Source organism: Mobula hypostoma, chromosome 9 (assembly GCF_963921235.1).
Source record: "Mobula hypostoma chromosome 9, sMobHyp1.1, whole genome shotgun sequence".
In the NCBI taxonomy this organism is placed as follows: domain Eukaryota; kingdom Metazoa; phylum Chordata; class Chondrichthyes; order Myliobatiformes; family Myliobatidae; genus Mobula; species Mobula hypostoma.
In genome coordinates, this window is record NC_086105.1 from 23759362 (window position 1) to 23903540 (window position 144179).

A 144179-nucleotide genomic window follows, 5' to 3' on the forward strand; every position below is an offset into this window, starting at 1 on the left:
GTGTTAAAATGATCAAACTTTTAGTTTTTTTTCCACACAAGAACTTTTAAACACATGTTAAAATCATGTGGGTTACTTTTTATACAACTTGTACATTTTTTATGACAAAGAACCACTATCCGCAACACTTGAGTCATTACCAACACACAACAGGTTTTAGAGACCAATCAAGTTTTTTCAAACAACTGCTTATGTGGTTGCCATGGAAATGAGAATTATGCTGTCCTGGCAGAAGGCTGACATTTTGATGTCCAGAAACGTGAGTAATTTAAAGATTTATACCTCCTGATCTGAGAGTACGTTTATTACGTATCATTACCAAATGAGTCATTATTTGAGTGCTTTAACTGAGAAATAAATAACTTCACTTTATTTCTGTATATTTAAATTATGTTTACAAGCTAGCAATACAGTTAAGTAAGCAAGTGTGAGGCTGAGCCACCTTCTTCTTTAATAAGTGAAAAATGTCATTACCATCTCATGTCTTCACCATCACAAAGCTGACAAGATGGCCCCGAAATCATCAGCAGACCAATAAAAAAATACAGTGACACAATTAAAGAAGATCTGATGAAGTATCAGCAGTACATTGGAAAGAAAAAGAAAAAGATACAAAAAGAGAAGGGAGACAAGAAAACTTTAAAATCTTCTCACAATTACCAAAGGGCAAACAGAGACTGAAGAGATGACAGTGGAGAGCTAATTAAAGAAACAAAATGGCTGCTGAAAGATAGGCCGTACAAAGTCTTATAGCGGAGAATATCCCGCCTGAATCTCAGTAGGCCAGCAACGAGAACAGAATAACCTTCATCTTCCTGAGGCTTCACCTGTGCACTTGCGGAGACTATAAGAAGGTGCTTTAAATTTTAACTGCTGCTTTTTTCAGAGTTGTTGAGATTTTTGAGAATGTTTCATATGTCTTACTGATAAAAACAAGTGTGTAGAGGGTTGAGTAAATGTTTTGTCAGTGTTAAAAAAGTTCTCTCTTATGGACAGTTAAAAATAATGATCTCTATAATCTGTATGAAATTTGAATTACTGCTTATTCCAGAGTTGAGGAGGGTTAGGCAGATGTTTTGTAAGCATTATTATTTTTTAACAAGCCTAGTTTATACACACAGAATGCTGGAGGATCTCAGCAGGCCAGGCAGCATCTATGGAAAAGAGTCAACCTGTCCTGATGAAGGGTCTCGGCCCAAAATGGCAACTTTACTCTTTTCCATTGATGGTGCCTGGCCTGTTGAGTTCTTCCAGTATTTTTTATTACATTGATTTCCAGCATCTGCAGATTTTCTCTTGTTTGTGAATGCCTAGTTTAGTTCGGCTGTCTATGTTCATGTTTCACGTGGGTGTTTTTAACAAAGTTCTCTGGCTGCTTGCCTTAAAAACTGTGATCTATTATAGAATTTTGATAAATAGTGTAGACTGTAAGGATGTGTTTCTAATTGTAAGTGTTGCTTCTTCTAGTTGGCCAGATGTTTTATTAGGATTAGTGTTAAATTAAAACCATTGTTTGTCAATGTCAGAAATATTTTGTCATCACCAGCAAAGCGAGTATTTTGATGAGAAATTAAGTTTTGTTTAGTAATATTGATCTGAACTCATTTGCTGGAGTCATGTGCTCTTATACAGAATTTCTCTTAAAGGTTGGTCAATGCCAAGATCTGGTCTTCATTCCAGAGCCTAAAATAAAGTTTATAACATAAACACAAAGTTTCAAGAAATTTCATTTTTCAGAATGTCGGGTCGTCAAAAGTGGCCCTAGTTGAAGAATCACCCTTATACTGCCAGAGCAATGAAAGGAATTTGACTTACTTACACACACAGGGGAAGAGAGAGAGACAAGCCACACTCACACACCCAGACGGTGGGCGGGCGAGGGGGAGGGAGGAGGCGGGGCTCTAGTCGAGCGGATCCGAGTGCTGTCGAACTCAGCCGATCGGCCAGCGGCATGGAGGAGGAGGTTGTCGGTGGGTGCAACGTTCAGGCGGCCGATCGAACGGTGCCTTCGACACTCATCGGCGGTCAGGCAGCGGCCTCCGAGGGCGACAGGAAACGGGAGCAAGAGAAACTCTCCGGGGTGGTGAAGAATGTCCATAGAAAGCTGCGCAAGAAATATCGAGAAGGTGAGAAAGGGGGCGGGTAGGCGGGTGAGCCATTGGGGCCCCGCTCGGTAATCCCGAGGAGCCGGAGCCGGCGCCGGCATCGCCTGGGGCTCACGGCGGGCAAAGAGGAGAGGAGCCAGCTGTAACCGGGCCCTTGCCCTCTGCAGCACACCCGGCTGTGTTTATATCTTTACTTCTTGCTGCAGTTCCATTATGTCGCCGCTCTCCAATCCTGTCTCTATTAAAACACTGCTGATGTGATTGTTTTGAAGAAATCCCAACTTTTTGCAAGCGATTTATTTTAATATACGACCATCTTTACACCTTTCAATTTACTTTCCCAGTAAACATTTTCACAGCGTAGCACCGATACAAAAGACCTTTGTTGGAAATACCATATCTGCAATACATTTATACTGTAAGTTTTTGAAATACTTATATTCAAGTAGTGTGTAATTCATTTATCTTTGTCATTGTCTTTGACTTTACGGCTAGGAATAATTGAACATTAATCGGCAAAAAAAATCTTAAAGTCTTGGGGATTTGTTATGGTGAGGTCTGGAAATGAATGCTCCCCCTGCTTAATCTTCCAGCAAAGTAGAATATGTGTGTGGGGGGTGGGGGGGAGACTGAAGGAAAAATACTTTCTATAAGACGGGAATTGGTAATTTAGGTAAAAAAAAGAATGCACAGAGAAGGTGAGGCATATCAGCGACTTCAGATGTTTTTGATCCTTTATGACTTCCAGGGTATCCCTGTAGAATGTGTGTGAGCTGTGCTTCAAACTGAAGCATCTTGAGCATATTTGTGTTGTTTGCTTTACATAAGCAGTTTTACAAGACCTTCTGAGGTTAGTGATTCAGTAGCTATGTGTTTTCTTTTAAACATCAAAACATAAACTGCATGTAGATGTGTAATATATACACAGTATACAGTTTTTGTTTCCAAGGTTGAAATAGAATACTGTTGTATTCATATTGCAATAAATACTGCTGCTTGGGATGTTGATTTTTTACATTTTTAATAATTGTGTAAGTTGTCAACCTCACAATAAATATATCTGCAATATCATGGAATTGTCTCAGAACAGAAGACCCTTTGAATTGCTTATCAAATCTGTGCTATATATTAGTAATATCCCAATGCAGCAATATTTCCCAAGCAAAGCAGTGGTCCAGAGTTTGTAGCTTGTGAAAAACTGACAAATTGTTGTTTACCACAGCAGAATGTGGTGAAAATGGGAGACATTCTCCCCGACATCAAGACTTGAGATTTTTTACAGTGGAAACTTCTTTTTTCCCTACATTAGGTGACAGTTCATTGGGATACCAGAGCCCAGTAATGATGGGGGTCATCAGTTTAGCTTTGTGTCCAATTGCTTTAAACAAATTCTCATCGGTAGAATGTCAAGAGTGCTAAATAGTTTTGGAGTTTGCCGATCCGATGTGACTCAAATAGCTGAAGTGCCATAAGGTTATTAAATAACTTTTAAATTTAGTTTGAAGTATTTACATAAAGAAACTGCACAAAAGGCAAAGGTTTAAGTCGAAGTTTTTTTGAGCCTATGGTTTCATATGACATGGGATTGTCACCAGAGCACTCGGGCTGTTCTGACCAATGGATTGTTCGGTTTAAGTGCCTAATGCCTAATGCCAGATTCCTGAAAGAAGCACTGGTCTTGGCTTAGGGTTTCCCAACCTGGGGTCTACAGGCCCCTTGCTTAATGGTATTGGTTCTTGGCATAAAAAAGTTGGGAGCACAGAAAACATATTTCAAGATTCAAGGGTATTTTTGAAGTTCCCTTGAAAATATTGCATATCTTTTCTATCTGATGGAAATCCTAAACCATGACTCCTCAGAATGGAGGAGAAGCTTCCAGGAGTTCAGATATCTGTGAATCTATGTACCGTGCAAACTGAACAATGCACAGTATCACAAATAACCAGCACATCTTTCCTGTCATGCATTGCCTGCTCCATCTTTGGAAAAGTCTGTGCATCCTTTAGTAGGACTTCTAAATCACCTCAAAAGCAAGTGCAAATAACCTAATGGATTGGCTAAGAAGTAGATGCAATGAAAAGTTAATTTAGACTGCTAAACTAGCTGCAAAACTTGCAAGACTTAAGAAGGGACTAGTTTATAAAGAACTTAAATATACACCAGTCTAGTAATTTCTGTTGATTGCAGGGTAGAAAAATTAAATATTGAATCCTAGGTGTATAGTTTATCCCCGCCAGCAACCTCTGAATTTCTGTGATGTTAAGTTACTCCAAAATTGTAGTCACTTTCAGGGAACAATGATGGTGAATGTTGATAATTGCACCATTAATACAAAGCCAAGGCCAATAATACTGTAACAAGTTATATAGCACAGAATAATAGCAATTGACCAGAATCAGAATAACCTAGTAAAAAAAAGTGCATTTTAATTATTGACTTTGTTTTTAGGGATCATTCTGGAGTGTAGGAGAATGAGGGGAGATTTGATAAGAGGTATGTAATATTTAGAGGGGTGTAGATAGCATAAATGCAAGCAGGCTTTTTCCACTGAGGGTGTTTGAGACTAGAACTGGAGGTCATGGATTAAGGGTGAAAGGTGAAATGTTGAATCATATAACCGTATAACAATTTCAGCACTGAAACAGGCCATCTCAGCCCTTCTAGTCTGTGCCGAACTCTTACTCTCACCTAGTCCCACTGACTTGCACTCAGCGCATAACCGTCCATTCATTTCCTGTCCATATAGCTATCGAATTTAACTTTAAATGACAACATCGAACCTGCCTCAACCACTTCTGCTGGAAGCTCGTTCCACACAGCTACCACTCTGAGTAAAGAAGTTCCCCCTCATGCCCTTTTTTTGCCCTTTAACTCTCAACTCATGTCCTCTTGTTTGAATCTCACCCATTCTCAATGGAAAAAGCCTATCCACATCAACTCTATCTCTCCCCCTCGTAATTTTAAATACCTCTATTAAGTCCCCCCTCAACTTTCTATGCTCTAAAGAATAAAGACCCAACTTGTTCAACCTTTCTCTGTCACTTAGGTGATGAAACCCAGGTAACATTCTAGTAAATCTTCTGTACTCTCTCAATTTTGTTGACAGCTTTCCTATAATTCGGTGACCAGAACTGTACACAATACTCCAAATTTGGCCTTACCAATGCCTTGTACAATTTCAACATTACATCCCAACTCATATACTCAATGCTCTGATTTATAAAGGCCAGCATACCAAAAGCTTTCTTCACCACCCTATCCACATGAGATTCTACCTTCAGGGAACTATGCACCATTATTCCTAGATCCCTCTGTTCTGCATTCTTCAATGCCCTACCAAAATGTAGCACCTCACATTTATCAGCATTAAACTCCATCTGCCATCTTTCAGCCCACTCTTCTAACTGGCCTAAATCTCTCTGCAAGCTTTGAAAACCTACTTCGTTATCCACAGCTCCACCTATCTTAGTATCATCTGCATATTTACTAATCCAATTTACCACCCTGTCATCCAGATCATTAATATGTATGACAAACAACATTAGACCCAGTACAGATCCCTGAGGCACACCATTAGTCACCGGCCTCCAATCTGACAAACAGTTATCCACCAGGGATAAGGCGTTTAAGGGGAACATGAGAGAGAACTTATTCACTCAGAGGGTGGTGAGAGTGTGGAACAAGCTGCCAGTGGAAGTGGTTGATGTGGGTTTCATTTCATCATTTAAGAGAAGTTTAGATAAGTATAGGCAGGACTAAGCAGAGTAGTAGTTTGGTATGGTCCAGATGGGCTGAAGGGCCTGTTTCTGTGCTGTACTACTCGATGACTCTATGGGTTATTTAATTTTCTATAAAATTAGAGCCTTCAAAAATTTATATATTACTCTAGTGATCGCTTAATCTTGCTAACAATACAGAAGATTTGACCATTGACGTCTCTTTAGCCAAATGTTTTGAGGCATAATTTGTTACCCTATTAGATCTGTAACATGTTTGTCTTGAGTTTATGGAAGTAGAATTGTGTTGCTGTTAAGTAAACAACTTATGTTGGTGTTGGTGTCTCACACTGTAGTGTCAAAAGAGAAGTTCCTTGGTGTCAGCTGTGGTTCCTGTTGTGTCTTAAAGTTCAAAGTAAGTTTATTATCCAAGTACACATATGTCACCTTGAGATTCATTTTCTTGTGGGCATACACAGTAAGTACAAAGAAACACAATAGAATCAATGAAGGACAGCACCCAAATAGGACGGACAAACAACCAATGTGCAAAAGACAACAAACTGTGTAAGTATGAGAGCGAGGGAGGAAAAAAAATAGTAATAAATAAATAAACAAACAATAAGTCCTGAACGTGAGATAAAGAGTCCTTGAAAGTAAGTCCATAGTTTATGGGAACAGTTCAGTGTTGAGTTAAGTGAAGCTGAGTGAAGTTATTCCCTTCTGGTTCAAGAGCCTGATGGTTGAGGGGTAATAACTGTTCCTGACCCTGGTGGTGCAGGTTCTGAGGCTCCTGTACCTTCTTCCTGATGGCAGCAGTGAGAAGAGAGCATGGTCTGGGTGGTGGGGCTCTTGACAGTAGGTGCTGTTTTCCTGCGATTGCGCTCTGTGTAGATGTGCTCAGTTGTGGGGAAGGCTTTGCCCTTTGTGGTCTTAACCTCATATATATTTAAGAGCATGAGGAGAAACTGGCTGATACTTCACTGTGGTATTAAAGAAATCACTGTTTCAGATTAGATATTAAACCAATTCCCCATCTCCCCTTTCTGGCAGATGTGAAAAATTCCACGCCAAATTTGAAAGTTACCCCAGAGTCTCATCATTATTTATCGTACAACCACACAAAAGTAAAATAGATTATTTAATCATTATTACGTTGCTATCTGTGAATGCTTGCTCTGTGCAAATTAACTACTGTGTTTCCTTTATTGAAACAATGAATGCACTTCAGAAATACTTGGCTGAAAACTGTCTTTGGAACATCTTGGGACAGGGGATGGTGCAAGTGTTTTGTTGAATGGAATTAAAGTAAGTTTGGTTTATAGAATCATATAGTACCAAAGGAAGTTCTTAGGCCCATTATGTCTTGCAGTTATTTGAAAGACTTATCCCTTCCCATTGCTCTACAGTTTTCTTCATGCTTTTATCCAGTTTGCTTTGAAATTTACTATTAAATTTAAATCTGCTTTAATACACTCCAGGGACTGTAAACGTCATAGAAGTCACTTAATAAATTTTACTACTCATGTATAAGAGATAATGAGTTTTAAATCTCTCATTAAGACTTCTCCATTCACTGTCATTAAGATTCTTCTGCAGATAAAGAACTTTTATAAGTGTTGTAAATCTGAATAGAAAATGCTGAAAATACGTCAGTCTGATCCTCAATAAAAAAAAATTTGATCCTGTGAAAGTGTTACGTGTATATTTTGTTTGTGAATAACTCTAATTCATATAGGAATAGATCTGATCAACGCTGCTAGACAAAAAACACACTTTTGGGTAAGTTAATTGGAATGACTTGGATTTTTTCCAATATACAGTACTTTCCTGTGAAATGCTGTGTAAGCAGATAATGTTTCTCATGAACTAATACCACCTCCCTTTCACTTGGCTTCCAAACTGAATTAACATATAATAATAGTTGAAAGATTTACTTGACAAAACAATTATAACAGCCATGAAAGGTGCTCACTACCACTCTTGCAACCTTTAAAGACTCACAAACAACATTTTGTTTTGGTAATTGGTTTACTAATGTACCATTTACCAAGATGCAGTGAAAAGCTTTTAACTGCATGCCTTTCAGACAGAATATTCAAAACACTAGTATGTTGAGGTGGTACAACAGGCATTAAAAACAGCACAGGATTTACATTTAGAATTATAGAGAAAGTGCAGTGGAGGACGATCCAGAACTAGATTGAGAGATCAAGCATTTATTTTGTAAGGTGCATTTAAAAATGTTAAAATAGCGGGCTAGAAGCTGACCCTGAGCCTGGTGATAAGTGTTCTCAAGTTTTTGTATCTTCTGGTTGATGAATGGGGTGGGGGTGGAGAAGAGAAAATGACTGGCATATTAATACTTTGGAACTTAAAAACTCTCAACAATCTCCATCTTGGCGTCATTGATACCTGGGGTCCTCATTGGAGGATCAACAACTTTTAAGTTCCTTGGTGTTATTATTTCAGAGGACTTGTTCTGGGCCCAGCACACAAGTACAATAATGAAGAAAGCATACTTCAGGAGTTTATGAAGATTCAGCATTACATCTGAAACTTTGACAAACTTCTGTAGACATGGGGTGGAGAGTATATTGATTGGCTGCATCAATCAATGCCTGGTATGGAAACCCCAATGCTACTTTCTGTAGCATTTTCCATTCAAGGGCATTGGGGTTTCCATACCAGGCATTGATTGAATAATGCTGAATCTTTGATGGTCGAGGTTGAAGGTCTGTCATGGGTAAAGCCCTCCCAACCATTGAGCACATCTACATGGAGCATTGCTACAGGAAAGGAGCATCCATCGGCAGGGACCCCCACCACCCAGGTCATGCTGTCTTCTTGCTGCTGCCATCAGGAAGGTGGTACAGGTGCCCTAGAACTCACTGTCAGGTTCTTGAACCAAAGAGGATAATATCACTGCCCCATCACTGAACTGTTCCCACAAACTATGGACTGTAGTCCTGACAGAGGGTCTCAGCCCGAAACGTCGACTGTACCTTTTCTTATAAATGCTGCCTGGCCTGCTGCGTTCCACCAACATTTTGTGTATGTTGCTTGAATTTCCAGCATCTGCAGATTTCCTCGTGTTTGCGTTTTTAGACTCACTTTCAAAGACTCTTTCTCTCAAGTACGTGATATTTATTTATTGTTTATGATTATTTACTTATTTTTGTATTTGCACAGTCGTTTGCACACTGGTTGAATGTCCAAGTTGGCACAATCTTTCATTGATTCCATTATGGTTATTATTCTATTGATTTATTGAATATGCCCACAAGAAACTGGATCTCAGAGTTGTACATGGTAGTATATATGTACTTTGATAAATTTACTTTGAACTTTGATACAGTTGGACGTGTATTCTGCCCAACTTCCTGATATCAGTAGCCAGCTGTGGTTTTGCTGACATTGAGGGAGAGATGGTTGTCTTGACACCAGGCCATTAGGCTGTTTATCTCCTTTCAGTACTCTTTCTCATTGTGGTTTGAGATCTGGCCCAGAACAGTTGTGTTACCCGAAAACTTATAAATGGAGTTAGACCAGAAAGTGTCCATGCAGTTGAAATAGTCATCAGAAAAACAACTGCTTGACAAGATCGGCAGATTATGCAACATTTATATAGGGAAATGTACACTCAGAGTTTTGCATTGCAACCCTTCAGCTGTCCATTTCCCACTATAGGTGCTGCCTGACTTGCTGAATTCTTCCAGCAGTTTATTTATTTTTGCTCCAGTTTCCACCATCTACAGTCTCATCTTTGAACCACTTTCATTTTCGTGAGCCACAGAGGCATATCTCATAAGCCACTGTAACTATAGTCAAGGTTATATTTATTTATATGTGTTCTTGTATTGTTTTTCTGTTGTTCATTAAGGTTATCCTCTTCCTAGATACAAGAGGACAACCTGAATTTTGAACATTACAAATTGCAAGTAATAGGTAGAAGCATAGTTAGAATTGGCTTACTTAAGTTTCGCTATTTCTACAGCATTAAATATTGTGATTCCTGCCAGTCAGTATACTTTGAATTAATGTGCTTGCGGTGTAAAAGTTAGTCAATTGTACAACCATCCCTGTTCTAGTAATCTTATACAGGGATAAATCTTTTTGGATTGCAGACCTAATCAGTTCCCCTCTACCACCACTCTGCTCCGTCTAGAGGAATTAGTCCTTACTCTTAATAATTTCTCCTTTGGCTCCTCCCACTTCCTTCAAACTAAAGGTGTAGCTATGGGCACCCGTATGAGTCCTAGCTATGCCTGCCTTTTTGTTGGCTTTGTGGAACAATCTATGTTCCGTGCCTATTCTGGTATCTGTCCCCCACTTTTCCTTCGCTACATCGATGACTGCATTGGCGCTGCTTCCTGCACGCATGCAGAACTTGTTGACTTTATTAACTTTGCCTCCAGCTTTCACCCTGCCCTCAAGTTTACCTGGTCCATTTCCGACTCCTCCCTCCCCTTTCTAGATCTTTCTGTCTCTGTCTCTGGAGACAGCTTATCCACTGATGTCTACTATAAGCCTACTGACTGTCACAGCTATCTGGACTATTCCTCTTCTCACCCTGTCTCTTGCAAAAACGCCATCCCCTTCTCGCAATTCCTCCGTCTCCGCCGCATCTGCTCTCAGGATGAGGCGCTTCATTCTAGGACGAGGGAGATGTCTTCCTTTTTTAAAGAAAGGGGCTTCCCTTCCTCCACTATCAACTCTGCTCTTAAACGCATCTCCCCCATTTCACGTACATCAGCTCTCACTCCATCCTCCCACCACCCCACTAGGAATAGGGTTCCCCTGGTCCTCACCTACCACCCCACCAGCCTCCGGGTCCAACATATTATTCTTCGTAACTTCCGCCACCTCCAATGGGATCCAACCACTAAGCACATCTTTCCCTCCCCCCCCCTGCATTCCGCAGGGATCGCTCCCTACACAACTCCCTTGTCCATTCGTTCCCCCCCCATCCCTCCCCACTGATCTCCCTCCTGGCACTTATCCGTGTAAACGGAACAAGTGCTACACATGCCCTTACACTTCCTCCCTTACCACCATTCAGGGCCCCAAACAGTCCTTCCAGGTGAGGCAACACTTCACCTGTGAGTCGACTGGGGTGATATACTGCGTCCGGTGCTCCCGATGTGGCCTTTTATATATTGGCGAGACCCGACGCAGACTGGGAGATCGCTTTGCTGAACATCTACGCTCTGTCCACCAGAGAAAGCAGGATCTCCCAGTGGCCACACATTTTAATTCCACATCCCATTCCCATTCTGACATGTCTATCCACGGCCTCCTCTACTGTAAAGATGAAGCCACACTCAGGTTGGAGGAACAACACCTTATATTCCGTCTGGGTAGCCTCCAACCTGATAGCATGAACATCGACTTCTCTAACTTCCGCTGATGTCCCACCTCCCCCTCGTACCCCATCTGTTACTTATTTTTATACACACATTCTTTCTCTCACTCTCCTTTTTCTCCCTCTGTCCCTCTGAATATACCCCTTGCCCATCCTCTGGGTTCCCCCCACCCTTGTCTTTCTTCCCGGACCTCCTGTCCCATGATCCTCTCGTATCCCTTTTGCCTATCACCTGTCCAGCTCTTGGCTCCATCCCTCCCCCTCCTGTCTTCTATCATTTTGGATCTCCCCCTCCCCCTCAAACTTTCAAATCCCTTACTCACTCTTCCTTCAGTTAGTCCTGACGAAGGGTCTCGGCCTGAAAGGTCGACTGCACCTCTTCCTAGAGATGCTGCTTGGCCTGCTGCGTTCACCAGCAACTTTTATGTGTGTTGCTTATACAGGGATACAGTCTTTTGGGGTGTATGTAGTCTCCACTGCAGTCTAAAAAGCTTCCACTTTTCATATGTATAATGATGACGAAGAACAAAATGATGTGCATGTGAAGCAATTCTTTTGTCTTAGATAGTATATGTAATTTTTTTTAAGATACAGTGGAATCCAGTCAATTGGGGCACATTGAGACCAGTACATTTTGGCTCAATTAAATGGCTGCCCCAATTCACTGAGGTTTCATGGAAATAGATAAAAGGTATAAAAGAGATAAACTACTGTTTAACCGAGTAACGATGTGTGTATTTAAATGAAATACAGAACAAATACAGAACACTACCAATACCACTTCAGTACTGTAAAACTGTATTAGTTCCAAATAATTATCAATGGATTCAGCTAAGTATGCTGCTGTGTTCTTTTGACTGTAAATGAACAAAATCAGCATAGACACCTAGTGCAGATAATACACTGCCTTCATATAATGCCTTTCGCAATTCCATCCTCCAAGTCTTCATTTTTCTTGTAACAGTCAATATGATTGTTAATACCTTAATTCTTCATAGTTCTTTGCTTGTTGAGGTAGTGAAATTATTTCCATTTCACTCCCAGTCGTTTCTAGCATCTCCAAGCCTGAATGCTTGAAATCACAGTGAGCAAAGCAGTTCTGAATTATCTTATTGCTTATTTCTTACCAACTATCAGTGACAAAAATCGCTGCTATTTGAAACAACGCACACAACTGACGCTATTTAACAAGTGTTAGCTGTAAGCATGGTGAAGTGTCTAATGGCCACACAAGTGCACATGACTGACACTAGTTAGAAACTTTGGCAGTAGTTTCCTGTTACGATTAAGCGGCATAGTGTCCCAAATAAACAAAGAAAATCCCAGCTAATTTCTCAATTTTTGTTCTTTCAGAGTTGTCCCAAATAAGTGGCTTCCTTAATTAACTGATGGCCCAATTAACCGGTATTTATTTATTGTATTATCCTTTAAGTTTATAGGTTATCAAGCAAATTCAACACATGCACATTATATAGAAAGATATCAGCAACACTAGAGAAGCCGAAGCTAAGGTAATTTGTAATCCTAATGATAGCTCAGTTTAAACCCCTAACTAAGGAGAAAATATGTGAACTAAATCTAATGAGCGCGTCTAACCAGACCTTCACAGTTCCTTATTTCTGTTTTGTTATTACACAGCACTTTCTTCCGGCTGCTGTTGCTCAGCCTTGTGATTATACTGTCCAAGAGTTTGTCTTGTGTTACTTTCATTCTAATCTATAGTGGGCAATTAGTTTATTCAACTGTGATCTACTTTAAAATTCTTACTTCATCATCACAAGATACTTTGTCAGTTAGATGTTTAGATCATATAAATAACCCAGTTAAAGTAGTCAGTTCAATAGGGCCTAGTCTAAATTAAATAATTTAAAGGCTAGCCTTAGCACTATGTTTACACCCTTTTCATTTGTGGCAGAGTCCAAAGATACAACATAGGATTCTTTGTCAAACTCAGACTTCCAGGAATGGAATTGAGAGCCATTCATACCTAGCCTCAGGACTGCTAAAGAAAAAAAACAAATGTTAGGTGTGGATCACTTTTTTTTTCAGTGCTTCTAATAAGCTAAAACATGCAATATCTATTTGCATAACTTGCCTTGATCTATGGTTGTTTAGGACCATAGCTTCCTCCTGTATCACTTCACATGTATTGCTTTTAATCCATTTTAATAACAAAAAAATGAGAATCTGTGCTAAGCTATACTGGTAACATTGTGTAACAGGAATATTGGGTAACAAACAAGGAAATGATTGTTTGGTGTTGCTTTACATTTAACATTCATTAGGTCCTACTGAAGATGAATTGTAGGAGTCTTTTTCTGATGGTAGAATTTTTTTGTGTGTATTACTTGGCTCTGATCAGCTTTCACCTTTCAATTTCCATTAGTTCAGCAAAAGCTTTATTATGTTCTCTTTTATATATAAAAACAAAGCATATTCAGTGCATGCTTGAGCACTAAGTTGTTTATGTGTTACAAGATAGAAGAGCATTTGGCCAATCAGGTCTACTCCACTATTTCATCATGGCTGATCCATTTCCACCTCAGCCCCAATCTCCTGCCTTCTCCCTGTATCCCTTCATGCCTTGACTAATCAAGAATCTACCAAGCTCTGCCTTAAATATACCCAATGACTTGGCCTCCACAGCTGCCTGTGGCAATAAATTCCACAGATTCACCACTCCCTGGCTAAAGAAATCCTTACTCATCTGTTCTAAATGAGCGCCCCTCTTTTCAAAGACTCTGCCCTCTTGATCTTAGACTCCCTCACCATAGGAAACATCATCTCCATATCTACTCTATCTGGGCCTTTCAGCATTCGATATGTTTCAATAAGATCCTCCCTCATACTTCTGAATTCCAGTGAGTACAGGCCGAGAGCCATCAAACACTCTTCATATAATAAGCCTTTCAATTCAAATTATGTTCTAATCATTACCTCTTGTTTTGTTTTTGCTTGTGCCTCTTTTACTAATGCTTGATCTTTTATGTTTTTATACCATAAGATTTGAAGTTCTTGCCAACAGCATTTGTAAGAGGGTCTTCTCCTCTCAGTTCTCCCTTATCACTATCTCAAAGAAGGCATGCCAGCGGCTCTCCATTAGGAGTTTGAGGAGATTTAGTATGTCACCAAAGGTTCTTGCAAATTTCCACAAATACATGATGGAGAGCATCACTGCCTGGTATGGGGACTTCAGTGTACAGGATTGAAAGAGACTGTGGGGGGTTGAAGACTCAGCCAGCCCTGTAATGTGCACAGCCCTTTTGACCAGTGAGGACACCTTCAAAAGGCAGTGCCTTATGGATGGGCATCCATCCATAAGGAGGCTCACCATTTGCAACATGCCCTCTTGTTACTGCGATTGGGGTGCCTGAAGACTCATCCTTAATATTTTAAGAGCAGCTTCTTTTCCTTTGCCATCTGAGTTTTGAATGGTTCATAAACACTATCTCATTACTTGTCTTTTGCATTATTTATTTGTTTTTGTAACATAATCATTTTACACTTAGTGGTCACTTTATTAGATAAGCCTGTACATCTACCCATGCAAATATCTAATCGGCCGGTCACGTAACAGTAACTCAATGCATAAAACCGTACAGGCATGGTCAAGTGGTTCAGTTATTATTCAGACCCAACATCATAATGGGGAAGAAATGTGATCTAAGTGACTTTGACTGTGGAATGATGTTGGTGCCAGACAGGGTGGTTTGACTATCTCAGAAACTGCTGATCTCTTGGGATTTTCATGCACAACAGTCTAGAGTTTACAGATAATGGTGTGAAAACAGAAGAAAAAATCCAGTTAATGCGGTTCTGTGGCAAAAACGCTTGTTAATGAGAGAGTTCAGAGGATAATGGCCAGACTGGCTCAAGCTGACAGGAAGGCAACGGTAACTCAAATAACTTCATGTTACAGTAGTAAGGAGAAAATCTGCAGATGTTGGAAAGCTGATGAAGGGTTTCGGCCCAAAACATCAACTATTTACTCTTTTCCATAGATGCTTCCTGGCCTGCTGAGTTCCTCTAACATTTTGTATATGTTACAACAATGGTCTGCAGAAGAGCATCTCTGAACACACAGTATGTTGAATTTTGAAGTGGATGAGCTATAGCAGCAGAAGACCACAAACATACACTCAGTAGTTTTATTGGAATTGGAATATTCCAAAGTACATTGGAAACTTGGTTCGGAAAAAGGGAGATATCTACAATAAATATAGGCAGCATGGAGTAAATGAGGTGCTCGAGGAATATAAAGAATGTAAAAAGAATCTTAAGAAAGAAGTTAGAAAAACTAAAAGAAGATATGAGATTGCTTTGGCAAGTAAGGTGCAAGCAGCAGTGGGAATTGAACCTGGGTCGCCTGTAATGTGTTGTGCTACCGTGCCGACTGTCCATTAAAAAAGGGCCTTGAGATCTTGATATTCATGTACAACCAAGTAGAAACAAAATTACTTGAAGTATTACAAAATTCTAATTTATCATTAAATGTTAGAAGAAATTCAAAATTGCCATTTTAATGTTTGATAATCTTGTATCATGTAATTTACAACACATGAAGAAAATAAGTCTCATTATTTTAATTCCAGTTTAATTCAAATGATATTTTGGAAGTCACATAAAGTAAAAAGTTTGTGCCCAAGCTAATTTGTTTTGTCTTCTTCTAAAACACCTTTCCAAGTAGATGTTAACATACTAAACAAAAACATTAGCACAATGAAATATGCCTTTACATGTTCTTATACTAACAGTCTTTCTCTTTCCCTTTTAATTTCATCAGCAACTTACTTAATGCTTTTTGATGTGCAATTTTTGTTTACTACTTGGGAACTTAGTGAGTGGGTGAGGGAGCAATTAGAAAGAAATAAAATCTCATACTGAGAGAATGGCTTCAGTATATGTTCAAGTTCTAAATGAGACCATCCATTTTAACAAATAAGTTCAAGTTCAGTTTATTGTCAGCAGTCCTCGCAATCCTTTATAGGGGCTTGTGGTCAGATGCCATGCATTTCCCATACCAAATGGTAATGCAGCTGGTTAGGATACTGTCGATGGTGTTCCTGTAAAAATTGGTTAGAATGGGGATAGAGGGGAGGAGTCTCACTCAGCTCAATCTCCTCAGGAAGTGGCGATGCTGCGCTGTGCTTTCTTGACCAAAGTAGTGGTGGTGAGATTGTGCATTATGTTCACTCCCAAAAACTTGGTGCTCCTAACTCTCTCCATGTAGGAGCCATGTCTGTGCAGTGAGGAGTGGTCAGCCTGCACTTTCCTAAATTGCACAGTCATTTCTTTGGTCTTGTCCATATTGAGACTCAAGTTGTTGTGCTCACGCCATTCTATCTCCTCTGCATGCTGTCTCATGGTCATTGTTGATGAGGCCAACCACTGTTGTGTCATCAGCAAACTTAATGATTAGGTTTGAACTGGATCTAGCAGTGCAGTCATGCATCAACAGCGTGAACCACAGCGGGCTGAGCACGCAGCACTGGGACACGCCAGTGCTCAGTGTGATGGGGCTAGAGATGTTGCTACCAACATGGACTGACTGTGGCCTTACGATCAATAAGTTTAGGATTCAGTTACAGCGAGAGGTGTTGAGGCCCGATGAGGACAGTTTACCCACCAGCTTCTAAGGGACGAACATATTAAATGCCGAGCTGAAGTCGATACACATGTGAGGCAACATTTTCCAGATGGGGCAGGATGGAGTGAAGTGCAGAGGCTATGGTATCATCAGTGGACTGATTTGAGCGATAAGCAAACCGGAAAAGGTCGAATGTAGCAGAAAGATGGGATTTAATGCAATCCATAGCCAGCTGTTCAAAGCACTTCATTATTGTTGAGGTCAGTGCCATTGGACAGTAATTGTTAAGGCAGGTTACCGTTCCTCTCTTGGGCACCGGGACGATGGTGGCTGCCTAGAAGCTTGGAGGGGCTGTGGACTGTTCCTGGCAGATGGTGACGATGTCTGTTAGAAGCTCTGTTAACTGGGCTGCACAGACCTTCAGCACCCGACCAGGTATGTTATCAAGCCCTGCAGCTTTATGTGGGTTGACCCTGGCTAAGGGTTTCCTCACATCAGCTGTGGCTAGACAAAGTACCAACTTCTGGGGTGGGGGGGGAAGGGTCCCTCCTCACCAGCACATTATTCTGTACATCACAAGATATAGGAGCAGAATTAGGCCATTTAGTCCATCGAGTCTTCTCCGTCATTTCATCATGGCTAATCTATTTTCCCTCTCTGCTCCAATCGCCTGTCATCCCCCCGTATCCCTTCATGCCCTGACTAATCAAGAATCTGTCAACTTTTTTCTTAAATATACCCAATGACGGCCTCCACAGCTGCCTGTGGCAACGATTCCTTTCATCTCCTGTTCTAAAAGGATACCCCTCTATTCTGAGTCTGTGTCCTCTGTTCTTGGACTACCCCCATCATAGGTAACATCCTCTCTACATCCACTCTATCGAGGCTTTTCACCATTTGATGAATTTCAATGAGGTTACCCCTCATTCTTCTGAATTCCAGTGAGTAAAGGCCCAGTACAGGCATCAAACCGAGTGTAAGATATTCAGCCTATCAGGAAGGGAATGGTTACTGTCATTGATGTTCATGGTGGACCTGTAGTTTGTTATGGTTTGATTGTTCTGCCACATGCGCTTCATGAGTCTGGTGTCATTAAAATGACGGTATATTCTCTTTAAATAATCTTGTTTTGCCTCCTTGATGGTGGGGAAAGTGCTGCTCTTGCTGACCTGAGAGCTGTCTTATCCCTCAATCTGAAGGCAGCATCCTGATCTCTCAGCTGTGCCCAGATCTCTGCTGTCAGCCACGGCTTCTGATTTGTCCTCATGTAGTTAATGATGGTGACTCCTTTATGTAATTAGTCACAGATCTCACTGATTGACTGATGTTAATATGATGGCCATAGAAAGCTACCTTCCTGAACATGTTCTAGTCAGTGTTTTCAAAACTGTCCTGAAATGCTGAGGTTGCTCCTTCTGGCCAGGTCTTTATCTTCCTTATAATAAACTTAAAACAAACATAAAATAACTTGTGCAGTTCAAATTCATTTCAAAGCATTAATTTAATTAAGTGAAAATGCATCAGGAAAAACGAATCCGATTTTAAGCCAAGTGTCATTCATACAACTACTGTCACCCTTCAGGGTTGAATCTAATCTAGTGAAAGATGCTCCTTCTAGCTTTCTTCAGATACACAGGTAAATCAATACTTGGATCTCAAAGTTTCTCGCAGTTCTGAGTGCACAGACCTGAATGAACTGAATGTTTTCATTTATTGTTTCATAATTGCATACAATGTAGCAATAATAATTTCTTTAATGCGTAATGCATTTGGCATGACAAATTTTGTGATATTCTATCATTGTATGTCTTCTGGCTAAATTCAAAGCCACAAATGTGACTCGTATCCTGAAAATATGCATCTATGTCTATCATTGAAAAACTCTTTTAAGTCCTGCACACTTTTTTGACACCTAATTATAAGGCTGAAGAATGATTAAAATGCTAAATATTAAGATCATCCAATATAACCCAAAGTAGATTAAACAGCTTTTTATTTAGCATAGAATCTAAAACAGGTCTGTAATAAGCAATTATGTGGATCTCTTTAGTGCTGTAACTTCTAAACAATTGTATCTCAACACTATTAACAATATTTTCAAAAGGTGAAATACCCAGAGTTATTTAATTTTCTTTCATTCTAACTTCTGATGTTTCATCTTTTTCTAAACTAGACCAGGCATCATCATTTTCTCTCTCTTTCAGCATTCCTTTCTGTGCCCTCGCATTTCAAGTCTCTAAATTAATCTGAAATGATGCTCAATTTCAAGTGTCCAATTTATTATAACTATATGAATAGACTGATAATTTCTATAGCATCACAGTCCATGCACCTGCTTTTGGATATCTGTCTGTCTACATACACCATTTTCTTCAGTCGTTCACACACACTTTTTCAAAGGTTTCAAAGGTACATTTAATGTCAGAGAAATGTATACAGTATACATCCTGAAATGTTTTTTCTTCTCAACTGTCCACGAAAAACAGAGGAGTGCCCCCAAAGAATGAATGACAGTTAAATGTTAGAACCCCAAAGTCACCCCTCCAGCTCCCCTCCCTCCTGCGCTTAAGCAACAGCAAGCAACACTCCCCCCTCCCCCCACTGGCAAAAAAAGCGTCGGCACCACCACCGAGCACTCAAGCGTGAGCAAAGCAACAGCAAAGACACAGACTTGCAGTACCCCAAAAACTGCTCGTTCACCCAGTACTCAACATACCACAGGCACTCTCTCTCCCTAATAAGGAAGAAAGAGGTATCTCCGTTTCACAGTGAGAGAGGAGACATAACAAACAACTCATTGGTTTACAATGTTAAAAGTCCGTTGCGTTGCTTTTACCAGGCTCTGTGCCCAAAGATCTCAGGTCTCTGGGTACACAGCCTTAGATCTTACATTTTTTACGCACACCGATCTCCTGCCTGGATACTGACCTCTGATTCCCCCGTCTCCAGAGCCATGAAATCTCAAACCCCCGAAGGCGAGTGAAGCTCTTAGGCCACACCCTTGGCATGCCAAATACTGGCTAGTCGTGAAATCCCAAGAGCGGATCCCATTCCCGCAAAGAACTATAGACAGCGTGTAGCTCCAGGTCAGGGTCTTCAAAAGAACCCTGAAAGGGTAAAATGGGTATTAAAGCTGGAAATAGAGCTGCTTCCGAAGATGCAAGCAGAGGAGTCGCCGTTAGGTGCCATTGATTCTCCTAAGCTCCTCCTCCTTATTTCTCTGTAGTATCTCACCTAAACATAAAACGTTTTACTGCTATAACTGATGACTTGAATGTGGGTGCGCACAGATCCCCAAAGGCTTTCAGTTTTTCCAGTTATGATTAGATGTTATGCTGTTAAGATGGTCAGACTGTGGCCTAGCATTGGCCAAGTCATTACAGGTAACTGATTACTAAACATTCTGCCCTCCAAAAGTGCATTAATAATTCCATGTCTCACCAGTCCAGTGACAGGAGCTTTATTGCAATAAACCTCAGGCCCAAGTTCCTCAGACCTATTTGGACAGGAAGTTACAATACCAAGGTTGTGCACATCACCATTTCTGTGCTGCACAGAGGACTTTACAGATATCCTCAATGGGAGTAAGTATTAAATAGATGAACATTCCACCTTCCATGGAAGATAGATGGTGGTTGTGGTTTGTACTTTTTACTACAACTAGTGAACCTTCATGCATTCACTATCACAGGTAGTTGGGGGTTGGGGGGGTAATGCACAAGGCACACTATTCTGCCTGGTCCCAGGAATATGCTTCCAATTTCCCCCCCCAGTTATTAGCCTTTTGATAGATATAGATGTCACCATAAAAAACGAGTCTCCTTGCTGATGGGATGAAACCTCATTTTGAGTTATAGAGTACTACAGCACAGAAACAGGCCCTTCAGCCCATCTAGTCTTTGCCAAACTGTTATTCTGCCATGTCCCGAGGACCTGAACTTGGACCATAGTGCTCATACTGCTCCAATCCATGTACTTATTGGAGTCTCTCTTAAATATTGCAGTCAATCCTGCATCCACCGCTTCTGCTGGCAGTTCATTCACACTCACACCACCCTCTGAGTGAAGAAGGGTCCCCCTCAGATTCCCCTTAAATATTTTACCTTTCAACCTCTCTATGATCTCTAGTTCTAGTCTCATCCAGCCTCAATGGGAAAAGCCTGTTTGCATTTAAGCCTCGTAATTTTGTATACCTCTATCAAGACTCCCGTCATTCTCCTACGCTCAGGGGAAAAACAAAGTATCAGGTCCTTGCCTGTTTCAGGAACCAGACTGACCTTGAGTCCTTCAAACATCATTAGCTTGGCCATGTTGTACAACAGTCCGTTTTGTGTCTGACCCTTTTTTTAATGTCAGAAAGGGGCCATTTCTTCATAGATTCTATTTATCTGCTTAACGTTGGATTTTTTAACAGGACTGCATGTACCAATAACCACCCTTTGTGGGTGTTTTGTTCTAAGAGCAAGTAAGCAGGCAAGAAGTAAAACTAAATAAATCTCCTAATACAATGTGATTAAGCATTTTGATTAACAAGTGATTCCACATGAAGCATAGAAAAGAGAGATTATATGTTTGAAGAGAATACTTGTTAATTTACATGATTAGCTTAGGCAGTTGGTATTTAAGTCTGTTATAACCTTGTACTGTTCTACTTCTGAACCATTTCATTTTCTCCGTTGGAAGAAATTCTTTAGACAAACCAAGCCTGTGAAGTTGAAGAAAATAAAATAGGATTGTGCAGTTTTAATGTGTCAAGTTTTTGTCGCTAGTCAAATGTGACGTTTATGTAGAAAATGTAATGTAATTTGATCAAAAAGGCTTACCAACGCCTCTACTTTCTGAGGAGACCGGCACCAAGCACATCAGTGCTCCAGACCCTCTACGGTAGAGAATATCCTAACATGCCTCATCACTGTATTGTACAGAAACTGTGCTGCAGTGAACAGGATGACTCTACAATGGAAGAAGTCAAAATGGCCCAATGCATCACTGGGATGAGTCTCCTGTCATCTGGGACATATATATAGAAAGGTGCTGGAAAAAGGCCAGCCGTATCATAAGGGATCCCACCCATCCTACTCATGGCCTCTTTGTCCCACTCCCATCAGAGAGGAGGCTATGTAACATCTACGTCAGAACCATCAGTCTCAAAAATAAGAACTGATTACTTTCCCCAGTCAGTAAGGCTGATCAACACCTCCACCCACTATCCAACCCCACACCACCCCTGCCCCACCATCACTACTTTATAATTTCCTGTCAGTCACTTTATGCACAGACACTCCTGTACTTTGCACAACTTTATGTAATCTATGTATATAAGCTATCTTTTGTATTTATATTATTTGTGTTTTGTTTTATTATTGGGTTCTTTATCTTTTAGTTTTTTTCTGTGCTGCAGCAAATCCAGGGTAATAGTTATTTTGTACTCTTTTATACCGGTGTATGGGAAATGACATTAAATAATTCCACAGCTGTCTGTAAGGAGCTTGTACGTTCTCTGCGTGGGTTTCCTCCAGCTTTTCCAGTTTCCTCCCTTAGTCCAAAGACCTGCCGGTTGGTGGGTTACTTGGTCATTGTAAATTGTCCTGTGATTAGGCTATGGTTAAATCGGGGGATTGCTGGCTGGCGTGGCTGAAAGGGCCTATTTTGCACTGTATCTCAATAAAAAAAATAGATCTTGAATCTTGAAACTGTTTTTAAATGGTGATTGTTACATTTAAGAAAATGTGTCTTGAGGTTTCCTTGAGTGCTTTGAGTCAAAATTCAACAGGTTTGGGCTGATTAATCATGATAATTTCTAAGCTTATTTTATTTCTAATTTGAAACTCCAAAATCTGAAAGTGAATTTGCATGAATGCTATTAAAAAATGGCCAGTTATTCATCAAGTCTTTGCTCACATTTAGTTTGGATATACAGAAAGACTCACCTGAATGTCAGATGTAACAGTGTAGTGGAAATAAATTTCAGGTAGTGAACTCAATTCCTCTTCAGATTTATGGATGCAGAACAGAACTGCTTACTATTGTGCCCTTCTGACAGGAGTTTGTGTGTGCAAAGTTAAATACAGGACACCTCAAAGCCCAAAATGGAGAATGACAATTCAGTGTGGTGAAATTTGAAAGCACTAGACTTTTAGAGTTGTGAATCTGAGTTTGTGACATCCTCTTAGTAGAATCTAAAATTTGTACTTCCAGCAATTTTATTAAAAGAAACTTGTTTGTGTAGAGTTTCTGTTGCACAGAAAGGTGAAAATATAAAACAGTATTTAAGATAATAAAATAGGCAGCTCTTCTGAACCAGCTTACACACCAGGACTCGTATACTCATATTCTCAGTGAAATTCCCAGTGTCCAATGTTGTTGTGGGTTTAAATTGATGGTAATATCTTCTATCAGTGTTTTCGCCCGCACTTGCATTGCATCAGTCTTGTGAAGTTTACCCATGAGTACACATACAGCAGTCCCATTCAAATCAACTTTAGGAATGAAAGTAGTTCTTTCAAAGTATTTTTTGGAGGTAATGAGACAATTTTCTTCTTGTTAGTCTTGTTTACACAGAGTGGTTTATCCTCCCAAAACTCATGGGAGATGATGTCACTCTTATGCAGGTGTCAGCAGTTTAGCAGTAATTGGTTTTTTTGTGAAACAGCCACTGAAGACAGCCTTTCTCCTGCATAATTTATGATAGAAACTGGAACTTTACAAGTAATGGTTATTGTTATACAATTTTAACACTAACCAGATGTTAACTGTAGTTTTACTTCACCTTCCCTGGAATTTCATTGTAACTAATGCCTGATTCATTTAACTTTAAAAAAGTTTTGATTAAATTTTTAAAAATACTGTAAATATTTTGCATGCAGTGCCTTGAAAAAGTATTCAGCCCCCACAACTATTTTCACATTTTATTATTTCATTTTCTAAATTTAAAATATATTGCTGAAGGATTTTTGAGCTAATTCTACGAAACATTGTGCATCATGTCAAATAAAAATAAAAATTCTAAAACTTGTCAACATTTTACTAAAAATTAAAAATCAAAATTGTGAGGCTGGATAAAGTATTCATACTGTTTGTAATTACTACACTAACTTCAGGTGAAATATACTTTTGGAGATGTAGACAGTTGGAGGATCACCTGCTTTCAGTGAATTCATAAGAATAAAAACGCCGTCTCTATAAGGTCCAACAGCATATCAGGTTTTCAACAGGCCAAACCAAAATGAGGACAAAAGAGCATTCAAGGCAAGTCATGGAATTGATAATTCAGAAGCATAAATCTAGGGAAGGGTACAAGACCATCTCAGAGGCACTGAACAAACCTCGAAACTCAGTGTAGTCCATTGTGTAAAAGTGGGAAAAAATATGAAACCACAGCCACACTGCCTAGGTCAGGCCACCTCTTTAAACGTAGGTGCCAGAGAAGAATGGCACTTGTAAGAGAAGCTACTGTGATACCAACAGTCACTCTGAGTGAGCTGCAGAAGTCAGTGGCTGCATCTGGAGATGAAGGTCATGACTCCACAATCTCTAAAGCTTTGCACATAAAGGGTATTTATGGAAGAGTGACAAGGAAGGAGCCCTGGTTAAAAAAACAAAAATCCTTGCCTGTAAAGACTTTGCAAAGCATCACTTAAAAGATACTGTAACGATGTGGAAGAAGGTCTTGTGGTTGGATGAGATTAAAGTGGAATGTTTTGGCCTCAACACTAAACGGTACATGTAGTGTAAATCTAATACAGGTTTCCCCCACCATCCGAAGGTAGAGCGTTCCTATGAAACGGTTCGTAAGCTGAAATGTCGTAAAGTGAAGAAGCAATTACCATTTATTTGTATGGGAAAATTTTGTGAGCATTCGCAGACCCAAAAATAACCCACCAAATCATGACAAATAACACATAAAACCTAAAATAACAGTAACATATAGTAAAAGCAGGAATATGATAAATACACAGCCTAAATAAAGTAGAAATACTTCTCTACAACGATTGCCTGCACAGATCTCCATAGCGAAAATCTCACGCAAGCGTTCTTGGCAGAAAACCTCACACAAGTGCTGTTGGCATAAACACGCTCTCCAGTAACCTTTAAGCTATGAGGCTGCCAAATCTACCAAATAACACGTAAAAATACACAGCCTATATCAAGTAGAAATAATGTATGTACAGTGTAGTATCACTTAACGGAATCGGGTAGACAGCTTGCCGAGCACATTGATGATGGTGTGTTAGACGTGAGTCGTCGCAGGTTGAGTGGTGCAGTGGCCCCCACTCTCCGGGCCGCCGACCCGATACATTGCCGCGAAGAACGCAGCAGTAGCCAGGAGGCACACAGCACATCTTTAAGAAAAAAGCTGAAATAAACATGCTAATTAATTAGGTGCCGCCGACATGTAATTGTCGGCCCAGATCAGAGGCGATCCAATTGGAAATTGGCACTGATCTGGGCCAACAATTACGTGTCGGTGGCACCTAATTAATTAGCTTGTTTATTTTGGCTTTTTTCTTAAAGATGTGCTGTGTGCCTCCCGGCTACCGTTGCATTCTCCATGAATCGGTACAGTATCTGTCCGGGGCCCGAGGGTTGGGGTGGTGGGACACTGGGGTGTCATCGTCGATCAGGGCAGGCAGCTCATCTTCTCCAATGACGAAGATCGAGGTTTGTCGTCTGCTGTGGCTGATGTGGAAGGCTTGCTTGACTGCTGAGCCTCGCACATCTTTCTGTCATACAGTTGTTTGTAAGGACTCAAACCATCCTGCAAGTATCCCCTAAACATACGTACCCTTTCAAAATTAAAGTCGTACTTTATCATTGCAGCGAAAATCTCACACAGTTGCTTCACATTCAGTTTGCTACTGCATTCGGTTTCAATTGTTATCCTTTCCTCTTCCAATTGCATCAGCTCTTCATCTACCAGTTCTTGGTCATGGGATGCCAAAACCTCTTCAACATCATCTTCGTCAGCTTCCACAAGCCAAACTCACTTTGTCCTTGCGTCGTTCACCACGATTGAAACGCTTAATTATGTCTAGTTTTACGCTAAGTGTAACACCCTTACGAGCTCTTTTAGGCTTTTCTGATACCTTAGAACTCATCTTGCTAACGGCTGCTCACAGGCTCGTGTCTAAGCAATGCCATTCCGAATCCGGGGGAGAGCGGCTGCTCGGGGTGTGCGCTGACTTCTATCGCGCACTGATTTTTTTGCACGCTGATTTTTTATCGCGCACGGCCTTTCTTCATAACAGTGAAAACACCTTCTGAAAGCGAAAACAGGGTACTAATGTAGGTCTTTCGTATTAGTGAGGTTTCGTAAAGCGAACGTTCGAAAAGCGGGGGACACCTGTACTTTGCATTAGCCAGGTAACTCTATCCCTACTGTAAAGTATGGTGGGGGAAGCCTCATGCTCTGGGGATGCTTTAGAGCAGCAGGGATTGGAAATCTGGTCAGGATTGATGAATACTGCTGAATACAGAGAGATCCTGGATAAAAACCTTCTAGCTTCCGCCAGAAAGCTTAAATTGGGGAGGTTGTTTATCTTCAGCAGGACAACAACCCAAAACACAGCCAGAGTAACCATGGAGTAGCTGCAAATGAAGAAAATTAATGTCCTTGAGTGGTCCAAAATCTGACCTTAACCCGATCAAGCATCTCTGGCAAAAACTCAGTATTGCTGTCCACTGGCGCTCCCCAACTAACCTGGCACAGATTGTGTAATTTTGCCAGGAGAATTGGGTAAATCTTGCTGCATCACATTGTGTAAAGATAATAGCAACTTATCCAAGAAAGACTCCTGGCTGTGATAGCTGTGAGAGGTGATTCAACCAAGTACTGAGCAAAGGGGGATGAATACTTTTGAACTGCTGCTATTTCAGTTTTTGAATTTTTAGTTTTTCACGGTTTACAATTTACCCTGTTTTTTTGGACTCTGCTGTGGGGAAAAAAAAATGGGAACATGTGATTCACAAATAAAAATTTGCAGTTAAATTGATCAAAATCCCTGGTTGTAATACTCAATTATGTGAACCAAGGGTTGGAAGCTGAATACTTTTACAAGGCACTGTGCAATCCAACAATTAGATTCAACAATGTGACACCTTCTGTACAAAATGAAATTGACACTTTATTTCATTTATTACATCTGTTATTTGGAGAAGTGAATCTTATTCAAAGTGAATAAACTTGTGATTAAAAACAAAATTCTTTACCCATCAATATTTGCAGTATTGAATCTGGCTCATAAATCATGTGAATGTTTTCTGTCAGAGAATCAAATTGTTTTGGGAAACTGGCCAAGAAAAACATCACCCCTGAAAGTATCACAGCTGGTTGCTATTTGAAAGTGTTACAAAGTTTTAAAAACCATACAGGATAGAAAATAAGAAAATGCTAAAAGAAGTTACTTGGGCACTAAGTAGGAAGTGGTCTACATTTTATATGGGCTGTGATGTGACTGCAGCTATGTTTAGTGTTGTAAAAGTGAAGAGCTGTTATGTTCATTCCTTACTTTTCCAATTATGTAAGGGCATGAACCATCAAATGTTTTAAAGCAATGCTGCCTAGTGTTATAAAGTTGCAAGTGATGTTGAATGTTGTTAGTGTCTTTGATATTCAAATGATTAAATAGTAGTGACAGTTTTGACATCAATTGAGCCGGGAATGAGTGTGATGGCTAAGTTTCACTAATTAAAAGCCATTGTTTGAGAGCATCCAGCTGTTTGTGCTGGGATTGCCGCCAGTACTTCACTTGCCAGACAGATATATTAGGAGCTGGGCTCCTAATAGAAGACAGCAGTGGGGCACAATGAAAGAAAGTTGACACTGAACATGGTCTCAGAATAATGGAAGAGCTACCCGCCCTTTAAGAGGAAGAAATTTTTTCACCATTCTCACTCATTCCCTCTGTGTGCATCATTATTTTAGTAGAGCAAATTTATCTGACAAATATGTTGATGGCATTGCTAGCTGAGGAGATAAACACGCAAAAATGCAAATACTATGATAACAAGGATTTGAAGCCATATTTTACAAACATGTTTTTTAAAATATTTAAACAGGCAATGCATACATCTGAAGAGCATCTGTTTTGAAGTAAAGAATCTATCTATTGTGTATCTTCCCCTTCAAGATAATGACTTGTTCAATTTCAAATCTTAGAACTGCTCCTCCTCTTTTCTCTCCTTGACCCTCTCAGACACCACTTTACTCTTTATTTTAGAACCTTCCACAAGGATGATTTGGGCTATTGACTGCTTTGTTTTTGTTTTCTATAGTACATTGGTTAAAAAGCACTCTCTCTGTGGCGTCCACTCTCCCTCTCTGTCACGCCCGCTCCCTGTCGGTCGGTCGGTCGGTCTTGCTCAATCGCTCGCACTCTCTCTCTCTCTCTTGGTCTCGCTCAATCGCTCACTCTTTCTCGGTCTCGCTCAATCGCTCACTCTCTTTCTCGGTCTCGCTCAATCGCTCGCGCGCTCTCTTGGTCTCTCTCTCTCTTTCTCTCCCTCCCCCTCTCTCTCTCTGTCTCGCTCTGGCTCTCTCCCTCTCCCGTGCTCTCGCTCTCTCAGTCACACTTGCTCTCTCTCTAGGTTGCGTGCTCTCTCTCACACTCTCTCAGTCATGCTGGCTGTCTCCCTTGGTCATGCTTGCTCGCTCTCTTGGTCTCTCGGTCTCTCTCTCAGTCAGTATTTCTGTCTCTGTCTTTCCCCCCCCCCACCCCCGGTCAGTCTCGCCAGTCCGCTCTTCCCCACCCCATCGGTCTCGCGCGCCTGCTCTCTCCCCCCCTCTCTGCATCTGGCCTGCGCGCCCTCTCTCCCCTCCCCCCCTTGCTCTGTCTGTCTCTGTCTCTCTCTCTCTCTCTCTCTCTCCCCCCCACCTCTCTCGCTCGCGCTCTCTCTCTCTCGCCTTTGCTCGCCCTCTCTCTCTCTCAGTCTCTCTCTCTGTCTCGCTCACCCTCTCGGTCTCGCTGGAGCTCTCTCTCTCGGTCTCGCTCGCTGTCTCTCTCTCTGTCTCGCTCACCCACTGTCTCTCTCGGTCTCGCTCACCCTCTCTCTCTCTCCATTGGTCTCACTCGCTGTCTCTCGGTCTCGCTCGCTCACTCTCTCGGTCTCGCTCGCTCACTCTCTCTCTCGGTCTCGCTCGCTCACTCTCTCTCTCGGTCTCGCTCGCTCACTCTCTTTCTCGGTCTCGCTCGCCCTCTCTCCATTGGTTTTGCTCGCGCTCTCTCTCTCTCTCTCTCTCTCTCTCTCTCTATTGGTCTCGCTCTCTCTCGGTCTCGCTCGTCCACTGTCTCTCTCGGTCTCGCTCGCCCTCGCGCTCTCTCTCGCTCGCTCTCTCTCTCTTTTGGTCTCGCTCGCCCTCTCTCTCTCTCTGTCTCGCTCGCCCTCTCTCTCCATTTGTCTCGCTTGCCCTCGTGCTCTCTCTCTCTTGGTCTCGCTCGCCCTCTCTCTCTCCATTGGTTTTGCTTGCTCTCTCTCTCTCTCTCTCTCTCTCCATTGGTCTCGCTCTCTCTCGCTCTCGCTCGCCCTCTCTCTCTCTCTCCATTGGTCTCGCTCTCGCTCGCCCTCTCTCTTTCTCTCTCTTTTGGTCTCGCTCGCCCTCTCTCTTGCTCTCTCTCTCGCTCTCTCTCTCTCCATTGGTCTCACTCGCGCGCGCGCTCTCTCTCTCACTCTTACTCTCTCGCTCATCCTCTCTCTCGGTCTCGCTCGCCCTCTCTCTCTCCCCATTGGTCTCACTTGCTCTCTCTCGGGCTTGCTGGCTCTCGGTCTCGCTCACTGGCTCTCTCTCGGTCTCGCTCGCCCACTCTCTCGGTCTCGCTCGCCCTCTCTCTCTCTCTCTCTCTCTCTCTCTCTCTCTCTCTCTCTGTCTCGCTCTCTCTCTCTCTCTCTGTCTCACTCGCCCTCTCTCTCTCTCTCTCTGTCTCACTCGCCCTCTCTCTCTCTCTCTGTCTCACTCGCCCTCTCTCAGTCTCGCTCTCTCTCTCTCTCTGTTGGTCTCGCTTGCTCTCTCTCTCTCTCTCCCCATTGGTCTCGCTCGCTCCCTCTTGGCCTCGGTCGCTCGCTCTCTCTTGCCCTTGCTCGCTGGCTGTCTCTCGGTCTCGCTTGCCCACTCTCTCTCTCGGTCTCGCTCGCCCACTCTCTCTCTCGGTCTCGCTCGCCCACTCTCTCTCGGTCTCGCTCGCCCACTCTCTCTCTCGGTCTCGCTCGCCCACTCTCTCTCTCGGTCTCGCTCGCCCACTCTCTCTCTCGGTCTCGCTCGCCCACTCTCTCTCTCGGTCTCGCTCGCCCACTCTCTCTCTCGGTCTCGCTCGCCCACTCTCTCTCTCGGTCTCGCTCGCCCACTCTCTCTCTCGGTCTCGCTCGCCCACTCTCTCTCTCGGTCTCGCTCGCCCACTCTCTCTCTCGGTCTCGCTCGCCCACTCTCTCTCTCGGTCTCGCTCGCCCACTCTCTCTCTCGGTCTCGCTCGCCCACTCTCTCTCTCGGTCTCGCTCGCCCACTCTCTCTCTCGGTCTCGCTCGCCCACTCTCTCTCTCGGTCTCGCTCGCCCACTCTCTCTCTCGGTCTCGCTCGCCCACTCTCTCTCTCGGTCTCGCTCGCCCACTCTCTCTCTCGGTCTCGCTCGCCCACTCTCTCTCTCGGTCTCGCTCGCCCACTCTCTCTCTCGGTCTCGCTCGCCCACTCTCTCTCTCGGTCTCGCTCGCCCACTCTCTCTCTCGGTCTCGCTCGCCCACTCTCTCTCTCGGTCTCGCTCGCCCTCTCTCTCTCTCGGTCTCGCTCGCCCACTCTCTCTCTCGGTCTCGCTCGCCCACTCTCTCTCTCTCTCTCTGTCTCACCTGCTCTCTCTCTCCATTGGTCTCGTTCGCCCTCTCTCTCGCGCTCTGTCTCGCTCGCCCTCTCTCTCTCGCTCTCTGTCTCGCTCGCCCTCTCTCTCTCTCGGTCTCGCTCGCCTTCTCTCTCTCTCTCTCTCTCTCTCTCTCTCTCTCTCTGTCTCGCTCGCCCTCTCTCTCTCTCTCTCTGTCTCGCTCACCCTCTCTCTCTCTCTCTCTCTCTCTCTCTCGGTCTCGCTTGCCCTCTCTCTCTCTCGGTCTCGCTCGCCCTCTCTCTCTCTCTCTCTCTCTCTCTCTCTCTCTCTCTCTCTCTCGGTCTCGCTCGCCCTCTCTCTCTCTCTCTCTCTCTCTCTCTCTCTCTCTCTCTCTCTCTCTCTCGGTCTCGCTCGCCCTCTCTCTCTCTCTCGGTCTCGCTCGCCCTCTCTCTCTCTCTCGGTCTCGCTCGCCCTCTCTCTCTCTCTCGGTCTCGCTCGCCCTCTCTCTCTCTCTCGGTCTCGCTCGCCCTCTCTCTCTCTCTCTGTCTCGCTCGCCCTCTCTCTCTCGGTCTCGCTCGCCCTCTCTCTCTCGGTCTCGCTCGTCCTCTCTCTCTCTCGGTCTCGCTCGCCCTCTCTCTCTCTCTCTCGGTCTCACCCTCTCTCTCTATTGGTATCGCTGGCTCTCTCTCTCAATCTTGGTCTCGCGCGCTCTCTCAGTCTCGCTCGCATGCTCTCGGTCTCGCTCACACACTCTCTTGGTCTCGCTGGCTCTCTCTGTCTTGGTCTCTCTCGCTCTCAGTCTCGCTGGCTGTTTCTCTCAGTCTCGCTCTCTCTCGGTCTCGCTCCCTCGCCCTCACACTCCCATGTCAATGTCTCCCATCCACTACATAATGTACTGGGTGGGCACAGGAGTACATTCAGCCAGAGACTCATTCCACCGAGATGCAGCACTGAGCGTCATAGGAAGTCATTCCTGCCTGTGGCCGTCAAACTTTACAACTCCTCCCTTGGAGGGTCAGACACCCTGAGCCGATAGGCTGGTCCTGGACTTATTTCATAATTCACTGGCATAATTTACATATTACTATTTAACTATTTATGGTTCTATTACTATTTATTATCTATGGAGCAACTGTAATGAAAACCAATTTCCCCTGGGATTAATAAAGTATGACTATGACTCTCGGTCTCGCTCGCTTTCTCTCCTCTCTCTCTCTCTCTCTCTCGCTCTCTCTGTCTCTCGGTCTCGCTCACGCGCTCTCGGTCTCGCTCGCGTGCTCTCTCTCTGTCTCGCTGTCTCTCTCTCGGTCTCGCTCGCTCCCTCTCGGTCTCTGTCTCACTCTCTCAGTCTCGCTCGCGTGCTCTCTCTGGGTCTCGCTGTCTCTCAGTCTCGCTCGCTCTCTCTCGGTCTCTGTCTCGCTCGCGTGCTCTCTCTCGGTCTCGCTCGCATGCTCTCTCTCGGTCTCGCAGTCTCTCTCTTGGTCTCGCTCGCTCTCGGTCTCTCTCACTCTCTCTGTCTCGCTCGCGTGCTTTCTCTGGGTCTCGCTGTCTCTCAGTCTCGCTTGCTCTCTCTCGGTCTCTCTCTCGCGCTCTCCCGCTCTCACTCTCAGTCTCGGTCTCGCTCTCACTCTCAGTCTCGGTCTCGCTCTCACTCTCAGTCTCGGTCTCGCTCTCACTCTCTCAGTCTCAGTCTCGCTCGCATGCTGTCTCTCTCTCGGTCTCGCTCGCATGCTCTCTCTCTCTCGGTCTCGCTCGCATGCTCTCTCTCTCTCGGTCTCGCTTGCGCTCTCTCTGTCTTGCTCGCTCTCTCTCTGTCTCGCTCGCTCTCTGTCTCGCTCGCTCTCTCTCTCGGTCTCGCTCTCTCTCGTTCTCGCTCTCTCTCTCGGTCTCGTTCTCAGTCTCGCGCTCGCTCTCAGTCTCTCTCTCTCAGTCTCGTTCTCTCGGTCTCACTTGCTCTCTCTGTCTCGCTCGCTCTCTCTCTGTGTCGCTCTCTCTCTCTGTGTCGCTCTCTCTCTCTGTGTCGCTCTCTCTCTCTGTGTCGCTCTCTCTCTCTGTGTCGCTCTCTCTCTCTGTGTCGCTCTCTCTCTCTGTCTCGCACTCTCTGTCTGGCTCTCTCTCTGTCTGGCTCTCTCTCTGTCTCGCTCTCTCTCTCTGTCTCGCTCTCTCTTTGTCTCGCTCACTCTCTCTCTCTGTCACTCTCTCTCTGTCTGTCTCGCTCACTCTCTCTCTGTCTCGCTCTCTCGCTCTCTCTGTCTCGCTCGCTCTCTCTGTCTCGCTCGCTCTCTCTGTCATTCTCTCGCTCTCTCTCTGTCTCGCTCGCTCTCTCTGTCACTCTCTCGCACTCTGTCTGTCTCGCTCGCTCTCTCTGTCACTCACTCTCTCTCTGTCTCGCTCGCTCTCTCTCTGTCACTCTCTCTCTCTCTGTCTCGCTCGCTCTCTGTCACTCTCGCTCTCTCTGTCTCGCTCGCTCTCTCTCTCTCTGTCACTCTCTCGCTCTCTCTCTGTCTGTCTCGCTCGCTCTCTCTGTCTGTCGCTCTCGCTCGCGCTCTTGCTCTCGCTCTCTCTCTCTCGGTCTTGCTCAGTATCTCACTCCGTCTGTGTGTCTGTCTGTCTGTCCCTCTCTCCCACTTGCCTCCCCCTCTTCCAGTTCCCTTCAATGACTTGATGGAAATGCTCTGTTCATGTGCATCGATTTGGTTAACTGTTTCTCCTGGTTTTTGATCAGTAGGGCTCAATATGGGATTTGCATATTACACCTGTAACACTCCTGAGTGAACCAGTGGTAAATTGTGAGTAATGTTTGCACAGTATTACCGTGACTATAGTGATGTCTGTGAAACATCATATTAATTTCATAGTTCTCATAATTTCATAGCTATGAGCAGAAGTTTGGTTAAACTATAAATTAGATGTCTCTTTGAAGAGAAACCAAACATAAAATTCTTTTTCACTAGACTGCTATTCTTTTATTCATGCTTGGGAATATAGGCATCATTGACAAAGCTAACATGTATTGCCCACCCAACCAAGATCACATGAGATAGTCAAAATAAGCACCTAGGATAAAGATGAAAATACAGCAAGAGTTAAAATTGAAATACACCTATGCAGTGTAATAAAAACATATTTATGTTGTTAAATAATTTGAGCAATAGACTGAAGTATAAACTTTTGATTTCTCTGCTCCTCTGGGAACTGAATTATGTAGTACATCATGCAGAACAACATTCTTGATACTTGCCAATTCTTCGGGAAGTATAATTGTGTAACGTGCAATTAGTTTTTGATTAAGACCTCAGCAGGATACTAGTGGAATTTTAGAGAATTATTGATTAAAAATGCCTATCTGTGAATTGAGTAAAGTTACTGTTGCCCATTGGCCAGCTGGTGACGTAGTGGCATCAGCGCCGGACTTCAGAGCGAAGTCTCCCAAGTTTGAACTTAGCCGGCTCCCCAGGCACGCTGTCCATCCGAGCTGGGTTGAGTGTTGAGCTAGCAACTCGACCTCGTAAAAAAGAAGTTGCCTGCTACAGAAACACCAACAGCGAAAAAGTTGATGGCCTATGCTCTCTTGTGAGTTTAAAAGGCAATTTCCTTTTTCTTAACTGTTGCCCATTCATTTGATGGTTCCTTGCTGAGATGTGAGGCACTGGTGATCAAGATCACTTGCTTTGAAGGAATAAATATGAAGTGAATGAACTTGTAAATGAATTTAATTTTATTTAAAGCCTGTTGCGTTGTACCACATTTGCTTAGGTATAGTTTTTTTATTTTTAAATTATTTACCTCTGTTTGATTTTGCCTTTAAAATGTTAGCCCTGTTAACTTACTCATAAAAGTAAAATTCTACAGGCATTATAAATTTGAGTTAAAAACAGAAAACGCCAGAAACACTCAGATCAAGCTTCATGTGTACCCTTTCTATCAAACTGTTGTGATATGTGGGTTTTGAATTGAGAAAAAAGAGATGGCTGGAGTAGTTTAGCACTTCTGTGTGAGGGTGTTTATTTGGTGCATCAAAAATCAAACTTACAGCAATTAATGAAAACAGCAAAAAGAAAACTGCCAACATTTACAAAGAGATATCTATCAAAAAACACAATGGCTCCATACTATTTTTTCCCAGTGCAAACTCCTGGTGTGTGTGTGTGTGTGTGTGTGTGTATATCTCTCCCCCCTGCCCCTCTCTCCCCCTCTCATCCCCCTCCCCCCTCCCTCTCTCTCTCTCTTTTTCTCTCTCTGTTTATTGGAAAAAGTACATGTGAAATACTGTTTGGAGTGCTGTCTCATGCAAAGGGAAAAGGTAAAGGTGTTGGTGTCGTATCTCCTGTAGTTGCACACAAGAATCTGTGAGAGGGGATTGGTCATGGAAGAAGCTGGAAAAATGAACCATAAAGCTGTGCAGACAACAACCCACTCAGGATGCTTGGAGAGGAGGGGAAGGAGAAGTATCAAAGAAATGGAAAATGATCAGTTATGTCTGAAGATTGGGTGGGATGGGTAAGATGAGGGAAACTTTATCCTTGTTTTCTATGGAGGGTGGGCCATAAGGCTGTAGTTGAGGGGAAAAAAGAAACCCTTTCCAAAGATCAGGTGTGGAAGGTGACATTGTCAGAGCAATTGCAGAAGAGACAGAAAGTGTTGGATAATGAAATAGAGCTCTTATAGGAAGCATGTGGAAGTATGTATAGTCCGAATGGTGGTGGAAGTCTATCAACGTGTACTGGTGTCTGATTTATCCCCTTAAGTAGAATTGGAGATGCTAGAAAGGAAGAGTTGGAGGTCAATCATAGGAAAGTGAGAGTGCGAATAAATTGATTTGTAATTTCTATTTGCCTGGGGAAAATTGCAGTCCTCTTATTTTTTAATATAGAAAGGAATAGGGTATACAGAGCAGCCGTGTCCATGGCTTACCTTAATAAATACTCTTAACATGATTTGAGTAATTACAGAATAAATTTAATCATCTTGGATAGTGGCAAATCACATGTAGCCATATTGCATACAGCAGTAGTAATTGTAGAAATTGTGACCAGATGCTCAAACTGGCAAATATTTCATCATTTGAGGAGTTGATTGTGCCTTATTTCCTTCCAGCATTCAGGTCATGTTTTTTTAAAAAAAACAGAAATTATGGGTATCCTTTCATCAAATTGGGTGCTGACTTCTGCCCAGTCCTCCTTTTATTTATTTTCTTCTGTGTAACTTAAGGTTGGAGGTTTGTATCTGACCATCTGAAATGAAGTGTAGTGGTTGTAAGTAAACAATACGTAAAGCTACACTTAACCTAGAGGATAATGGCCCCTGATCTAGCAACTGGAAAAAGGAAAAGGACAGGACAGGATAATTTGTGAGATCAACATACTTGTTAGGTTGAATGCAAGTCTGAGAGGGACATTGCTGGGGCAGAAGAAAGAGAATTTTACGCTTCACCTCATAATTTAATATTTGTTAAAGTTATTTATTTGATTTTAAATTTAATGTTCCACTAATTGCTGTAAAAAGAACAAAATCTGAACACACTCTAAATAAGAAACATTTTGACCCACTAGAAAATTGATTCATTGGATAAGAAGACAAAACTTATCTCCAGCTGGTATACAATTTTCCCCCTTTCTCACAGTTGGAGATTTTGACAAGATTTGGCGTGAACACTGTGAAGATGAAGAAACTCTAAGTGAATATGCCGTTGCAATGAAGAATTTGGCAGACAATCATTGGGCTAAAAGCTGTGAGGGCGAAGGACGGATTGAATGGTGTCGCAGGTATGACTTAAAACACGATTTTTTTCAGATTTTCATTCATACCAATAACTTCAGATAAATTTAATTTCCATGTTTTATGTTAAATGTGACTCACAAATTAATTTTCCTAGTTTGTTCATTCTCTTTGACATGTAAGTAGAAACTAGTTATGGGGGGAGAGAGGGAGAATTTGGCCAAACTGCATCAGATCTGGCTACCGCATACAATGAATTTTTGAACTTCGCATGGTATTTTCCAGTTACCCATGTTCCACGAACTCTTCTCTGCATTTTCCTTCATGCAACACAAAGGGGTCTTAATTGAACCCTGAAAATGATGTGAAGATTGTAATACATGATTAATTTGATTCCGTTTAATCCAATATGGGAAACACCGGGGACCATGATCAGTTGAAAGCACAAATAATGCTTTTAAGCTGCACATGTAGATAGATAGATAGATATACTTTATTAATCCCGAGGGAAATTTGGTTTTGTTACAGCTGCAGGAAACAAGAATAGAGCGTAAATATAGCAATACAAAACCCCCCCAACAATCAAACAACAAAATGCAAGCTATGTCAGTTGGAAAGTAAGTCTAGGAACAGTCTATTGGCTCAGGGTGTCTGACCCTCTACGGGAGGAGCTGCACATTCGATGGCCACAGGCAGGAATGACCTCCCGTGCCGCCAAGTGTTGTATCACGGTGGAATGTAGCCGAAGTCCAACAGTAAAAAGTTCAATATCCAGTCTGCAAACACATTCCTCGATCGTAATATACCCCGGATTGCACCATCCGTTGTTAGCCAGATCAGTAAGCACCCAACTCCTTTACACTTACCGCTCTCAGTGCACTTCCGGTCAGGCGGAACGGTATTACCCACCGAACTCCACTTCTCCAAAAGTCTCTGTTGCCTCGACCTGGTCCTCTTTCCTCGGCTTTGTGATCCCCCCTGCATCCTCTGTGTGTTTTCCTCCGGATTTCAGCAGGGGTGTCTGCCGCTCTGTTCGCTCTGCCGGCCGGAATTTGCTGGTCCATGGAATACACAATGCGACCTTGCTTCTGTCCCGCATGTCGGGATGTAACCATTTCCAACGCTAAAGAAAACCCAAATAAAACTCTCTCTACCAGCATGTTAGAGAGGGTGCAGCTTCGACGTGTTACCGTGAGAAAAAAAAACAAAAAATAAAGTAAATTAAAAAGTAAGAAGAAGAAAATAAGAATAGATTGGAACGGCTGTACCAGGCTGCATGCACGACCGGCGCATGCGCACTTAGAGTAGATTTCCTGAATAGCAGCTAAATTTACTAAGGAACTGGCGCAGTTATAATTTGCCTGCATACTCTATTGCTACCCTGGACCTTTAATAGGGGAGTTGCACTTTAGAAGTCATTGAGGAGGTCATTGTGATTTGCCAAAGATTTGTGACACAAATGGGAGGGAGTGGCAGTCGAACTTTGGGGGGTCTTGCTGAGTGCAGTACGTGAAGAAGTCATGAGCCTTACTGTTTCGACAAGCTGCTCCTTATGCACACTTGGAAGGTTGTTTGAGGAAAAAAGCTTTGGTGACAAAAACTTGTGTTTTATACTCCAGGGCCAAATTGCAGGACTGTAATATTTTGAATCCTCGAATGCATTATTAATGTCAATTAATTCATTTTTTAAAATATCCTCCCTTAACTGGGTAGTTGGCCATTGAGTTTGCCATGCCACCACCACTCAGCAGTAATTTTTCTCAGTCAGGGCATGTAGTTAACATTTGCTTAGTACTACTATATGGTATACACCCATATCTAATAGCTTAAATAGACAATAGGTGCAGGAGTAGGCCATTCAGCCCTTTGAGCCAGCACCACCATTCACTGTGATCATGGCTGATCATCCACAATCAGTACCCTTTTCCTGCCTTCTCCCCATATCCCTTCACTCCGCTATCTTTAAGAGCTCTATCTAACTCTTTTTTTGAAAGAATCCAGAGAATTGGCCTCCACTGCCTTATGAGGCAGAGCATTCCACAGATCCACAACCCTCTGTGTGAAAAAGCTTTTCCTCAACTCCGTTCTAAATTGTCTACCCCTTATTCTTAAACTGTGGCCTCTGGTTCTGGACTCCCCCAACATCGGGAACATGTTTCCTGCCTCTAGCGTGTCCAATCCCTTAATAATCTTATATGTTTCAATCAGATCCCCTCTCATCTTTCTAAATTCCAGTGTATACAACCCCAGTCGCACCAATCTTTCAACATATCACAGTCCCGCCATCCCGGGAATTAACCTTGTGAACCTACGCTGCACTCCCTCAATAGCTAGAATGTCCTTCCTCAAATTTGGAGACCAAAACTGTGCACAATATTCCAGGTGTGGTCTCACCAGGGCCCTGTACAACTGCAGAAGGACCTCTTTGCTCTTATACTCAATTCCCCTTGTTATGAAGGCCAGCATTCCATTAGCTTTCTTCACTGCCCGCTGTACCTGCATGCTTACTTTCAGTGACTGATGAACAAGGACACCTAGATCTCGTTGTACTTCCCCTTTTCATAACTTGACACCATTCAGATAGTAATCTGCCTTCCTGTTCTTACCACCAAAGTGGGTAACCTCGCATTTATCCACATTAAACTGCATCTTGGTCCCAGCACCAAGCCTTGCGGTACCCCACTAGTCACTGCCTGCCATTCTGAAAAGGACCCATTAATCCCTATTCTTTGTTTCCTGTCTGCCAAGCAATTTTCTATCCATGTCAGTACCCTACCCCCAATACCATTTCAGTCCCATCGGTTTACCCAACACCATTCTGTGCCTGATGCGAATAGATGACCAATTATTTAGCTATGATTCACTGATGTACTTCCAGCTCCTTTGACCATGCGTAATTCATGGGTGTAGCTAGGTTTGACAATACTGAGGTTAACTTTGTGTTCCATGCTGATGGATATCTTGATTTATCTACTGTGCATTTGTCCAAAGGTTCTAGCGGTTAAATAATTTAACCTCTTCATCACGAAGGATGATTGCATTTCTCACTTTAATGTCTAGAAGGTCTATTTTGTTGAATTGGAAAGAGATTAACCCTCCTAATGTATTTCATTGGTTTTCACAAACTATAGTGTGTTTGAATTTGGAGAAAATTAGAAGTGCAGTTTATGACCCTTCCATTAAGTTTGAAAAAACTTGGAGGCCATTCATTCAGCATTTTCATTTGATGTAATTTGATCATTTCCAAACTTGTTTTATCTCTCTGTACTGTTGTTGGAGGGGAATGGAGTCGTCAACACTAAGGTTTTCTTCTTTTCCATTTTTAAGTTGTTAGTTTTGCCCAAGTCTTTTAGTTTAGTTGATTAATTTTGTTTTTCTTTGGGGATGGGGTTTGTTTTTTTCTCTTTTTCATGATTTTTTTTCCAGTTTTTTTTTGCTTTGTATTATCCATTGTTAGTTCTACATGATTGGGAGCTTTGTTAATTTACACTATTTGATTTTACAATTACTTTTCTTAAGTGTAACAATATACCTCCTACTATTTGTATTATTGCTATGTTTTTCTATATTTTGAAATCAATAAAGAGATTGAAAAAGAAAAGAAAGGTTCTAGCAGGCTTTTCACAAACTAACATCCTTCCCATTGTGGCTTTCCACTCTTATTTGTATGATGAATATGTATGCATCAGGCACCATACTAAAATCAATTTGATACCTGTACTGTCCAAACAATTGTCACAACCCAGATAAATTTTTGTGGGCCAAGTTTTTAATGCCTGTCATTCAATTGTATGCAGGGTATTTGGTCAGCTTGCACAAATACAGTACAGGTCCCATGATTTCTGAGGTTCACTGTATTGGCTGCATTCTGTTTTACTTGCCCCATCCTTTTCCAGATATGAAGTCAATGGTAAAGTACAAACTTGGCTAGAAATGGAGTGGAGTTAAAAGGTTTTAAAAAAGTGTTTTGAAATTTTGGTGGATCATTTTGGTGAGGTAGTGGCAAAGGTTGAGATAGAAAATGAAAGGACTTTTCAATTCCCCTCTTCTATCCAATATCCACCAAGACACAGTGATCCTGCATATAATTTTTAACTTCCTTTCCAAAGAAATACTTGCGGAGAGTCCTGCAGACAATTGTATTGGAAAGTGTCAACGTAGTCTTCCTCTACATATGTTAACAGAAATTTATAGCTACTATAAATCTATAGCAGTTAGAGCATCCATTATACTAAAATGTCTGGAAAGGCAGCTTCTACTTGACAATGACACCTAGATCCACAAGTTAGGCATTGAGCAATGAACAAAGTGTTCAGTAACAAGATCACTCAGCTATGGTATTTATCCTAACTGTGCCTTAACTACCAATTGATTTCTGCCGGTGGTTCCTTTAATCGAAAAGAAACGTCTTCTCCAGACTTTTTAAATATAGAGTGTGTCATGTGTGACGCCAAGCAGAGTTACAGGATGGATGATGCTAATGAGAGAGATAACGGAAGACAATGAAGAAACATTCAAAATGCTAATGAGAGAGAAGAGAGGGATTAACGGGAAAGAAACACAATTCAGATATTGACAGACCGGTTGCTTTGAACCTGAACTGTTTGAAGTTTGATGGACAGGTGATCCTCCAGCAGGGGGATAAAAGGAGCAGGTTTGATAAGGCACAAGACACGCCACAAGACCCTGGAAAGAGCAGTGTGCCCCCACAAGTGGTGGGAGTTTGGGGGACCGGTTTGCGGGAACCGATCAGAGGCTCACAGGGTGTAAAGGTACAATCGATGGGAACCTGGGGTGTGTGTCCGCCCTTGCCTGGGTGCCGGGTTCACTGCGGAAGGACGATCGTATCCGGAACAGAGGGGTCACAGTCAGTGACCACAGTGGGATTAGGAGACATCAAAAGGTCTGCCGAAACCAACTGCGAAGACATCAAAAGGTGTGCCCGAAGCCAACTGCAAAGGCATCAAAAGGTCTGCCTGAAACCAATTGCATCTCCCACTCTCTCTCTCCAACGGAACAATAGCGACTACTTCAAACTGCACTGAACTGAACTGAACTCTGCTTCACTTAAGACTGATCATTTTACCCATAGACTGTGATGGAGCTTGGTTGATTCCTATTACCCTAGTTCTGTGTATATGTGTGTATTATCATTGCTAACCTGTTACATTTATATCCTTACGATTAGTGTACTGTATTACTTATTTCTTTAATAAAACTTTATTAGTTCTTAGTAATTCAGACTCCAATGAACGTTCCATTTCTGCTGGTTTGGCAACCCAGTTATGGGGTACGTAACACAAGTGGGGATCTCGTCCGGGATTTTGAACGCCAAAAAATTTGGGACTGGGTAAATTGATTGGATTAAAATTCCCAAAAGAAAAAGAAAGGGCAAACAGCAGAAATGGAGATTGAGGAATTTCTAAAGGCGCCAACCTTGGAGGCATTAGAGGATGCCAGGAAATCAGAATTGGCGACTGTTGCAAAACGGTTGAATCTTTTTAAGGGGAAGCTGACAATGAGGAGAGCGGAGATACACAGAGCTATCGTTGAGCATTATGTATCTAAAGGTGTGTTTCCCCACGGGGAGCTGAAGGTGGTGTCCATGAGCAAACCTGATGGAGAAGCAGTGCAGCTGCAGATGGAAAAATTAAGACTCGAGCACGAGTTCTGAGTCAAGCAGCTAGAATAAGAAGAAAGAGAGAAACAATTAGAACAAGAAGAGAAGCAGAACGGGAGGAGAGAGTAAGGCAGTTAGAACGAGAAGAGAGAGAGAAGGAAAGGGAGTTTGAGCTGGAGAAGTTAAGGATGGCGCTAGAGAGGGGCCAAATGCCGAACCAAGGTGAAGGGTTCAGAGCGACCCAGGAGGTTAGGTTGGTTCCCCCGTTTGAGGAGGCCAGTGTTGATTGGTACTTTCTACATTTTGAAAAAGTCGCTGCAAGTCAGGACTGGCCGAGGGATAAGTGGGCTGTTTTGCTTCAGAGCATGCTGAAAGGGAAGGCTCAACAAGCTTACTCGGCATTGTCAGCAGAAGATGCCCAGAGGTATGATGTAGTGAAAGAGGCTATACTCAGGATTTATGAGTTGGTCCCGGAGGCATACCGGCAAAGGTTCCGGAATGTGAGGAAGCAGTGGGGCCGCACGTATTTAGAGTTTGCCTGTGAGATGCAGATGTATTGTGAGCGTTGGTGCGCCTCGAAAGGGGTCACTGGAAATTATGATGGACTGCTACAGCTAATACTGATTGAGCAATTTAAAGGTTGTGTCCCTGAAGGTATGAGGCCCTGTCTAGATGAGAAAGAGGCAGAAACCTTAGCCGCAACTGCTAAGTTAGCGGACGAGTACGCATTAACACACGAAGCAAAGTTTACCCCGAGTAAGAGCTACCGGACGGGTAGTCGAGAGGGTGGAGAAAGTCCGCCGGAAAAGCCAGAAGGTAAGCCGGGGAGTAGTGAGAAGGATAAGGAAGACAGGAAGCAGTTTGGTAGGAAGTGTCCTGGGGTCATATCCTATAATTGTGGGAAAGCCGATCACATTGCGTCCAGGTGCTTTGCCCCAAGGAAGGAGACGGGGAAAGGAAAAACGATGACTCCGACTGGCTGTATTGAGCCGGCAAACAAACCATTAGGGGAAAAGAGGTCTGATAGAGTTCAGGAAAGCCGCGAGAAGTTTATTTCGGCCGGATTGGTGTCAGTGAAGGAGGGGTCAAACCCAGTTCCAGTACGGATCTGGAGAGACACTCGGGCTTGTCAGTCATTGATCTTAAGGAGGGTGTTAGACTTTAGTTCAGAGACCGAGACTGGGGAGGTCAGGGTGATAAAAGGCATTGGGAAGGGGACTGAAGCAGTACCTCTGCACCAGATACACCTAAAAAGTGACTTGGTCTCCGGACCGGTCACGACAGGAGTGAGGCCCGAATTACCGATGGAAAACGTGGAGGTCTGACTCGGTAACGACCTTGCAGGTGGAGATGTGTACCCAGCAGTAAAGCTGACAAGCAAGCCTGCCAGGACTGAGGACCCGCCCATGGACTCACAGGTTTATCCCGTTTGCGCAGTAACTCGTCGCATGTCCAGAAAAGCTGCCGAAGGGAATGTAGATTTAGCTGGGATGTTTTTACCAGCCTTGTACCAGGAGGGGTTAGAAAGTGAGAAGAAGGAGCATAGTGGAGCGGAAGGAAGTGAGGGAGTTGAGGTAGATTTATCATTGGCGAGGAAGGAATTTATACAGGCACAGGAACGGGACGAGGAGCTGATGGTTTTGACGGAGACAGCTCTCTCCGAAGCAGAAATAAAAAGGGAACCTGTGGGCTATTATGTGAAGGAGGGAGTACTGATGAGGAAGTGGAGACCAAGTATCGTGCCCGCAGATGAGGAGTGGGGGGGTGGTACACCAAGTGGTAGTGCCGAAAATTTATAGGGACGAGATTTTTAACCTGGCCTACAAGATACCCCTCGGTGGACATTTTGGGGTGAGGAAAACAGTCGATAGAATTATGAAAGAGTTTTACTGGCCGAACATGAGGAAGGATATTATTGAATATTGTAGACGGTGTCATTTATGTCAGGTGGTAAGAAAGCCGAACCAGGTCCTGCCTAAAGCGCTCCTTCGACCAATACCCGCTTTCGGGGAACCTTTCTCCCAAATAATTGTGGATTTCGTCGGTCCCCTGCCCAGAACTGCGAGTGGGCGAGAGTATGTGATGACTATGATGTGCGCTGTCACCAGGTTTCCGGAAGCTGTGCCCCTGGCAAGCATCAAGGCTCTCGCAGTGGTAAAGGCGCTTGTGAAATTTTTCACTACGGTGGGGCTGCCCAGGGAAATCCAGTCAGATCAGGGGAGTATCTTCACATCTCACACATTCCGATGGATGTTGGATGAGATGGGAGCAAAGCAAATTTTGGCCTCCGCGTACCACCCAGAGTCCCAAGGGGCGTTGGAAAGATTCCACGCAACATTAAAGACAATGATTAAAATTGATTGTCGAGAACGCTAGGGACTGGGATGATGGCTTGCCTCTTCTGTTATTTGTCATAAGGGACACGGTTCGGGAGTCATTGGGGTTCATCCCATTCGAGCTCGTCTTCGGTCATCGGCCCAGATGACCCCTGACCTTTATTGCGCATGCGCCGGTTGTGCATGCAGCCTGGTACAGCCGTTCCGATCTATTCTTACTTTTTAATTTACGTTTTTTTTGTATTTTTTTTCTCACGGTAACACATCGAAGCTGCACCCTCTCTAACATGCTGGTAGAGAGAGTTTTATTTGGGTTTTCTTTAGCGCTGGAAATGGTTACATCCCAACACGTGGGACAGAAGCAAGGTCGTGGGACAGAAGCAAGGTCGCATTGTGTATTCCAAGGACCAGCAAATGCCGGCCGGTTTAGCGAGCAGAGCAGCAGACACCCCTGCTGAACTCCGGAGGAAAACACACAGAAGATGCAGAGGGGGATCACAAAGCCGAGGAAAGAGGACCGGGTCGAGGCAACAGAGACTTTTGGAGAAGAGGAGTTCGGTGGGTAATACCGTTCCACCTGACCGGAAGTGCGCTGAGAGCGGTAAGCGTAAAGGAGTTGGGTGCTTACTGTTCTGGCTAACAAAGGATGGTGCAATCTGGGGCATATTACGATTGAGGAATGTGTTTGCAGACTGGATATTGAACTTTTTACTGTTGGACTTCGGCTACATTCCACCATGATACAACACTTGGCGGCACGGGAGGTCGTTCCTGCCTGTGGCCATCGAACGTGCAGCTCTTCCCGTGGAGGGTCAGACACCTTGAGCCAAATAGACTGGTCCTGGACTTATTTTCCGTCTGGCATAGTTTGCATTTTGTTGTTTATTTGTTGGGGTTTTTTTGTATTGCTATATTTACGCTCTATTCTTGGTTGGTGCGACTGTAATGAAATCAAATTTCCCTCGGGATTAATAAAGTGTATCTATCTATCTATCTATCTATCTTACTGAAAGAGCAATGGTCCAGTCCGGCAGTACAAGTCAATGTGATTGACTATGTTTTAAAATTTCTTGAGAGGCTTAAAAGGATCTGTGACCTTGCCAAAGAAAATCTACGACACTCCCAAACTAAAATGAAACAGTGGTATGATAGACCTGCCCGCGAACAAGTGTTTCAAGTTTGCGAAAGGGTCTTAGTTCTGTTTCCAGTGGTAACCAACCCCCTCCAGGTGAGATTCCACGGTCTGTACAAAGTGATTAAAAAGATAGACTCTTTGAATTATGTTATCAAAACGCCGGACAGATGTAAGCCAACCCAATTAGTACACGTTAATATGTTAAAAGCTTACCACAATCAGAAAGCAGATCTAGTTGGTGTTATCACGAAAATTAATGAGGCTGGGGTGCCAAATGATAAGGGGAAAACCCATCTTGAAAAGATAAATATGGTGCCGACCGGATTGGAGAACTCTATTGTTTTGGCCAACTTTGCTGATAAGGTCTCTCACTTAACCCCTGAGCAGAGTGAGCCGCTGATAAAGCTAATTAACCGGCATGCAGATGTATGCCTGGATGTCCCGAAGCGATGCAAGGGGACGGTACGTGATGTTGTCACATCAGACCAGCCTATTAAGCAACACCCCTATAGGATGAACTTGGAGAATGGCAAGCTAGTGGAGAAAGAAATTGAACACATGCTAGCCACAGGTATTATTAGGCCATCCAAATCGGAATGGGCGTCTCCCTGTGTGGTTGTCCCGAAAGCCGATGGGAGCATACGATTCTGTACAGATTACAGAAAGGTGAATGCCATCACAAAAACTGATGCTTACCCCATACCAAGGGCAGATGATTGCATCGATAAAGTGGGGAGAGCTAAGTACATCACAAAGATCAATTTGCTAAAAGGGTACTGGTGCATTCCTTTAACCGACCGGGCTAGAGAAATCTCAACATTTGTCACTCCATCCAGGTTATACGAGTATAATGTTTTACCTTTTGGCATGATAAACGCCCCAGGGACCTTCCAAAGGATGATTAATTCAGTGATAAAAAGCTTAAATAACGCAGAAGCGTATATTGACGATTTAGTTATCTGGAGTGACACGTGGGAGGAGCACATTGTGGCAGTAGAGGAACTGTTTAAATGGCTGTCTGAAGCCAACCTGACAGTGAACCTCGCAAAAAGTGAGTTCAGCCATGTGTGCTTGCAACACTGTGTGTCCGACAGAGTGATCAGCAGCACTGGGGCTCCACAGGGGACTGTCTTGTCTCCCTTTCTCTTCACCATTTACACCTCGGACTACAACTACTGCACAGAGTCTTGTCATCTTCAGAAGTTTTCGGATGTCTCTGCCATAGTTGGATGCATCAGCAAGGGAGATGAGGCTGAGTACAGGGCTACGGTAGGAAACTTTGTCACATGGTGTGAGCAGAATTATCTGCAGCTTAATGTGAAAAAGACTAAGGAGCTGGTGGTTGACCTGAGGAGAGCTAAGGTACCAGTGACCTCTGTTTCCTTCCAGTGGGTCAGTGTGGACATGGTGGAGGATTACAAATACCTGGGGATATGAATTGACAATAAACTGGACTGGTCAAAGAACACTGAGGCTGTCTACAAGAAGGGTCAGAACCGTCCCTATTTCCTGAGGAGACTGAGGTCCTTTAACATCTGCCGGACAATCCTGAGGATGTTCTACGAGTCTGTGGTGGCCAGTGCTATCCTGTTTGCTGTTGTGTGCTGGGGCAGCAGGCTGAGGGTGGCAGACACCAACAGAATCAACAAACTCATTCGTAAGGCCAGTGATGTTGTGGGGATGGAACTGGACTCTCTCACAGTGGTGTCTGAAAAGAGGATGCTGTCTAAGTTGCATGCCATCTTGGTCAATGTTTCCCATCCACTACAGAATATACTGGTTGGGCACAGGAGTACATTCAGCTCACTCATTCCACCGAGATGCAGCACAGAGCGTCATAGGAAGTCATTCCTGCCTGTGGCCATCAAACTTTACAACTCCTCCCTTGGAAGGTCAGACATCCTGAGCCAATAGGCTGGTCCTGGACTTATTTCATAATTTACTGGCATAATTTACATATTACTATTTAACTATTATGGTTCTATTACTATTTATTATTTATGGTGCAACTGTAATGAAAACCAGTTTCCCCCGGGATCAATAAAGTATGACTATGACGATGACTAAGGTAGGACAGGGGCAGCTGGCACCGATGCAGGCTAAGGTGCAGGCTATCTCTGAAGTTCCCATCCCGACGGACAAGAGAGCCCTGAAAAGGTTCTTGGGGATGGTGGAGTACTATCGGAAGTTTTGCAAAAACTTTGCGGATATTACCCTCCTTCTTACTAAGCTCTTACCGAAGAATGCGAAGTTTGTGTGGAATGATCTGTGTCAACAAGCCTTCGAGAGTCTGAAGGCGATTCTGTGTCACCACTCTGTATTGAATGCGCCTGACTTTTCAAAACCCTTCTCCCTAGTAACAGATGCTAGCGACGAAGCGGCAGGGGCGGTGCTGTTGCAGACAGACAAAGAGGAGATTGAACACCCAGTGGCTTATTTTTCTAAGAAGTTTAATGTCCATCAGAGAAATTATTCCACTGTGGAGAAGGAATTACTGGCAATCACACTAGCATTACAGCATTTTGAGGTTTATATTTGTCCGGCACGGAAACCACTGATAATTTACACTAATCACAACCCATTAGTGTTTTTGGCCACAATGAAGGATAAAAACAAACGCTTACTAAGTTGGAGCCTGGTCTTACAGGAATTTGATATTAAAATTGTTACGTACCCCGTAACTGGGTTGCCAAACCAGCAGAAATGGATCACTCAGTTGGAGTCTGGATTACTAGAACTAAGAAAGTTTTATTAAAGAAACAAGCAACACAGTACTCTAATCAAAAGGATAATGAATGCAACAGTTCAGCAATGATAAACATACATGTACACAGAATTCAGATAACAGGATCAATCAAGCTCTATCGTTGTCTAGGGGTAAATGACCAGTTTCAAAGTGACGCAAAGTTCAGTTCAATTTAGTTCAGTTCAGTTCGCAGTAATCGCTGCCGTGGCGATGGACAGTGGGGGGAAGGAGAGAGAGAGCAAAACGAATGAATATTCAAGGCTTCCACACAGACCTTCACAGTCAGCTTTCGGGCGAGTCCTTTGTGATGTCATCTGAGGTCACCGACCGTGACCCCTCCATTTCCAGATGCGATCGTTTCTCTGCGGTGAACCCGGCACCCAGGCAAGGGTGGACACACACCAGGTTCCCGCCGATCGTGCCTTTCCACCCTGTGCGTCTATGGCTTGATCCCGCGATCAGCCGTCCAAGAACTTCCCACTGACTTGTGAGAGACACACCGCTTCCAGGGTCTCGTTACCTCGGGGTGTCGTGTGTGTCCTGCCTTAGTGAACCTGTCCCTTTTTATCCCCCTGTTGGGGTATCGCCTGTCCATCACTTCAAACAGTTCAGGGTTCAAAGAGGGAGCTGCTCTTGACAGCTCTCTTTCTGTTACTCTCTCTCCCATCCCTTCATAACACATCTCCAAATGCTGCTCCATTGTTTTCCTTATCTCTCTCTCTCCTGAAGGCAGGTGGCAGACCAACTGCTGATTCCACTGGTGCCAGCCCAGGCCAGCTACATCTTAATCTATGTGTATTCTTGTCACAAGATAAAACATAAAAGGAACGGACATTGTCTATCAAGGTGTTAAAACTTAAAGTTCTCTGTATTAACCGAATAGCTGATGACTACCTGTATATTAGTGTGTATCTTATAATGTGCATTCATGCCCATAATTTTTACCCCGGTAAAAATCCTTTTAAGGGTGGGGGTGTCATGTGTGACGCCAAGCAGAGTTACCGGACAGATGATGCTAATGAAAGAGATAATGGAAGACAGTGGAGAAACATTCAAAATGCTAATGAGAGTGAAGAGAGGGATTAACGGGAAAGAAACACAATTTAGATATTGACAGACCGGTTGCTTTGAACCTGAACTGTTTGAAGTTTGATGGACAGGTGATACCCCAGCAGGGGGATAAAAGGAGCAGGTTTGCTATGGCACGAGACACGCCACGAGACCCTGGAAAGAGCAGTGTGCCCCCACAAGTGGTGGGAGTTTGGGGGACCGGTTTGCGGGAACCGATCAGAGGCTCATAGGGTGTAAAGGTACGATCGGTGGGAACCTGGGGTGTATGTCCGCCCTTGCCTGGGTGCTGGGTTCACCGCGGAAGAACGATCGTATCCAGAACGGAGGGGTCACAGTTGGTGACCACAGCGGGATTAGAAGACATCAAAAGGTCTGCCCGAAACCAACTGCGAAGACATCAAAAGGTCTGCCTGAAACCAGTTGCATCTCCCACTCTCTCTCTCTCCCTCTCTCTCTCCAACGGAACAATAGCAACTACTTCGAACTGCACTAAACTGAACTGAACTCTGCTTCACTTAAGACTGATCATTTTACCCATAGACTGTGATAGAGCTTGGTTGATTCCTATTACGCTAATTCTGTGCATATGTGTGTATTAGTATTGCTAACCTGTTACATTTATATCCTTACGATTAGAGTACTGTATTACTTACTAATTTAATAAAACTTTATTAGTTCCTAGTAATTGCAGACTCCAATGAGCGTTCCATTTCTGCTGGTTTGGCAACCCAGTTACGGGGTACGTAACAAGTGTTATACACCAAGTGTTGAAGGAATCTGTTCTTGTACCAATAATTTTTAAATAATAGGTAAATGTATGGCCAGAGTTCCTGAAATAATGAAGAAAGTAAGGTAATTATGCTATTTCAGACTGTAGAACTTATAAATAAAAGATGTTTTTTTTATCAAGGGTAGTCTGTCAACAATTCCTCAGCTCAGCTATTTTATTGCTCATTCATATATTTTCATCAATTTTGTCCTAAGTTCATTGTTTCAAATTCCAATCTATTAAAACAACTAGAGATTTATTGTTCATTTCTAATCTTCAACATTCTATGTTACCAGTAAGTACCTGAAATTTTGCTTGATCTTTACACAAGTTAGCAGGTCTGAAATATAAAGGTAATAGATGGGATCAGTTAGACAGTGTTCTATAATTATATTGGCGAGCTATTGTGCTTTTTTTGGAACCAAATTGTTGATGTGTGTAATGAATAGCGTCTGAGAGACATAGACGTATAAATCACAGAAACAGTTTCTTCAATCCATGCTGACCAAGGTGCCTCTCTGAGCTAGATCCATTTACATGTATTGGCCCTTATCCCTCTAAACCTTGTCCTATTAGTGGACCTTTCTAAATAGGTAGCATTAGCAATTAATGCAACGCTCTTACAGCTTGGGACGTTTCCGAGGTCAATTCCGGCATGGTTCTGTAAGGAGCCTGTGTGTGTCCTCCCTGTGGAATGATGGGTTTTCCTCAGGTGCACCAGTTTCCCCTCTCAGTCCAAAGGCATACTGGGTAGGTTAATTGGTCATTGTAAAATTGTCCTGTGAGTACGTTAAGATTAATCAGGTTTGTCAGGGGTTGCTGGGGCAATGTGGCTCAAAGGAATGCAAGAGCCTACTGTGTGCTGTATCTCTAAAATAAAAAAATAAAATAAATATTTTTAAAATATTGCAATTGTACCAGCTTCTAATACTTCCTCTGACAGCTTGTTCCATGTAACTGTGAGGAAAAACTTGCCCATCAATCTCTCTTTAAATCTTTCTCCTTTCATCTTAAACCTATCCCCTAAATTCCATCTGCCAATTCTTAGTACAAGAGTTTCTGCAGATGCTGAAAACTCAGAGCCACACACACAAATGCTGGAGGAACTCAGCAGGTCAGGCAACACCTATGAAGAGGAATAAACAATCAATATTTTGGGCCGAGCTCCTTCATTGAATCCTGACCTGCTGAGCTCCTCCAGCATTTGAGTGTGTTACCAATCTTTTTCCCACTTTCACAGCTGATGTACTGCAGATCCCTTAGTAACTTTGGGGTTCTTCATTGTCCACTTCACTGATTTTGGTGTCATCTACAAACTTATTAATGATGCCACCTACATTCACATTCAGATTGTTAATGTACATGGCAAACAACAGGGGATCCAGCACTCATCTTTGAAGCACTCTATCAATCTGGAAAAACAGCCCACCACTACCACCCTCTGGCTTCTTCCACCAAGCCAATTTTGTATCCAATTGGACAGCTCACACTGGATTCCATTGTTTACTTCTTGTAATAATTAATGATCCCAGTAGTGTCATGGATCTACATACGGGCAAAAGATTTTTCCATTACAGGAAAGCGTGCAGCAAGTAGACTTAAGGAAGACCTATGAAAGGAGTGTGCTCAAATGGTTTCATATTGAATCCTATTACCATATTTAGTACTAGTGGGACTTCTGATGCTGTTGTAAATGTATAGTCTAATCATTTGGAAATTACTTCCGCAGGGAATTGATATTCTATGTTCAAGCAATGAAACTTTTCAACATATGGTTTATACCCCTTGCTTTTTTAAATTGAAATACAAACATTTAGCATGCTTATAGTTTAAAACACCATTGAATTTGCAAAAGGAGTACTGAGGTGCAATGTATTGTCACAAGGAGTGCAACAGCTGTGCAGCAGACTCTTCTGAAGCCCTGACCTACTGCAATATTGATGTTGCTTTCCCATGGTTCATCTGACTCATTTTATTATGCAGACTACTTAAGTTAATTTAAAGTCACTTAGTTCAATTTGGTGACTAATTTGAATTGCTCACAAAATACTCCAGTGTCATTTTATACCAATAGCTTAATTCGTACAATTAAATAATTTAAATTTAAATGCAAATGTGACATTCAATTAGCAGGCATAGCTGCCTCTTTCCAAAAAAAAGTACTAACTGGTAAACCTCTAACATTGATCAGTGAGTCACAAATGAATCATTTCGTCATTTTTCTTCAAAATGCTCCATAATGATAAGGAAGAAACAGATCAAACTCATCACAGTGGAAACCGAATGTTTTTGTCATAGTGATTACTGAGATTGTTGTAACAAAAAACTTAGTTGCTTTTTTGGTTCGTAAGGATGGTTTTGGGGACAGGAAAGGGAATTGGGGGTCAGGTGAGGATTTAGGGACACAGATGACTAGATTTAGGAGAGTAAGAGGTCAGGCTGGAGTCTAGTTCTAGGTCTCCACTCCACATTCAAAGACCAGTGACAGCACGGATGGAGGATATCCATGGACAGATGTCAAGCCAGCATGTGCTGTGAGCAAAGACCAGTGAGAGTCCCCATCCCCAGCTCAGCTAAGCGAGTCTCCCGTGGGATCAGCAGAATCAGAGGTCCATGCAGGCAGGAGGCACAAGAGCTGATGACACCCCCCCCCACCCCGCCCAGTTGGCAAGTGCAGAGTTTGAGGCCTGGAGTTGGGGTCCCGCATCAGCAAGTCCTGGGATTGATACCGAAGGTCCAAGTCCTAAGGTCGGTTGAAGTTGAGGCCAATGGCCAAAGCCCTGCGTCTGCAAATCCACTGGTGAAATTGGAGGTCTGATGTCTGTGAGGCTAGAGGCGGGGAGGCAGCCTGTCCTGGGGTTGGATCACTGTCTGTTTGGTTGGGTGGGTGGATGTAAGGGAGGAAGGGAGCTGATTTTGTTGCTGTTGTTCTGCTGAATATTGTGGGCATGCGATGTTGGCACCAGAATGTGTGGCAACACTTGTGGGCTGTCTCCAGCACATCTTTAGGTTGTGTTGGTTATTAAAGCAAACAACACATTTTACTGGGTTTGGATGTATATATGATGAATAAATGAATCTGAATCATATTTGTATTTCTTTTTATCTGTTTATTGGATTCTGGTTTGCATTTCGCATGACATCACCACATCGCCTGTTAAAGCTACTTGTTATTCTGGCTTGGAGCTGTTTCACTTATGTAAAGCATCAGCAACAGGAGTATATAATCAGTAATGGGGGTGGGAAGAGGAGTGCTGATAGCTGAAACTGGGGCATATCTGCTCACTTGAGGCTTTTCAGGTAGAAAGATTTAAACATAAAGTACGATATTTAAACTTTAAAGTTCATTGTTCAAATTATATTTTTTTGCTTTAGAGTAGAAATTCAAATGAACTATCTATTGTTAAAAATGTCTAGGACAGATTTATAAGAAGAACTAAACCTGAGGCTATGATAGTTGAATATTCAAATGTCTGAAATCTAACTCATTTATAGCTTTCCTTGAACTTTTAGTATTAATCAAATCTTCTGAAAAAAATCTTGTTCATTAGAATATTAGAAATTACCTGTAAATTGTGTGTTCAAGTCATCTCCTATTCTGTTGTGTATTTCCTCTTTTTTTTTTGTTTTCATTGTCATGCTTACAAGCTTGTTTTCAGTAAATCCAAGTTATGCCAAGACATGTTTAAAGCCAGACTAAATAACAGTGAAATTTCACAGTCATTATGGATCCAAGGACAACATTTTCATTGAATCTCACCCTCTCACCCTTCATGCCTGAAGTTGCATGGGCATGAAGAATATATTAAAATAAACGATCCTTTGATAGGAGGGTATGAAATAGTCTGCAAATGAAAAATATTAGTGAACCTTAATAAAACTTTGACTTTTACCGTATGTGAAGGCACAAAAAAAGTGCTGGAGGCTGATCAGTTTTTCCTTTTATAGTGTTTGTCAAGAATATTTTCTGAATGGCGGAATGAAGAGAGTACTTGAAAAAGATGAGAAAAGAGCTCGTCTTGCTATTGCCATGGCTACTCCAATGTTCAGTATGCAAACGTCTGAAAAGAACGATGATCATTCTGCCACTAATGGTGTAGTGACGGGTCTGGATACTGCTATTGCGAAGTAAGTGACGTAAATCGACTATTTAAAAAAACTGCGGTATACTACTGAAATTTTGATGACTTACAAGTGCTGCTGGGATGAAGCTGTTTAACAATTCCTTGGAATTGTGCTCATTTATGCAATGTGTTTTAATGGTGAGAAATATGTATTCCGAATTACTGTTAGTAAAAAATAACTTCAGGGTGGACTCATTGGAGATGTTATGGATTTTGACAATATATTAAAATAGTGTATTCCTGTATATCAGAATTGTGTGGAAGAAGGTATTTCTGTAATTCAAATTTTTGCTGAAGTTGATTAATAGAAGAAATTGAAAAAAAATTAAACTCAACTCTAGGCACTTGTAGATATCTTCACATTTACATATTACCTAAACTAGTCATGTGGGAGTTGCCTGTATAGTGATGTCTATTGTTGAATTATCATTAGCAAAATAATTAATTGCATATTATAGAGGTTGAGTTAAAGAATGTAGAAAAAATTTTCAGCTTACAATATTGAAACAAGGATTGTAGCCTGAGGACTGAGGGATTGTTAAGCACCAGTTGTATATGAAGAAATAGAGAACAGAATATGAAAGTTAACACCTACTTAAGCACTTGTTAAAGTGCTTTTTAAACGTAGTGGTTGTATCTGTTTTCACTACCTTTGACAGTATGCTCCAGATACCAATTCTACTCAGTTCCTCTTTAAAATCTCATTCCTCTCACCTTAAATCTTAGCTCTTCAGTTTTTGAAAAATTCTACTTTCTACCCTAATATGGACCTTTGCTAGTAATGTGGGAAAGTATGACATTAATACTTAGGAGTAATAAAAGATAATTTTTCAAATAGTGAGAAACAGGTCAACGTTGGAGTGTTCGGAGATAAAATGCTGAAAGTTGGCATGTAAGCACAGTAAACATTTTCAAGTCAATAGTTTGCTTGCTGTGACAAAGCATTAAAGTGCAGAAGCTGTTTTGCCATTGTGCACAGGGCTTTGATGGGACCAGATCTGGAGTCTTCTGCTTAAGTATTATGAGGACTGAGCTTTTGAATGGCATTGGAATGGAATAGCCTTTTACTCACTAGAATTTAAAAGAAAGATAAATTATCTCATAAAGGTTACCATGGTGTTCTGAGAATGGGCAGGGTAAAATATTAAGCTATTTTTCTTTGGATGGTCCAAACAAAAGGGACTGGTCTCAAAACAAAATTCTATTATGGATGCTCAACTGTCAAGTGAGTGCTGAAATTGATAAATATATACAAATGATTGAAAATAGGATGAAATAATCAATAATATTAAATGGTGAAGCGGGCTCCATGTAGTTTTATCCTATTCTTGCTGTTATTTCTATATTCTTATGCAACTGTTCATTGGAAACATTTTGTTTCCAAAACCTTTATTTAGGATTTAACACCGCTTTAAGCTGCCAGTGGCTAAGCTAATAGCAAATAGGAGTTTGCAGTACTTAATTTTACAAATGCTAATATTTTAAACTTTTATTATTTCCTCTAGTCCCTTTATATCGATTCATTGATATTTATGCATTTTCTAGCATAGTTTTGAGTTTCTGTCAGCCTGTCTTTAAATATCTGGTGCTGTAAGTCTTACTTTTGAATTAATCAGTGAATAAGTAGTATTATGTTAGTTATTTTCTTTCACATATAAATTTTCCGTAACATTTTCATATTGTTTATTTAATATCATGTTGAGTGCCTGTATTATGTGTTCTGGGGAGATGCTTTATTTAGAATTGAGATGTACAACGTTGTTAATGAGCAGTCACAGATTATAAACAAGTTATAACTAATCTAACATTTGTTTATACGATATGCTGACCATGTTCTATGTGATTAACGGTGTTGCAGAAATATAAACCAGGGATTTTCATGTTAACATGTCATCAAAGTATTGATTTTTAAGTTAATGAAAGTTCATAGGATGTTAAAGTGACAATGATGTGTTCTTAAATGAAAGAAAATGTGTTCCTTTTCTGTTTTTGTAGTGTTTCCCCTTCAACATACAGTGGTTCAAAGCCAATAGAGGTAGGCATTTATTGCCTATCCTTAACTGCCCATGATCAACTGTGGTTGTTCTAATAAAGGGCCTTATTCTGTTTCTACACAGTGATTATCATACACAATGGCTTAATAGAACACTTCAGAGGGCAGTTGTGTTTCTGAAATATAATCCAGATTGGGCAATTTCCTTTCCTGATTTCGAGACAGATGTGACGATACTGTGGTTGATATTCACTATAAGACTTAGGAACAGAATTAGGCCATTCAGCCCATCAAGTCTGCTCCACCATTCCATCATGGCTAATTTATTATCCCTCTCAACCCCATTCTTCTGTTTTCTTCCCATAATCTTTGATGCCCTTACTAATGAAGAACCTATCAACTTCCACTTTAAATATACCCAATGACTTGCTCTCCAGGGTCATCTTGTGGTAAAGAAATCCCCTCTGGCTAAAGAAATTCCTCCTCCTCTATGATCTAAAGGGACATCTTCCTATTCTGAGGCTGTGCCCTCTGGTCTTGGACTCCCTCACTATAGGAAACATTTTCTCCACGTCCACTCCATTTAGGCCTTTCAATATTCAATAGGTTTCAATGGCATTTCCTTGGTTCTTCTAAACTCCAACAAGTACAGGGCCAGAGTCATGATATGTTAACCCTTTCATTCCTGGGATCATTCTTGTCAACTTCCATGGGACGCTCTCCAATGGAAGCACGTCCTTTCTTAAATAAGGGATGTTCACTAATACAATAATAATTTAGAGCCAAAGTGTTTTAAAATCCTTAATCACATGGAGGGCAAATTTAAAGTAAATTTTTCAATTTATATTTAAGTGATGCTAAATCTTGGAGTATTTAAGAATTCCCTCAGTCATAGATGTTACTTAAGTGAGGGGTTGTTAATATTACACGAGGTAATATTTTTCTCAGTGGATTGCTAATCTTGCTACTTACTTGCAGAAAGGAGTCATAGGCAGAAACTTCATAGCAGGTTTGCCCTGAGGTCCTGTGGAACAGTAGAACCTAGTTGATATTTTCGGTTGTTGCAGCCAATGAACATGAGGCTCTGAGAAAATGCAGACAGATTTAATCCCTAATTCATTTTGGCAATCAGGCCTTTAAACTAACCACAAAGTAAATAATTACCATCATTCAACATAAAAATTGTTGTTCAAGTAAAGCAGTCAGCACCCTCATATTTCAGTGTTACCCAAACTGAGCTCCATCCAATATCCCCTGAGTTACAATAATTCCCACAATATCACCTAACTTCGTACTTGTTCAAGCTATCTGCTACTGATACTCTCACCTACATCTGAGCATCTTGTATAAATTCTAACCCACCCAAACCCAAGGTACATATCCTTAAATTCAACTTGTTTCAAATCAGAATCAGGTTTATTACCACTTGACAAATGCCATGAAATTTGCTTTTCAGCAGCAGTAAGTGCAAGACATAAAAAAATTACTGTAGGTTACAATAAGAAATATAAATAGTGTAAAAAGAGAACAAAATAATGAAATAGTGTTCATGGACTGTTTAGAAATCTGATGGCAGAGGGGAAAAACATGTTTCTAAAATGTTGAGTGTTTATCATCAGGCTCTTATACAGTATCTCCACTCTGATGGTACTAATTAGAAGGTGCGTATTCTGGATGGTGAGGGTCCTTACTGATGGATGCTACATTCTTGATGCACTGCCTTTTGAAGATGTCCTCAGTGGTGGGGACAGTTGTGCTCCTGATGGAGCTGACTGAGTCTACAACTGACTGGAGCTTTTTCGATCCGGTGCATTGGAGCCTCCAGGCTAGTCGGTGATGCAACCAGTCAGAATGCTCTGCACAGGACATCTGTAGAAATTTGTGAGAATTCTCCTCAAACTCCTAAGGAAATATAGTTTTGTCGTGCCTTCTTTGCGATTTCATCAATATTTTGGGCCCAGAATAGATTCCCTGAGATGTTGAAATCCAGAAATTCGAAGCTGCTGACCCCCAAGATGACATCTGGTGTATGTTCTCCTGACATCCCCTTCCTGAAGTCCACGATCAATTCCTTGGTCTTACTGAACTTGAGTGCAAGGTTATTGTACAAAACACTTTAACCATCTAATGCATCTCACTTGTGTGCACCTCCTCGTAACTATCTGAGATTCTGCCAACAGCAGTTGTTACTTTTCTTGTTGATCTACGTGTCTTTCCTTCACATTTTCCAAAATTCCCAGATTATATTTGGATCTTCATGTTTACTTTTCTTCATGGTTTACTATCTCAATAATCCCTGTACAAGTAGGGATTGCCTGCCTGGGGTCTACAGACCCCTCAGTTAATGGTAAGGCTCCATAGCATAAAGAAGGTTAGAAACCCCTGCAAAGCACAACTCCCCAAAACCTTGAACTTCTGCATTCCACTTCAATCCCTTTCTTTATCCCACTACTGGCAGACATGCCTTCAATTGCCTAACTTTTCGATCTTAACATCTCCTCCATGAAGATTCTACTTAAAGCTCAGCTGTTTAAGCAAAGCCAAGGATACCTTTCTTAATCTAGAAAGGTGACTATCATCGGAAGGTTATATTTTGTGTATAACACACCTGAAAATGTTTTCTATTGAAGGGCTGCGAGCTAAGTGCAGTTGCTAATAATAGCCTAGTACTATCTTGTTTCTAAATGTGTACATAATAAAACTTGTTCAGAAAGTGTTGTAGATGCTGCCTGAGCCCCTGAAACATAGTACAAATAACTAATAACACCCTTGCATTCAGAGATTTACATCTGGACGACGTACACTCAGTGGCAACTTTATTAGGTGCACTTGATGTAAATATCTAATTAGCAAATCAAGTAGCAGCATCTCAGTGCATGGTCAAGAGATTCAATTGTTCAAACCAAACATCAAAATAGGAAAGAAATGATTTTGATCCTAGGATGATTGTTGGCTCCAGACAGGGTGGTTTGAGTATCTGAGAAACTGCTGATCTCCAGAGATTTTCATGCACAACAGTCACTACAGTTTACCGAAGGGTCTAGTTCCTTGCTGTATTACTCTATGACTCTGTAAAAAATTTTCCCTTGTGTTCTATATTCATTAAAATCTCTGAGGTTACGAACCTCTCCAGAGTTAATTACCCAAGCATGAACTCTAGGGAATTTCAGCAACAACCACTGGGCTCCATGTGATGTCTAGCAGTGGAATGGACATACAGATTTGGCACTTCAGACATTCAGGAATTTGGTATATGGTGTTGCATGCGCAGTTGTCCAAAGATTTAGTTTAAATAAGGGTATGGCAAATCTAATTGGGGCTATTTAGCAGTAAATGGAAAAGTACAGGCAACTTGTCTAAAAATGTTTTTCTCTTACCTTCTTTCAACGTGCAGGTTGTTTTGTTTTACTGGGTTTGCAGGCTTTCTCAACAAGCTAAGCTTGTCTTTTGCTTTGATGCAGGTGAATGATCAAAACAAATTTTTAAAAATAGCAAACTGGTAATGATTATGTAAGCAACCAGAATAGTCATTCCAAAGCACTATTAATTTGACTCTCTGCCATCTTTCTAATTAAACAGCGTGTGACTTAATAGAAACAAGCCCCACTACAAGCAGCTCACTGTGTTAGCCTGTTTTTTTTTAAGTTGTGATTCAATCAGGTAGTCAAACAGCAACACTGTGTTCATAAAACCGAGCCTACCCTGAATGCAGTTTCTGAAGCAGTTGTGTAGGGATTTTCAGTTTCTCCACCAGAAACCACTAAATCTGACTTGATGAGAACAGGAGATTCAATAATTACTAAATCATAACCTTTTACTGGAAACATCATTACTCAAGAGGGCTGGGGGAGGGGAAATCAGATCTACAAGTATTTGAAAGCAAGGTCTAGTTTGAAAGAAGCTCCTGACCTAACGAACAGATTGTGGCTAGAGAGAATTTAGGAGTCCAGCTGATTGATTTTTTTCAGGCAAGCTTTCAATGCATCAAGACTATCTACAGTGTAAGATTTCACTCTCACTGAGTACTAAACATCAAAGTGAGCTTGACCTCCCATTTCATGCACATCTGCTCTCACCCTATCTTCCCGCCACCCCACTAGGAATAGGGTTCCTCTTGTCCTCACCTACCACCCCACCAGCCTCCGTGTCCAACATATAATTCTCCGTAACTTCCGCCATCTCCAACGGGATCCCACCACCAAGCACATCTTTCCCTCCCCCACAGCTTCTGCTTTCTGCAGGGATTGCTCCCTATGTGACTCCCTGGTCCATTCATCTCCCCATCCGTCCCCACCAATCTCCCTCCTGGCACTTATCCTTGTAAGCGGAACAAGTGCTACACTTGCCCTTACACTTCCTCCCTCACCACCATTCAGGGCCCCAGACAGTCCTTCCAGGTGAGGTGACACTTCACCTGTGAGTCTGCTGATGTGATATACTGTGTCTGGTGCTCCCGGTGTGGCCTTCTATATATTGGTGAGACCCAACGCAGATTGGGAGACCACCTCACTAAATATCTACGCTCTGGTCCGCCAGAGGAAGCAGGATTTCCCAGTAGCCACACATTTTAATTCCACATCCCATTCCCATTCCAATATGTCAATCCATGGCCTCCTCTACTGTCGAGATGAAGCCACACTCAGGCTGGAGGAACAACACCTTATATTCCGTCTGGGTAGCCTCCAACCTGATGGCATGAACATTGATTTCTCTAACTTCCGTTAATGCCCCTCCTCCCCTTCTTACCCCATCCCTAATTTCTTATTTATTTATTCTCTCTTTCCCTCTCACAATAACTCCTTACCTGTTCTTCATCTTCCTCTGGTGCTCCCCTTCCCCTTTCTTTCTTCCAAGGACTTCCATCCCACGATACTCCCCTTCTCCAGCCTTGTATCCCTTTTGCCAATCAACTTCTCAGCTCTTGGCTTCATCCCTCCCCCTTCTATCATTTCGGGTCTCCCCCTCCCCCTCCCACTTTCAAATCTCTTACTATCTCTTTTTTCCGTTAGTCCTGACGAACGGTCTTGACCCGAAATGTTGATTGTACCTCTTCTGATAGATGCTGCCTGGCCTGCTGCATTCCACCAACATTTTGTGTGTGTTGCTTGAATTTCCAGCATCTGCAGATTTTCTCGTGTTTGAGGGTAATGAGTTAATCAGTACTCACTAGAAGGAGCATGTTGAAGATTTCTTCAATTAGGATTTGTTTTTTGAGATGAATACCCTTTATCTTTTGTCCTTCTACTGGAACCTTAGCACTACCCCAACCAGTTAAAAGTTAAAGCCATCTATCACCACAGCCTCCTCTGCACCAGTGCAACTGCAGTTAAATATTCAAAGACCAGGACTTAACCCCCAAAAGTTCATGTTTACTAAGTGGCATGATTCTCATCTTCTTGCCTGTATTGCTTGCACAAAATCTGTTGACAATGATTGCAAGCCTATGTCAATATCTTCTTCCAGCATCCAGGCACTGATCACTCTCTAATATTGACCACATAATCTCATGCTTGACACCAAACTGTTGAAACACTTAATCTGAGCTCCATGAGGATAGATAATCTGCAAGATAGAAAACACTTCAAAAATATCTTGTGCTTCTGAAATAAAAGTCTATATCCTGATGAAAATCCCTTGTTTAAGGCTGCTCAGAATGGAGAAGCATCTGAGAAGCTTTTGAGCTCTTTAGGAAGAAGTGGAGGCCAAGCTCAGGAAGTGTGCAAACACCCAATCAACCCCCAATGCATCATCAGACTCAACTTGTCTTTCCTGTGGTAGACTCTTCAGGTTTTGCATAAAATTCATCATTTATCTCAGCTCTCAGAACTGTAGTAGTATCAGATGTACATAAATCAAGAGTGTTGTAGAATTGTGATATTATTAAAACAGTGCTTGTCTATTAGCTTTGCCAAATAAAAAGAATAATTTCATAATGGATTGTCATGATTTATTGTGATTATGCTCTGATTATAAGAGTTTCCTGATACAGTATTGGTTTAAATGTGTATTAGAGCTGAACTATTCCACTTTGGGGAAAGAAAGAAGGAAAATACATCAACTGTCTCACTCACACAAGTACATTTCCTATAGATTGATTCCTATTAAGAACACTGTTGATGGGTACCTGAAAACCCATTATTTGGAAGACCTGTTTTGTAGAATAATCATCTTTGCATTTTTAGTGGAGGTTAGATAAAAATAATGTTAGCTTTATTGTACTTTCAATGTTGTGCAACTTCTCTTCCATTCAATGCATTTTTTAATGAAATGATAGATTTATCAAAGAATTTTATTCCTTATAGTTTTAAGCAGACATGATTTTTTTAAAAAGTGCCTGCTGCATTTCATCAATGTATTATTGTAGCCTGACTTGGAGACTTACTCTCAAAAGATTAAAATTTTGGATAGTGTGCCAATAGGAATAGAATAGGGGAAAGAAATATAAATTGTAACTAATTGTGGTGTAATTAGTACCAGAGCACTAGGGTAATTATTTTCATTTAGTTTCATTTCCACTCAAGATGGCGCCAGTGAACAATGACTCTGCAAGCGACATCTTTCAGATAGCCAGTCTCTTCAATTATTTTACTTTTTCTTACATCTGTTTGTTCTTTTTGTCTTGATTGTGTTATGCAAACTGTTGGAACCTGTGGCGTGCAATTCCGAATTTGATTGATTGGTCTAGCGCTCTGCTGTGTCCAGGGAGGACTGAGAGCATGAGCTGCCTCGTGGAGAACACCAGAGATGGGGTCCCAAAGAGGACCAAGAACACAAGCTGGCTCATGGAAAAGACCAGAGACAGGTCGTGGGGTCATGAGTGACTCCATTTGGAAGCATCAAGGAAGATTGAATCATTGAGGTGAATGTGGAGGAGGTCAGTGGTCGCTCTCAATGGAGCCCACAGGGAGACAGCAGTTGGTAGCTGTGTTGGCGGTGTTCGGGCCTGATGTGGCAATCGCTCTTCATGGAAGGACTGACTTCATGCAACCACTCTTCTTGAATGTTGAGAGAAAATGTTTTTGATATTCTGAGATTTGTGTGATTAGTGGACTGTACTTTGTATCGGTCTCCCTCAGTTTTCATGTTTCCTTTCTTGTTGCCAGTTAGTGGGTGGGTGATACGTTACTTTTTATGAGAGGGAGGAGTTGGGGATTTGGGTTCTGATATTCTTGTTAGTGTTTCTCTGTGTGGGTGATCTATTTTTGTGGGGGGGGGTTGGGGGTTTGAGGAGGTTAGAGGTTTGATGTTATTATCGCTGTTTTTTCTGCGGGGGAAGGGTTTAGGGGTTTTGATGTTCTAGTTGCCGTTTTCCATGTGGGTGATCTGTTAGTTTTTTGTGCGAGAGAGGGAGTGGGTGTTTTGGGGTTTGCAAGTTTTGTTTCGTTTTCTTTTTTGTGTCGGGGGCGGGAGTTGATATCTTTTCTTTCAACAGCATCTTAGTTTTTCTGTATTTCATAGCTATCTGGAGAAGACGAATATCAGAGTTACATTGTACATGCACACTTTGACAATAAAAATGAGCCTTTGGTTTTGCTAGTTCATAAAGAAGTGTGTAGATTGCAGTGTCTTTGATGTGATTTAGATTGTGCAAAGCTTTAGTAACCTATCTAGGTAGAGTAGTTACAGTAGTGACGGTAGTGTTGCAGAATGGCTTTAGGCATGAGTTAAACACTAAATTCATCAACTGAATGAGAGATATGGTAATATGGAGATGAAAGGAAAGATTAGAGAGCAGTACTGATATTCTGAATACAGGTTTACCCCGCTATCCGAAGGTAGAGCGTTCCTATGAAACTGTTCGTAAGCCAAAATGGCGTAAAGCGAAGAAGCAATTACCATTAATTTATATGGGAAAAATTTTTGAGCGTTCCCAGACCCAAAACAAACCTACCAAATCATACCAAATAGCGCACAAAACCTAAAATAACACTAGCATATAGTAAAAGCAGGAATGCCATGATAAATACACGGCCTATATAAAGTAGAAATAGTGTATGTACAGTGTAGTTTCACTTCACAGAATCAGGAAGATTTATCCAAAACTGATTTGTAGAAAAAAATTGGCACATACACTCATGCGCACACACCTGCCCGTGCAAGGCTTCACGGTTATGGTAGTCTTTCTCGGGGTAAACACAAGTTTAAAGTGGGCGTCTTTTATCGTAAAAGCGAAAATCCTCTTTTGGTTAGCGAAAACAAGTAGGTTCTTTCCAACTGTGATAAGACTGCTGAATGGATCCTGACCCAGATCTGGGCCGTACCCTCCAAATATCCAGACCTGCATCTCGGTTTTTTTGCACTACCTTACTTTCCATTTTTTTATTTTCTATTTATGATTTATAATTTAAATTTTTAATATTTACTACCAATTTGTAATCCAGGGAGCAGAAAGCGCAGAATCAAATATCGCTATGATGATTGTATGTTCTAGTATCAATTGTTTGGCGGCAATAAAGTATAAAGTAATGTAGGTGTTTCGTAAAAGTGAAGTGGCGTAAAGCGAACGTTCGTAAAGCGAATGTTCGTAAAGCGGGGGACACCTGTAGTGGGAAGTGCTACTGCAGACTTTGATATAATTACATTCTCCTTTCAGTGGTGTTGTACGTTTCTCCACTGATAGAACTTTGGTTGAAACTAGCTTTTAATTAACAGAGCAATTTAAAAAAAAACACAAATAATCAGCTAATTTTACCTCTTTACCTTTTCTAGAGCCACAATCAAATGAACAGGGCTAACTATGCTGTATATGCCAGGTTTGTTTGGTGTAAAACTAAGGAGCCTGTTCAGTAATCTACAGGATGCTCCTGGTCACTAGCGTTCTGTTTCTTGAGTGTGAGTGTTTCCTCCATAGACACTTAACTTGCTTAGCCTATGTCGTTCTCCAGTAACAGGCAGAAAAGGGTTCTTCCTCAGAACCAGTTCTTAACACACTTCAGAATGCCCTTTCCTTGTTTGTCTTTTAATATTATCCAAGCCTTAATTTTAATCCTGATTTGGCTAATTGCCATTATCACTACTGCAATTTTTTTTTTCTCCGCTACTTTTCTGTGGTGTTTGTCTGCCTTTTCCCCCACTATTCACTGGTAATGGTCTCCTGTTCTTTACTTTAGTCAAATTGATTCAATCTCTGTTGAGGACATTGCTTTTCCAGAACACAATTTTGCTCAGCCAGTACTACCCAACAAGCCACACTGCATTTTTATTTTTTTCCTTCTTTCCTGACCATGTATAATTGAGAATATTTGGTGACAATCCTCCCATCTTTTTAACCCAAGTCTCTATGATCACTATGATGTTATTTTCTTTGTTTATCCTTGCACCTCAACAAACACACCTCAGGTACTCTCCCGTGCTTTCTCTAAATCTATATTTAATTTGTTGATTTCTCTTATTCTGCTCCCTCCTAATGTGAAGTTAATTTTAGTTTTGTGGTCAATCACTGTGAGGCACAGTGCCCAGCAGACCAGTGGCCTTAGCTACATCACCCCATCCTGTCATCTGACATTCAATCCTGATGTCTGGAATTTGCAGTTTCCCTATGACCACATGGGTTTCTTCAGGTTTCTGATTTTCTTCCACATCTCAAAGACATGCTGGTCAAGTTAATTGGCACCAAGCAGGTGGCACTTTACATCCAGTCTATTGGCCTTACATCATGGATGACTGGTGTTAGTTGCTTGACCCCATACCTTTAAATGAAGTTACTGACTCTGAATAAAAAGGAACGTGCTGGAAGAGTAACTTCTTTTGTGAAAAACATATTTTATGAAAGTACAAAATCCTAATAATTTGATATTCTCTGTTTTATTTTCCAGTTTAGTATGCTTTTCAGGAAAGATCAGATTGCTGGATGTTGGAAGCTGTTTTAATCCATTTTTGAAGTTTGATGAATTTCTAGCAGTTGGCATTGATATTGTGCCTGCTGTGGAGGTAAGTTATACCTTATGTAGTGTTCCTATAAATTAACTTTTAATGAAGCAAACACCCATTCTGAAGAATAGAACTTCACTAGAAAGAGCTCACAAGGTAGGAATTGTTATTGAAGGTTATAGGTTTATTTCAGAGGGATGTGACAGCGGATATAATTCAGAGCACACAAAATGCAGGAGGAACTTAGCAGGTCCAGCAGCATCTGTGAAAATGAATAAACAGTCAACAACCCTTCATCAAGGCTGGAAAGGAAGGGGGGAAATGCCAGAATAAAAAGGTAGGGGGAGAGGAAAGAGTGCAAGGTAGAAGGTGATAGATGAAACCAGGTCGGTGGAGCAAGGGGGGAATGAAATAAGAAACTGGGAGGTGATAAGTGGGAACAGTAAAGGGCTGGAGAAGAGGAATCTGACAGGAGAGGAAAGAGGATCATGGGTGAGAGAAGATGGAAGGGCACCGGGGGAGGTGATAGGCAAGTGAGGCGAAGAGGTATATATTTCAGCTGGTTTTCAAACAAAGATTTTAACACTACTTCATATTCCCACATTCTAAAAAAAATACCTCCATGGGTTGGATGGTTGGATATCAAACTAGATGCCTGGAAGATGAATGAAATGTAATAATGGAGTAAAACTCTATTTATCCATTATCCATATAATCAGAAATCTTGAAGGTTCAGCAAATGACACACCAGATGGTATTTCGCACATTCACTGGAATATTTATTGCTATATTATATAACATCTTCAAACAAAAACCGCAATAACCTTCTTGAAAAAGAAGTTTTGGTAGTGGGAATAACATCTGATAGTCTGGGGAATTTTTCTAATTCAGCACCGCTAAGTTCCCAAGCATGCCTGGGTTATTGCTTAACTAACTGTACGTGGACAAGTGTATGTTTGCATTGAAAACTTGGTGAGCATCCAGGGAGTAACATTGGTGTGCATATTTATAAATCCTTGATGTTTGTATAATATTAAATTGGGGCGCGGATTTCTGTGAGCAGAGAATAATCCAGAGGAATGTAAACAAGTGTGAACAAGGAAGTGGAAGTTGAATTTAATGTATTCAAGTGTAAATTTTCTGTCTCAAAGAATTAGTGCAGCAGAGTTTCTGCTTTAGGTACAATAAGTAATCCAGGTGCAAAAAAATGCTTTAAAATATTCCTGTTTTATTAAATGAGTTTGTGCATATTTTTTCTTAAACTCAGTTATAAGTTGTTTAATATAAAATCTTCCATGAACCTGCACAGTGATGGGTGATTTGTTACCTTTGAGTGCTAAATTGTTTACAGTTGAAAGTATATGCATTATACAAAAAAACAGTTATGTTGTACTTTGCTTACTCATGGGGTTCACTTAATTTTGCATAGCTGAGCATGGTTTTAAGAGAACCATTTTCTGATTTTGTGTAAATTTGTTTTTTTCATATTTAGAAGCTTTTAAAATGTCTATTTGTATCCTTGTGCTCAAGAAGTTTTATTTTAAAAATCACTTTCAAAGATCATAAGTGTAAGAAGCCAGAATTTCATCAATAATTAAGTTGATTCTGGAATGATGTCAATTTTTGCATGGAGATAATTTCCTTAAACAATGGTTGGGGTGTTGGAGGGGGGGGTGCACAAGTGGGAGACATGATGGGCCTGGAGGAAATGTAAATGAGAACAGCCAAATTATTACCTCAAATGAGTGAACTTGAGTCCAGAGATGCTAACGTGCCTGGATAAAATTTGGGGTGTTATTCCTTTAATTTACAATGAGCTTCATTAGTAGAATGTGGTAGATGGTGGAGAGAAGATCCAGGTTGAGAGGGGGCCAAGAACTAAAGTAATAGATATCAGAATCTCGGGATCAAAGGTTTCATAGGTACATTTAACGTCAGAAAAATGTATACAACCTGAAATGCTTTTTCTTCACAACCATCCACAAAAATAGAGGAGTGCCCACCAAGAATGAATGATAGTTAAACGTTCGAACCCCAAAGTCCCCACAGCTCCCCTTCTACCCAGGCATAAACGGCAACAAGCAACAATCCCCCCACCGGCAAAAAAAAGCATTGGCACCTGCCACCGAGCACTCAAGCATGAGCAAAGCAACATCAAAGACACAAATTTGCAGTCACCCAAGGACTATTTGTTAGTCCGATAATTCGACATACCACAGGCTCTCTCCCCCTAAAAAGGAAGAAAGAGGTGTCTCCATTTTTACAGCAAGGGGGAGACAGAACAAACAACTTGGTGGCTTACGATGTTAAAAGTCCGTTGCGCCGCTCTTTCCGAGCTCAGTGCCCAAAGATCTCAGGTCTCTGGGTACACGTCCGTAGATCTTCCAACTCCCCGACGACACAGCAATCTCCTGCAGTGACACCAACCTTCGATCCGCCCGTCTCTAGAGCCATGAGATCTTGGTCCTCCGAAGGCGAGCTAAGCTCTTTGGCTAAGCCCCTGTGAAACCCTGAGAGCGGGTCCCATTCCCGCAAAGAACCGTAGTCAGCGTGTAACTCCAGGTCAGGGTCTTCAAAAGAACCCTGAAAGGGAAAAATAGAGATATTGAAGATGAAAATCTTCAATATCTCTATTTTGTTTCCGAAGATGCAAGCAAAGGAGTCTCCGTTAGGCACCATTACTCCTCCTAAGCTCCTCCTCCTTATGCACTGAATGCAGATGTTTCTGCATTGTAACTTTCCAAGTTCAAGTTTATTGTCATTCAACTATATACATGTAGGTGTGGCAAAGTTCCAAAAGAGACCTAATCTGTGTTCTATCTCCATAGAAGAGATGTAGGGGGACTTCCGGTAGCGCTCATGGAGTGAAGTCGCGTTCTTGACTCGCTCCATTACCTCTGAGTTTTTTTTCTATGATCAGCTATACTTTAATTAACCATTAAGGTATCAACTCTTACAATACTTTGAATTAAATTGAACTCTCTGATAACTGGATGAAACTTAGATCTGCTATGTCTAAGAACGGGAAAAACGGCAAGGATGGTAAACCTCCGGTTAAACCGAAAGGCATGGATTTTCCTCCGACTGAATCACCGGTGACTTTGAAAGCTATATCGGAGTTAATTCAGAGGGAAATTTCAACCTCTGTTAGGGAGATGATTCGTACGGAAATTGCAGGTTCTGTTATGGACCTGATTCATACGGAGATCTCAATTAATCTCCAGAAAATTGCCGATTCAATCGATAAGATGCAAACATCCATTGCGGAACATCAGTCGGCTATATCTGATCTTCAAAAATCTGCGCAACAAAGTGAGCTTAAGATGGGGAAAATCGAAGAAATAATTAATGTAATGAAGAAGAAACTTGACTTTCTGACTTTTAAAAACTCTGACTTGGAATCTAGGATGCGACGGCAGAATTTACGAATGATTGGGGTGCGTGAAGCTGTTGAATCTAACAACCCCATGAAGTTTTTTTCTCAACTTTTAAAAGATGCATTCCCTACTGTATTTCCTGACCAACCACCGCTACTGGATCGTGTTCACAGAATCCCATCACACTCGTCTAGGTCAGATAGACCTAGGCATGTTATTTTACGTTTTCATTACTTTCAAGATAAGGAGAGACTGTTTCGATTCGCTCGATCTAAAGGTTTCATTGATTTTTCGGATCTTAAGTTCCGATTCGTGGAAGATTTCAGTAAACCAATCTGGGACCAACGGGTTCGCTACAGATCTGTGATGTCGGAATTCTATAAGATGGATTTAAGACCAGCGCTGCTGTACCCTGCACGTCTAAGGATTCGCATGTCAGATGGAGTCCTTCGTTTTTTTGATTCTCCATCGGATGCCCAGAGTTATCTGGATCAATTGTCACCTTCAACATCTTAATTGCTATTTTTTTTTATTATCTCCGTTGATCGGAGGCTGTGAATTGGTTGGTTTTAACTTTTTCATGCCCTATTTGGGCAGAAAAGTTTATTTTTTTGATTTCTTAATATGGTTGCTAAACTTTCTTTTTAACTGTGTCATTTCTTTCTTTTCCCAGGGGATTTTGGGTGGTTACTTCCTGTTTGTCATCTTACGTATTTCCTGTGTGGCCTTAAATTTTGTAGTTTTTTAAAAAATTTTATTTTGTTTTGCTTTTTATAACTAGTTTATGTTAATAATCTTATTTTTTCTTGTTTTTTTGTTTATTCATGGGTTTGGGGTTTATTGTGGTTTTTTTTAATATATATTTTCTGGCTTTTGTTCTGTTGTGTGTGTATTTTAATTGAGTTACCTTTTTTTTACTTTTTTACTGTTTTACAATTAGCTGATCTTTTTCATATTTATACCTTTTTTTTAGGGAGCGTGTACCGGAAGTCATGGGGGTAGTTTTAGCGCTTGCTTCTTTCCGGCGGGTCTGCTTTAGATTTTGCCTTGGGGTCTTGGGGCGGAGGGTGGTGGGAGGGGCTTCATGTTTTAGTTTTTTTCTCTTTGGGCTATATACATTATTGAAGTACTGGTTGCGTCCTTTTTCCCGGTATCTTTTGTACGTTCTGTTTCCTCTCCGGGTTCGTGGGTCGAGCCTATCGTCAATCCCCCTCGATGTGGGTTGACTTTAGGATTTATGGAGTCTATTATTAATTTTGTCTCCTGGAATACTAACGGTCTTAATCATCCTATTAAAAGGAAAAAAGTGTTTAAAGTGTTCCGGAGACTTAAAGCACAAATTTTATTTTTACAAGAGACCCATGTACGGAGGGGGGACAGACTACGTTTTTTTAAATTCTGGAAGGGGCAACAATTTCATTCGAACTCCAATGCTAAGATTCGAGGCGTCTCTATTTTTATAGATTCCTCAGTTACTTTTATACAACAGGATATTATTTCTGATCCGAATGGTAGATTTTTATTGGTGAGTGGTTTACTATTTAATAAAAAAGTAGTTTTAGTTAATGTTTATGCTCCTAATATGGATTGTCCGGAATTTTATAAATCATTGTTTAATCAGTTTCCGAATTTGAACGAGTTTTCATTGATCTGGGGCGGAGATCTTAATACCTGTTTGTCTCCAGCTTTGGACCGTTCGGCTCCTGTACGGACCTTACCTAATAAATCTGCAACTTTGATTAACTTTTTCCTTTCTGATTTTGGGTCGACGGACATTTGGCGTTTTCTGCATCCTCAGGAAAAAGATTTTTCCTTCTTTTCACATGTTCATCATTCCTATTCAAGAATTGATTATTTTTTTATTGATTCTTGTCTTATTCCTTCAGTGATTAAATGTGATTATGATTCTATAACCATTTCGGATCATGCTCCACTTAAGCTTTCTATTAAAATTATGGCCAATATACAAAATAATAGACAATGGCGTTTTAATTCGCTGTTGCTTCAGGATTCGGACTTTGTTAACTTTATGAATGAACAGATTGAGCTTTTTTTTACAATTAATCATACAGAGGATATCTCAGTTAACACTCTTTAGGACACTTTTAAAGCCTATATTCGTGGTCAGATTATTTCGTATTCTGCTGCTTTGAGGAAGAAACAGAAGCAGGAGGAGATGGCAATTGTGGACAAGATTAAAGAAATTGATAAGAAATATGTTATGGCTCCTTCTGAGGAGTTATACAAACAAAGAACTGAACTTCAAATGGAACACAGTTTATTACTATCGTCCTCGATTGTAAACCAATTAAAGAAAACAAGAAGTGAATTTTATGTTCCCAGTGACAAAATTGGCAAGCTGCTGGCTAATCAATTGAAATCTAATTATGTTAAATCTCAAATCAATCAGATTTATGACCAAAATGATCGATTGATACTGGATTATGTGGGGATTAATCAAACCTTTTGTGATTTTTATTCTTCTTTATATCAATCAGAGTCTCCTCGAGATTCTAAATATATGAATGATTTTTTAGATACGTTAGACTTCCCTAAGATTTCACAGGATATGTCTTCTATATTAGATACTTCCATTACTATGGATGAGATTAAGAATGTTATTTTTTCTATGAATCTGGGGAAAGCTCCTGGCCCGGATGGGTTTACCGTTGAATTTTATAAATGTTTTGCTTCTTTATTGATCCCTTGGCTCTGTAGGGTCTTTGAGGCTTCTCTGAAACTTGGTAAACTTCCTGAATCTTTTAATAGAGCGTCAATTTCTTTAATACTAAAGAAGGATAAAGACCCTGCTCAATGTGCATCTTATAGACCAATATCTTTATTAAATGTTGATTCTAAAGTTTTTTCTAAGTTATTAGCAAATAGACTATAAAAAGTACTTCCTTCTATTATTTCAGAAGACCAAACGGGTTTTATTAAAGGTCGTTACTCTTTTTATAATATTCGTACATTGTTAAATATTGTTTATACTCCCTCACAAAATGTTCCTGAGTGTGTTATTTCCTGAGTGTGTTATTTCTTTAGACGCCGAGAAAGCTTTTGATAGAGTAGAATGGCCCTATTTATTTAAGGTGCTTGAAATGTTTAATTTTAGCTTGAAATTTATATCCTGGATTAAACTGTTATATCATTCCCCTGTAGCCTCGGTCCGTACTAACTCTTTAAACTCACCTTTTTTTCCTCTCTTTCGAGGTACTCGACAAGGCTGTCCTCTTAGTCCCCTATTATTTGATATTGCATTAGAACCTCTTGCAATTGCCATTCGAGAATCTTCAAATATTACTGGGATAACTCGGGGATTAAAGTCCCATAAATTATCACTCTATGCTGATGATTTACTGTTATATATTTCTAATCCTGAGAAATCCATTCCTGCTGTTTTAGAGTTATTAGCACAATTTGTTTTTTTTTTCAGGTTATAAATTAAATCTTAGTAAGAGTGAACTCTTTCCGATTAATAAACATCTTCCCTTATATTATAAATTTCCATTTAAATTGATTGATAATTATTTTTCTTATCTTGGGATTAAAATTACTTGTAAATATAAAGATTTATTTAAGATTAACTTTTTACCATTAATAGACCATATTACTCAACTCTCATCTAAATGGTTTCCCTTATATTTAACTTTGATTGGTCGTATTAATGCAGTTAAGATTTTTTTTGCCAAAATTTTTATATGTGTTTCAGGCATTACCAATTTTTGTTCCAAAATCTTTCTTTGATAAAGTTGACTCTAAAATTTCTTCATTTATTTGGCAGAATAAGAATCCGAGACTGGGTAAAATACATTTACAGAAAGCTAAGAGAGATGGAGGTTTAGCATTACCTAACTTTAGATTCTATTATTGGGCTATTAATATTCGACATATGAAATTTTGGTTACTTGATCAGGATATACTATCTATTCCTAAATGGGTAGCATTGGAACTACAATCTGTTCAGGGTTATACACTTGGCTCTATTTTAGGCTCCTCTCTCCCTTTTGATTCGAAACGCCTTAAGCAGGTCTCTAACCCGATAGTTAAATATGCTTTGCGCATTTGGTTTCAATTCAGAAAATTTTTTGATCTTAATCAATTCGGGTTAACGATTCCTATTTTAGGTAACATATTTTTTCCTCCCTCTTTTACGGATCGCGCTTTTCAAACCTGGAAGACTAAGGGTATTTTACGGTTTTTGGATTTATTTTTAGATGGTTCCCTTATGTCTTTTGAACAATTATCTAATAAATATAATTTATCAAGAATACATTTTTTTAGATATTTACAAGTTAGAAATTTCCTAAGTACTATACTTTCTTCCTTTCCAATGCTTCCTCCTACATATATTTTAGATTCGATAATTAACCTCAATCCATGTCAGAAAGGTGCATCGGCTATGATTTATAATATTATTATGAAACTTAGGAAAGCTCCATTTGATAAGATTAGGGTAGATTGGGAACAGGAATTGGGGCTTACCATTTCTGTGGATGATTGGGGGCAGATTTTACAATTAGTTAATACTTCCTCTATTTGTGCTAAACATTCCCTAATTCAATTTAAAGTGGTTCATAGAGCACATATGTCCAAAGATAAGTTAGCGCGTTTTTACTTGCATATTAATCCTTTTTGTGATAGATGTTCGGGGCAGATAGCCTCTTTAACTCATATGTTTTGGTCTTGTCCTACTTTGGAAACTTTTTGGAGAGATATTTTTAATATTATTTCTAAGGTATTAAATATAGATATCTCTCCTCACCCTATTACTGCTATCTTTGGACTTCCCAAAATTTCTAGTAATCTTTCCCCTTCAGCCCGTAGAATGATCGCATTTCTTACTTTAATGGCGAAAAGATGTATTTTACAACATTGGAAAGAGCTTAATGCTCCAACTACCTTTTTTTGGTTCTCTCAGACGATTTTATGTTTGAATCTGGAGAAAATTAGAAGCAACCTTTATGATTCTTCATTTAAATTTGAACAGATTTGGGGACCTTTTATTCGATACTTTCATTTAATGTAATACATACCCTTCTTGTTTTTTTTCACTGTTTTTAATGGAGGTCGGGATTGAGGACGTGATTTTAAGTTTAACTCTTTGGTTTCAAGTTAGCCCATTGCTTTGCTTTGCTTTTAGTTAGTTGCACGGTGGGTTTTTTTTGGGGGTTTTTTTTTCTTTTTTTTCCATTGATATATATATAAAATTTAGTATACTATTATGTTATCTTGGTTTTTTATGTTTAAATTACATTGTAGTATTTTTTTTGGTATTGATACCTTCTGGAATTTTATTATATTTTAACATTGTATTAATGTTTATATGGTTTACCTTTTTGTATACTTATTCAATAAAAAGATTTAAAAAGAAAGAAAGAGATGTAGCCTATGCAGTGAATGGAGTTGATTGAATTGAAAGAAGTACTAGTTAATCAGAGGTGTGTTGGGAGCACTGGATGGTGGGAAGGGAAGAGGCAAAGGGGCAGGTGCTACATTTCTACTTGCACTACTAGTCCCCTGGGTTTAAATAGCAGTCTTAGATGTTGTGGATGTACAAGAATTGCCAGTGGATTACCTTTGGAATTTGGAAGCTGAAGTAATACCAAATGAAGACAAAGTGGGTCTTGTGATCGTGGGAGAAAGGAAAAAAAGCTGAGCACAAATATGCAGGACATCAACATGATTAAGGATCCTGTCTGACTGAAGAAAAATGAAGGAACATAAAGATATGCCTTTCGTCCAGAGTGAAGCATTAGTTCAAGTTCAGTTCATTGTCATTCAACCGTACATATGTATACCGCCAAGCAAAGCAATGTTCCTTCAGACCAAGCTGCACAACACGGTACATTTAACTCACACGCAAAACACCTAAAGTAATATTACCACAAATAAATTAATGTGCTTTGTAGTTTATGAGGTTTAATGTTAAGTTCTGAGAGAGATGGCTATTAACAATAACCCTGTGCCTCATTTCAGAAGGCTGCTCAATAATTTCAGAACTAGAGTGATGAAAAACTATTTGCCTTTAATCCAACTGGCAACATCAACATCCAGTTTGAGCCCCGGGGGATGTAATTTGGAATTTATTGTATAATGAAGTTTTATTGAATACATATTTTTAGCAAATTTGAATGTTCTTAGTTTTGCAATGAACCATATAATTGTTAAAAATCATGCCCTCTATTTTGGAGTACACTTAGATTTTAGTGCAGTTCAATCAGGGTAGTGCTAACACCCACTAACATTGTCAATCCCGGATGAAAAGAATTCAACGGTAAAAGATCTTTGATCCTTTAGAATGGTCTGATGAACATCATTGACCTGAAATGTTAACATTTTATCTATTACTGCTGCCAGTTAAGTGGGTTTATAACATTTTCCGCTTTTATTTTAGCGGAATAATTAAATTTAAGGATAATAATGAGACTCAAATTGGTTGCTGAAAGGAGGTGATTGCAGAAACTGGTCGGGAGAGGGTTTGAAAACTAAGATTATTATTTTAAAATTGAAGTGTTGCATAACTGAGAGCCAGCATTGATCATTAAAAAGGGGAAGGCGAGTGCTGGAAATTTCTCTGGGAATTAGATTAACATTGATTTCTGATGGAGATCTTAAATTATGATTTGTTTGTTAGAGATTTGTTTGTTTGTGAGACTTGGGTAACACGTAAAGCACAGAAGCAAATTTTAATCAATTTAATACTGAGAACCAGGCCAAGAGGATTTCACACTGCCATCTCTTCTCTTTACAGTTCCATTCATGTTAACAAATGAATTTCAGGGAATTGAGAGGGTGGTGATTTCACCATCAACCAAAAGTTTCTGTAACTTGGAACAAATTAGGCTAAGTATTAACAAATGCTTGAATTGATTTTAATTAAATTGAATTTATTTTATCACTTAGAAAATTATGATATTTGCTGTACACAAATGACTAACTTCTGTGTATGTCAGGCAAAATATACACGATCAACTTGAACAAAAATCTTAACAACGTAAGCCAGAGATCTTATTGAAACATATTTTCAAATATACAATCCTGGTTAAATTGAATCAGAGTTTAAAATGACTTGTGGCATCTAGGGAGTAATTTACTTTGCTTCAAAAAATTACCATGATTCATTCTGAAAGTAACTTTAATATAAGCACTTGTATTAAAGTTAAAAACAGAAGAATTTCAAAACATGGACTTGATACAAATGTTTAATTTTAGACCATTTTATTAAATTATGAAAAGTTTGGAAGCTGTGTTTTAGCTAGTCATGTATATAAATAAATTTAGTGGTTGCATGAAACAATCAGAAGGCTAATAAAATATTATCTTGAGTGTCCAAAGGGCTGAAATGTTAATTGTTGCAGCCAAACAAAAACCTTTTTGGAGTTCTGAGTATTGGACCCAATAAAAGTTATGATATTCTGAATAGATCTTTTGAGTCTCTCAAAAGCAGAAGTGGAGGAGTATGCCTCATGATCAACTCCTCTTCGTGCACAAATATATCAGTGCTGTCTGAGTTCTGCTCACCAGATCTGGAATATCTTGTAGTTAAGTGCCATCCATTTTACCTACCACAGGAGATTTCTATGATCATTTTGGTGGCAGTATACATTCCACCTTAGGCCTATGTCAATCAGGCTTTAGATGGTCTGAGCAATGGGATCAACATGCACGAAACAGCGCACCCTAACACCCTTCACCATCATTTTGGGGGATTTTAACCAGGCCAATCTGAAAAAAATCACTAAACAATTACCATCAAGAGATCACTTGCAATACCAGAGGAAACAGCGCACTGGACCATTGCTATACCACCATCAAGAATGCTTACCGTGCTGTTCCATGCCCTCACTTTGGGAAGTCTGATCACCTGGCTGTACTTCTGCTCCCTGAGTATAGGCAGAGACTGAAGACTGCAGCACCAGTAGTGAGGACCAAGATGGTATGGACAAGGGAAGTACAGGAGCTCCGACAGGACTGCTTTGAATCAATGGTCTGCACCGTATTCAGGGATTCACCTTTGTATCTGGATGAGTATGCTGCATTTGTTACCAACTTCAGTAAAACCTGTGTGGATGAGTGTGTGCCTACAAAGACTTGCTGTACATTCCCAGATCAAAAGCCGTGGATGAACCAGGAGGTACGTCATCTGCTGAAAGCTAGATCTGTGGCATTCAGTGCTGGTGACCCAGATATGTACCAGAAAACCAGGTATGACTTGAGGAGGACTATCTCAAGGGTGAAGAGACAATTTCAAACGAGGTTGGAGGCGACATCAGATGTTTGACAACTCTAGCAGGGTTTGAAAGACATTATTTCCTAGAAAGCAAAACCCAATAGCTTGAATGACAGCGATGCTTCACTAACAGATGAATTCAATGCCTTCTATACCTGCTTTGAAAGGGAAAATATAACTGCAGCTGTGAAGATCCCTGCTGCACCTGGTGACCCTGTGGTCTCTGTCTCAGAGGCCAATGTTAGTATGTCTTTAAAGAGGGTGAACCCTCGCAAGGTGGAAGGCCCTGACGGAGTACCTGGTAAGACTCTGAAAACTTGTGCCAACCAACTGGCAGGAGTATTCAGGGACATTTTCAGCCTCTCACTGCTATGGGTGGAAGTTCCCATTTGCTTCAAAAAGGCAACAATTAAACCAGTACCCAAGAAGAATAATGTGAGCTGCCTTAGTGACTGTCACCCAGTAGCACTCACATCTACAGTGATGAAATGTTTTGAGATGTTGGTCATGACTAGACTGAATTCCTGCCTCAGCAAGTACTTGGACCCACTGCAATTTGCTTATTGCCACGATAGGTCAACGGCAGACACAATCTCAGCCTTGGACCACCTGATCAATACAAACACCTACGTCAGTTGCTGTTCATCGACTATAGCTCAGCATTTCACCATCATTCCTACAGACCTCAGTGATAAGTTACAGAACCTGGGTCTCTGTAGCTCCGTCTGCAATTGGATCCTCGACTTCCTAACCGGAAGACTACAAACTGCGGATTGGTGATAACATCTCCTCGCTGACAATCAACACTGGTGCACCTCGGGTGTGTGCTTAGCCCACTGCTCTACTCTCTCTATACCCATGACTGTGTGGCTAGACATAACTCAAATACCACCTATAAATTTGATTTGGTAGACTCTCAGATGGAGACAAGAGGGCGTACAGGAGCGAGATATAGTGGAGAGGTGTCACAGCAACAACCTTACACTCAACATCAGTATTCAAAAGAGCTGATTGTGGACTTCAAGAAGGGTAAGACGAAGGATCACATATCAATCCTCATAGAGGGATCAGAAGTGGAGAGAGTGAGCAGTTGCAAGTTCCTTGGTGTCAGGATTTCTGAGGATCTAACCTGGTCCCAACATTTCGATGAAGTTATAAAGAAGGCAAGGCAGTGACTATACTTCATTAGGAGTTTGAAGAGATTTGGTATGTCAACAAATGCACTCAAAAACTTCCATAAATGTACCGTGGAGAGCATTCTGACAGGCTGCATCACTGTCTGGTATGGAGGGGCTACTGCACAGGACCAAAAGAAGCTGCAGAGGTTCATTTTATTCCATCTGCCATTTTTCAGCCATTTTTACAGCTGATGCAGCTCCCTCTGCAAGCCATGTTAGCCTTCCTCACTGTCCGCTACACCCCAGTCTTGGTGTCATCCGTAATGATCCAGTTAACCACATTATCATCCAGATCTTTGATATAGATTACAAACAACAAAGGACCCAGCACCAATCCCTGTGGCACACCACTAGTTACAGACCTCCAGACAGAAAGGCATCCTTCTCCCACAAAGCCAACGTCTAATCCAATTTACTACCTCATCCTGAATGCCGAGCAACTGAACCTTCTTGACCTGCCTCCCATGCAGGACCTTGTCAAATACCTTACTAAATTCCATGTAGACAACTTTCACTACCTTGCCTTCATCCACTTTTCTGGTGATTTCTTTGAAAATCTCTGTAAGATTGGTTACATAGAAACATAGAAAACCTACAGCACAATACAGGCCCTTCAGCCCACAAAGTTGTGCTGAACATGTCCCTACCTTAGAAATTACTCGGCTTACTCATAGCCCTCTATTTTTCTAAGCTCCATGTACCTATCCAAAAGTCTCTTAAAAGACCCTATCGTATCCGCCTCCACCACTGTTGCCGGCAGCCCATTCCACACACTCACCACTCTCTGCGTAAAAAAAACTTACCACTATCATCTCCTCTGTACCTACTCCCCAGCACCTTAAACCTGTGTCCTCTTGTGGCAGCCATTTCAGCCCTGGGAAAAAGCCCCTGACCATCGCTGCAAGGAGAAAAGGCCGAGTTCACTCAACTTGTTTTCATAAGGCATGCTCCCCAATCCAGGCAATCTCCTCTGCACCCTTTCTATGGCTTCCACGTCCTTCCTGTAGTGAGGCAACCAGAACTGAGCACAGTACTCCAAGTGAGGTCTGACCAGGGTCCTATATAGCTGCAACATTACCTCTTGGCTCCTAAATTCAATTCCATGATTAATGAAGGCCAATACACTGTATGCCGCGTTAACCACAGAGTCAACCTGTGCAGCTGCTTTGAGCGTCCTATGGACTCAGACCCCAAGACCCCTCTGATCCTCCACACTGCCAAGAGTCTTACCATTAATACTATATTCTGCAATCATACTTGACCCACCAAAATGAACCACCTCACACTTATCTGAGTTGAACTCCATCTGCCACTTCTCAGCCCAGTTTTGCATTCTATCAGTGTCGTGCTGTAACCTCTGACAGCCCTCCACACTATTCACACCTCCAACTTTTGTGTCATCAGCAAACTTACTCACCCATCCCTTCACTTCCTCAGCCAGGTCATTTATAAAAATCATGAAGAACTGATCCCTTAGGCCACCACTGGTGACTGACCTCCATGCAGAATATGACCCATCTACAACCACTCTATGCCAGTTCTGGGTCCACAAAGCAATGTCCCCTTGGATCTCATGCCTCCTTACTTTCTCAATAAGCCTTCGATGGGATGCCTTATCAAATGCCTTGCTGAAATCCATATACACTACATCCACTGCTGTACCTTCATCAATGTGTTTAGTTACATCCTCAAAAAATTCAATCAGGCTCGTAAGGCACGACCTGCCCTTGACAAAGCCATGCTGACTATTCCTAATCATATTATACCTCTCCAAATGTTAATAAATCCTACTTCTCAGGATCTTTTCCATCAACTTACCAACCACTGAAGTAAGACTCACTGGTCTATAATTTCCTGAGCTATCTCTACTCCCTTTCTTGAATAAAGGAACAACATCTGCAACCCTCCAATCCTCCAGAACCTGTCCCGTCCCCATTGATGATTCAAAGATCATCGCCAGAGGCTCAGCAATCTCCTCCCTCACCTCCCACTGTAGCCTGGGGTACATCTCATCTGGTCCCGGTGACTTATCCAACTTGATGCTTTCCAAAAGCTCCAGTATATCCTCTTTCTTAATAACTACATGCTCAAGCTTTTCAGTCCGCTGCAAGTCATCACTACAATCATCGAGATCCTTTTCCGTAGTGAATACTGAAGTATTCATTAATTACCTCTGCTATTTCCTCCTACCGATGCTCACCTCTAAAATTGAGGCGAGAAGACTGCAACTTAGCGGGGCACTGTCTATGCCACCCTGAGCTACCTGCCAGCCTAGTCATCATATGGGAACCTAAGCACGGGAAGATGAACCCTGGGCACTCTCCCAAGACCATGGTCAACACGCTCCTAGAAGACAGCGGCGCGGCTAATGTAGATGAACTGAACACACCGATGAGGGAGAGGGAGAAGTGGAGAGTCTGACGCCGGCCCCCTAGGCCTGAGTCGACGTAGTAGTAGTAGCTATTTCCTCCGGTTCCATACACACTTTCCCACTGTCACACTTGATAGGTCGTATTAATAGGATATGATATGACCTATCATAAGAACACTGAGGAGGTTTTTGTGGAAAAACAAAATCTCACGGTGATTAATAGGATAGATGCAGGATAGGGCTTCCCTTTCTTGTGAGTTCACAATAAGGGTTCAGAGACTCAGAATAAGGGATTAGACATTCAGAACTGGGTTGAAAATTATGGATCTTTGAAATTCTGTACCCAGAAGAGCTGTGGATAATTAGTTAACTGAGTATATTCAAAATGGAGCTCAATAGATGTTCGAATATTCAGGAAATTGAGGCTAATGGGGTTAATGTAGGAAAACGGTGCTGAAATAAAGGATTAATTGTGATCTTATTAAATGGGCAAGCAGGAGCGGCTGAAGGGCATAGACCTATTTATATTTTTGTGACATTCAGTCATGTGTTATTAAATTATAAGTGCACTGTGTTCAAAACGAACAGAAAATCCAGCATTTAGCGGTAGAAAGGAACAATTTTCCATGTTCAATTCCTCCCACCGCAAAATGCGCTGTTTGAAAGGATCACCTTTAGAATTTCTGGTGATCAATTTGTATGACTCCATCAGTTTTGAAGACTCCATGAATGAATGTAGTAGAAGTTATAATTGAGTTCTGACCAAGATCTTGACTAAAATCTGTTGCTCCTTTACATAAGGACATTGGTGACATTTTCTCGCAATGTGTATCGTAACGGGAAGAATGAGGAAGGGCAACACAAAGCAATCTGTTAAATTGAAGAACCCTGTTTATCAAAGTGCTAAGGGAACAGTTTTCTTAAATCAAAGAGAAGCTTATTTACTGTTTCTCTAAGCAGGTGCTGTTAGTGATATACCACGTTTCCTGAACAAGCATTTTTAAAAAATGTAAATGTACCCATAGTCAGTATCCACTCAATCCACTGAGACATCCTCATTTAAAGCCTAATACAGAAATCCAATTTTTACTTATGGGTGGAACTTAAAGTCAAGACAAAGCAGACAATCAGCATTTGGTGTATTTTCTGATTAACGAGATGCAGGTTGTTTATTTTCCCCTCTGAAGAATTTTCTGATAGATAATTGAGGATTTTTTGTATTTACACACCAGTGCATTTATTATACTGGCATAGATTTACTGACATGTTAAAATCTATTATTTTTTAAATTCCGTACTAGCAAACAGGATGCTCCAAAATGTAAGTAAAGGATAGGGTAGTACAAATATTAAATGTTCTAATTGAACTTGAGGTAGCAAAGGCATTTTGGTTTGATGGATTCTTCATTATTTCATATTTACTGAATTTTATTCCTTTGGAATCTTACAATTAGAAACAGCAAACTTCATTACATTGTTAGCCATTATGTTTCATTATCCAGTGCAGTTGATTTAAAAGGTCAGTGCAAAATATAAATTGCATGAGTTATGGCATTGTACTTTGTTGCGTAGTTGTTGTGCAAGAACATTTTGCACTATCATGGCAAAGATTTGATAGTTTCTGAACTACAATTAAATAATATTGCAAATGTCTTTTCTTTTATGCAGAGTGTGTATAAATGTGATTTCCTCAATCTTCAGTTGCAGCAGCCACTCCAGCTCGCTCAAGATACAATAGACGCCTTTCTCAAACAGCTAAAAAATCCCATTGACTCACTCCCAGGAGAACTGTTCCATATTGTTGTGTTTTCCCTTCTGCTGTCTTATTTTCCTGCCCCTTATCAACGCTGGATCTGCTGTAAGAAAGCCCATGAACTTCTTGCACTCCATGGTTTACTCTTAATAATCACACCTGATTCCTCTCACCAAAACCGTCATGCCTATATGATTAAGAGCTGGAAAATTGCTATAGAATCACTGGGATTCAAAAGATATAAATATGTGAAGTTCTCCCATATGCACCTCTTGGCTTTTAGGAAAATTTCCCTGCAGACAACAAGTGACCTGGTCAGCAGAAATTACCCAGAAATGCTGTTTATACCACAGGATTTCAACAATGTGGATGAAGAAGAGTGCTCAGAGACTACTTGTCAAGATCGGTCAGAAAGTGAGGATGACCAGATAGCTTACAGTTTTATGGAGCTCCCTGATGCTCCGTATGACTCGGACTCGGGAGAGAGCCAAGCTAGCTCTATTCCATTCCATGAACTGGAAGATCCAGTTTTGCTTCTAAGCTAACCTAAAACTTACGATTAATTTGCTGCCAGAGCTACTGTGTTGCCAAAATAATTCTGCATTGCATAACTCTTGTATTATATACAGAACATGCAGTACAGTTTGCACATAGAAAATGAGAAACGTTTACAAAGTGGGCTACTCTTTCACATGTTAGAAAAATGAAGGTATGTGAGGAGTGTATAAATAGAACAAACACTTTGTCATGAAGGCAACAAGTGTGAATCACAGAAAGAAGCTTACTTCTTAAATAGTATGGTAATGTAAATGTCAGATGCTGCAATAGAGTTTTGTCATCTTTGTCAACTGAAAATTAACCTAGCGATCTTGATGTCAAGTGGCAATGTCATTTACATCGACAACTACAGCATAAACAGCAAAACTATAAATATTTCAATTGACCTGATGGTACCTAAATCAAAAAGGGGATATCTACCAGAGTGATTATTGTTTTACCATTCTAGAATTCTAACTTTTACTTGAGAGATCACTTTGTTGTGCTCCTATTTGGCTCGCATTACCAAATTACTTGTAGCCTAGGACATTATCTAAACTGCAAATCAATTCTGGTGCATTTGTTGTTTCCCCTTATTTGTTACAGTAGTTTATTGGAAAGAGAATGCAAACAAAAATTTAGGAAGTTCAAGCTTCTGCTGACTGCATTTAAATAGGCTATAATTCACACTACTTTTGTGTGTAATTGTGCAGTTAGTCCCACAAAAATCAATGTTAAATTATCTTGACAATTTTCTCTGTTCAGCTTTTGAACAAACAGGCATTGGGTCTTGTTGAAAGACGTGCTGTCTTGTCCTTGCAACCTTTGGCTGATGACCTTACTTGAAAAAACATCTGTGGTGTGCTAGCAATTTGTAATAAGAAAATTGAGAAATAAAAGAAGTTTCTTTGCAAATAATTACATGCCACAAGAAGGTTGCTACTTGTACAAATTACTAATTAACATGTTGTGTCATTTCCTGGCACCTCAAACAGAAATGATTAATATTACCTATGTACATGCAGATGTTTGCCTGAAAATAATTTGCATCAAGAAAGATTGCAAAATATGTTTATTACTTCCTGATGGGAATATGCATTCCTTTATTTAGTACCATATAAATTAGCAGATGCATAAATACCCTTCCCTTCTACTGAAAGTGCAATCCACTGTGCCTTTCTTGATCCAGTGAGTATCCTCGTCTGCTTTAGAGTTGGTTGTATGCTTCTTCTTAAATGTAAGTGATAGATTAGGTTTATGTTGGTGCTGTCAATTCGGTTTGAGAAATTTACACTAATTTAATATCTGACCGTTTTCTTGTTTTCCATTTGTACTGTTCAATTTTGTATTTTAACCAAATCCCTTGAAAAATTTATATAACCTATGACAATGGTCACTTATAAAACATTCCATTGACTAATGATTCTTTGCATGTAAAACAAAAGCTTGAAATATACCCTCTTTTCATTCTCTGGGCAGTATTCTGAATTTGCATCCACTTGGCACTAGTTTTTCCACACTTCCTCAAAACTAATATTCTGCCATTTCACCAATTTCTGGCCAATACTTGTGCTCAAAGATCATCAAAATGCTTCCTGCAGGAGATATTGAAAGTCAGCTGTGCTGCTTGGTTCCTTTTAAATAGATACATAAAGAGTTTGCATGGTTGAATGAAGTGCTCTGAAGGGGAAATGGATCCCTTGTGTCATTTAGTTTGCAAATCTACTTATGGCACTATAAATTGAAGAACTTTCAAGACAGTTGCACTTTGTGGAAGTGATTAAGGAAAATATTTTCCCACAGTTAATTCCTTGCTTAATCTTTTATTTGGATTCCTGGGCACTTAGGACTAGCTAACTTGCCCCTTGATTCTTGACATTTGCACTTAAATATGCCTCTTTGAATGCTTTTAAACTACAAATGTTACAGTAGAATCATAGTGCTGTGGTTAAAATGTAAATGTGAGCTGAGCCTGGTTGTGGCATGTTCTTACATAAAAATGAATCAGAGTAAATACTCCTGAAAGGATAAGCTCTCTGCATTGCTAAACATCTGATTAATATTATACTGTTTTAGCATTGAAAGAGTCAAGATAATTTTGCATCAATGCTACATTTGAAGCATGAATATACCCAAACATTTATTTACCAAAAATAGCAATTTTCAGGAAATGCTGCCATCAGTACTTCTGAATGTTCTAAGAGTATAATTATCTGCAGTAGCTTAGTGTTTTCTCTGTAAATTAATTACAATTTTATAGTGAATTTTTGTTTTGATATATTCATTAAGGACTCTTAAAAATTCTGAGCTATTTTAATAAAATAATCATCACAAACTTTCATCTGCCTTTTTAAAAATATATATTAGAGTACTGTTTTATTGTTTGCCTGCTTACTTTGTTAAACAAGGATCCACAGCACTATTTTCATCTCTTAACAAATGAATTGGCAAATGAGGGGGAGGGAAATACTGTAGTAGATAATGAATGCTCAGATGAAACATATTTCATTATCAGTGATTGAATTACCAGATGATCATTTTCAATTCCTATCTTAAATCATTTATGGTTTTGAAAAATAACAAAGTTGGCATTAATTTATTTTCTGACATTTAATTCTGATAAAAGGTCTGGAAACAGACTTCCAATGTAGTACTGATTCAAATGGATTTGGTTATTCATTTGGAGTTTTGGTAATTGCAGATAAAACCACTAATCAAACTATTTGATTCTACAAAAGTAGTATTAATCTTAAATGTGCAAATTTAAAAGATTCTCATAAACAAATTTAAATATAAAGGCCAGTTAATACTTTTTTTTACTGTAAAATAAACAGGTTAATTCAAATTTTTCACAAAAATACACTTTTTTACATATCAGCACTACAATAAGGATAAAACATTGTTGAAATGTGAAAATAGGGAACAATTTACTTGATATTCCAAAAAATGTTGCGAAGTATTCTGTTCAACAGCCAAAGGTTAGCAGGTAAAATGGCATTTTGGAGATGCCACTGTGTGGAATTGTCTCGGTGTTGCATTTTGTGAAAAGTTTACCTCAATGAGGCTTTGCACTTAAACCTTCTGATTTGGGTTAGAACTATTTTGCTCCAGCTGATACACCATTTTCTCTTTTAATTGTTTAAATTTATTTTCTTGTTATTTTCTATTATACAAATTAAAATTTTGCATATGTGATGTGCTTAACAATCTTTTTGTATTGCTTTTCTACTTTCATTATTAAACATTGTACTGTGAATAAGGATCCACCATAGATGCCAAAGACTAAAGTGGCATTTTGTTTGGTTGGGTTTCCATTTTCAAAAGATTAGTTAGCACCTCACCAATTTGAAGTGTCAATGTCCATTGTTTCAAAGGAACATACATTTTCAGAAAATAAATCTTTGTAACCACGTCTTATAAATTTTCATTGTTCTTGAATCTTGTATAAGAGAATAATTAAATTTGTAATTAGAATTTGTTGTAGTCTGTTGTAGTTAATCCTCAAAGTAGTGTTAGAATATGATGATGCTAAATCTATGCTTTCTAAAATGTCAATAAGCTAAGACTACAGCAATGATCAAGGCGTCAGCTAGATACAAAATGTTCAAGCTCAACTCCAGTTACCCATGTTCGGTTATTATACCATGGCTGTTTTACAGTATTTACAGAGGACATAGCAATTTAACATCAGCTATGGAAACTATTGAAAGCATTAATGCCTTTAGTGTTGATAAGTTGAACGGTACCTTTGGTACCAAAATTTAAAAAAAATAGTTTGGGTTACAAGATCTGTATTTGTTAAACAATATGTGAAATTAGACTGATGGTACCTTTCCTTGTTTATTTTTATCAACTCCACTAAAACGAATGTGACTTTTTCTACTCTGTAAATTTCATTTTTTCATACTGGAATTGCTTAAAATTATTCTCATTAACAGTCATTTAAAATGCATTGTGACATAGCCACAGTTTGAGTGTCAGCTGTGTAGTTGCTAAGGCAATAAACTGAAATTTACACCTAAAAATATTTTGATTGTATTTTTTTGACTGGAATGTAAAGAGGATATTTAAACTATATTTCTCTTACCCTGCATGAACTTGAGGTAATCTGAAGAATGGATATTTTGCCTTTAAAATGAGTGTAATATATCTCTGACAGCTGTTGTAGGAAAACAAAAAATTACAGCAATGTGTTGAATGAAAATGTTCAAAGTAAAGTTATTATCAAAGTACATATGTCACCATATAGAACCATGAGATTCATTTTCTTGTGGGCATACTCAAATCTACAGAATAATAATCTTAACAGAATCAGTGGTTAAATACCCTAGATGGGCAGTCTTTCAGAGTGCAGAGGACAATAAACTGCAAATACAAAAAGAAATAATATTCATAAATAAATAAGCAATAGAGAACATGAGATAATGAGTCCTTGACAGTGAGTCCATTGGTTGTGGTAATATTTCAGTGATGGAGTAAGTGAAGTTATTCCCCTTGGTTCAAGAGCCTGTTGGTTGACAGGTAGTAACTGTTCCTGGACCTGGTGGTGTAAGGACTGACATTCTTGTACCTTTCTTCCTGATGGCAGCAGTGAGCAGAGAGCATGTCCAGGATGGTGGGGGTCCCTGATGATGGATACTTCTTTCCTGCAACAGCATTGCATGTAGATGTGCTCAATGGTTGGGAGCGTTTTTCCCCTGTAATGGACTGGCCCATATCCACTACTTTTTGTTGGATTTTATGTTCAAGGGTATTGGTGTTTCAATACCAGGCTGTGATGCAGCCAGTCAGTATACTCTCCACTACATATCCATAGAAATTTGTCAGTTTTAGAAGTTATGCCAAATCTCTGCAAACTTATAAGGAAGTAGAGGAGCCATATTTTCTTCGTAATTGCACTTACATGCTGGGCCTAGGACAGGTCCTCCAAAATATATCACCTAGGAACTTAAAGTTGCTAACCCTCTCCACCTCTGACTCTCCAGTGCAGACTGGCTGATGTACCTCTACTTTCCATACCATATTGGGGGTATGGTATTGATGTGGATAGAGAATTGGTTGGCAGACAGGAAGCAAAGAGTGGGAATAAACGGGACCTTTTCAGAATGGTAGGCAGTGACTAGTGGGGTACTGCAAGGCTCAGTGCTGGGACCCCAGTTGTTTACAATATATATTAATGACTTAGATGAGGGAATTAAATGCAACATCTCCAAGTTTGCAGATGACACGAAGCTGGGCGGCAGTGTTAGCTGTGAGGAGGATGCAGGGTGACTTGGATAGGTTAGGTGAGTGGGCAAATTCATGGCAGATGCAATTTAATGTGGATAAATGTGAGGTTATCCACTTTGGTGGCAAAAACAGGAAAACAGATTATTATCTGAATGGTGGCTGATTAGGAAAAGGGGAGGTGCAACAAGACCTGGGTGTCATTATAGACCAGTCATTGAAAGTGGGCATGCAGGTACAGCAGGCGGTGAAAAAGGCAAATGGTATGCTGGCATTCATAGCAAGAGGATTCGAGTACAGGAGCAGGGAGGTACTACTGCAGTTGTACAAGGCCTTGGTGAGACCATACCTGGAGTATTGTGTGCAGTTTTGGTCCCCTAATCTGAGAAAAGACATCTTTGCCATAGAGGGAGTACAAAGAAGGTTCACCAGATTGATCCCTGGGATGGTAGGACTTTCATATGATGAAAGACTGGATCGACTAGGCTTATACTGACTGGAATTTAGAAGATTGAGGGGGGATCTTATTGAAATATATAAAATCCTAAAGGGATTGGACAGGCTAGATGCAGGAAGATTGTTCCCGATGTTGGGGAAGTCCAGAACAAGGCGTCACAGTTTAAGGATAAAGGGGAAGCCTTTTAGGACAGAGATGAGGAAAAACTTCTTCATACAGAGAGTGGTGAATCTGTGGAATTCTCTGCCACAGGAAACAGTTGAGGCCAGTTCATTGGCTATATTTAAGAGGGAGTTAGATGTGGCCCTTGTGGCTAAAGGGATCGGGGGTATGGAGAGAAGGCAGGTACAGGGTTCTGAGTTGCATGGTCAGCCATGATCATACTGAATGGCGGTGCAGGCTCGAAGGGCCAAATGGCCTACTGCACCTATTTTCTATGTTTCTCTTCTGAAGTTTATAATTGGCTCCTTGGTCTTGCTGACATTGAGTAAGAGGTTTCTCCACCAGATTTTCAGTCTCCTTCCTATATGCTGATTCATCACCACCTTTGACTCAGCCTACGTCAGTGGTGTCATCAGCAAACTGGAATATGGCATTGGAGCTGTACTTAATTTTGAGGAGATGATAGTATTGAATTCTGAGCTGCAGTCAATAAAGAGTATCCTAATGTATGCATCTTTGCTGTCCAGATGTTCCAGGGTTGTGTGAAGAGCCAAAGAGATGGCATCTGCTGTGGATCTCTTGCTCCAGTAGTCACATTGGAGTGAATCTAAGTTGCTTTGCAGGCACGAGTTGGTATGTTTCATCACCAACCTCTCAAAACACTTCGTCACCATGGATGCAAGTGCTACTGGGCCATAGTCGTTGAGGCATGTCACCACACTCTTCTTGGACACCAGTATAACTGAAGCCTGCTTGAAGTAGGTGGGTACCACACACTGTCGAAGTGAGAGGCTGAAGATCTTAGTGAACACAGCAGGCAGTTGATTAGCACAGCTCTTTAGGACTTGGCCAGCTATCCCATCTGGGCCAGATGCTTTTCGTGGGTTCACCCTCCTGAAGGCTGCTCACACATTGGCTTCTGAGATTGAAATCAGGATCATCAGGGGATATGGGAGTTCATGATGGTTTCTCCATATTTTAACGGTCAAAGCAAGCTTAGAAGGCATTGAGCTCATCTGGAAGCAAAGCCCTGCTGTCTCCTATCTCGCTTGATTTAACTTGATAAGAGTGATGGTTTTCAAGCCCTACCACAACTGGCGAGCATGCTTCATTGATTCAAGTTTGATCCAGAATTGCCACTTTGCCTGTGAGACAACTATCTGGAGATCGTATCTGAAACAGTTGTAACTTTCTTGATCACCGGACTTGAATGATCTGGGTCTCAGCAGATTTCAGATCTCATGGTTCATCCGAGGTTTCTGAATGAATGTTGTGGTTCAGTTTCAGAAACTTTTCCAATCGGAATATCCTGATTTGAGAGAATTGTTCAAATTTTCAGAAAGTTACGTTTGCAGTTCAAAGGCAGAAATGAACTTTGGGTTGACCAGTATTGACTTACAACATTTAGAATTCTCTCAAATGACTTTCTGAGCTCCAATAAGTGAGGTCTTCAGCAACAGAGGAATTGAAGGTGGGTTGATTTGGACATTATAATATGAACATCCTTGATGAAATGAGTACATATTGGTTCAAATATGACACTGATGCCAACACTCTTAATGTGACAAAATCTTAAAATGCTTTAGATGAATAAAATTTTATAACAAAACATTTAAGATATTAGGGAAGGAGATAAAAAGAAAAGGTTTAGAATCAAAACCAGGTTTAATATCACTCGCATATGCCATAAATTTGCTGTTTTGTGGCAGTAGTACTGTACAATGCATAATAAAAGACTAAATTACAATAAGAAATATTAAAGAGTGCAAAAAGAGCAAAACTAAAATAGTGAGGAAGTGTAGATGGGTTCATCGTCCATTTAGAAATCTGCTAGCGGAAGGTAAGAAGCTGTTCATAAAGCTTTGAGTGTGTGTCTTCAGGCTCCTCCTGTACTTGAGAGGAAAAAAGATAAAGTGATGAGATGGAGAGGAAATTACAGAGTGAAGCCAAAAAGATTTTAAAACAAAATAATTTTTGTTTCAACACATTGATTTCTGTTTAAGTATTATAGATTTGTAGCCACACTCAAAAGTTAGGACACAACTTCTGAGAACAGAATGAGGGAGGTTGAACAGCAAGTCTAGAGATAGCCATAGATTATTCAAGGATCATTGAGGAGGTCACAGATTCAACATTTTGGGCAAAAGACTACAGTAGATGTCAGGAACAGCTCAATGGAAATATTAGTTATGGTCTGCAACTGATTACCTGGAAGAGCAATGGAAATAACATCAGATTTCAAAAGGAAATTTGAAGATCATTTGGGGAAATACCATTAGTAGAACTGACAAGATTGTTCTGCTGGTGTGGACTGAATGGACCAAATGATTTTTTGAGCTCTTGTAAGCGAGGTTCTCTTCAGTAGAGGAATTGAAGGAAGGTTAAGTTGAAATTGTAACAAAGTAAGTATTTTGGTGATATTGGCAGTATATTGGTCTAAAGATGACATCAATGCCAACAGTCTGGTTCAGTTTTAAAGATCATAAGGGGATGAAGATTATGACTGGAACAAAAAAAAAGCATCTTTACCTACCCCTCCCCCCCACCACCTTTTGCTTTCTGCAGGGTTCGCTCTCTTCACAATTCCCTTGTCCATTTGTCCCTCCCCACCAATCTCCCTCCCAGCATTTATCCATGCAAGTAACCAAAGTGCCTCCACCAGCCATTCACCAACTCCCTCACCTCCATTCAGGGCCCCAAACAGGTCTTCTAGATGAGGGTACACTTCACCTGTGAATCTACTGCAGTCATCTATTACATTCAGTGCTCCCAGTGCAGCCTCCTCTACATTGGTGATACCTGTCGTAAATTAGGGAACACTTTGTCGAGCACCTCCGTTCCATCTGCCAACAGCAGAACTTTCTGGTGGCAATCATTTTATTTCCAATTCCTGTTCCCATTCCGACATGTTGGTCCATGGTCTCTTCTTGTGCTACGATAAAGCAAGCCCCAAGGTGGAGGAGCAATACCTTGTATTCCATCTAGGTAGCTTCCAAACAGGTGGCATGAATACTGATTTCTCCTTCCAGTTTAAAAAAATACCTTCCCCCTTCCCTATTCTTCTATTCCCTACACCGGCATCTTGCCTCTTCTCACTTGGTTATCACTTCCCCCTGATGCCTCTCCTCCTTCCCTTTCTCCAATGATACACTCTCCTCTCCTATCAGATCCCTTCATTTCTAGCACTTTCCCTTCCCCCACGCATCTGGCTTCACCTATCACTTTACAGCTATCCTTCTTCCACTCCCCCCACCATTTCATTCTGGCATTTTTGGAAGAAGGGTCTCGGCCTGAAGCATGGACTGTTTATTCATTTCCAAAGATGCTGCCTGACCTGCTGAGTTCCTCCAGCATTTTGTGTGTGTTGCTTTGGATTTCCAGCATCAGCAGAATTTGAATTTGTGTTTTTTTTTAAAAATGGTACTTTCAGTCTTCCCACTTGGGAAGCATTTCATCATTCACTACTGGTCAACCAAGAGATCTGACAATCTGAATATAGTGAAAGGTTAAAGATAGGGTTAAGTTGGGCAACACTTTCTAGAAATTATACTAGCTTCATATGAGGAAAGGGTTTTGGAGACATGGCAATAGATTGCAAACAAGGAAGAATCTGCAGATGTTGGAAATCCAAGCAACACACACACACACACACACACACACACACACACACACACACGTGCTGGAGAAACTCAGCAGGCCAGGCAGCATCTATAGTTTTGCAAGGATGGAATTATCAGGATTAGTTGAGAGGCACGAATAGCAAAGGAACTTAACGCTAGTGACAAAGGGAGTTGAGGGGTTGCACTTTATTAGAAATTAGGTTAAAAAGTTAGAGGTACTCTTTATTAATGAAGTAACCTCTTGGACATGAGACTGGAGAGAAATAAGGTAATAATCCAGGGCTAGGGTTACCTAGTGTTACCTAAAACCAGGATGAGGGAGTATATCACTCTCATCCTAACTACTCTGCATTGGCTTCCTGTATCTTTTAGAATTGATATTAAAGTTTCACACCCATTTTAAAAACTCTCAATGGTCAGGGGTCAAAGTACATCACGGAATCGCTTTTGTTTTATAGTCTTGTTCAAGATCCCAGGTCTTCTTCTGCTGGTCTCTTAAATTTAACAATCTCCCTCAAAAGATAATTGACATATCTGATTTTTTGAACTACACCCCTAAACTGTGGAACTCAATACCTAAAACTAAGGGATTATGACTCGCTCAGCACTTTTAAACACCAGCTCAAAACCTATTTATTTAACCCTGCTATTATCTAACATCCTTTTGTCTTTTATTTTCATGTTTGCAATTTACCCCATTGTAAAGCACTTTGAACTGCATCATATGTATGAAAAGTGCTCTATAAATAAATTACTGTTGGAGTTGTTCTTCCTCTCTGCGCCTTGTGGCACATCGGGTGGGAACCTTGCTGTTTCTTTAGTATTTTTTTAGGCTATGTTGCTAGTTTGACCCTCAACCCAGCATGGATAGAAAGCATGCAAGGGGCCACTCACCTCAAAGTCTGGTGCGGATGCCACTGCACCACCAGCCAGCTATTTACAAAAAGTATACTCCACATTTGTTGGAAAGTAAGGGTTCAAGTCCACAGTTTGCATTTAAAAAAGGTATCTTTACATTCAGAATAATCTGGAATGGTGAATATTAAATTAGAATAAGACCCAAGAGTGCTTTTTATGGCGCAGCCACACCCAGTGTTGAATGGCCCAATTAGTTGTTACACAAGTTATTCAAGTCTGCATACCTTATCCTCATTGATGATGGATTGAGACTGGAGTGTAATCATTTTAATAGGAACCGCAGAGACATACATATGGTTGAGTAACTAGCTGGTTGTATCTATGTGATAAATAAGGAGGGAAAAAGCTAGATAGTTGAAATCGTGAAAGTACTGATGTGGGTATATTTAATACAAGGAAATAATTGGTTACGGTCCTATAATCAGTTGAAGAGCAAGGGTTGAAATGTATATGTTGAGTCAGATTAAGGAAGGATAGAAGGGTCTTTAGTGTAGGAAGAAGAACATAAATGGATATGAGAATTTAAAATTACCGTACCCAGAAGCAGCTAGGTATACCAGTAGAGAATAACAGTTGTAGAAGAACAGATCAAGTTGTGACATAGTGATGAGCCATACTCGAGCTAGGACTTCATGGAGTGAGTGCTGGAAATGGGAAATGTACCTGTATAAACTGGGTAGTACATTACAGCCATGCTGTAAATACAGTCATCTACAGTACGTTCATAAATGGTAATGGCCTTTGAACATAGAACAGTACAGCACAGGAACATGGTCTTTAGTCCACAATGTTGTGCCAAACCATTTAAATGGCTAACTAAACTAATCTCATCTGCCATATCCTTCCATTTCCCTTACATTCATGTGTCTATCTAAACATCTCTTTATAGTCCCTAATGTATCTGCCTCTACTACTATCCCAGGCAGCAAATTCCAGGCACCCACCACTCTCTGGGTAAAAAAAAAACTGCCCCTTGCATCTCCTTAGAAATTACCCCCTCTCACCTTAAATTAATGCCCTCTGATATTAGACATTTCAACCTTGGGAAAAGGTACAGTCTACTCCACCTATGTCACTCTTAATCTTATAAACCTCTATGAGATCCCAATGCCTTGGCAGTTGACTGGACATTTAGGAGAGAATAATAGAAAATCTACTGGAAGGTGAACAGCTTCAGATGGGGTGAGTATAATGATGCATTTGTTTTGATGGTCAAATGGATCCAGTGATGAATTATGTTATAGGTTCTAAGAAAAAGAAAAAACTGAGCTCTGTAGCCTAAACTAAGAGGGGCTCGTGCCTGGATAGATGCTGAAAACCAAAAATGTCGTGAAGTTTAAAGGTTTGAGTGAGGATCTCAGTTGGTAGAGAAGGTGAAAGGAGTTGTAACAAAGAAACAGTGATCTTTGAGGCAAGGGTGTAAAGTCAAAATTGTGAAGGAAATTGTGCAGGAAATTGTGAAAATATAATGAATGGTTGCATCCAGAATAACTGCCAAACAATCTTGGAAGACTTGCTGAAAATTTTAATAGAAAAATGGCAAATTAATTACTTGTGGTGTAAAATTATTTAGTAAGATTGTGTGAATAGAAAGCATTCTCTAGTCTAGGTTTAGAAATTTACAAAATTCATTATCATTCATTTCACTATGACTCTTGGTCACTTCAAGTGACTTTTTTGTGTTAGTCCACAACAGCAAAGTTGCTGTAATCCATCAAATTCATGTAAGTAAATGGAAAAAAATTTAAATCAGTCCATTTGGTCCCCAAGTTTCATTTGTGATTCAACATGATCTAATCTGCCCATCTGCCTTTATCATTATTCATTCAAATACTTGATTCACATAAACTCAAACTGATTTAAAACTAATAATGGGCCTAAAATCAATTGGTTCTTTTGAATACGGTTAACTTTGTAATATTGTCAAATCTTAACTGCTTTTTGAATTGGCTAGTAAGTCACTTCGTTACACCAAAGGAAGATGGTTAGACAAAAATAGGTGGTTCAGCTGGCATCATGTTCACTATTTGACGTGGCAAAGACAATGGCAGTCTATCAAAATGAGAAAGTATTGATTGACAACTGGAATTGGGAGGGCTCTCACACACTGATGGCAATCACAATGGTATGTTTCAACCATCATCCTGTACACCAACATCACCAACCGTGGGCATGTTTTGTCTCTTGAACAGGTAGTTAAAGTGAAACTTATTATCAAAGTACATATTTCTCCATATACTACCTTGAGATTCATTTTCTTGCATTTACAGGAAAATAAAATACATCAGAATTTGCTAAAAACAATAAAGACTGACAAACAACTAATATATAAAAGACAAATTTTGTAAATAAAAGGGATCAACATGCACGAAACAGCACACCCTACCGCTCTTCACCATCGTTTTGGAAGATTTTAACAAGGCCAGTTTGAAAAAAAAGATCACTAAGCAACTACTGTTAACAGATCACTTGCAATACCAAAGGAAACAACAGACTGGACCATTGCTAAACCACCATCAAGAATGCCTACCATGCTATTCCACACCCTCAGTTCGGGAAGTCTGATCACTGGCTGTACGTCTACTCCCTGAGTATAGGCAGAGACTGAAGACTGCAGCACCAGTAGCGAGGTCCAAGAAGATATGGACAAGGGAAGCACAGGAGTGCCTACAGGACTGCTTTGAATCGGTGGACTGGATTGTATTCAGGGATTCATCTTTGAATCTGTATGAGTATGCTGCAGTTGTTACTAACATCATTAAAACCTGTGTGGATGAGTGTGTGCCCACAAAGACTTGCTGTACATTCCCAAACCAAAAGCTGTGGATGAACCAGGAAGTATGTCATCTGCTGAAGGCTAGATCTGTGGCATTCAAGTCTGGCAACCCAGGCCTGTACCAGAAAACCAGATATGACTTGAGGAGGACTATCTCAAGGACGAAGAGACAAATTCAAATGAGGTTGGATGCGATATCAGATGCACAGCAGCTCTGGCAGGGTCTGCAAGACATTATTTCCTAAATAGCGAAACACAAAAGTATGAATGGCGTTTTTGCAAGAGACAGGGTGAGAAGAGGAATAGTCCAGATAGCTGTGAGAGTCAGTAGGCTTATAGTAGACATCAGTGGATGAGCTGTCTCCAGAGACAGAGGCAGAAAGATCTCGAAAGGGGAGGGAGGTGTCAGAAATGGACCAGGTAAACTTGAGGGCAGGGTGAAAGTTGGAGGCAAAATTAATAAAGTCAATGAGCTCTGCATGCGTGCAGGAAGCAGCGCCAATGCAGTCGTCGATGTAGCGAAGGAACATTGGGGGACAGATACCAGAATAGGCACGGAACATAGATTGTTCCACAAAGCCAACAAAAAGGCAGGCATAGCTAGGACCCATACGGGTGCCCATAGCTACCCCTTTAGTTTGGAGGAAGTGGGAGGAGCCAAAGGAGAAATTATTAAGAGTAAGGACTAATTCCGCTAGACGGAGCAGAGTGGTGGTAGAGGGGAACTAGTTAGGTCTGGAATCCAAAAAGAAGCGTAGAGCTTTGAGACCCTCTGATGGGGGATGAAAGTATATAGGGACTGGACATCCATGGTGAAAATAAAGCGGTGGGGGCCAGGGAACTTAAAATCATTGAAAAGTTTCAGAGCGTGAGAAGTGTCACGAACATAGGTAGGAAGGGATTGAACAAGGGGGGATAAAACCGTGTCGAGGTATGCAGAAACGAGTTCGGTGGGGCAGGAGCAAGCTGAAACAATAGGTCGGCCAGGACAGGCAGGTTTGTGGATCTTGGGTAGGAGGTAGAAACGGGAAGTGCAAGGTGTGGGAACTATAAGGTTGGTAGCAGTGGATGGGAGATCCCCTGAGCGGATAAAGTCGGTGATGGTGTGGGAGACAATGGCCTGGTGCTCCTTAGTGGGGTCACGATCGAGGGGTAAATAAGAGGTATCCGCGGTTGTCGCTGGGCCTCGGCAAGGTAGAGGTCTGTACGCCAGACTACAACAGCACCCCCTTTATCAGCGGGTTTAATAATAAGGTTAGGATTAGTGCGGAGGGAGTGGATAGCAGAGCGTTCCGAAGGAGTGAGATTGGAATGGGGACAAGGTGCGGTGAAGTTGAGACGGTTGATGTCCCGTCGGCAGTTAGCGGTCAAGAGATCCAGAGCAGGCAGAAGACTACGTGAAATGGGGAGATGTCTTCTGCCTGCTCTGGATCTCTTTATCGCTAACCTTCCTCCACTATCAACTCTGCTCTCAAACGCATCTCCCCCATTTCACGTACATCTGCTCTCACTCCATCGTCCCGCCACCCCACTAGAAATAGGGTTCCCCTGGTCCTCACCTACCACCCCACCAGCCTTCGGGTCCAACATATTATTTTCCGTAACTTCCGCCACCTCCAACGGGATCCCACCACTAAGCACATCTTTCCCTCCCCCCTCTCTCTGCTTTCCGCAGGGATCGCTCCCTACGCGACTCCCTTGTCCATTCGTCCCCCCCCCCCCAATCCCTTCCCACCGATCTCCCTCCTGGCACTTATCCGTGTAAGCGGAACAAGTGCTACACATGCCCTTACACTTCCTCCCTTACCACCACTCAGGGCCCCAGACAGTCCTTCCAGGTGAGACAACACTTCACCTGTGAGTCGACTGGGGTGATATACTGCGTCCAGTGCTCCCAATGTGGCCTTTTATATATTGGCGAGACCCGACACAGACTGGGAGACCGCTTTACTGAACATCTACGCTCTGTCCGCCAGAGAAAGCAGGATCTCCCAGTGGCCACACATTTTAATTCCACATCCCATTCCCATTGTGACATGTCTATCCACGGCCTCCTCTACTGTAAAGATGAAGCCACACTCAGGTTGGAGGAACACCTTATATTCCGTCTGGGTAGCCTCCAACCTGATGGCATGAACATCGACTTCTCTAACTTCCGCTAATGCCCCACCTCCCCCTCGTACCCCATCTGTTACTTATTTTTATACACACATTCTTTCTCTCACTCTCTTTTTTCTCCCTCTGAATATACTCCTTGCCCATCCTCTGGGTCCCCCCCCCTTTGCCTTTCTTCCCGGACCTCCTGTCCCATGATCCTCTTGTATCCCTTTTGCCTATCACCTGTCCAGCTCTCGACTCCATCCCTCCCCCTCCTGTCTTCTCCTATCATTTTGGATCTCCCCCTCCCCCTCCAACTTTCAAATCCCTTACTAACTCTTCCTTCAGTTAGTCCTGATGAAGGGTCTCGGCTGAAACGTCGACTGTACCTCTTCCTAGAGATGCTGCTTGGCCTGCTGCATTCACCAGCAACTTTGATGTGTGTTGCTTGAATTTCCAGCATCTGCAGAATTACTGCTGTTTGGGAATAAAGGAAGCCTTTTCTGGTTGGCTGCCGGTGACAAGTGGTGATCCACAGGAGCCTGTGTTGGGACAGATTCTTTTTACATTATGATGTTAACGATTTAGATGATGGAGTTGATGGCTTTGTTGCAAAGTCTGCAGATGATGTGAAGGAAGGTAGGTTTGAGGAAGTAGAGGGGCTACAGAATGACTTAGTTTAGAATGGACAAAGAAATAGCAGATGGAATATGGTGTTGGGAAGTTTGGTAGAAGAAATGAAAGGGTTGACTATTTTCTAAATGGAGAGAAAGTAAAGAAATCTGAGGCACAAAGGGTTTTGGGAGTCCTTGTGCAGGATTACTACTACTACATCGTTTCAGGCCAGGGGGCCAGTGTCAGGCACGATGACGGACTCTCCACTTCTCCCTCTCCCTCAGTGTGTTCAGTTCATCTCCATTAGCCGCGTCACTGTCTTCTAGGAGCGTGTTCACTTTGGAGGGCGCCCAGTGTTCACCCTCCCATGCTTGGGCTCCCATATGATGACTAGGCTGGCAGGTAGCTCAGAGTACAGGGTTCCCCAGAGGTTAATTTGCAGGTTGAGTATGTGGTGAGGAAGGCAAATGCACTGGTAGCATTAATTTCAAGAGGTTTAGAATATAAAAGCAAGGATGTAATGCTGAGACTTTATAAAGTACTGGTGAGGTCTCACTTGGACTATTGTGAGCAGTTTTGGACCCCTTATCTAAGAAATGTGGTTCACAAAAATGTTTCCAGGATGGAATGGCTTGTCATATAAAGAGCATTTGATGGCTCTGGGCCTGTATTCACTGGAATTTAGAAGAATGACTCCCCATTGAAACCCATCGAATGGTGAAAGACCTTGATAGAGTGAATGTGGAAAGAAAGTTTCCTATAGTGGGGAAGTCCAAGACCAGAGGACACAGCCTCAGAATAGAGGGGCATCCATTTATAACAGATGAGGAAGAATTTCTTTAGCCAGACTTATGAATCTGTGGAATTGTTTGCCACAGGCAGCTGTCGCGGCCAAGTCTTTATGTATATTTAAGTCAGTCAGTCAGTGGGTGCCGTCCCGAATCCAGGGTTGGTGGCTATTCACCTCCATCTTCTTCGATCTTGCGGCAGCACCGAGTACAGCCTGTCGTCCAGTTTGTTCTCCCTTTGTTCATCCGCCCTTTGTCAGGTCTTGTTTTTGTTTTAGTCCTGCTGGGTGTCCTCACACCCTCCTCACCAGACTAAGTCCAGTGGGGGAGCTAGCCCAAGTCGCCGACCACTCAACCACAGCCCCCAGCCGAGTGCCGGGTGCCTGCCCCCTGCCAACTCTCTCCGAGCGTCCGGCGCGCGACTGAAAACCATGGTCGAGCGCCTGGCGACCAAACCAGAAGTGCCAGATGTAAGGCAGAGGTTAATAGATTCTTGACTGGTCCGGGCATGAGGGATACGGGGAGAAGGCATGAGACTGAGGCTGGGAGGAAAATTGGATCAGCCACAATGAAATGGCAGAGCAGATTTGATGGGCCAAATGGCCTAATTCTGCTCCTATATCGTATGGTCTTATGGTCTAACAACGTCTCCTCCACAATCTCAATCAGCAGAGGTGCACCACAAGGCTCTGTGCTCGGGTCCCTGTTCTAGTCACTTTATACTCGTGATTGTGAGGCTAAGCACAGCTCCAAAGCCATACTTAAGTTTGTTGATAACACCAATATCTCTGGCCAAATCAAAGGTGGTGACAAATCAGCAGCTGGGGGGGGGGGGGAGATTAAAAATCTGGTTGAATGGTGCCACAACAAACTCTCAATGTCAGGAAGACCAAGGAGCTGATCATTGACTTCAGGAGGAGTAAACCAGAGGTCCATAAGCCAGTCCTCATCAGGGGAGCAGCGGTTGAGAGGGTCAGTATCTTTAAATTACTCGGTGTTATATTCCTGAGTTTTCGTCCTGGGCCCAGCACACAAGTGCAATTACAGAGAAACCTCAGCAGCGCCTTTACTTCCTTAGGAATTTGTGAAGGCCCGGCATGGAATCTAAAAGAGGAACTTCTATACATGTGTGGTGCAGGTATACTGACTGGCTGTATCATGGCCTGGTATGGAAACACCAATGCCCTTGAATGGAAAATCCTACAAATGGAAAATCCTACAAGAGTAGTGGATTTAGCCCAGTCCATTAAGGGTAAAGCTTTCCTCACCATTGAGCACAACTACAAGGAGCACTGTTACATGAAAGCAGCATCCATCATCAAGGACCCCCACCAGCTAGGCTATGCTCTCGTCTCACTGCAGCCATCAGGAAGGAGGTACAAGAGCCTCAAGACCTACACCACCAGTTTCAGGAACAGTTATAATTCCTCAAACATCAAGCCCCGATCTTTTGATCATGGCTTCCCTGCTTTCTCTCAATAACCTATCAACCGCCACCTTAAATATCCCCAATGATTTGGCCCACAGCCATCCGTGGTAATGAATAGTACAGATACACCACCCTCTGGCTAAAAAAATTTCTCCTCACCTGTTCTAAAGGGACATCCTTCTATTCTGAGGCTGTGCCTTCAGGTCCTAGATTCCCCCACTATTGGAAACTCAAGTGTTCACTTCTTGTAAAATTTAATGGCAGTTGACAGACCAACACAAGTTGCATTACTGCCACCTACTGAGTTGGAGTGGGAGCGAAGGGACAGGAAGTATACCCACCAAATTCCATCAGCAACACACCACCAAAAAAAAATCAGTATCAAAAAGTCTAATGCTTTTCAGGAAGTCAAATACACAATATACATAACAACAGTGACATCCTAACAATTTTCCATGTTAACTGTAGCTGTCCCAAAGTCCTCAATTTAGCATAGATGTTTCCTTTGCACCTCAAATAATCTGCAAATAATTAAAGCTGTACCATTTCTTGACAAGTCTATTCCCCACAAATGTCTACTACATGCATATTAATTCTGAACAAGAAATTATTCAACTTCATATGCCCAATACATAAATGTGTAAATATAACTTCTTCCCTCCTTTTATACCTATCTCCCAGTTGAGTTCTCACCATTCTTTGAATTTTATATAAATGCCTAAATGCCGTCCTTTCTTTTCCGTATCCCAACTTTGTTGCCACAGTGATCAAATAGACTTTTTAATTACGGCTTTCACCTCTCCTTAATGCAAAGGCACTATATTTACATCCTTAATCCCTCCTCCTCCTGTCTTCTCCTATCATTTCAGATCTCCCCCTCCCCCTCTCAAATCTCTTACCATCTCTTCTTTCAGTTAGTCCTGACGAAGGGTCTCGGCCCGAAACGTTGACTGTACCTCTTCCTATAGATGCTGCCTGGCCTGCTGCGTTCACCAGCAACTTTTATGTGTGTTGCTTGAAATTCCAGCGTTTGCAGATTTCCTCGTGTTTACATCTTTAATTTTAAGTGATTGCTTGGCTAGAATGTCTGCCACCTCATTTCCTTCAAACCAAACATGGGCAGGGACCCTTTAAGAACTCTATGTACAAGCCTAAACCTCACAGCCTCAACAGATGTTGTCCAATCTCAATAAGAATGACTGACCTACGATTTGAACTGCCTGTTTAATGTCAAAACAAAGTGAATCAGAGCACAGAAGTACATAATTCTTCGGCCCATTTCTATGCTGCAATCTTAACAACCATCTCTGACGTGAACACTGATACAGTACTTTGATAATCTTAATAGTCATCTGAAACTTTGGAACACAAACAGAAATACCTTAACAACCTGTCGCTAGATCTGTATAGATATTTAAGACGATATAATCCTGTCCACGACCAGTCTTTCTGAGCCTTTAAATATTCAGTAGGGTTCAGTCCCTGTCCCACTTTCAAATCTCTTACTAACTCTTCCTTCAGTTAGTCCTGACGAAGGGTCTCGGCCTGAAACGTCGACTGTACCTCTTCCTAGAGATGCTGCCTGGCCTGCTGCGTTCACCAGCAACTTTGATGTGTGTTGCTTGAATTTCCAGCATCTGCAGAATTCCTGTTGTTTCAGTAGGGTTCAATGCGATTCTTCCCCCACCACTTCATTCTTCTAAACTCCAGCGAGTACAGGCCCAGAGACTGAAGCACCTTCAATTACTCCAAAAGACTGAGGTTTGGTAAAATACTGAAAGGCTATTATTCGCTGTACAATACGACCTCCACAGTGAGTGTCTGCCCCCGGACTGAGGGGGAGGGGCAAGGCAAACACCTTTATACAGGATTCTGTTGGGGGAGCCACAGGGGCAGTCAGCAGAGGGGTGTGTCCAGACAGGTAACCGAGTTACAACATATATACATGGTTTACCACAGAGACATCATACGGTCTTCATACATTAACCCTTACATTCACCAGACTATTTTCATAAACCTCTTCTGGACCCTCTCCAATGCCAACACGTCATTCCTTGATAGGGATTTTTTCCAGTTAATATTGTACTAAAACTTCCCCAAAGGTTCATTGGCACATTATAGAGTTGTCAAATTAGATTCCAGTCGACGTTGCTATTCATTAAAGCAAAACTAATTTAACTTATTGAACAGTGACAGAAACCGCTTCCGCAATAGACTCAGAAAACAGTGGCCCAACTGGCTAGACCACATCGTGTGCACCAGAAATGTAAGCATACCCTTGTTACCACGCAAACACGAGCTGCGGTCACCAGCATTTTTTGTGTGTGTTCCTTGTTGCCATGAATGGTTTGTGGATATGATTTCAAATCGCACCGCTCCCTATGAGTATCTGGAGTTGAGAGGGGCTGGTTACTTCCTCCGTGTTCGCGTTTCTCTCGTTCTCGGGTGCGTTTTGTCCTCTGGCGGCAGCCGTCCTCCGCTGGAAGTCGTGAAGATGGTGGCCGCGGGCTCCGAGTGAAGCGCTTTTCCACTCCTCTTAGCCGAGCTGTCCGCCCGTACTATCCTCGAACCCCCGGAACACTCGCGAACGCTGTTCGACCAGCTGAGAAGCGGTTGAAGAGCGAGGCGGCGGTAGGTAACCGGGTTTAGTGGGCCGGGCCTGGGTTAGGGACCTGTCGCAGAAAGGCGGGCAGCTTTGTCTCCACTGGTCCCGAGTGCGAAACTTCAGGCGTCTTTGACCTCAACTTTGGGGAGGGGACTTCACAGGTCATCCCTCGTCCCATTATAATTAAACCCACCGCTCATTTAAAAAGTTGTGTCATTAAGCTACACCTGGCTGTGTACCAGCCCGTCCCTAACTCTCAATTGGCTAATATTTCCCTCTTCAATTTCAAAATCGAAAATACTGGAAATATTCAACAAGCCAGGTAAAAGCAGATTAGATGGAAAGAGAACAAAAAATGTTTAAAATTGAGGAGATTTCATCAGAATAAGAAAAGTTCAAGACAATTGGGTTCCAAGCATGCAAATAGAAATAAAATCTGTAGAATGTAATGCTAAAAATTACGCAAATGTTAGAGCGTAGAAACTATTTCAGCCTGTGGCGTCCAGTGGAACAATCCCATCGCCCGACTTTTTCCCATGTCTGAGAATTATTTATCCTCTAGTTTATCAATAATCCCTTTGAAAGTTCTGAATGAATATTTCCACATTCTTTTCAGGTACTGTGTTCCATACCATAATCACCTTATGCAATTTTTAAGAAATATGATTTTTTATAAAACATTTTTTCACTATCTTTTGAACAATACTCATAATCATTGTCCCTGAATCTTTGAACCATCCAATAAAATAAACAAATCAGAGCCTCACAGTATGGAAACAGGCCCTTCAGCTCAACTTATTTATGCCATCTGTGTTGACCTCAGAACTAGTTCTCTCTGCCCGATTTTGGCCCATAGCCCTGTAAACATCTATCAATGTACTTATCAAGATGGCTTTTAAACATCGCTAATATGCCTGCCTTAACCGCTATTACTGGCAGCTTATTTCAAGTGTGCACCATTCTTTGTATGAAGAAGCTGCCCCTGCTCTCCCTTTTAAATCTGTCACCTCTGATCTATGCCTTGTTTTTAGTACCCCATTCCTTGGAAAAAGACTTTGCTTTCATCCCCTTGTGATCTTGTCAACTCATCCCTCAGTCTCCTACGTCCCAGAAAATGGGGCGCCATGGTAGTGTAGCAGTTAGTGCAATGCTATTGTAGCTCAGGGCAGTGCAGTTCAATTCTGGTGCCGTTTGTAAGGAGTTTCCATGACCATATAGGTTTCCTTCCACGGTTCAAAGGGGTACCAGTTAGTAGGTTACTTGGTCATTGCAAATTGTCCTGTGATTAGGCTAGTGTTGAATAGGTGGGTTGCTGAGTTGCACAGTTTGTTGGGCCAGAAGGGACTCTCCCATGCTCTATCTCTAACTAAATAAATAGAAGTGTCTCAGTCTAGGCAATTTCTCCTTGTAACCCAGTCCCCCAAGTCCAGGAAGCATGCAGGTAAATCTGTTCTGCAGTCTTTCCTATAACATGGTGTCCAAAACTGGGAACAGTACTCCAACTTCCTTCTGTTTACCCCATCCATTGAATCTCTCCTCAGCATTTTGTTCAAAAAAATTGAATTTCTATTTGTCCATATTGAATTGGTTCATTTAACAATCTTTTGTTAGCATTTAATTATTGTCTGAATTGGACAACAAGTATTTGTGACAATACTTGCACAGTTAAAGAGTGAAATGATGAAACTTTTATCCAACCATCAGTTTTTGCACTACGTGATTAGGGCTGCCATTACAGTGTGAATAATTTTTTAAGGCATTTTTAACTTCTTTATCAGTTATTTTTCTCCTCGTTTGACATTGAATTAATACTTCATATTGATTTAGGCTCTGTGTTATATGTAAATGATTCTTCATTCTTGTGTCTCTTTAACTCTTCACAGAACACAAATTTTCATTTAAAATATTGGACCAAGTGACTGGTGCCATTAGTTTACTGCACAGGGCCCTTTGTCTTCAACCCACGTTACAAATTTTGGTCTTTGGCCATTAATTTCATCAATATTTGGCGTGATTCTCAGATGGTTAGCAGTTTTATTATCCTTATTAGTCTTGACAGAGTTATATTTAATTTAAAGCAAGTAGTAGAAGGATTTCCTTTTATCCAGAGACTGGTAGGAGATTGGAACATGAGGGCTGAAAGGATGATTGAGGCAAAACCCTATACCGCTTCTGAAAAGTACATAGAGGGCTACAAAGTAAAAATTGGAAGGTGAGACGAGGTTGCTAGTTTTTCAAGTTCAAGTTTAATTATCATTCAACCATACATGAATACCCATCAATACAGCAAAATGAAACAGTGTTCCTCTGGTGCCAAGGTGCAAAACACAGCACCAACAGTCATACACAGCACAAGGCACAGATAGCACATATACTATAGCAGTAAAACATACAGTCACATTAAAAAATAATAATGTAGCCCAAGTCCCTGAATAACATGTCCTGTGAATTGATGGTGCGTGGATATTATCGGCAAGAACAAGCAGTTCTCAGCAGTCCGCAGATGAACATACACATGCATACACAATCCGGCTGGTCATTCCACTGATCAAGCACTGGAGGGCAACACCTACAGAAGGAGTCTGCCCCCAACCCAGCATGGACACTGTACTACACCACATCCGATGTCTCCTATCTTGGACTTCTGCATCAGGCAAGGCCTCATCCTGGCTATGACTGAGGCCACACAGCTCCCCGCCATCTGTTCCACTAATAAACAAGGGAAATGGACATGCAGCATTTTACATTATTAGTGTCCAACAAGGTCTTGTGGTCGCAAGAGAAACATCCAAGACAATCACTTACAGTGAGACTGCACACCACCTTCATGCACCCACTCCACTGCCTTCCTTTATTATAACCAGTATTACATCCAGCATTGACATAACAGGCCAAATGCCCACTTCTGTGTCATAAGGTTTTAAAGGATATGCCTGTGAAACTATAACTTACAAGTCTTTCTGTCTCTAACTACTGCTGAAGCATTCATCCATGCATTATCCTATCCAGACTTGTCAGTAATAATCCCATGCTGTATTTCATCTTCCACCCTCTATAAAATTATGTGCATTGAGAACTTTGCTCATGTACTTATGCATTCTGACTTTCATTTGCACAACACTGTTGTACTTGCTATAGTTCATTGGTCCATCAAGGGTTTCAGTGTTAAAATTCTTATATCCTTGCTCAAAATTGTGGTCCTTCCTCTTTCTAACTCTGTCATAGATCTACAGTATATTCCAGAATTCTTCTTTACAATTTTGGGCTGCAACGTATCCCCCAGTTTATTGATAGCTTCAGCTATCTAGGTTGTAATCTCCCTTATTTCCTTTCCAAATATCTTTACTGCTTAAGTTTTTGATTAAGTGAACTGTGATAATTTTTGCCTCTTTACACTTCTGTCAGATGTTTTGCTGTACAAGGAAGTTCTGTTATAGTTGTGACATCTTGTATAACTGTTTTGTACCTGACTATAGTATATATTCTTCGTGGGCAATGATAATGTATTTACTGATATGCTGATTTCTCAATGGGAAGGATATGGAGCGCCTGCACATATCAGATGTAGGTGTGTCTGTGCAGAATGCACTTCTTAAGAAATGTAAACAGTGAAATAGAATTTAAATATCACAGATAAGACAATGCAAATAATGCTATGGAGATTTTCAATTGTTGTTATAGAACACAATTGACTCCTGGTCAAACACAAGTGGCTCCTGGGTTATAAATTTTTATGAAGGCAAAATTTTTATGGAAGCTTGTGACTACATTATAAAAGAGTTCAAGGAAATTCTCCAATTTCAGTTACTGGTGCAAAGAACAGTTCCGTTAAAACCATGCAGTGTTATCACATTGCTGTATAACACAGTAGAATTTTTTGAATGGGCTCTACCGTTTCAGGGGATAAGTTAAAACTTAGTATAGAACTAGACAATGGGGTGTCCCATTGGGGCACCCTTCGAGAGAAGGGTAGTGCAGTCTGATGTGACCAGAATGAACATTAAATTTTCCTGAATGCTCTTGGTATCGCTTTGCTTTGGAAATATTACAGCACAGAAACAAACCCTATGTCCCATCTAGTCTGCGCCGAATCTTTAATCTGCCTAGTCCCATCGACCTGCACTTGGACCATAGCCCTCTATATCTCTCTCTCATCTATGTACCTATCCAAATTTCTCATATATTTGAAATTGACACATTCACTACTTGTGCTTACAGCTCGTTCCACACTCTCCCCATCTTCTAAATAAAGAAAATCCCCTTCAAGTTCGTCTTAAACATTTCACCTTTCATGTTTAATTAATAACCTCTAGTTGTAGTCCCACCCAACCTCAGTGGAAAAAGCTTGGTTGCGTTTAACCTATCTATACCCCTCACAATTTTGTATCCTTTACCAAATCTCCCGTCAATCTTCTACACTCCAGGGAATAAAGTCCGAACCTATGCAACCTTTCCCTATAACTCAGATCCTCAACTCCCAGCAACATCCTTGGAAATTTTCTTTGCACTCTTTTAATCTTATTTACATCTTTCCTGTAGATAGGTGAATAAACTATATGCAATACTTCAAAATAGGCCTTACCAACATCTTATACAATTTCAACATAACTTCCCAACTTCTGTACTCAGTACACTGCCTTATGAAGGCTAATGTGCCAAAAGCTTTCTTTATGACCCTATCTACCTGTAATGCCACTTTTAAGGAATTATGGATCTGTATTCCCAGAACCTTCTGTTCTACCACACTCCTCAGTGCCCTACTGCTTACCATGTAAGCCTTATCCAGGTTTGTCCTCCCAAAGTACAACACCTCATACTTGTCTGCATTAAATTCCTTCTGCCATTTTTCTAGATAGTCCAAATCCTGCTGCAAGCTTTGTTAGTCTTTCTTGCTATCCACTACACCCCCAATCTTGGTGTCATCTATATATGTGCTGATCCAGTTTGCCACATTACCATCCAGATCATTGATACAGATTACAAAGAACAACAGACCCACCACCGATCCCTGTAGCACACCACGTGTCATAGGCCTCAAGTCAGAGAGACTACCATTCCAGTGATCCAATGTGTAATCCTATTTACTACCTCACCTTGAATGCCAAGTGACTGAATCTTCTTGACCAATCTCCCATGTGGAATCTTGTCAAAGGCCCTGCTAAAGTCCATGAAGACAACTACCACTGCCTTGCCTTCATCAAAATTGTAAAGTGTATGGTCATGCACTTTGGTGGAAGAAATAAACGGGCAGACTATTATTTAGGTGGGGAGGAAATTCAAAATGCAGAGATGCAAAGGAACTTGGTAGTCCTTGTGTAGGATACCCTCAAGGTTAACCTCCAGATTGAGTCTGTGGTGAAGAAGGTGAATGCAATGTTGGCATTCATTTCTAGAGGTATAGAATATAAGAGCAGGGATGTGATGTTGAGGCTCTATAAGGCACTCATGAGACCACACTTGGAGTATTGTGTGCAGTTTTAGAAACATAGAAACATAGAAAATAGGTGCAGGAGTAGGCCATTCGGCCCTTCGAGCCTGCACCGCCATTTATTATGATCATGGCTGATCATTCAACTCAGAACCCCACCCCAGCCTTCCCTCCATACCCCCTGACCCCCGTAGCCACAAGGGCCATATCTAACTCCCTCTTAAATATAGCCAATGAACTGGCCTCAACTGTTTCCTGTGGCAGAGAATTCCACAGATTCACCACTCTCTGTGTGAAGAAGTTTTTCCTAATCTCGGTCCTAAAAGGCTTCCCCTCTATCGTCAAACTGTGGCCCCTCATTCTGGACTTCCCCAACATCGGGAACAATCTTCCTGCATCTAGCCTGTCCAATCCCTTTAGGATTTTATACGTTTCAATCAGATCCCCCCTCAATCTTCTAAATTCCAACGAGTACAAGCCCAGTTCATCCAGTCTTTCTTCATATGAAAGTCCTGCCATCCCAGGAATCAATCTGGTGAACCTTCTTTGTACTCCCTCTATGGCAAGGATGTCTTTCCTCAGATTAGCGGACCAAAACTGCACACAATACTCCAGGTGTGGTCTCATCAAGGCCTTGTACAACTGCAGCAGTACCTCCCTGCTCCTGTACTCGTATCCTCTCGCTATAAATGCCAGCATACCATTCGCCTTTTTCACTGCCTGCTGTACCTGCATGCCCACTTTCAATGACTGGTGTATAATGACACCCAGGTCTCGTTGCACCTCCCCTTTTCCTAATCGGCCACCATTCAGATAATAATCTGTTTTCCTATTTTTGCCACCAAAGTGGATAACTTCACATTTATCCACATTAAATTGCATCTGCCATGAATTTGCCCACTCACCCAACCTATCCAAGTCACCCTGCATCCTCTTAGCATCCTCCTCACTGCTAACACTGCCACCCAGCTTTGTGTCATCCGCAAACTTGGAGATGCTGCACTCAATTCCCTCATCCAAGTCATTAATATATATTGTAAACAACTGGGGTCCCAGCACTGAGCCTTGCGGTACCCCACTAGTCACCGCCTGCCATTCTGAAAAGGTCCCATTTATTCCCACTCTTTGCTTCCTGTCTGCTAACCAATTCTCCACCCACACCAATACCTTACCCCCAATACCGTGTGCTTTAAGTTTGCACACTAATCTCCTGTGTGGGACCTTGTCAAAAACCTTTTGAAAATCCAAATATACCACATCCACTGGTTCTCCCCTATCCACTCTACTAGTTACATCCTCAAAAAATTCTATGAGATTCGTCAGACATGATTTTCCTTTCACAAATCCATGCTGACTTTGTCCGATCATTTCACCGCTTTCCAAATGTGCTGTTATCACATCCTTGATAACTGACTCCAGCAGTTTCCCCACCACTGACGTTAGGCTAACCAGTCTATAATTCCCCGGTTTCTCTCTCCCTCCTTTTTTAAAAAGTGGGGTTACATTAGCCACCTTGGGCTCCTTGTTTTAGAAGGAATGTACTGACATTGGAGAGGGTTCAGAGAGGATTCACGAGAATGATTCCAGGAATGAAAGGGTTACCGTATGAGGAACATCTGGCAGCTCTTGGGCTGTATTCCCTGGGGTTCAGGAGAATGAGGGGGGATCTCATAGAAACATTCCGAATGTTAGAAGGCCTGAACAGATCAGATATGGCAAAGTTATTTCCCATGGTAGGGGATTCTAGGACAAGAGGGCATGATTTCAGGATTGAAGGACGTCTATTTAGAACAGAGATGCGGAGAAATAACTTTAGTCACAGGGCGGTAAATCAGTGGAATTTGTTGCCATGAGCAGCTGTGGAGGCTAAGTCATTGGGTGTAATTAAGGCAGAGATAGATAGGTTCTTGATTAGCCAGGGCATCAAAGTGTATGGGGAGAAGATAGGGGAGTGGGGATGACTGGAAGAATTTGGATCAGTCCATGATTGAATGGCAGAGCAGAGTTGATAGGCCGAATGGCCTACTTCTGCTCCTATATTTTATGGTCTTATGGTCTTTTCAACTTTGCTTGTAACGTACTCAAAAAAAGTTTGGTTAGACACGGTTTACCACGCACAAAAATATGTTGACTATCCATTATCAGTCACTGTCTATCCAAATATTTACATATCCAGTCCCTTTATACCTTCCAGTAGCCTTCCCACTACTGATATCAGGCTCACTGTTCTATAATCTCCTGGCTTATTGTTAGAGTTTTTCTGAAATAATGGAACATCATTAACTCCAATCCCCTGGCCCTTCACCTGAGGCTAAGGGTGCTTTAAATATCTTTGCTAGGGCTCCTGCAATTTCTGCACTATCCTCCCACAGGGAACACCTTGTCAGGACCTGGGGAATTATTCACCCTAACTTGCCTCAAGACAGCAAACGCCTTCTCCTCTGTAATCTTCATAGGGCCCATGACCTCGCTGCTCCATTTCCTCACATCTATACTCTTGGTTTGTCTCCTGAATCAATACAGTTGCAAAATATGCATTTAAGATCTCCCCTATCTCTTTTGGCTCTTTGCATCGATTACCAATCTGATCTTCCAGAAGACCAATTAAATACCCTTAGATTCTACTTCATTTTGTCTTCAAGAGTAACCTAATGTCTTCTTTTAGCCCTCTGGTTTCTTTCTTATGTGTTCTCTTGCATTTCTTACATTCTTCAAGTGCCTCACTTGTTCCTGCCTGCCTATAATGGCTTTGCACCTCCTTTTTCTACACTGGCCCTCAATATCTGTCGAAAACCAAGGTTCCATAAACCTTTTATCCTTGCCTTTTATTCTGACAGGAATATACCAACTCTGTACTATCAAAATTTCACTTTTGAAGGCCTCCCATTCACTAATTACACCTTTGCCAGAAAACAACCTATTGCAATCGACTCCTGTCAGATCCTTTCTGATGCCATCAAAATTGGCCTTTCTCAAATTTAGAATCTCAACCCAAGGACTAATCCACCTACATTTTCATCCAAGTCATTTATATATATCACAAATAGCAGAGGTCCCAGCACAGATCCCTGAGGAACTTTACTAATTACAGACCTCCAGCTCGAATAAGTCTTTTCTAACACTATTCTCTGCTTCTGTGCACAAGCCAGTTCTGAATCCAAACAGCCAATTTGCCATGGACACTATGCTTCATAATCTTCTGGATTAGCCTCCTTTGAAGGACTTTGTCAGATGCCTTACAAAAATCCATTGAGACCACATCCACTGCCTTATCAATCTCTCATCACCTTGTCAAAAAACTCAATCAAATTGGTAAGGCATAACCTGCCATACACAAAGCCAAGCTGGCTCTCCCTAATTAGGCCATGGGTTTCCAAATGCTCATATATTCTATCCCTAAGAAATTTTCTCCAGCAATTTCCCTACAACCAACATGAGATTCGCCTATAGTTCCCAGGAGTTTCCCTTGTTCCTGTCTTTAAATAGAGGTACAACATTAGCCACTCGCCATTCCTACGGGACCTCGTCTGTGGCTAGAGGGGACACAACGATACTGGTCAAGGGCCCAGCAATCTTGTCTTTTGCCTCCTTCAATAACTTGGGGTAAATTCCATCAAGCCCTGGGGACTTGTCCACCTTAATACTCCTTAGGAGGCCCAACACTTCCTCCTCCTTAACCTCTAAATGCCCTAAGATTTATATACTGGTCCTCTATATCTTTTTCCTTGGTAAATACTGAACTAAAGTATTCATTAAGTACCTCACTCACATTCTCTGCATCCAAACAAATGTTCTCCCCTAAAGAGTTTTGAAAAATTATCACTAATGCATCCACTTGTGCTTAAGGAAGTATCCCAAGGAATAGTGGATGCGTTAGTGATAATTTTTCAAAACTCTTTAGATTCTGGATTAGTTCCTGAGGATTGGAGGGTGGCTAATGAAATCCCGTTTTTTAAAAAAGGAGTGAGAGAGAAACTGGGGAATTATAGACTGGTAGCCTGATATCGCTGGTGGGGAAAATGCTAGAGTCAGTTATCAAAGATGTGATAACAGCACATTTGGAAAGTGGTGAAATCATCGGACAAAGTCAGCATGGATTTGTGAAAGGAAAATCATGTCTGATGAATCTTTTTTATTGAATTTTTTGAGGATGTAACTAGTAGAGTGGATAGGGGAGAACCAGCGGATGTGGTATATTTGGATTTTCAAAAGGCTTTTGACAAGTTCCCACACAGGAGATTAGTGTGCACACGATATTGGGGGTATGGTATTGATGTGGATAGAGAATTGATTGGCAGACAGGAAGCAAAGAGTGGGAATAAATGGAACCTTTTCAGAATGGCAGGCAGTGACTAGTGGGGTACCGCAAGGCTCAGTGCTGGGACCACAGCTGTTTACAATATATATTAATAATTTAGATGAGGGAATTAAATGCAGCATCTCCAAGTTTGCAGATGACACGAAGCTGGGTGGCAGTGTTAGCTGTGAAGAGGATGCAGGGTGACTTGGATAGGTTAGGTGAATGGGCAAATTCATGGCAGATATGGCCCTTGTGGCTAAAGGGATCGGGGGTATGGAGAGAAAGCAGGTACAGGGTTCTGAGTTGGATGATCAGCCATGATCATACTGAATGGCGGTGCAGGCTCAAAGGGCCGAATGGCCTACTCCTGCACCTATTTTCTATGTTTCGGTCCTTGAGTGGTTGCACCCTCTGGCTAGTTATCCTCTTACTCTTGATGTACGTATAGGATGCCTTCGGATTCACCTTAATCCTACATGCCAAGGACTTTTCATGGCCCCTTCTGATTTTCCTCTTTAGGTCTTTTCTGGCTTCTTTATGCTCCGCATGTGCTTTGTTTGATCCTAACTTCCAAAGCTTTACATTCTTTTCTGTTTTCTTCTTGACTAAATTCGTCACTTCTGTGGACATCTAAGGTTCTCTTATCCTTCCACATCAGTCCTTCCTTCTAATAGGAACATAGCCTCCTTGTACTCTGTGCAATTGACCTTTAAACACTATCCACCTGTCTGATGTGGACTTACAGAAATATGGTGTACCCAATTAACACTTCTTTTTTCCCTTCGTAATTTGTCCTACACCAATTTAAAACTCGACCACAAGAGCCATACCTATCCTTATCTATAGCTATCCTGTAAGTTAAGGAGTTGTGGTCACTGTTACCTAACTGTTCACCCACTGAAAGGTCAGTCACCTGGCCAGGCTCATTACCCAATATCAGGTCCAATATGGCCGCTCCTGTCATTGGACCATCCACATATTAATTTAAGAAACTTTCCTGAATACACTTCACAGATTCTGCCCCATCTCAACACCTTACACTAAGAAGGTCCCAGTTTATATTAGGGAAGTTGAAATCCCCCATGACAACACCCTATTATTTTTGCAAATTTCCTTAACCTAACTACATATCTGTTTTTCAATGTTTTGGTGGCTAATAGGAGGTATTAGTACAATCCCATCAGTGTGATTGCACCTTCCTGTTCCCGAGTTCCACCCAAATGGACTCAGTGTCTGAACCTCCATTATGTCTCCCAAGTGCAGCATTGATAGTGTCCCTGATCAATAGTGCAGCTACCCGTTCCTCCATCTCTTTTACCTCCTCTATCTTTTCTAAAACATTGAAAACCTGGTACATTAATCACCCATTCCTGTCCCTCTCTCAACTAAGTTTCAGCAATGGCTATAACATTGTAGTTCCATGTATCGTGCTGATCCATGCTGTGTTCATCACCCTCACCCATAATACTCCTAGCATTAAAATATACACACTTCAAACTATCTGACCCATCATACATGTTATTTTCATTTTGCATTTCAATACTTTCCATAACATCTACCTTCTAGTCCAATCCTTCCCTTATTGACCTGGGACTCTGGTTCCCAGCCCCATGTGAAACTAGTTTAAACTCTCCCAAGTAGCATCAGCAAACCTAGTCTATCACCAGCAAACAACAAAATACTGCGGGAATTCAGCAGGTCAAAAGGTATTGGTGGAGGCAAAGGAATGGTTGACTATACTTTTGCCTCTACAAATAATGCTCGACACGCTGAGTTTCTCCAGCAGTTTGTCTATTGCTACAGATTCCAACATCTGTAGTTTCTCTTGCCTTTTTCTGTCACTAAGCAGATCATCAACTGATTTCTGGAGTTCAGACGGAGCCTTTCAAATCATATTACATGTTCATGCATGGCTATGCTATTTCTATATGGATTTGCTCATCTATCCTTCATTTACAATTTAGTGGCCAATGAAATTTCCCCCACTAGGGTCATTGCATCCCCCTTGGTTTTCAGTTCTAACCAAATAAATTCTGACTATAAACCCTTAAAGAGCATCCTCTCAAGCATTATGATCTCATCCTCAATCTGTATGGGCATGCTGTCTCTTTATAGATAACTTACATTTTAATAATTGAGTTTATTTACATGTCGGTATTTGTTTACTGAATGTTAAGCATTTTAATTTTTAGAACATAGTAATAATTTCAAAATATTTTTGAACATTTGTTGAATGTTTGTGACTGACTTCTTCAGGTCCTGCTACGTATGCATGGTACAGCTGCACAGGGCCTTGCAAACCAGGTTGGAGGTGGTATCAGAGCTGATACTGTAAATGAAATTGCTGCTTCAACCCACCAAAGTCAGGAGCGGTCATGCTGTAGTAGGTAGGGAAAATGGCATTCATGGACAACCTGTCAAAAGTAGATATGTATCAGCCATTGGACACTTTAAGGGCTATAGGTTACAATTGCTATAACAGCTTTGACCAATTAATAGCCAGTTATTTTTTAGCTGACCTGAAAAGTCAATAAGTTTGAAAGTACTTTCATTTTTACAACTTGATGTACCTCTTGATGTTACTTAGAAAACACTTTATGTATTTGGGAGTTGTTTTCCAGACTTTGGCTCTCTGTCATCATTACAAATTAATCAAGTCACATGTTTGTGGTAGTTTGATGACTGGAAAATAGCTTTCAGTGCAAGGATTTGTCTATAGATCCCTGCAACCTTCAAGTGTTGAGGGGGATGTAGAAGTTTTATCTCCCGTTCAGTTTACCTATGATCATGAGTTCATAGAATCTGCTTATTGAAGCACTTAATGTGTTTTGTTATTTTACCTAGTGACGCAGCATGGAGTAGGCCCTTCTGGCCCTTGAGCCACACAGCCCCTGGGATCTCTGACAAACCCAATTAAACTTAAGCTAAAACTGATCATGGGACAATGTATAATGATCAATTAACCTATCTGAAACATCTTTAGACTATGGGAGGAAAGCAGAGCACCCGGGGAAAACTCATGCAATTCACGGGGACTCCTTACAGGACAGTGCCGGATTGAACTCCGAACTGCGAAACACCCTGATCTGTGTTAATCGCCACGTTGTCATGGCACCCACATGACAAAAGTTGCTCATTGTCTTTAGAGGAGACATTTTTTGAGATGCAACATCTGAAGCCAGGCTCTGATATGAATAAAACTCATTATAAATTGAATGCGACTGCTATTCTTAATGACATATTCTTAACTGTAACAAATAAGTCTGAACGACCTTGCGACCAATGTATTTTAATTTTTTACGTTGGTTTATAAGATGACATGCAACGTATACTGTGTTAACCTAGTGAAGAAAACTTTTATTCAGATTAATAAACATAATGATGGCCAAAATAGAACTTGTTAATACCAAATATTGTACTGCAATTAAATGTTAGCACACACTTTAAAAAAATTGTAGGTACATGTATTTTCATTGCATGACATGTGATCAAACTGCTTTCAATAATAATCCCAGCATCGCTGTTTTATAGTCTTCTGATCCTTTCTTTTTACATTATTTTATTTTGAGAATAGTGTGCTAATCAACATCTCTTACCCAAAAATTCCCAATTTGATTCTCTTTAAATTAATTTAAGTATTTAGCATTCTCTTGTGGGTTTTTTTCAAAGTACAACATTCAATCCAAATTTATAATATTCCTGTTGTCTCCAAAATATTTCATTGGTACAGTGTAACTTTCAAACTAGCCTGCAGAAAGAATATTAGAAACACTAGTATTTTTAAGTGCTCGGTCACATGGTCTTTTCTTCAGAAAGAAACAATTTTATGTCTCACAAGATAGAACACAGAAATCAGAGCAAGCATTTCACCTCGTCTAAAGCTAAGATATTCACGCTTGGATATCAGCTACTATGCAATGTTTTAGTAATTTCTGTACTGGCAGTTAATAATGAGGTTAATTTGTCTTTAGCTTCATGCTGAAGCTTTGTTATAGCATTGCAATCTGTTTCATTATTGTGTTTGCATTTTCATTCAATGGAATTACTCTTTTTACATAGGATTTCCCACTTGTGCAAGTCTGGTTATTTGAAGACAAATGGTACCCTAGGAGATCATCATCAACTGATTTCTGGAGTTCAGACGGATCCTTTCAAATCATATTACATGTGTAAATCACTGCGTTACTGTGTAAGCCACTGTCTTTCTGCAGTAATGACTAAGGTGGAGGAACTTAACAAAGAACCAAATATGCATTCTTCAATTCGATATCTTGGCTACCTAGCAAATGCATGCTTGGTGATAGCCATTTGTTTGGGCCTATATGTCCGGTGGGAGAAAACAGAAAATATATTATTGCTGGTCATTTTCATCCTTGGACTTTTTGTGCTTGGTATTGCTAGCATATTATACTATTACTTCTCCATGGAAACGGCAAGTTTAAGCCTGTCGCATCTCTGGTTTGGATTTCTGCTTGGCCTACTCTGTTTCATAGATGATTCTAAATTTAAGATGGATGTGAAAGAAGAAGTTACCAAATACTTATTATTGGCCAGCATTTTGATTAGAACTTTGTGGTCTGTCGTTGAGCGAATTTGTGGATGTATCCGACACCAACCTGCCCTGTTAACAGCTGAAGAACTTCTGGAACTGATTGGATTTGCCATAGCCAGCACAGCAATGTTGATGCCCAACTGTTTGAGTGTTATCTTGCTTGTTTTTGCATTGTCCATGTTAATAGTTGATCTGCGAATGAAATCTGTTTTGGCTGTTCCAAACTTGATTGCATTTGCATTGATTACATCCCTGTTGTTTTTTCCATCTTTGAAAATTACCACTAACCCCTTTGCCTTGGCTTGTTATTTCAGCCGTTTGATTTGTGTCCCACTGCTTGATCTTTACTTCAGTGGTCTATCTGTTACTGAACGGTGGAAGCCTTATCTGTATGGCCGGACATTATGCAGAAGAATTTCTGTAGTACCTGTAGCATCCATTGAGCTAATATTCTTTATTCTCGCTGCATTTAAACTGAGTAATTTAAACCATTGGTATTTTCTGATACCAGGATTTTGTATTTTTGGAATCTTTTGGCTGATCTGCCATGTAATTTTTCTCATAACTTTCTGGGGTTTTCACACCAAACTCGGTGATTGTCAAAAGATCTACTACACGCATAGAATAGATAATAAGAGCCTGGACTGTGTTATGGCATCGAAAGGAATGCGTCATTTTTGCTTGATCTCTGAGCGGTTAGTCTTTTTCAGCCTTTTATCTACAATTCTTCTTGGTGCAGTCTCATGGCAGGTATGTTCTACAATGATTTTCTTTTAGAATTGTCATTAGTCTGTCTGTTCATACTTATGTACTACCTAAATAAGATGATTCTTAGAGTATCACATATTTCAGTTGCATCTTTATCCATGGACATTCATGTTTGTATGACAAAGGTACATGTCAGTGTACCTTTGTTATTAGTTTATAACTACTTTTAAAAAAATGTGAAACTAGGAGTCTCCTTTGCTTACCTAATAAACAGATAGATCACAGTAGTCTTTAATTACTATGAAGTTTTTTTGTCCCTAGTTTAGCATTAAGTACACTTCAACATACTTCATCTTATTTGGTAGAACTCTTACCTCCGATGAAATTGCAGGTTTTTTTTAAAGTAGCCTTTTAGGAACTAGAAGGTTAAAAAGGTAATAGGCTAATTAAATAGTTCGGTTTTGTGATTTGTAATTTCAACAACTATCAAAAGTAATAGAAGGTGTTTATTCATTGAGATGGTTTGGTGACTTCTGTAATTTGTATTCAGATTGTTGAAAAGTCAGTTAAACTAAGACGTGGGAAAGTTTAACAAACCCAACTTGGAAAGTTAAGGATATAATGATTGGAAAAACTACTAAAATAATTGATGTGCTGATGAACTAAGCAATCACTGAAATAGTAATTCAATTGCCAGGAAAGTTACAGGTCCAATATTAATACCTATATCCCTAACTCTGGACCTCTAAGTCGAACCAGTCCAGTAAAATGTAGTAGGAGTAATAGCAATAAGAACAGTGTTATACCAATATGGCTGAAATTGGAAAGGCATGCTGCTTCTAAGCCACTGTCATGCCATTCAATGGTGCCATTCTGAATTTGTTTCATGCAAAAACCTTATTAAATTTGTGCACAGTGGTATTATTTTTATGCTCACTAATCAAAGCAAACACTTCAAAAACATTTTTTCCATGATTAGTTATTTACAGTAATACAAATCTATATTTAACCATTTTACAAGTGAATTAATTGTAAGGTTCCTTCTCAAGATTTGAATGCTGTTGGTTTGGAAAAACACAGCTTAATTTTATTTTTATTAACTAAAAAGGCTACATTTGAGAATAAATGTCATATTTGATGTATTTTAATGAAATCATTTCCTTTGTAAATAAGGTTTGCATCTTTTTATAAATATTAATTTGTCAAATGTACAAGCTAAAAATATCAGTGCTGTTAATACACTTACTAATTGCCATCACTTAGACTTAGATATCACATTGAAGCAAAACTCTTCATGCAAATTGTTTGAGTAATGCAGTGATACTGTTCATAAATTAATAAAAGTAATTTAGCATATGAGAAAAGTAAATTATGCCACGGTTAATTGAATTTCAGATGCTGCAATGTTAATGTCAAAAATGATAGCATCATCACTTTTGAATACATATATCTTTCCTTTGCTTTGATCTGGAGGAAAACGCTTTAAAATTTAAAAGACAAAATTGTTCAATAATAATGTCCATTAGTTCCACTATGGCAGTCTCATTGTAAAACAAGACAAGCTTCGTGAAACAGTATGTACAGACACAAGTAACCAGTTGCCTCCACTTTATAGTTGGAAGACTCACCAAAGGGCATTATAATCAGATGTTCTTTATTTGTTGAGCTGTGGTAATGTGGCAAATCAGGTGAATTATCATATGGTAAGGTTTATTTGCTGGTTCTGTCCACTGCCCTCAACATGCTTAAACAACCATTGAGTATTTTAGTACTACTAACCATCAATTAATTTCTCTGCACAACTAAAATTTCATTTACTTGTGTATTATATCTAAAGATTTATAAAACTATTTATTTAATGCTGTTGTTTTACAGGTATCCTGATGTGTAAATATTCCTATTTAAAAAATTTTGTCTTTATGTTTATTGCAGCAAACAAATGGAAGCTTCATGAGTGTATTCCTCGTCGTTTTACCATTGGAATCCTTAGCTCATGGCCTTTTCCATGAACTGGGTAATTGTTTAGGAGGAACTTGTGTAGGATATGCTATTGTAATTCCTACAAATTACTGCAGGTATTATCCCATATTATCAATTATACAAGACCAATGCCACAAATGTGTGTGAAATTGATCAATTTATTTTTTGCTTGCAATTTTGTAATCATAATAGTCCTTACCTGTCCAATGTCAGTTACTGATTTCTATTATTGTACTTAAATAGCAATGTATTTTAATAACATTAATCATAAGTGGAATGCTAACCAGTATTTAGGCAGTGCATCGAACATGCCTACTGTTTTAGAAAACAGCTAATCTCTATGGAGAAGTGTGAAATCTGTAGTAGGGTTCATACAAATAGACTGCAAAGCTTTAGGATCTCTCTACTATCTTAATCTATACATGCAGAGTTTAGATTCATCTTTTGAGATGCATTTCTTAAAAAAAAGTTTCAATACTGACTGTGACCTATACAGTGTTAACACCTATACAGTGTTAACTCTCAATGACATATTGGGAAACAAAATGAAACTCTTATCTGTAGATCAACCAGTCTTAAAGATCAAAGAAAGTTTGCATTTTAGCTATACAGTATTACTTATTTTTAAGAAGTAGTCTGTAGGCATGAAAGCAATGGGGAAGGAAAGGAAAAGTCAGTACACCAATTATCTCTTGTCTATTTAACCTGCTGTGTTGCTTGAGCCCTGAGAAGTGCATATTTACTGCTGTGACATTCAGCAGGTTGCATGGGTTCTGAGAGCGCAATAAGGACAACTTGCCTAAAGAAGCACTTTTACTTATATCTGTTATGTTTCAAGATGTGTAAGACAAAAATATTGAAAAAAAAATTAGAAATAAACAATGAAAGATTTCACACACGAGTTCTTAAAGAACATTATTCGTTACAATTTTATGTCTAAGTTTATTTTAGATAATGTACTCCAGGTCTGAGTATTAAATATTCACTTTTGAAGTTCATTCCAGAGGAATTTACACCAATCTTGCAGTATGATTAGTTCTCTTCAGTTGATGTATTCCTTAATATACTGTAATTATGGTGGTTATTAAGTGTTAGTGGAATGAAATATGGATGTTTTCTTATTCCATTTGATATTTTCATTCTTCATTAACTGTTCTGATTTCTACTCAACACCAACTAGAAGGGCTAAGTCATGTTAACTGTTCAAGACTCTCAAATCTATCAGGAGGTGGGTAATCATTGAATTTAGAATATGGTTTAGTATATTTTTTTTCCCTCTGCCCACCTCCCCCCGGCCCCAAAACAAAATCTCAGAATTATATGCTTTCTGGTGGTGAGTTTTTATAGAAAGCTTATATAAAAGTTTGAAATTGAATCTGTAGCTGTATTGAAATACGTTTGTAGTTGGACAGTAGTTTAGATACCTTTTACTCTTAGTATCTATTTGCTAAATAGATGAGACTCTTACTCAGACATGAATGAAATTGTCATTCAGAATTGGTGGTTTCAAAATTCTGAAGGAATTACAATATTTGTGATAAATCATCACCTTGATTCTTCACCATTGAACAAGTGGTTGGTAAGAGCCAAACTTCAATGATCTTTGGATTTACAGCAACTACTGACCAAGAAATTAAACAGGCATGGTCTTTTTATCTCATGTAATTTCTGCAAAAAATTCATCTGTTACAATAGCAGAGTAATCACCCCTGACTTCTTTCCCATCAAACTGAAAAAAAACACCTATTACAAGTACTGTGGGGGAGGGATGCAACTAGAAAATCAGACTATCTTTTGGTTCAGAATCACTATCATTGGAAATTTATGAAAATATGCTGTATGCTTTTTTTGTAATGAGATTCAACCAGAAGCATCCAGCTCATGTATTGGATAATGTTGATGACGTATCATCTTTGATTTGGTGGCATATGTTTTGGATAACAATGAATGAGTATGTTTAGTAACTGAATATGAGAACAGGAAAAAATAAACGTGAATCATAGCCTTGTGTATTGGCTCATCTAACACGAGTGATGGTACGATGTGCTTGATGTCATAACTGCAAATACCATAAATTTTAAATTGTATTTTGTGTGGCATTGGATATGGAATTAATTAAATTATGGAAAAGAAGCATAATTTTAATGAAATTTTGTTGGGGTGCACTAAGAACAACTATTCATATTTTTTATTCTGTGTATTTGTTAATGTTTTTTTTCTTGTAGTCCTGATGGTCAGCCTACACTTCTCCCTCCTGAGCATGTCCAGGAGTTGAATTTGCGTTCAACAGCCATGTTAAGTTCGATCCAACGATTTTTTGCCTATCACATGATAGAGAATTATGGTTGTGACTACTCCACCAGTGGCTTTTCGTTTGACACTCTGCAAACTAAAGTAAAAGCATTTCTTGATCTGCGTACTGCTGATGGACCCAGGCATGACACCTACATACTTTATTTCAGTGGACATTCGCACAGCTCTGGAGAATGGGCATTATCAGGTATTGTCTGTGGCTTAATTTACTTTATTATTGAATAGTTAAAAAATAAGTATTTCTCGTGGATGCAAAAGTATGTTTAATTTTTGAGTGCTGGAAGTGTATCAGATTTTTATGTGTGTCAATATTTGGGCATATCAACTAACAACTGCTAGGCTCCTCTAAAATCATTACGCCTTAAATTATTTTATTTACAGTCTTGGGTCGCTTTATGTAATGCTGTTTTCAAAATGCTGGCGTATACGATAGCATGGCTATAAAATAGATCAGACACTGTTCAGTACTTCAATAAACAGGATTGTTTTACTTTTGGGTATGGATGTTCATAAATTGAAAACAGTTTCATGATGCGAATTCTTATTCATTTAAGATTATTTTGACAAGGCAGTGATCGGAAGGCAGTGTCACCTAATTTCATAGTTTGGAGCTGAATCTTGTGATGAGTTTCCCTAGCAAGTTGTGTCTTTTTAAGTTAAGGATTAATACTTAATACGCTATTCTTCCCAAGACAGTTTTTAAGCATTATCAAGAACACACTTTTAGGTAAATAAGCAGATCTGAGGATACCAGCCTAATTTTAATTGATTTATGAAGATTTTTTTTTCAAACATGGTGAAATCTCATTTAACCAAAAGTGAAAACCTAAAATGAATATTTGCTATCTTTTTATTTTTGGTATTGTTAAATAAAGAAATAGATTTTTTTGTTTATATCTGACCTTTAATTTGAATTCAAATATGTTCAGACATGTAAATGCAGGATTTAATGTTTATCTGCAGTGAATATGCAAAGCTGTGTTCTGCATGTGATTTTAAATCTATTGACTTTTTTGATTCTTGGTTTTTAAAAGGATGAAGAAGCTATTAGCAAAAACTGTTGTACTGTGTGACGGGTAATTGTGTGGTGCCATAAATACTTTTCATTTTAATGTAATGTAATTTGAAGTGTATTAAATAGTTCCATCTATGAATAAGAAGATTGTTCACACATCTTAGGAAAAGTGAGAAAATTATTTAGAATTTCATATAGTAGTATCTTTCCACCAGTCTCTACACTCCGCTGGTATTGAAGACGATTCCAGTTTTACACTTTATCAACAACAACGGAAGAATTTAAATATAAAGTTAACATTACTCTGTTTAGCTGTTAATCTCTCATGACTAGTCATTATTTCCTTGCATAGATTTTAACACAGTGACAGAGATTGGAGAGATTTTGTTTCTATAGTGGATTTGATACAGTTTGAACCCTTTCCCAATCCTCCTGTAAATTATTTCCAATGTAACAGGAAACGGGTTGAAAGTGATGTGCACTATTGGAGAGACAAAGATTGAGAAGAAGATTGGAGAAATAATTTGATCCCTGGCTGCATTGAAATTAGGTCTGTCATTACTCTGGTGAGAATTAGAGTTTGGATGTCATTAAGGTATCAGACATATAAAATGAAGATTTTATGAAATTAGTGAAATCTGAGTAGGATTCAACAAAGACTCTTTCATTTGACAGAATTGTAGATTTTTTAAAAAAGGACCATTTTGTGACACTACACTCTGCTATTTTCTTAGAGTAGTATTTATTTCTTTAACATTGTCATAACATGGTGTCTGCAAAGTACCTGGTATCATCTTTCCAGATGTTGATGCAGTTGAGAATTAATTTTAGTAGTTCCCTTTGGAGCTTCAGCATGGATACCATTTGTTCTGGAGGTCTTTTAGCTTTTCAATTAATTCCTACCTTTTTCTTGTCGGAAGTATCAGTATGTTAATCAGATAGCATAGATTCGAGCACATTAAGGATATGTGTGTCAATGTTTAGGCATATCGGCTAACAACTGCCTCATTTGAAAAGCTCTTAGATATGAAGAAGAAAGCCTTCAGGACTGGAGATAGATAAGTACTGAGGTGAGTACAGAGTGAATTGAGAGTAAAGTTGGGGGAGTGCAAAGACTTCTACAGGAAGAAGCTGGAGTATGAGCTCCAGCAGAATAGCATAAGGGACATGTGGTCAGGCAAGAAGCACATCACTGGCTTCAAAGTTAAGGAAAGGAAAGTTGAGGGCTGCCTGGATAGGGCCAATGAATTGAACTTGTTTTTTAATATGTTCAGCATGGGACCTCCTCCTGTCCCCTCCTCCACTTCCCCAAACCACACACCCTTCCTGCCCCTGAAGCCTTCTCCCTCCACTACTCCCCCTCGATGAGTGCTTGTGTTCTAAATCCTGCACCCCCTCGCCCCCGAAGCCTTGGAGTATCCCGCCTCCATAGGGATGACCACCCTCCTCCATCTGACTATGACTGCAGGTCAGATTAAGAGACAACTGGAGAGACTACATCAAGGCAAGGCTGCTGGCCCAGACAGTATCAGCCCCTGGGTACTGAAGATCTGTGCGAGCCAGCTGTCTGGTATTTTGCAGCACCTTTACAATCTGAGTCTGAGTCAGGAAAAGATACTGGTGCTATGGAAGAGGTCTTGCTTGGTTCCTGTACCCAAGAAGGCGACTCTATCTGAACCTAATGACTACAGGCCAATTGCCCTCACACCTCATGTGATGAAAGTGCTGGAGAGGCTGGTCCTGACTTACCTTGGACCACAGATGAGATCTTCATTGGACCCTCTGCAATTTGCCTACCAGTTTCATGGAGTGGATGATGCCATCATCTACCCGTTGCAGAGAACTCACTCCCACCGGGATGATGCTGGTGGCATTGTGAGAATCACAATTTTTGTTTTCTTAAGTGCCTTCATTACAATCCAGCCACTTCTTCTGAGAGAGAAGCTGTGAAGGATGAATGTAGACAAATCTACTATCTGCTGGATTACTGACTATCTGACAGATAGACCCAGTTTGTACGACTTGGTAGGTCTCTGAGATGGTGGTGAGTGCCACAAGGGACTGTCCTGTCTCTGTTTCAGTTCACACTGTACACCTCAAGCTTTCAGTACATATCGGAGTGTTGTCACTCACAGAAGTTCTCTGATGACTGTGCGATGGCTGGGTGTATCACAGATGGACTGGTGGACAAATTTGTGGAATGGTGTAGGAGGAATCGCCTGCTCCTGAATGTGGCCAAAACCAGGAAGATGCTGATTGATCTTAGGAGGAAGAGGACTGTGATGAGTCCTGTATACATTCTGGGAGAGGTTGCGTTGGTGGAGGAGTACAAGTACTTGGGTGTTCACCTTGACAACAGACTTGACTGGAAAACCAACACCAAGGCTGTTTAAAGAAAGGGATTAAGCATACAGTACTCTATTTTCTAAGGAAGCTGAAATCCTTCAATGTGCACAGCAGGATGTTGAAGAACTTTTACCAGTCTTGTAGTGAGTGCAGTTGTCTTTGTAACTTTATGTTGGTGGAGCAGCATCAGTGCGGGTGACGTAAAAAGACTAAATAAACTCATCAAAAAGGCTGGATCCGTCATTGGCTACAACCCAGACTCTTTTGGGTTACTGTTATCCATTATGGACAGTCAGTCACATCCTCCCCATGACCTACAGAATAAGCAGCGGAGCACCCTTTCGAACAGGATCATTCAGTTCAGCTGTCACAAGGATCATTACAGAAAACCTTTCCTACTAAATGCAATAAGAATATAGGCATCTGTTAGTCTCATGAGACCATGGATTTGTGTCTTGGAAGGTTTCCAGGGCGCAGGCCTGGGCAAGGTTGTATGGAAGACCAGCAGTTGCCCGTGCTGCAAATCTCCCCTCTCCACGCCACCGCTGTTGTCCAAGGGAAGGGCATTAGGACCCATACAGCTTGGCACCGTTGTTGTTGCAGAGCAATGTGTGGTTAAGTGCCTTGCTCAAGGACACATGCATTGCCTCAGCCAAGGCTCGAACTAGCGACCTTCAAATCTCTAAACGAATGCCTTAGCCACTTGGCCACGCGCCAACACATATACAAGAATATACAATAGCTCATTTCTATGCAACGGGAGAACACACATCATAGTACAATAGTTTCTGTTTTATTATTTCATTCATTATTATTGCATATTGGTAAATTGTGTATATTATTCTGTACGTTATTATCATTAGTTAATTGTATTGTATTTATTATTATTGCTAAGTGTGTTTAAATGTTAGAAACATAGAAACACAGAAAACCTACAGCACAATACAGGCCCTTCAGCCCACAATGCTGTGCTGAACATGTACTTACTTTAGAAATTACCTAGGGTTACCCATGGCCCTCTATTTTTCTAAGCTCCATGTACCTATCCAGGAGTCTCTTAAAAGACCCTATCGTTTCTGCCTCCACCACTGTCACCGGCAGCCTATTCCACGCACCCACCGCTCTCTGCGTAAAAAAAACCTACCCCTGACATCTCTTCTATACCTACTTCCAAGCACCTTTAAACTTTGCCCTCTCGTGTTAGCCATTTCAGCCCTGGGAAATAGCCTCTGACTATCCACATGATCAATCCTCTCAGCATCTTATACACCTCTATCAGGTCACCTCTCATCCTCCGCCACTCCAAGGAGTAAAGGCCGATTTCACTCAACCTATTCTCTTAAGGCATGCCCCCAATCCAGGCAACATCCTTGTCAATCTCCTCTGTACCCTTTTTATAGTTTCCACATCCTTTCTGTAGTGAGGTGACCAGAACTGAGAACAGTACTCCAGGTGGGGCCTGAATAGTATCCTATATAGCTGTAACGTTACCTCTTGGCTCTTAAACTGAATCGCATGGCTGATGAAGGCCAAAGAACCGTATGCCTTCTTAACCACACAGTCAACCTGCACAGCAGCTTTGAGTGTCCAATGAACTCGGACCCCAAGATCCCTCTGATCCTCCACACTGCCAAGTGTCTTACCATTAATACTATATTCTGCCATCATATTTGACCTACCAAAATGAACCACCTCACACTTAGCTGGGTTGAATTCCCTCTGCCACTTCTTAGCCCAGTCTTGCATCCTATCTGTGTCCCGCTGTAACCTCTGACAGCCCTCCACACTATCCACAACACCCCCAACTTTGTGTCATCAGATTTACTAACCCATCCCCCCACTACCTTATCAAATGCCTTGCTGAAATCCATGTACACTACATCTACTGGTCTACCTTCATCAATGTGTTTAGTCACATCCTCAAAAAATTCAGTCAAGCTCGTAAAGCGCGACCCGCCTTTGACAAAGCCATGTTCACTATTCCTAATCATATTATACCTCTCCAAATGTTCATAAATCCTGCCTCTCAGGATCTTCTCCATCAACCTACCAACCACCGAAGTAACACTCACTGATCTATAATTTCCTGGGCTATCTCTACTCCTTTTCTTGAATAAGGGAACAACATCTGCAACCCTCCAATCCTCTGGAACCTCTCCTGTCCCCATTGATGAGGCAAAGATCATTTCCAGAGGCTCAGCAATCTCCTCCCTTGCCTCCCACAGGAGCCTGGGGTACATCTCATCTGGTCCTGGCGAGTTATCCAACTTGATGCTTTCCAAAAGCTCCAGCACATCCTCTTTCTTAATGTCTATATGCTCAAGCTTTTCAATCCACTGTAAGTCATTCCTACAGTCACCAAGATCTTTTTCTGTAGTGAATACTGAAGCAAAGTATTCATTAAGTACCTCTGCTGTCTCCTCCAGTTCCATATACACTTTTCCACTGTCACACTTGTTTGGTCCTATTCTCTCACGGCTTATCCTCTTGCTCTTCACATACTTGTAGAATACCTTGGGGTTTTCTTTAATCCTGCTTCCTAAGGCCTTCTCATGGCCCCATCTGGCTCTCCTAATTTCATTCTTAAGCTCCTTCCTGCTAGCCTTATAATCTTCTAGACCTCTATCATTACTTGCTTTTTGAACCTTTTGTAAGCTTTTCTTTTCTTCTTGACTAGACTTTCAACAGCCTTTGTACACCACGGTACATGTACCCTACCATCCTTTCCCTTTCTCATTGGAATGTACATATGCAGAACGCCATGCAAATATCCCCTGAACATTTGCCACATTTCTACCGTACATTTCCCTGAGAACATCTCTTCCCAATTTATGGTAAAGGAGATAGAATTGTGATCACTATCTCCAAAATGCTCTCCCACTGAGAGACCTGACACCTGACCAGGTTCATTTCCCAATACCAGATCAAGTACAGCCTCTTATAGGCTTATCTACTTATTGTGTAAGTAAACCTTCCTGAACACACCTAACAAACTCCACCCCATCTAAACCCTTTGCTCTAGGGAGATACCAATCAATATTTGGGAAATTAAAATCTCCCACCACAACAACCCTGTTATTATTACACCTTTCCAGAATCTGTCTCCCTATCTGCTCCTCCATGTCCCTGTTACTATTGGGTGGTCTATAAAAAACACCCAGTAGAATTATTGACCCCTTCCTGTTTCTAACTTCCACTCACAGAGACTCCATAGACAATCCCTTCATTATTTCCTCCTTTTCTGCAGCCATGATACTATCTCTGATCAGCAGTGCCACACCCCCACCTCTTTTGTCTACTTCCCTGTCCTTTCTGAAACATCTAAAGCCTGGCACTCTAAGTAACCATTCCTGCCCCTGAGCCATCCAAGTCTCTGTAATGGCCACAACATCATAGCTGCAAGTACTGATCCATGCTCTAAGCTCATCTGCATTATTCACAATGCTGTGACAAAATAATTTCCTCCTCAGGATCAATAAACTACATATTATTATTATTATTATTATTATTAAATACTTCTTGCAGGTATTACCTGCTTTACTATCCTTGAAAACCACTCCTCCATCCTTGATTCTTGAACATTTAGTGTTTGGCTACTGGTTGATCTTGACGAATTCAGCAATCATATAGTCTACAAGTGCTGTAGAATTACTAGATCATTAAATATGCTTATTAATGGGGGATTTCAAATGAAAGTCTATCAACCTGAAATGTAGACACTTTTCCTGCCTGCAGGTATTGCTTGATCTACTGACTGTTTTAATTCAGACTTTCAGCATATGCAGAGTTTTTTTGCTTCTCAAACTGAATCTATTTTGGTAATGTTTCTCAAAGAATATATTGTTCTGGCAGCTGTTATTTTCCTCATATAGTTCTATAGATTCTTTAATAACCATTTTAAAAAAATAAATTGGGCTTTGATTTAGTTTCTTGCCTAAATAAGGGAACTCGGTCAACAGAATACAATAATGCAAACATGAATGAATTCTCTGTCGTCAAAAGAGAAGGTGCCAATGGTATTAGTAACCCTGAAAATAAATGAATCAAAGTAAGTTTTTTGTTTCACTATAAATGGAAAATAGAGAAATAAATAATGTCCAGCATTGTATGGTTTTTGGACAAAACATTGAGAGAGATGATAAAAATGCATTATTACTCAAAATTGGGGTATTCCTAATCTTGCTAAGGTCAAGAAAAGCTTGTAGTTCCAAGCTGTCCATCACTTCCCTCAAGGTCCAGCAGAGAAATTTAATGTACATTGCAAATCTTGCTAAATCTGTTTACTGACTCACTATTATATGCATACTTACCTTCTGATAAAATAAAGTTAATTATGCAGCCTCTGGTATAATGATGACCGCATAACTTAGCATGCTAAAAATAACCATTCATTTCCAATGACTTAATTAAACATTTCATGGCCTTAATATGCCTGTGTTTGTTATGCAACACAAATTGGCAGAAAACAATACTTAGATTTGAAAGGAAAGGTTAAAAACATGGTAATGTTTTTTTTGCAATTTGTGATACAATATGAAAAACTGTTTGGAAAAGAAAATTACATGCTTTGCAAGTAAATGAATTTTCTTTTTTTGTGCTTTAGTGCATTAGGCACGATAAGGACTGCCTGGAGAGCACTTTAATTAAACTTTCACTTCCACATCCATGGCCTGAAAGGCAAAGATCACTCAGATGTTTTCACAGCATGTGAGGTCTGCATTGGCAATAATGGCCCTACCTTAGCAGATTTCAGGCTGTAGAGTTTGGCACTGGGAACCTGTTTCATGTGCCTCAGTTAGATTCATCATGCAGCAACTGGCCCCCGTGTGTCTTTTTTTAATGTCCATAGTACATAGATATTGTCAGAAAGGATTGTTTATGGCTTTTATGTTTTTATTTTCATGAATATCGGTTTTGTTCACCATTCCCTCCAAGGCAGTTGATAAAGACTTCCATAGCTTTTTTTTTGCTGAAGTCTTGTTACATCTAATTGTGTTTAACTCAGCTGCAGGATGTTTTTCGCTCTATGAAGAAATGGTTCCTTCACTTGAACATTATCTTGCAATATAGTAGACGTTTTTCTTGAAACAGTAATTCCTTATGCTGAAGCAAAGGGTGAATCCATTTCATGTGTGAAAGAACTTTTTAATAGCTCAAAGATCTATAGCATGACAGATGGTCAAACATGTATTTTTTGTAACTTCACACACAATGCTGGAGGAACTCAGCAAGTCAAGCAGCAGCTATGGAAATAAAGAAAGAGATGACATGGCGGGCCATGACCCTTCAACAGAACCTAGAGTCCTGGTCCTCTGGACTTGAGTCCTGATGAAGGATCTCGGCCCGAAACATCAACTCTTTAGTTCTTCCTGTAAATGCTGCCTGACCTGCTGAGTTCCTCCAGCAATTTGTGTGTTACTCTGGGTTTCCAGCATCTGCAGAATCTCTTGTCTTTTCTAAACCTGCTCTGTTTTGTGACCCTTGGAAGAGCTTTTTTGTTAGATGTAAAAGAGCAGGTATAAAGTGAATTATGCCGTCTTGTAACATAATAGTTGAGCTTTTAATGTTCTAATTTAAATGATATCCTTGAGGAAACACTAAAGTTGTTCTTTGCTCATTATTAGCAGCCCATGCTTACTTTGAATACAAAAAAGCCAGAGTAGATGAGAGATATAACCAAAGTTATATATAAATGTGAATTCAACACAATGGTTGATTTGAAAGGCCAACCTTTTTTAATCTAATTATTTTCAACCAATGTTGAATCTTTTTGAAAAAGTGAATTGAAACAGTCATTTATCACTATTTTCATTGTCAGACACTGGAACCAGTGATTTGTTGGAATAAATGTATTTCCTTGACTCCTTGGTTTAAAAATAAAATTTATCATTTCTTATAGCTTCACTAATAACCTTTATTAATGCATGTGTTGCAGTTATCACTAGAATTACAAGATGAAATTGATGAAAGGTTATCAACCCAAAATAGTAACTCTCTTTCTCTCAGCCTGCTGGAGCATCTCCAATCTTTCCTGTTTTAATTTTACATCTCTTCGGATTGGTCTAATTGCACAAAATTACAGATGTGAATGCAGGGTAATTAGAAGTGATACAGTTGGACACTGTTGGTAGTCCACCACCCAGTCAAGCTGTAGATTCTAGATTCCAAAATTGCTCTCCTGGGTCAGAACCCTCCATAAGCATCCTCTGCTCCAAGGAAAACAAATCTAACCTGTTAAGCTGCGCTTTGTAACTGAAGTCCAGTAACCCTGGCAATATCCTGGTGAACCTCCTCTGTATGTCTGTCCTACAGTGGTGACCAAAACCTCATAATGCTCCAGGTGTGGTACAACCATTTTTTTATAAAGTTGTACAATGTTGTCTGTGCCCTTATATTTGATGCCTTGACTCAGGAAGGCAAATATCCTTCATGCTTTCTTCACAACCTTACTGCCAGTGCTGTCACCGTCAGTGATTCTTGGATTGATCAACTGAGGTTTCTCTGTTTCTCAGTATTTCCTAATGCCTTGCCACATCATTGTCTACTTTCAATCCTTATTAGCTCTTCCAAAATGAATCAGAGTACTTCAGCACAAAAACAGGCCTTTTAGCCTGTCAAGTCCGTGCCGACATGGTGGTCTGCCTAGTCTCATCTATCCTCACCAGGACTATAGACCTCCATAACCTTTTCATACATGTACCTATGTACTTCTCTTAAACGTGGCAAAACCTGCAACGACCACTTTCATTGGCAGCTTGTTCCATACTCCCATCACCCTCTGAATGAAGCTGTTCCACCTCATTCCCCCTAAGTATTTTTTCACCTCAAATCTATGACTTCTAGTTCTTGTCATACCTAACCTAATGGAGTTTACCATAAGCCTGTTTGCATTCACCCTTCATAATTTTGTATACCTAAGATCTTTCCTCATTCTTCTGCACTCCAGGGAATGAAGTCCTAACCTTATTAACCTTCCCCTGTAACTTAGGTACTCAATTTCTGGCAAAACCCTTGCTAATTATCTCTGTATTCTTTCAATATTGAAATCTTTCCCGTAGGTAAGTGACCAGAATTGCACACAATACTCCAAATTTGGCCCTACCAGTGTTTTGTACAACTTCAACATCACATTCCAATTCCTGCACTAAATGCCCTGATCACAAGATCACGAGACAAAGGAGCAGAAGTAGGCCATTCGGCCCATCGAGTCTGCTCCGCAGCTCCCCCATGAGCTAAACTAAACTGATAATTGAGGACAATGTGCCAGTCGCTCTCTTTACAACGTTATCTACTTGTGATGCCTCTTTCAAGAAATTATGGATCTGTATTCCCAGATCCCTTTGTTCTACCACACCCCTCAGTATCTTACCATTCACTGTGCAAGTCCTACCGTGGTTTATTCTTCTGAAGTGCAGGTTAGTAGCTTAATTGGTCACATGAGTATAATTGGGCAGCACGGATCTGTTCGGCTCGAAGGGCCTGTTACCATACTGTATCTAAATAAATTAAAATAAAAGATATGATGCTCTTTGAACTCGTGATGAACCTTTATGGTGCTTGTGCCATCTGTTGTGCTGAAATGTGGAAACTACAGTGTTAGTGTGCAGTTCCTGTAAGAGCAACGTCAGTAATTATACTACTAATATAGGCTCTTTGGCCTGACAAGCAGTTAAAGCCTACAGATTGAGTAAAGAAATTGTTTGATTCATGCAGTTGTGAATCTAATTATCTCAAGTATTTAGAAATAAAATCCCAAGAATGACCTGTGTGAAATTTTGGTCTTGTGAGATGCTCTTGAGATGCTGTGATTTGACTGAATGAGCATGCTGCTATTTACACTGGTAAAGGATGAAAAGCAAGTTATTAGTGTTAGATTTCATCCATCATGTCTAGACTTTGCTCGCTATAATACATGATCATTTTTTAAAAATTTAATAAGGTCTTAGAGCTGCAGATGCTCTGCAGGTTTCAGTCAGGATAGGAATACATTGCGCGCTTATCTTCACACTGCATTTCAGCAGTATAAATTCAAGCTTCTGTGTAATTATGTCTCAAAAATTAATTGTCTGGAGCAGTTAGTATATTGCTGTGCAAGCAGCAATACAGAGAGGTAATATTTTTTCAAAGGTGGCTGCTGTTCAATTGGTTGCTTCTCCAAGCAACCTGTTGGTTTCAATCCTGTGCTTTAGAACTCTTGAACTTATTTTCTTTTTCTCATGATAAATTTTACAAAAGGACTGAATTTTTTTGAACTAGAAAAGGAGATTCAAGTCTAGAACAAAGGTTGGAAACCAGTGGGTAGCTTTGAGAAGCAACAACACGGAATCTGCTGTGCAAAACATTACCTCCTTACATTGCTGTTGGCTTAGTAATATGTCAACTGTTACAATTACAATATATCAAACTGTTTACAGTTTGAGATTAAGCTTTCCTGATGAATTGCTCTGGTGTAGTGATCAGAACTGCACATGGTAGCGACAAGGAAATCGATAAATGGTTTGGAAGAAGAAAAAGAAAACAAATGGATTAGTGACATTACCCTTTCTGTTTCATTATAACTGCTGTGAATCCATTTCAAAAATTCTCAATTTCCATTTATTGCCTAAACTTAATACTGCTGATGTACACTTCAACTTTAACCTGCATCTTCTAAATAGAAAAAAAATGTATAGCATCTTGGCTGTAAAAAGAAATACACCACTTTAAAAACTTACTGTTAATGAAGTATATCATTATGGCAAGGTTTTCATGATAGAGGCAGATGTTGAAGTTACTTGTGCCCAGTATCTGATTCTAATTCAAATTTCACTGTAAGTGCCAGGTTAAAGTTTGTTGTCAAGTTCTCTTGTTTCATTTTAGGGATTTCTGTCTCCTGATACAGCTTCTGATAAGTTCTGTATTAATGCTCAGAGCCTTGGGAGTCTTCCTCTGCTATTTGTGTATAAAATTTATCTATCTCTCACTGGACAGTTATAACCTCAACTTTCAGTGATGGAATGAACATATAGAGCAAGCAGGAGTAAAAAAAAATGTTTTAGATTCGGGGGGTGGGGGGTGGATTTGTAACTAAAGTTAATTTCTCCACAAGACTGTCCACTGTTAACTGCAAAGACAAAAGGTGAATGAAAATGTTAACATTTTTTCATAAATTATACAACCAGTTTGTACTTCCAAGATGGGAAAATATCTATTTCCTTCAATTACTGAGGAAAACCATGAATGTCTATTGTTAAAAACAACAAAACTCTTAAAACTCTAAAAAGGAGGGAAAAGAAGAATTCTCAGTGAGAAGTGAAAAATGAAAAGAACAGCAATAGGTAGCAAGACATAGGGAAGAGCTGCAAAAGGGGCCTGGAGCTAAATTTAAAACTCATAAAATATAGAAGTTGAAAACAGTTGTAAAACATTTTATCTGATGAAGTGAGATATGGGTATGGAATGATAAATCAAATGCTTCAGCCTGTTCTGAGGGAATTGAAGCCTGCAGTACAAATAACAGTGCAATGATTTCGGGTACACTGAACACTAACTTTTCCTCTTTTGTTGCATATTAGGAGGAGACACTTTGAGACTGGAGACTGTTTTGGAGTGGTGGAAAGAGAAGAACGTTAACTTCTGCTCCCGTCTGATAATTGTTTTAGATTGTGAGAATGCTCTTCCATGGGTTAAAGATGTAAGAAGAATCAGTGATATTTTTGTTGCTGTGCAAGGTGCCGAACTGGCCAAACAAGTGAATATCGAAGAAGCAGACCTTCCACAGCTTGGTGACTTCACGAAAGACTGGGTAGAATATAATTGCAACCTTGACAACGACATTAATTGGTCAGATAAAGGAAGAACAGTGAAGGCTATGTATGGTATATCTAAATCCTGGAGTGACTACACTCTTCATTTACCAACAGGAAGTGACGTTGCCAAGCACTGGATGATTTACTTTCCTCGCATCACATATCCTCTCATACATCTGGCAGACTGGTGTGGTGGGTTGAACCATTTCTGGATGTGTGATGTATGCTTTAGATGTTTCAAAAGGTTGAAGATGAGATGGTTCCCACCTACTGTACTAGACACAGGACAGGGATTTAAACTTGTGAAATCATAAGACATTGTCTACATGTGTCAAATACGTAAGACTTTGTATTGCACTTACAGGCATCTATCCAAAGAGTTTGGTGTAAAGGTTTGTAAATGTTACAGGCTGTAAATGCAAAAAAGCTGCTGGTTCATCCACGCTTGTATTTCTTAAATTCAGATTTCAGGGTTTATAAGGATGTAATGCTTTTTATGTGTAAAATGCACTGAGTTCAAGTCCACCAACAAGTAACATTTTGACAATAATTTTGATGAAAATAAATTGATTTAAAATGTTAATTATGTGGAGGAAAAAAGTTTGGCTGCCAGGTGCTGAACATGTCAACATGTCAATTTTTCTCACAAAAAATTATTTCAAAATATTACGTTCAAAATATGATTTAAAACTGGTGTTTATTCTGCATAATACAGTCGGCCCTCCTTATCCGTGGGGGATTGGTTCTGGGACCCCCCCGCAGATACCAAAAAACATGGATGCTCAAGTCCATTATATAAAATGGCGTAGTATTTGCATATGACCTACGCACATCCTCCCGTATACTTTAAATCATCTCTAGATTACTTATAATACCTAATACAATGTAAATGCTATGTAAATAGTTGTTATACTGTATTGTTTAGGGAATAATGACTAGAAAAAATGCTCAAACAATGAGTGCTGGAGAGAGAACTTCCGGGTTTTTCCGATCTGTGGTTAGTTGAATCTGCACGTGCGGAGCCTGCGGATAAGGAAGGCCGACTGTATTCTTTAAATTTGTTTGTCCAATTTCATATTCTTTGCTCTAACCAACATACTTTTGGACACCAAATAATAATAGCAACTTGAGGAAAGTAATTACAATCAACAGTGATGTTAATACACAACCCTAAGAAACCAATGTGTTATCAAACCATGAAGATTTCATCAGCTTGTTGTCCTGTGGAAAATTTGGTTTGTAAATAATTTTATTATTTTATTTTATTTTATTTTAATGCTAATTTTGCAGCATTCTTCATTACCCACGACAGCTTTTTGGGAAAAAAGTACTTTTAAACTAAACCTTATAATAAATTTCATTGGTACCTGAATTCAGATGTAACCAGAAACGTTTGAGACTTCCTAAATTCCATACGCAATAATACATTGATGTTGCTGAGTTCATTATGAAAACATTATCTTGTACATGACTATGCATTGTATATAAAAATAATGGGGCATTCTTTTAAAGCCACCTGTTATCTCAATCTTTGTTTATAGTAACTCCATTTCAAAATAAACTTTATTTCTACTACATTTTTAAGAATGTTTTCAATTGATTTTATTTGCAAGCAGTTATTTTTATTCGTTCATTAGTCAAAAGGAGATCTATATAAATGGCTTAATGGTATCCGATGATGAATTACATTTTATTTTATCTTGTGCTCTATTGATTTGTCATGTATTTATTTTACGCCTGGCACATACATTACTGTTTGAGAATTTATTTTTGTTGTTTAAATGGTTATGTTATGGCACTTATATTGCATTCATTTAATGTCACTATTCTATAAGATCCCTATTAAATGAAATAATAATCCAAAATTGTTTCAACTGTACAGATTAAATCACTCCATTTTAATATTTTAAGGATTTGCCAGTGGTGCACTAAAGACCTGAAACTGTTGGTTGCACAGTGCAGCTGAGTTTGCAGTATTGGGATATCTGGGGGAGAGGAATGACATGAGATTTTTGATAATAGAATGTTGTATTGCACCAAATTTCTAAGAACATGCCTGATCATCTCTTAAACTTTCTTTATCTTTTCTCTGCTAAAGTACTTCATGATTGTTAACTTACTATTTTTAATCTGTGGCTGCATACATGGCACACAATTCCAATTCTTGGCTCCACTGCAGTCTTGACCCACTTAAATCCAACCATGGCTTGCAGATAATAGATCTCATATGTTGTCAGGATCGGGAGTTGAGCTGGGTATAGGAGCAATTGTGACAAAGACTCCCATATGCATGCTTAGACCTGTCAAGTGACACATTTGCCCATGTGTGAGCATTAACGTCATCCTGCAGGGCCTCGGTCTCCAGGTGTCTTTGTGCCCATGCCACTCAATCAAGACCTGTCAGTATGATTTTAAAAAAGTACACAAGATCCTCACTGCAGTCCCAGCAGAGAATGCTGCACTGTTACTATCTATCAGAAGGTGAAACTGACAAATTACTGCCAAATAGGCACATCAGGTACAATCCATCTGGGTGACTTCGATGCCAGGGTAGGAAAAATGCACAAGTTCAGGGTTTTAGGTATTAGAGTCATTTTATACAAAGCCGACAGGTCAAACTGCAGTCATCTATATTCGGTATTAATTTTAACAACTTAAGTAAATTTTTTTTCTCTGATCAGAACTGACCAGTTTTTCTGTAGGACATTCACATGTAATATTGGTATAGCCTTTTACTCTTCACCAGCATGACCTGACCCACTGGCATTTCTCACAGCTCTGCATTTCACAAGTTTTCTATTTACTGTATATCATATTTATCTATAATAGCTAAACTGTAAAGAATAATTTGTTATTCTCTGTTTATCTCTGTCTTCCTTAACCTATCAAGGAAATAAATAACTTAAGCAGCTTATTATCATGGCAAGCCTGATCTCACCCCTTCCAGAGATATTTCTTTAGTTCAATCCATCCTACTACCACCACCCCACCTTCTTTGCAACCTAAAGTTAACCTGTCTACTTTCTTTTCTGACAAAATGTCTTCAACCTAAACCATATACTGTGTTTCTCTTTCCACAGTTGCTTCCTGACCTATTGAATGTTTCCAGTTTATAGTTGCATCTAATAATAAATCCAGTGAAAGAAAAGTTCCAACTCTGGTTTTGGGAAAACAAGTTTCCTGCAGCAGGGTGCACAGCAAGTGCATGTTAAATGTTCCTTGATGATTATGTGTACGTGTACGCATTCATAAGTAGTCCAGTTATGTGAAGATGCTGTGGCATTATATCCTACACACACACCTGGGTTCTTGGGGAATTTGATCCATATTTCTTTGAAAAAATCCTTTTAAATATAAAGATTTTCCAATGCCACTCCAATGGTTGTTTTCGAATTCTAGAGCTTTGAATAACCTCAGAGAGATAGACAAACTGGCAGGAGAAAAAACAACTTATGCTATTTCCTTTGCAAGTTTCAACTTTGCTCTTTTATTAAGAAGAGAAAATCTGCAAAATGCTGGAAATCCAAGCAACACACACAAAATGCTGGAGGAACTTAGCAGGCCAGGCAGCATCTATGGAAAAGAATACAGTCGACATTTCGGGCTGAGACCCTTCGGCAGGACGCTACAGTCGAAGTTTCAGGCCAAGGCCCTTTGGCAGGACTGAAGCTGATCTTTTACTTTTGTTTTAAACAAAAATTGATAATTTGAATGCATAAAATTAAAATAACTGATATCATTGAGGTCATAGATAAATCTGTTAAGATTTGAATTGGGAAAAGTAAACCATCTGTTTAAATTTGCCTTAAAACAGTTTTTAAAATGCTTAATCACTTTAGTTTTTGTGATGTAGAAATTGGTTTATAGATATTAGATTTTGTATATAGTGCTGAGCCATTTCACTATTGAAATACAAAATAAAGAAAACTAATGAGATGGAAAACAATCGTTTTTCATCATTCCAACTTCTCTGAAATTAAAGAAATCAGGTTTTCAAAAAGGGCTTTAAATGTTTCAGCATCTTTCACTTGAGTATAAAGTGGCACCTTTAAGCATCGTGGTATACAAATAGAAAGATGTGAACTATGTAATTGTACACAATTTCGCTTCAGATGTGGAGCATTTTAAGGGACCAGCTGGAGGGCAACAATACTGCTTTGACATAGTGACACTGCAGATCTAGTCCAGGCAATACAATGAAGGAAGTCCTGGGTATTTTCTCAATTAGTTTTTGTTCTTTAAGAGGTGTCCCAAATAAGTGGCTACTCCAATTAACCAATGGCCCAATTAACAGGAATGTAGACTGGGTGAACCAAATTGGTAAAGGTGCTGATGAAGAGGATTTCTTGGAATGCATGCGGGATGGTTTTTTGAAACAACATGTCGAGGAACCAACTAGAGAGCAGGCTATTCTGGACTGGGTTTTGAGCAATGAGGAAGGGTTAATTAGCGATCTTGTCGTGAGAGGCCCCTTGGGTAAGAGTGACCATAATATGGTGGAATTCTTCATTAAGATGGAGAGTGACATAGTTAATTCAGAAACAAAGGTTCTGAACTTAAAGAGGGGTAACTTTGAAGGTATGAGACGTGAATTAGCTAAGATAGACTGGCAAATGACACTTAAAGGATTGACGGTGGATATGCAATGGCAAGCATTTAAAGGTTGCATGGATGAACTACAACAATTGTTCATCCCAGTTTGGCAAAAGAATAAATCAAGGAAGGTAGTGCACCCGTGGCTGACAAGAGAAATTAGGGATAGTATCAATTCCAAAGAAGAAGCATACAAATTAGCCAGAGAAAGTGGCTCACCTAAGGACTGGGAGAAATTCAGAGTTCAGCAGAGGAGGACAAAGGGCTTAATTAGGAAGGGGAAAAAAGATTATGAGAGAAAACTGGCAGGGAACATAAAAACAGACTGTAAAAGCTTTTATAGATATGTAAAAAGGAAAAGACTGGTAAAGACAAATGTAGGTCCCCTGCAGACAGAAACAGGTGAATTGATTATGGGGAGGAAGGACATGGCAGACCAATTGAATAATTACTTTGAGCAACATACATCAAAGCTGCTGGTGAACGCAGCAGGCCAAGCAGCGCAAGTCGACGTTTCAGGCCGAGACCCTTCGTCAGGACTAACTGAAGGAAGAGTGAGTAAGGGATTTGAAAGTTGGAGGGGGAGGGGGAGATCCAAAATGATAGGAGAAGACAGGAGGGGGAGGGATAGAGCCGAGAGCTGGACAGGTGATAGGCAAAAGGGGATACGAGAGGATCATGGGACAGGAGGTCTGGGAAGAAAGACAAGGAGGGGGGTGACCCAGAGGATGGGCAAGAGGTATATTCAGAGGGACAGAGGGAGAAAAAGGAGAGTGAGAGAAAGAATGTGTGCATAAAAATGAGTAACAGATGGGGTACGAGGGGGAGGTGGGGCCTTAGCGGAAGTTAGAGAAGTCGATGTTCATGCCATCAGGTTGGAGGCTACCCAGACAGAATATAAGGTGTTGTTCCTCCAACCTGAGTGTGGCTTCATCTCCACAGTGGAGGAGGCCGTGGACAGACATGTCAGAATGGGAATGGGATGTGGAATTAAAATGTGTGGCCACTGGGAGATCCTGCTTTCTCTGGCGGACAGAGTGTAGATGTTCAGCAAAGCGGTCTCCCAGTCTGCGTCGGGTCTCACCAATATATAAAAGGCCACATCGGGAGCACCGGACGCAGTATATCATCCCAGTCGACTCACAGGTGAAGTGATGCCTCACCTGGAAGGACTGTTTGGGGCCCTGAATGGTGGTAAGGGAGGAAGTGTAAGGGCATGTGTAGCACTTGTTCCGCTTACACGGATAAGTGCCAGGAGGGAGATCAGTGGGGAGGGATGGGGGGGACGAATGGACAAGGGAGTTGTGTAGGGAGCGATCCCTGCGGAATGCAGAGGGGGGGGGAGGGAAAGATGTGCTTAGTGGTGGGATCCCGTTGGAGGTGGCGGAAGTTACGGAGAATAATATGTTGGACCCGGAGGCTGGTGGGGTGGTAGGTGAGGACCAGGGGAACCCTATTCCTAGTGGGGTGGTGGGAGGATGGAGTGAGAGCAGATGTACGTGAAATGGGGCAGATACGTTTAAGAGCAGAGTTGATAGTGGAGGAAGGGAAGCCCCTTTCTTTAAAAAAGGAAGACATCTCCCTCGTCCTAGAATGAAAAGCCTCAGCCTGAGAGCAGATGCGGCGGAGACGGAGGAATTGCGAGAAGGGGATGGCGTTTTTGCAAGAGACAGGGTGAGAAGAGGAATAGTCCAGATAGCTGTGAGAGTCAGTAGGCTTATAGTAGACATCAGTGGATAAGCTGTCTCCAGAGACAGAGACAGAAAGATCTAGAAAGGGGAGGGAGGTGTCGAAAATGGACCAGGTAAACTTGAGGGCAGGGTGAAAGTTGGAGGCAAAGTTAATAAAGTCAACGAGTTCTGCATGCGTGCAGGAAGCAGCGCCAATGCAGTCGTCGATGTAGCGAAGGAAAAGTGGCGGACAGATACCAGAATAGGCACGGAACATAGATTGTTCCACAAACCCAACAAAAAGGCAGGCATAGCTAGGACCCATACGGGTGCCCATAGCTACACCTTTAGTTTGGAGGAAATGGGAGGAGCAAAAGGAGAAATTATTAAGAGTAAGGACTAATTCCGCTAGACGGAGCAGAGTGGTGGTAGAGGGGAACTGATTAGGTCTGGAATCCAAAAAGAAGCGTAGAGCTTTGAGACCTTCCTGATGGGGGATGGAAGTATATAAGGACTGGACATCCATGGTGAAAATAAAGCGGTGGGGGCCAGGGAACTTAAAATCATCGAAAAGTTTAAGAGCGTGAGAAGTGTCACGAACATAGGTCGGAAGGGATTGAACAAGGGGTGATAAAACAGTGTCGAGGTATGCAGAAACGAGTTCGGTGGGGCAGGAGCAAGCTGAGACAATAGGTCGGCCAGGACAGGCAGGTTTGTGGATCTTGGGTAGGAGGTAGAAACGGGAAGTGCGGGGTGTGGGAACTATAAGGTTGGCAGCAGTGGATGGGAGATCCCCTGAGCGGATAAAGTCGTTGATAGTGTGGGAGACAATGGCCTGGTGCTCCTTAGTGGGGTCACGATCGAGGGGTAAATAAGAGGAGGTATCCGCGAGTTGTCGCTGTGCCTCGGCAAGGTAGAGGTCAGTACGCCAGACTACAACAGCAACCCCCCTTATCGGCGGGTTTAATAATAAGGTTAGGATTAGTGCGGAGGGAGTGGAGAGCAGAGCGTTCCGAAGGAGTGAGGACAAGGTGCGGTGAAGTCGAGACGGTTGATGTCCCGTCGGCAGTCAGCAATAAAGAGATCCAGAGCAGGCAGAAGACCAGAGCGGGGTGTCCATGAAGAAGAGGAGGGTTGAAGACGGGAGAAGGGGTCATCGGTGGGGGTGGAAGAGTCCTTGCCGAAGAAGTAGGCTCGGAGACGGAGACGGCGGAAGAAAAGTTCCGCATCGTGGCGAACACGGAATTCGCTGAGGTGTGGGCGAAGGGGGACAAACGTGAGGCCCTTACTGAGAACAGAGCGCTCTGCCTCCGACAGTTGATGGTCGGAGGGGATGGTAAAGACCCGGCACGGATGAGAGCTGGGATCAGAGCGGGGAGGGGGGAGGCTGG

The 144179-nt window shown here is 40.8% G+C and overlaps 3 protein-coding genes across 4 annotated transcripts; 2 read left to right on the forward strand and 1 right to left on the reverse strand.

The window, feature by feature from the left end:
* Positions 1–1930: 1930 nt before the first annotated feature.
* On the forward strand, positions 1931–90111 carry bmt2 (base methyltransferase of 25S rRNA 2 homolog). The gene is made up of 5 exons (XM_063057881.1): positions 1931–2126; positions 36196–36337; positions 53916–54095; positions 65900–66014; positions 82781–90111. The coding sequence occupies exons 1-5, from the start codon at positions 1952–1954 to the stop codon at positions 83408–83410; spliced, it is 1242 nt and encodes a 413-aa protein (XP_062913951.1). The 5' UTR covers positions 1931–1951; the 3' UTR covers positions 83411–90111.
* On the reverse strand, positions 19794–31091 carry LOC134351427 (negative elongation factor E; the record flags this gene model as incomplete). Its single annotated transcript, XM_063057535.1, is given in 3 exon segments — positions 19794–19880; positions 29617–29667; positions 30957–31091. Coding segments are annotated over 3 exon segments (273 nt in total), but the record flags the coding sequence as incomplete, so codon positions are not given.
* Positions 90112–101991: 11880 nt separating the features above from the next.
* tmem168b (transmembrane protein 168b) lies at positions 101992–138402 on the forward strand. 2 transcript variants are annotated; one of them, XM_063057882.1, is made up of 6 exons: positions 101992–104121; positions 116080–116210; positions 117883–119125; positions 121016–121158; positions 123289–123563; positions 136292–138402. In XM_063057882.1, exons 2-6 carry the CDS (start codon positions 116092–116094, stop codon positions 136837–136839), a joined length of 2328 nt encoding a protein of 775 aa, XP_062913952.1. In that variant the 5' UTR covers positions 101992–104121; positions 116080–116091; the 3' UTR covers positions 136840–138402. The 2 variants fall into 2 exon arrangements, with proteins under 2 accessions (XP_062913952.1, XP_062913953.1); XM_063057883.1 differs by lacking the exon at positions 116080–116210 and having other exon boundaries at positions 101993–104121.
* The last annotated feature ends 5777 nt before the right edge of the window (positions 138403–144179 follow it).

Excerpts from the sequence above, each read along its gene's own strand:
- bmt2 (XM_063057881.1), top strand. The coding sequence starts at position 1,952 with ATGGAGGAGGAGGTTGTCGGTGGGTGCAACGTTCAGGCGGCCGATCGA. Across the intron at positions 54,096-65,899 it reads CTGGATACTGCTATTGCGAA|TTTAGTATGCTTTTCAGGAA; the intron begins GTAAGTGACGTA and ends TTTATTTTCCAG. Across the intron at positions 66,015-82,780 it reads ATATTGTGCCTGCTGTGGAG|AGTGTGTATAAATGTGATTT; the intron begins GTAAGTTATACC and ends TCTTTTATGCAG.
- tmem168b (XM_063057882.1), top strand. The coding sequence starts at position 116,092 with ATGCATGGTACAGCTGCACAGGGCCTTGCAAACCAGGTTGGAGGTGGT. Across the intron at positions 119,126-121,015 it reads TTGGTGCAGTCTCATGGCAG|CAAACAAATGGAAGCTTCAT; the intron begins GTATGTTCTACA and ends TGTTTATTGCAG. Across the intron at positions 123,564-136,291 it reads TGGAGAATGGGCATTATCAG|GAGGAGACACTTTGAGACTG; the intron begins GTATTGTCTGTG and ends GTTGCATATTAG.